Source organism: Corvus moneduloides, chromosome 10 (assembly GCF_009650955.1).
Source record: "Corvus moneduloides isolate bCorMon1 chromosome 10, bCorMon1.pri, whole genome shotgun sequence".
In the NCBI taxonomy this organism is placed as follows: Eukaryota; Metazoa; Chordata; class Aves; order Passeriformes; family Corvidae; genus Corvus; species Corvus moneduloides.
In genome coordinates, this window is record NC_045485.1 from 24,514,127 (window position 1) to 24,657,539 (window position 143,413).

General features: G+C 43.2%; 4 protein-coding genes and 1 long non-coding RNA gene across 8 annotated transcripts in view; 2 read left to right on the forward strand and 3 right to left on the reverse strand.

The window, feature by feature from the left end:
* Positions 1-11,971: 11,971 nt before the first annotated feature.
* Positions 11,972-20,163, reverse strand: LOC116448720. The gene is made up of 3 exons (XR_004242091.1): positions 19,650-20,163; positions 13,338-13,423; positions 11,972-13,263 (listed from the first exon to the last, which is right to left on the reverse strand). It is a non-coding gene; the product is annotated as an uncharacterized LOC116448720 (long non-coding RNA).
* Positions 18,127-48,330, forward strand: GOLIM4 (golgi integral membrane protein 4). Of its 3 annotated transcripts, XM_032119541.1 has the most exons (16): positions 18,127-18,672; positions 30,687-30,761; positions 31,953-32,002; positions 32,740-32,793; positions 33,297-33,447; positions 34,635-34,717; positions 35,277-35,360; positions 38,461-38,628; positions 39,464-39,793; positions 41,007-41,233; positions 41,660-41,739; positions 42,327-42,439; positions 43,998-44,165; positions 44,578-44,646; positions 46,063-46,143; positions 46,468-48,330. In XM_032119541.1, exons 1-16 carry the CDS (start codon positions 18,486-18,488, stop codon positions 46,627-46,629), a joined length of 2,082 nt encoding a protein of 693 aa, XP_031975432.1. In that variant the 5' UTR covers positions 18,127-18,485; the 3' UTR covers positions 46,630-48,330. The 3 variants fall into 3 exon arrangements, with proteins under 3 accessions (XP_031975432.1, XP_031975435.1, XP_031975434.1); XM_032119543.1 differs by lacking the exon at positions 35,277-35,360 and having other exon boundaries at positions 18,128-18,672; XM_032119544.1 differs by lacking the exons at positions 35,277-35,360; positions 38,461-38,628.
* A 17,419-nt stretch (positions 48,331-65,749) lies between these two features.
* LOC116448924 lies at positions 65,750-79,391 on the reverse strand. Its single transcript, XM_032119984.1, has 8 exons — positions 79,272-79,391; positions 75,626-75,729; positions 70,535-70,682; positions 69,961-70,054; positions 68,843-68,961; positions 68,144-68,286; positions 67,333-67,530; positions 65,750-65,936 (listed from the first exon to the last, which is right to left on the reverse strand). Exons 1-8 carry the CDS (start codon positions 79,389-79,391, stop codon positions 65,825-65,827), a joined length of 1,038 nt encoding a protein of 345 aa, XP_031975875.1. The 3' UTR covers positions 65,750-65,824.
* Positions 79,392-89,740: 10,349 nt separating this feature from the next.
* Positions 89,741-134,400, reverse strand: SERPINI1 (serpin family I member 1). Its single transcript, XM_032119016.1, has 9 exons — positions 134,265-134,400; positions 110,376-110,643; positions 108,832-109,062; positions 106,138-106,332; positions 105,129-105,333; positions 98,041-98,138; positions 93,067-93,153; positions 91,769-91,858; positions 89,741-90,506 (listed from the first exon to the last, which is right to left on the reverse strand). Exons 2-9 carry the CDS (start codon positions 110,623-110,625, stop codon positions 90,430-90,432), a joined length of 1,233 nt encoding a protein of 410 aa, XP_031974907.1. The 5' UTR covers positions 110,626-110,643; positions 134,265-134,400; the 3' UTR covers positions 89,741-90,429.
* Positions 134,401-134,435: 35 nt separating this feature from the next.
* The window catches only part of PDCD10 (programmed cell death 10), a 14,914-nt gene continuing 5,936 nt past the window's right edge, over positions 134,436-143,413 (forward strand). The window contains exons 1-4 of one of the 2 annotated variants that reach the window (XM_032119018.1): positions 134,436-134,512; positions 141,030-141,244; positions 141,851-141,904; positions 143,234-143,351. In XM_032119018.1, the coding sequence (XP_031974909.1) occupies positions 141,149-141,244; positions 141,851-141,904; positions 143,234-143,351 (268 nt within the window). In that variant the 5' untranslated portion in view covers positions 134,436-134,512; positions 141,030-141,148. Of the gene's footprint in view, positions 134,648-141,029; positions 141,245-141,850; positions 141,905-143,233; positions 143,352-143,413 lie in introns of both variants that reach the window. The other variant, XM_032119017.1, reaches the window with a different exon arrangement.

The following is a 143,413-nucleotide window of genomic DNA, read 5'->3' on the forward strand; positions in this document are numbered from 1 at the left end:
TGGTGGGGATGTGAGCTGATCCAGCACAGAGCCTTTGTCTCACACCAGATGAGAACCAGCTGTGTTAAATCTCTGTATTATATCTACATCCAGCATCAAGATGTAATTGGCAATTACAAAGTCACATTAAACAATTATGTAGCGAGCTATTTAAATACATCAGAACTGCATAAAACACAAGGAAAAAAAATTCTATCAGGTAAAAGCCATATTCATGCATAAATAATGAGAGGGAGATATGGCAGTCAGCTTGTTCTGTTGTATCCCATTGGAGTTTCCATATGGCCCCAGTGGTGTGGAAGAGCAAATGGAAGCCAGAGCAAAGAAAGGAGCTGTGCCTGGAGAATTATTCCTTGTTGACTCTGGGTGAGTTTCTTGTGGCTCAACAGCAAGCATGAAAGCACCATCAAGGCCAAAATAACTCTGGTTAACATCTCCCTCCTCCTGTCTGGGGTGCAGGGTTTGAGATACTGGAGTGGAGGAACACTGTCACTTAGTTTGAGGCAAAACCAGGCAAGAGCTGTGTGTTGGAGCTGCAGGCAGGATGACTTTGTAATGTGGACAGCAGACTGTACTCTGTCTTTTCATGCTGTCGTGTTTCTTTGTTGATGTCTCTGTTTTAAGATCTTTTTTGCTCCATGCATCACCAATTGCCTTTTGTTTTCTCACAGCAGGAAAAGCTCAGTTAATCCATATGTCATGACAAAAAGTCCAGCCTTCTCTTTGATAGGAACCAAGCGTGACAGCAATCTATTGAAAAAGTGTTTTGGACTATCATTTCTTCCAAGCTAATTTATTGACTGGATGGCTTTCAAAAATAATAGGTCTGTTTCCCAAGGTAATGAGCTGAGATGTGACTCACAAAGTCCGTGTGAGCACACAGACAGCCTAATTATGAGAAATAAACTAATAATAAACCATCAGTCTCTAGAAATCACTCTCTGTTGTGATGTACAAGTCTAAACATCAGAGAACATCAATGTTTCCACCTGTTCCTTTCGGCGGTGATTTTGTTTTATTATCCCTAGATATGTAAAATAAATTTCTTACCATTAAGCCCTAGACAGATCAGGATGCTGAGAAAGATCTGCTCTTTGGAGCTGGGGGGTGACACTTTTGCTGAGCAAACTCCAGCTCTAGGATGTGGTTATGAGGGGAAAATGCTATTCAAATGGGTATTTAGTCAGAATCCACAGATTTATAAATCAGAGCTGGCAAAGAATCATCCATGCAGATAAAAGCCCTTTAACACACCCCATTGACCACGTTTTTTCCCCCCGTATATTTCACTTTAAGTACAGATCACAGTGTAACTACATAAAGAACGTATCTCTCCTGTAGCATTTGTGGAACAATTTAAACCATTTTTAACAAATAGTTTCTGCCACTCATTTTCCCATTTCTAAGACAGATGATGGACAGGACACAGCCAAGTTTGCCTGTAGAAAAGGCATATTAAAGAAACGTGGCACGCTTAGGAAACATGAATTATTCTCTCTCAGTGAATCTCCTGCTTCTAACAAACAAAATGCCCACAATCTAATCTTCCAGAATAAGGGACCGTGTCCAACTTGTGCTGAAGCTGTAAGAAGACTGTCACTACCTAGTCCAGCCAGTTTTCAACTCGTGGACCCCCGAGGGAAAATCTCATCCTGCAGAGAGCTTTTCTGACATGTTTACAACATACCAAAAAAATGGGTATTCAAAGAAATTTCACCATGTTCTCCTCCCCTCAGCTGTAAATGCAACAGGGTTTTTTTATGATTACTGACTACCTGTGCTCACTGTGGAGCAATCAGCTGTAAAACCAGGGGAACAGTGGAAAATTCTGGCCCTCTGTGTGTTTATCACTCTTCCAAGGCTGGCACTTTTAAGTCTGACCCTGAATCCTCCCGACCTTCACTTCGCTGGTGAAACATCTCTGCCTCATGTTACCAAGGAAAGAAATTGCTGCCTTAAAATGCTCCTGACCTTGTCCAGCACATTCCTCGTGCCACAAATGACTTGCTTTTCACTGCCAGTAAAGCAGAGCCCACGTGCTCAGAGATGACAAACCAAAGCTGCAGCAGTTGCATTCCAGGAGTATTTCTGATTTCCCCTAAGAACGCAGAGCTGCCCTCTCGCAGGGTGAGCTCCGGGCTGCTGGGGATGCTCTGCCTTTGGCCCACATTTCTCTGGGTTATGATGGGATTTCTCCAAGCACACTCCAGAGTGCTGTACTTACATCAACACTTCCTAATGCTCAGCAAGACTTTTTACAAATCTGGTTTGTTCTGGGGATGGACAAACAGTGAAGATAATCTGGAGCCACAGAGTCATCATTATTTTCTAACCCTAATTTGTCTTTAGCACAACAGATGTCCAATGAAAAGGAAAACGTATTTCCGATGCTTTTAAGATTGCCAGAATTTTCCCTCCACAAACATCTCCTATAAAAGCTGTTCCTGAGAAAAGCGAGTGACCCAAAGCCCCATTTGGAGCTGCCCTGAAGAATCCCATTTACACAGACCTCCGCTTTCCTCTCCTTTTAGGGCCCTGACTGAGGCCTCCAGTTTGAGCAGTTCCCAGTGATTGTGGGGCTGTGCAGTGGTAAAAAGTCCATTTAGCAGAGATGAACAGATGCATTTTTCATTGTGAAATAAAACCTGAACCGTAAGGGGTGAAATTCTGAGACATAAATAATCCTATGGTGCCACAGCAACCCTCTTACAGTAAGTTTGAAACCAATTTGCCATAAATATTTTTGTGCAAGCCCAAGTACACAAACTCAGCACCAGGTAGGTGTTTCTAACAAGTGCAGGTGAGACAGGTACCTGTTGGTTTCAATTAAGCTTTGTAAAACCCCCCTTGTGCCATGGTGTGCTGAGGAGGAAAATAATGAGGCTACATAAGCCAAAGTGCTTCATTTCCAGGGCAGACTTTGGGCTGTGTGAGTGAAATTTGCACTGAAAATAAGCAACTCATCAGCACACCGAGAGCAGCAGGTCAAGGAAAAGCAGGACGGGGGAGAAGGGAATTAAAATGTTTTGTAGTCCCCCGGTTTCCATCAGCTGGGTACAAACACTTTATTCATGTTCCCAGTGAAACTCTGTGGGTTGTTTCAAGGTAATAAACATCCATTGTTAATCATCTCACTTGGCACTTTTGAGTGTTCATCCTGCAGATCTCAAAACACTTTACAAACCTCTGGCAAAGGCTGCCTGAAAGTTCTGGAAAAGTTTTCTTGAATGTTATCAGCAATTCAGAGACAGAAAGAAAAACTTCAGTAAAAAAAAAATCACAGCAACTATTTTTCCATTATATTAACATCTAGGGATGTCCCCTGAAATAAAATCAGTTGTGAAAAAATATACAGTGGGAGATTCCATTTTCATAGTTTAAATAAACCACACAGTGGAAGAAGGAAATGATCATGCCTCACTCCCAGGGGAGAGAAAGGCAGCTTGGAACACATCCAAAGTGAAGCAGAGATAGGATGCTCAGAGCAGTTATCTTGAGGGCCAAGCCACTGCATCAGATCATGGGAAGCTCAGATGAACGTTATCAAACACAGTTTTATGTTTTGTGACTTAATGAACATCTCTGAACTCTGTGAAGAAATCACCATAAACTGAGGAAGGACTTTTTTTTCCTATTTTCTACTTCCCATTTCTGTTTTGGCTCTGAAATAAAGCTGGTAAATAAAAAAACCCCTTTGAAATAAAACGTGGACAAGTGTCCCCAACTAACTTTTATATTCCTTGAACAGATTCTACTCTCAGTGAAGAGAGCAGAAGAGTGGAAGAAGAGTATCAATGTAGTATTTGCTACTCTCTGGAGGAGGAAATGCTGTTTCTCTCAGCAGCCAAGTTCTTTAGGCCCTATAAAATGTCAGATGTTCCTCAAACACCTGGAATGGCGCAGGAGCAGGAGGTGTGTGCAGAGAGGAACAGAAAGCCAGCAGCAGCTCAGGGCAGATACAAACACCTGAGGAGCAGAATCCATCCTGCTGCCGATCTGAAGGAATTCTGTGGCACAAAAAACCGAGGAAGCCAGGGATAGGTGGGTGAGAGCAAAAGGCTTTCCACAAAGGTGTCCTGGAATATGAAGGGCGGATGGGTTGAAAGAGCCTCTCACAAAGATTCCCTCACAAAGATCCTTCAGACCAGGAGACTTTTTCGGGAGCCAGCACTTCCATGGATCCTGACGAAACAAATCTGCTGGCTTAGGGAACTCCCTAACCACGATTTTGGGGGGTTTTTTTCAGCGTTTGAATATTTGGAGTTTAGTTCAATCTTCGTAGTCACCTTCTCGGGAATTTGCATTTTATTAAGGCTGAAACCTAAACCAAAGTGGTTTTTACCTTGCCAAGGCATCGTTTGGCCAGACAAAAAGGAGACAAAGGCGGAGCCGAAGCTCTCCGTGCTCAGCCCAGAACTCCCTCTCCGGGCCGGACCCAGCTCTCCCAGTCTGCCCTGCCCTGGATATGTGGGAAATTCGGGGATGTAGGGAGATGCGGGAATGCCACGAAAAGTGGGAATGCCTGGGAGATGCGGGGATGGCCGCGAGATGAAGGGAATGGTCGGGAGGTGAAGGGAATGGTCGGGAGGTGCGGGGATGCCCGGGAGATGCGGAAATTCCCGGGAGGTGCGGGAATAGCACGGGAGATGCGGGAATTGCCGGGAGATGTGGGAATTCCCGGAAGGTGCGGGAATGCCCAGGATAAGCGGGAATGCCCAGAAAGTGCGGGAATGCCCGGGATAAGAGGGAATGCCCAGAAGGTGCGGGAATGCCCAGAAGGTGCGGGAATGCCCGGGAAAAGCGGAATTCCCGGGATGTCCCCCAGCATCAGGGATCTGGTGCCACCTGGCGGCCCCATCCTGGAAGGGCCCCGGGCGCGGGGGATCCCAGCACAGCCTGGTCCCACCTTTCCACCGCCGCTGGCAACTGGAATCTGTGACAGAAGGGCGCCCGAGAGACTCCGGTACCCCGCAGGAACAACATCCAAGGCCCTGGCCCGGCACTAAGTCCGAAATGCCATTGGCTGAACAGCCGCATAAACCGGAGTTCTCAGGGTTACCCAACACGTGGTGGTGCTGCTGAGGAATATTAGAGCGTGACTAGAAGAGAAATTTAAGTAATTCAGGGTTAAAGATCATCGAGCAAGGAGAGAAGAAAGAGAAGGAAGAATAAATCTCACACTGACTCTGCATGAATGGTAGAGAAGAGAATAACTGGGGGAAAAAAAAAAAAAACCCTTGTGTCAGAGAGAAGCACCAGAAGGACTGCAGAAGTTTCTTCTGCAGCAATTAGGGATCATAAAGCCATGGAATCTTTAAGGTTGGAAAAGACCTCTAAAGTCATTAATTCCAGTGCCAAGCCAGCACCACCATGTTCACCATTAAACCCTGTCCTCAAGTGCCACATCCACACAGCCTTTGAACACTTCCAGGGATGGTGACCCCACCACTGCTCTGGGCAACCTGTTCCACTGCTTGACAGCCCTTTCCATGAAGGAATTTTCCCTAATATCCAATTTAAACCTCCCCCTGAGGCTGTTTCCTCTCATCCTGTCACTTGTTGGAAAAGGAGACCAACTCCCACTTGGCTCCAGCCTCTGTGTTTGCTGAGCAGCTCAGGTGCCAGTGCCATCCCTAGACTGTAACGGATAAAAATAATGTAAAACAAACATTGGGACCACACCTGAATAGTTTAAGGAGCACCCACCCCATCCTGACAGTGCCCATACTGGCAGAAAGTAGAACCATGCTGTGCAAATTGAGAGCCAGAACATCTCAGCATTTTCCCACCAGGCTGCACTTGCAAGAAATATTTCTGTCACTGCATGTTCTCCTTACAAGGTGTTAAATCTGGCTAACAAATGCACTGCTCCTTTTTAATGTAGACCACGGCTGCACTTCAGCCAGCGTTTCTCCCCTCATTAAAAAGTAAAACAATACCTCATCAGCACAAGGTGATTTGCATACAGAGGCTTCCCTGCCATGTCTTGAAACATGAAGTCATATTTCCTTGAAAAAACCCCAAAAAAGATTATGTACTCACTTCAAAGGGCTTATTATTCAGCTTCTGAGAGGTTACTAAGAACCCCAGAAGGATTTGCTGGATTTGTTTCTGCAAATACTGTCACAAATGTACTCCAGTCGTTTACTTTTGTGATGCTTATTGTCAGGAAAAGATGAAGTTACAGGTCACACAGCCCTCAATCCACATGGAGGTTCCTAAACCAGCTTGGATAAGCTTCTTGCTGATGAATATGAATCAGAAAGCTAAAATGTGGTGAAACATAGGTGGCCTTTGTCCAGAAGGCAGCTGCGTTCTAGGAGGAACTTAAAAAATATGACACACCAGGGAGCTTGGAGTGAGGAATTTTTGCTGTGTTTCCCTCCTTTTACAAAGGTTACTGATGAGCTGGGGATCATCAATCAGCCTATTTGCCTCTTCCTTTTATGTCTCTCTTCTTTTTGTTTCCCTCATTGTCCTGTTCAGTGATATCAGCATTTTTGGCCACTGCTGGAGGGGCTCTAGGGATGGAGAGACCCCAGTTAGAAGCTCTTTACTGCACATTTCACACGTGTGCTCATACCCTGTATTTTCTAATCCCTTTTCCAAATTCCATTCAACAACAGAGTCCTGATCTCAGGGATAAATATGGTCTAAAAGTAAAGTCCACATGAACTTCAAGGCAAAAGGAATATATAAGATATTGGACAGAGAAGCAGTATGATCAAAGTAAAACATAAAAAAACCCCCATTTTTTCCAGACTCAATCTTTAGGTGCAAAGGAAAATAACTTAAATTGGCAGGAGCACATTGCTGGTTGGTTGTTTCAGTAAAAGCAGCTCATTATTTGAAGGGAGAAACTCTTCCTCCAGCCTAAAAGAAGTGGAGATTTACAGTGTAGTCCCCATCTGGCTTGGGATGACATCAAGACTTTTCAACATGGTATCCAAAACAGTCAGAAGCCCAGGGTTTGGAATATTTTAATCACAGAACCATATAAAAGAATCCCAGAATGGTTTGAGTTGGAAGGGACCTTGAAGATCTTCTTGTTCCACCCCCGGCCATGGCAGGGACACCTTTCACCTGTTGCTCCAAGCCCCATCCAACCTGGCCTTGGACACTGCCAGGGATGGGGCAGCCACAGCTGCTCTGGGCACCCTGTGTCCAGAAAGTATGGAGAATCCATGGCTGAATTCTTCCTTTCCCTGATTCAGAGAGGGCTGTAACTTCCATGTGTCACCTCTGAGGAAGGTGTTATCCATGCACTTTTTTCCCGTAGGAGATGTTGGTGTGGAAAGCAGCTCAGATCATAAAGGCCTGACTGGCTGGGATTGAGCACAGGGCCTCCTCCACTCGGCTGTTTTTAAAGGTAGGATCCCAGTCAATGTTTCTTGTAGTCAAGGAGAATTTGAGTTGAAAGGAATTTAAATTGTGTCCCATCAAAGCACTATGGCATGGAAACAGGATAGAAAGCTTGGATGCATGTTCTGGATCTGGTTAATAATGAGAGGATTTGGGGCCCAGGCAATACAAAAAAGATTTCCAGGGATTTCAAGACCTCTTGAGCAAAGTTTCCTGTTATATGGGACTGCTCTGCCCAGGCTGAACTGCACAGTTTTGTAGGTGAGAAAAACCCCAAGGATGATCATTAGTCTGTGGCTTTGCGCTCTGCAGTTTTTTATGTTTACATGCAGAAGTTGTGACCAGTGGTAACAGCTTTGGCACCTTAAAGAGTGTTTGTTATTGCCAGAAGTCATCCTGCACTAATTGAAAATGTTGGACATCTGCCACTTACAGGTTTATCACAGAATCCCAGAATGGTTTGGGCTGGAAGAGACCTTGAAGCCCATCCAGTGCCACCCATGCCATGGGCAGGGCCACCTTCCACCATGCCAGGCTGCTCCAAGCCCTGTCCAGCCTGGTCTTGGACACTTCCAGTGATGGGAAGTCCTCAACTAAAACAAGGCTGATATAGAGCATCCTGTTTAAACCAACTCTTGCTCTTCTAGAACAACTCTTTTCCCAAGAAGGGACACTCAGGAGCGTCATCCAGCCTCTGAGAACCCTGAAGGTTTCAGCTGTGTGTTGCATTTCACGTGAATATATCGAATATCGTGATGTATCTGCATGGGCAGTGAGCTCTAAAAAGCACATTGCTAAAAGTGTGAAGCTTGTTAAAGTCAGGGGTTTAGCTCTTCCCTTCAAATAAGGGAAGGAACCTGTTTTCATGAAAAATATCCTAGATACTCTAATTCCTATGGAAAAAAAATGGAAATTTATTTTCCATTTTAAAAAACTTAACTTTTCTTCAGATGAGGGAATGTGCCTTTGGTATTTATAGGGAAATATTGGCAAATTTGGTTATAAGTGACAAAGAGGATGGGGAATCCTGGCTGATTGTGAGGCTTCATGTCTTGAGAAAATCATATAAAACCTACTTCTTGAACAAGATTCAAAATTTGCACTGAAACACATGAAGAAAGCTCTAAAAAGACAGTGGATACTGAGTTGAGGGGGAAAAAAAAGACAGTAAGCCCACTCTTAAACTTAAAATATCACCAAATACCATCATGATAAATGATGTAAAAAATTCAGGGGTTTAGGATGGACACATCAAAGTGGAACAAGAAGTTTACAACATCATCTACCCTATGGTTACTATCCTCTATTAACCAAGCTGCATTTATGTGTCCCAAAGCAGAGACAACCTTCTTTTCTTAAAATACCCTGCAAAAGTGGAAGAGGGAGAGTCTGACTTCAAAAGCTCTCGAACACTGTAACAGTAGATCAAGTTTATTTTAATTAGAAAAAGGTTCAGGCTGCAGAATACAGGTCTGGCTCTGGACCTAAACTGCTCTAACATGCAGCCTGGCTGTCATCTTTCATCTGGGGCCTCTTACTTTTACTGTGGAAATAAAAATGAAAAAAAAAATCCTCCACTGTAGCATTGGTACAAGTCCAAATTGACAATAAAGTTGCTCAAGTTTCTTGGGATTTACCCGAACAGGAAGTTTTATCGCTGCACATCGGCGTTAGTCATGCCTCAGGTTATGAGTCAAGTCAAAGCAAAGCAATTGCCTCTTAAATTGTGAAGGGAAAAGAAAGTAAAAGTGAAATTTGGAGTATGCTGTAGTCAGTAATCTGATATTGGCTTTAACAGAACGCGGGTGTCACCCAGAAAAGTGTCTGTAGGAATTCCAGTCTTTGTTTTATGCACATAATACACATTAAATAGCAATTCTGCGAGGTGCAGGCCTTAGGTAAACACAGTGCTTACTTGATTTGATTAGGAATTGAGCTTTTAATCAGTCATTCTTAAGGGTAAGAGGTCAGCAATTATTTTACCTTTAGATTTGCAGATTCATGCCATCTGAAACTGGAGAAAAAAATCAGCTCTTCCTAATAGTGGGTTTCTTCTACTTGTGCTACATGAACTCAAAAGCTTTATTGCTTTGCTGAAGCAGCTTTCTCCATTCTTTTAGTCTCTTTACAGATAAAACAAGTTAATTTTAGGCAACCAGGAAGTTTACCTGAGCCACTGCAGAAAGCTCACCATAATAAAATACTATTTTACCAAAATTTGGCAAATTCACTCTCCCCGTTGCTGGCATTTGAATGTTAAAATAACCAATGATGTATTTTGATTTCCAATTGTTTGGGTTATTTCACCCCTTGGAATACCACGGCTCTACACCAGATGTATTTTAATCTTCCTTACTGCCCCTGCCAAATTTCTGTTTCCCATTTGCTGAGTGCTCTCATCATGAGCAATGTGTCTATGTCACTTCCTCCCTATATGTTCAGGCTTTTCCTTGACTCATGCAATCTGGAAGAAGCTAAGCTCAGAGGAAAATACAAGCCCTTTAGGGTTGCTATTTTTAAATGCAGGAACTTCCGTGGGGCTCTTTGAAAAGGAGATTCCTTTTGAAGATAATAAACAACATGCAAGAAGAGACATTTCCAGCTCCTCTCCAAAGTCTCGTGTCCCAGCCCTGGAGCAGGTCAGCAAAAGTGGCTCTCCAAAAAGCATAAAATATCCAAAGAGAAACCACAGAGAATCAGGTTTCCAGGTGTGCCTGATGCTGTGGGGTTTTGGGATATTTGCTGAAACACGTGGACTGTTCCCATTGATCATGGCTGCCCCTGGATCCCTGGAAGGCCGGGTTAGAGGGGGCTTGGAGCAACCTGGGATAATGGAAGGTGTCCCTGCCCATGGCGGGGGGTGGCACTGGATGGACTTTAAGGTCCTTTCCAAGCCAAACCATTCTGGGATTCTGGGATTTTGGGATTCTGGGATTCTGGGATCTGCATCGCCAGGCTTCTGGTATCTCCTCTCTCTCTCCCCCTCCAGCAAACACACCTTTGATCCCCACGGATGCAAGGCCAGCTGCCCACGTAACAAATCCTCCTCTTTCCACATTAAGTGTGGAGGAAGGGAGAGCCCCTTTGAGCACAGAGACAGGAGAGGCAGAGGTGTCCCAGAGGCAGCACAGAGATCAGGAGTTCATTCCATTCCTTTTTGTTTTCCTGGGACTCTGTGAATTGCCACCCCCTTTTAAACCAAAGGACCATCAGTCCCTCTGCCTTCTGTCACACACTGCAGTTCTGAGCCCCACCTGGGGACAAGGTGATCTCACACTTGAAGCAGAATGAGTGGCAAACAGCAAGAATATGTTCAGACTGCACCAGGCTTCTCTGTTATGAAACAGCGAGAGCCATCCAGGTGAGGCAAACACTTTGGGCTTCTGCCACGGTCTAAATGCGTTGCAGCTGAGAATCCCTGTGGCATTCAGTGGTGCCACAGTGCCAGGCAGTGTGCTGGGCTGTGAGGGATCCCTCTGCAGAGAGTGGAATTGGGAGTAAAACCCCTGATGCTGCTCAATGCCCCCATCCCACTCGCATTCCTCTTTTACTACCACTTTTCTGTTGCTTTTGCCTGAACAAATACTTCCAGCAGAAGCTTATCTTTGAAAATCTTGTGGTTTATAGTTTACTATGAAAAGTAATGGCAGGGTTATTTTGTGCTGGCAGTGTGTATTAAGTATTTTTCCATGTTATTAGAGGCCAGTTGATGGCACATTTCCCCTGGCTCACTCTCCTCTACCCAGACACCAATTTGCATGAAATTTCAGGAATGTTGTATCTGAGATTGCTGCCCTCTGGTAAATCTGCTCGAGTTAGACAATGAATTGCAAGGTTTGAAAGTGAACAACACACAAACACGACACCTTTGGCTGATTGCAACATCATTTCCTTAGGAAATTAATTTTTTTTTTTAAATCAAACAAAAAAAAAAGGCATGCACTGAGCCACGGACTGTTCATCATCATGGCCAGAGCACAAGAATGTCTGATAATGTAGGTGAGTAGATTTTGCTCTCAAGGCTCATTATTTACAAGGCAGTAACTCCGTGCAGAGGTTCTTACCAGCAGCTGTAGCACTTCTTTATTCACAATGTAAATGTGCTGTGTAAATGCTTGTAAAACTTTATGAGCTCCATTGCCTCCAAGCACTTCCAGCCCAGGTATGGTTAATAAATCCTGCATGTGCACTGTCTCGAGCCCCTCCCCAACCTTCCAGGGCAATATTCCAGTGCAAAGAGCTCCCCTACATCCACTGAGCAGTGTTAGGGGCTTTTTGTTAGCTGACTCTAAAAGACACAGTCCCCTTGTAAGGAGCTGTACCAGAGATTTAGTTAACTTTACTTTTTCCATCCACCACCTGTGGCCTCCATCTCACACACTCCCAGCCTTACTTACTGATGCTGCTGAGCACCCACACCCTCATCAAGGATTTCTTTATTTCTCTAGACTTTTTTAGGGTCAAAAGCAGCAACCTGGCTCTCCTCGATCTTCTGGAGAATCCCCACTAGGTGGCACCGATATCCAACATTCCCTCTCCACCCTGCGTGTGAATTCCCCTTGCTTTGCTCCAGGTCTTCTCTCCTTTTTTTTTTTTTTTTTTTCAGCATTTCCAAACCCTGAGCTCATTGGTTTTAATAACTACAAAAACAAACAGCTCCCGGGATCTTTTTTCCTGTCCTTACGGTGCTGGATGGATCCAAGCCAAAAGCCAAATTGTGTTTTTTCACAGACAAAAAAGATCAGTTTTCAGCGTGGTTTCTACAGCTGGTTCAGGAGTCTGACTGGTGTAACTATTAATTTTTTCTTTTAGGACCATCATCATTCGAGTCCTTAGTGGTTCTTTACTTTGTCATCCTTGCTTACGTGCATAATAAACCTGACCTCTGCAGGAACACCCTGATGCCAGACAGACCAAGGAGCTGGGAAACAGGGAAAGCTGTGAGGAAAGCTGATGTGGAAGTGACTGAGAGCCGCCGCCAGCCATTCATCTTCCAGTAAATAAGAGAATGTGGAGAGAATCCTACACAAAATCCTTTGTAGGGAACTCAGATAAAACCAGAATCAGGCAAAACGTGACTCAAATGAGGCTTTGGTAGCAAATAAAACACAATAATTCTCTCAACACAGGAAGTAGTCAAGAGTAATTGCTCATTAATAGGACTGAAGTAATTTCGGATATCTTTCAGAAGAGATTGAAGGTTTTTCAGCAGGTCTTTCTCAAATTCAGCCCTTTTCTCCATCCTCTGGGCTCTTGTATGTTCCCAAACAAATACATAGAATTCCTTTGGACTGGAACTAATTTCAGTTTGTAATGTAACAGCAAAGCCCTTCCAAGACTAACAATTAGGAAACAATTTAGGAAAAAAGCCTGCACACATTTTCCTGGTGAATAGGAAGAAGCTAGAAGTCAATAACTCCAATTAAATTAAAACTACTATTTAGGGATAACCCTGTAACTGACTGGAAAAACAGCTGCTGTTTCTGAGTCTGCCAGGCCATGATAATATCATTAACAGAGACTGCAGTCCCATGAAGATGAAAATGAATGTGGATATGGCTGTTGAAGTCCTGAGTTCATTTTAAGCTAATTTAAAATTCTTTATTTACATTTCTTCAGATTTTAAACATAAATTCCTGAGTGGTTGTTTTCTCTCCTCAGATTAACTTTACAAAGCAAGTCTCCAAACTCCATTTGAAGTTTCAATTTTAGATCCTTTAAAATTCACAAGGATATCCCAGATATAAACATCAATGAATGTTCATTAGTTCATCACTCACTATCTTACAGTGCAATGATAACATAAACAATTATGAAGATGGGATTTCTGGAAGGCCAGACAGTTTTACAGCTGTGGGATTTCAGATCCTGGCTTTTATTCAGGTGCTGGAAAAACAAAGACTGTGAAAAAAAATGTGGATAAGTGTGACAAGACTGGAAAAAGCAGGGGATGGAACAATTCAAAATTCACTGACCTATTTACTCCTGCATCTGCCACAGCCTCCAGTCTGGACAGCCCAATGGGAAATGCACCAGGAAAATGTAATCACTGGAGATTATCCTATGTATGAGAGAAAAACAATGTCTGCAGTCAGCCTTCCCAAGTTCAACAATTTCCTCTGACTCATAAAATGCAGAATGCAACTGCTGTCCTTTGAAACAGCAGCGTGGGGAAGCCCCCTTCCCTCGCAGGTAGGACAGAGAATTCCCAAGCACTCCAGGCACGGAGAAGCCACCAGGCTCCTTTGTCCTCACCCCCGCATGGTGCTCCCCCAGGAGTCAGGGGTTTTTCCTCCCATTGAGGACTTTTCCCTCCCATTCCCACCGGGCTGCAGGCGCAGCCCCAGGGCTTTGATGTGCAGTTGTTCACCCTACAGAACTCCTTCCTCTGCATGGGGCAGCCCGAGTCGCTGTTTGATTTCACCCACTGGTTCAGAGGGATCTGTAGCACCAAAAACCCCACAGAAGCAAAACACAAACAGCTCCCTGTGTCAATGCACAAAATGTTCTGTTGGATCAGTGCCCAAAGGCTCAAATATCCTGCCCCTTAATTGTAGGAGTATCCAGATTATCATTAGCACTCAATCATTATTATTTTTCTTTTTTGTTCCTCAGGAACAGGGGTTTCCAATTGTTTAAAGTCAATTCACCGTTTAAAAGATATAGGATCCTACTCTTTATTTTAAGTGTTTACTATTGTTTTTATGGAAGCTGTCATGTTAAGAACAATGGAGCATGTAATGGCATGAGGAGGGGTTTTTTCTCTGGGGATTGCAGCAAAAGGCTGATCAAATGTCAGTGTTTCTTACAAGTTGTTCTGCCTTGACAGGCAACAAATGGCTCCAGCACAGGATACACTGAAGTTCAGCTGTGGTGACTGCATGGCAGTGACATAAAGTCACGTATGGGAATTCCAAGTGCATCCTGTGTGTGTCACGAGTACAGGGAATTTGTAACTCTGTGGCAAATAGAGCTCCATTACTTCCTAGCCCTGCTACAACATCTGTGCATTTGAATGCATCTACTTACCTGCATGAATTATTCACAAAGGATAATGGTTTTGAGCCGCTAGAACGACAAGGCTGTTTAAGTCAGGAAGCATCAGAAACAAGATAAAGTCACAGTGTAGCCTTCTCCGTCATCTCCACCAGGAACCACATTTCTTACCTCAGCGGGGAATTGTTTAAATTACCCTTTGTACCCCCCCACAATTTTCTCACCAGTGTTTTATCCCCATTCCTACCATGAATGCTGAGGGATTTACATAAAGGTATCTTTATATGCATCCATGAAGTAGAAGTCAATCATCACCTCCAATTCCACATCCAGAACTGGGGTACAAGAACATAAATGTCGAAGGTCTGACAACTTGGAGTGTTCAGTTTGGGATGCCTTATGTTTGATTATTGTTTTTCCCCAGAATATTAAATAACATAGAACTTTCTATATTAAAACACAGCCCTCCTGGTCCTCACCTCCAATGTGGACATCAACAAACAGAGTTCAACTGATTACTCAAGCTGGACACTCAGACATGGGCCAGCTATAAAAATCCTGACTTCTCCCAGTGTCAAAACTATGACCTCAGGCAGGGGTAAATTCAATTTTCCCAGGAGTGTTCACCTCTTCGAGTCCAATCTTTTTATTCCTGCAGTTCCTGATCACTAATAGATGACTCTGCATGTTAAAACAATCTTCGTGGGTCTTAGTAAGCTTTAGCCACTGGACAGAAAGGTCATTCTTGGCTAAACATCTGCAGCTGGAATGTACTTTGTAGCTGGAGATCTAATAACAGATGCCTTGCCAGAACATTCCTTAGCTTCTGGCAACCAAAGGAATGGGCCGTGACTTGTGTGGGACAACCTTCACTGTGCATTTCCATCGCTTGGGATCCCTGATCCATTGATTGGGAAGATTAAAATAAAATAAAAATAAATAAAAGATCTGCTGCCTGATTAGCTGCTGTGCTCATTACAGCATTCTGGAAAAACTCAAAGCTGTTCAATGATCAATTTTATAAGATATTGGTATCCCTAGTTCTATAATAATTGTGGCATCGAGTTTAGTAAAACTGACAGTGAAAAAAAGGAGAGAAAATACAAGAAAATTACATGATGAGGAGGAAAATAAACAAAGGAAACAAGCAACCCAAAAAGTGTTGTTCTGTGGTGTCCAAATTAAAGAGGGATGCACTTCCCACATCTTGTGGTTCATGATGAGAACCTGTGTCTCTAGGAAATGGGATTTTTCTAACATCTCTCCCCTGATCAGGTTCTCACTTATCCAGCTGAGTTTGAGTGCCCATAGCCTTTCCTCACGTACAGGAACTTACAGGGTTATAATTCACACATTTCTCAAAACTTAGAGGAATTTCATTTTGCTTTTTTGGTTAAATTTGATGGAATTGGCCAACGCTTTGGCCAACGCCTGGTGCTGAGCAGCCCAAACTGACAGGCAGCTGGGTTGCAGAAGCTTCCTTTGCTCGGGAAATGAAACCAGAGCTGATAAATGGCTGGGTGTAAATTCCTGCCATGAATTCCCTCTGCAGCCTCTGAGCTCCCCATGCCTCGGAAACCACTCATCCCTCATCTCTTCTGATTAGACCAGTAACGTATCCAGAGATTAGCCCAAGTAATGTTTCTCTCCTAGCAACTAATTTAATGCTTTTTAATATATTACAGCCTCTTTTAGGTCCAAACCTTTCTATTTTGGGACTTCCAATTCAAATTTGCCTAATAGCTTCGCATAATAGTCCCTTGCTCCCAATAAATTCCTCATTTCAACTTTAATTGGTTTGTTCATGGAGAATCACAATTTACACGACCTGAAGAGATCTATCACTAGCAGCTACTGCATATAAGCAATATTTGATTAAACAAAATGAGATAGTAATTTGCTTTTTTTTTTTCTTAGCATTTGTTAATGATATTGCCAATTTCTACAAGCAGTTAGAGTATATTTACACCATAATCAATTAAATGTATTTGGAATAGGTATTAAATAACACTGTGGGTTCAGCGTCCTTTTAAATTTACATTTTATCATTTTAAACATTTTTAGATGTCAGCCAATTGTTCTCCACTGCAAAGTAATCAAAACTAAAGACAGACTGGTTTTATGAGAGGTGATGTAAGCAACAAGTGGAAACACGAAAAATTAAATCATTTGAAGAGCTGTATAAATCTATAAATTTATACTGATGTATAAATCACCCCAGTGATTTGAAAATCTCAGTCCAAAAAAGGAGAATTATCCCACTTTACTCAGCAGAGCTCCGCCTGAAGACGCAGAAATGGAAAAAGCACAGGACGGCTCTGAAGGAGCTTGGGAGAGGGAGGGGAGCTGGAGCTTGGGTGATACTAAGAAACTTTCTGGGAATATTTTTTGTGAAAGAAATGGATACTTAAACCAGCATGAAAATACCTCAACTTGAAACACTCGTGGTTGGAACAAAAGATTTTAAATGTAACTTTGAGTACCCCAGGAAGCTCCCGAAAGACAAGGGAAAAGGTCTCGATTTTTTTTTTTTTTTTTTTTTTTAATCATCACTGTTTCAAAGCAATTACAGCTCCTTCCTGGGTGTCTAACTCATAATTTCAAACACTTTGGTCCTCAAACCGAGAGCAAGGGATTCTATTAAATGAAAATATATCAAACAGATATTTGAAATACACCTAGAAATCATATTAGCTTGTGGTACTGACTGCTATTAATTACTGGAATATGCAGAATATTTGAATAAGAATTTCTTAAGCTTCTTTGATGTTGTTTTTCTATTAAGGCCAGAATAATGCCTATGAAAAACATAGATTTATGAGCTAGATATATTTAGAAAAAAAAAATAACTTTGGCATATGAATTTGATTTTTTGCTTATTCTTCTAGTTTAGCTTGAGTCTTGGTTGGGTTTTGTTTGTCCTGTAATAAAATACAGCAGGAGAGGGAACTGTATTCAGGCTAATTCTGAATTTATGCTGATGAAGTATATGTGACCTGTCTCACTTTTTTCAGCACCACAGAGGGATTTGGGAGCACAGAATTCGGATGCCACATTTTTGGGTGCCTGAATTGAGACGCACCAGCAGCCTGGGCTGGGCTCTGGGAGAAGAAAAGGCCAAGGACGGTGAAGGCTGTGACATTCAACACCCAAAACAAAGTGCAGCCAACAACCTCTGAAAACATTAAGCAATCTGATGAGTAGGGCTGGATGGGATATTGGGAAGGAATTGTTCCCTGTGAGGGTGGGCAGGCCCTGGCACAGGGTGCCCAGAGCAGCTGAGGCTGCCCCTGGATCCCTGGCAGTGCCCAAGGCCAGGCTGGACACTGGGGCTTGGAGCAGCCTGGGACAGTGGAAGGTGTCCCTGCCCATGGCAGGGGTGGCACTGGGTCATCTTTAAGGTCCCTTCCAACGCAAACCATCCTGCGATTCCATGAACACCTCAGGTGCTTGGCTACAAGAGGCTCCTTGGAGCTTTGCCTTCCCGGTACCCCTGAGCCCCAGACGGTCGCGGCGGTGCCACACGGGCCCCGCTGTCACAGCCCCGCTGTCACAGCCCGTGTTCATCACCACACCAGCCCCGTTCCCGAGGCGCCCCCGCCCCGGGGCTGAGGGGATGAGGCTGGCGGCGGGAGGGGCGGGCGGGGAAGCGCGGCCCGCCCCGGACGGACGCGGCGGGCACCCAATGCGCTCCGGAGGGAGGGCAGAGCCCCGCGGCCCGACCCAATGAGGCCGCGCCCGGAGCGGGACTTCCTTCGGGGATCCCGCGGCGGGGGAGCCGCGGCCGAGCGGGGACACGTCAGTGCGGGGCCGGGACCTGCCTTTGTTCCCCGCAGCCCCGGCCCGCAGCCCCCCCCCGGCCGCAGGGACCGGCGCACGGCCGCAGCGACACGGAGCATCCCCAGCATGAGCCCCGCTGCTGCCCGCACCGGGGAGACCGCCCCGGGCGCCGCGGCCGTGCCCAGGGGCTGAAACGCTGGGCCGGCCCCGCCTCCGCCGCCCCTCCTTCCCTTCCTCTCCTCCTCCTCCTTCTCCTCCTCCTCCTCCTCCCGGGGCCTCCGATGCCGCCGCCTCCCGCCCGCTGCTGAGCCGTGACGGGCGGGGGCCCTCGGGACCCCGCCGAGGACATGGGCAACGGGATGTGCTCCCGGAAACAGAAGCGGATTTTCCAGACGCTGCTGCTGCTGACCGTGGTGTTCGGGTTCCTGTACGGGGCGATGCTCTACTACGAGCTGCAGGGCCAGCTGAGGAAGGCTGAGGCCACGGCGCTCAAGTACCAGCAGCATCAGGAGTCCCTCTCGGCTCAGTTACAAGGTACTCCCTCGGCAGGAGCCTCTGCTGCCCTTCCCCAGGGCTTGCAGAACACCCTCCTCCTCTTCCTCCGGCTCTCTCAAAGTTTTGCTCCTTCCCCCCCTTCTTTTCCTGCAGCCTGTGGGGTTGTAGGGTCTCCCCGCGCTGGGATCCCAGCCCCGCCGAGGTCAGGGTGAGGTTTTGTCGTGGATTCCTAGAGAGCTCTCATTCCCACTCGCTCCCACACAGCCTGCAGTGACTCTTATTCCCAAAGGACTGCACATCACTTGGCAGCTCCTGGCATAAAAGGGAAAGGCAGGCGTGCTGCCTGCTGCCCATCGAACAGTACAGACCGTGTCCAGGCTGGAATTTTTGTGGGCTTCTCTGTTGTTTTTGCAGGGTTTTAAACTGAACATCCATCTGCAGTTCCTGGGCAGCATAAACCTTATATAGCTCCAGGATGGAGGAGAGGAGTATTCTAATAAAGTGTTTTTAAAGGGTAATTTAAAAGTAAAGTTCAAGCAAGTTACACGGGTAAGGCTATTCTATTACTTTTGGAATAACTTTGAATTTCTTGGCTTAAAGGTGCCACATAAATACAGATCCTTGTGTATCTTGGTTTAAGGATGCAGATGTGGGTGTCCTGTAGTTGAAGATGAAAAGGTGTCTATGTCTGACATGTGCATGCCCAGAAATCAGAAGCAAAGCAGCAGGGATGTACCTGAAACATCAATGGTCTGGGAAGTGAAAGACCTCAGCACCTCTCTAATCGTCAAGTGCAAGGTTATCAGGTCAGCACAGATAAAGCCCAGAGCCAGCTTTCAAGTTTTCTTTCTCAAAATAGCATAGAAGAATCAGAGGGATCTGCTGTAGCAACACTAAACTTCAGGATGATCCTCAGCCATCCTTTTCCCTGTGGAAGCATCCATCAAAGCATGCCTGGCAGCACACAGTTTGTGTGCAGAGAGCACAGACTTGGGCTTATGCTGTAAGATTCTTACCGTGATTTGTTCCTTCAGTGTGTTTAGTCACCAGCTGACACCATCGTTACCTAGTATTTCAATTTCAGGCCATTTCCAGGTAATACCGTGGAGTTTTTTGCCAGAAACCTTCATTTTAGTCCCGAAAAAGGTGTAAATGTTTGGCTGGGAAGTGGGTGTGTGGCAGAAGGCTAAAGGGCTACTCTTGCTAGGCTGTGCATTTGCCAACAGGGGACACAGGAACATCTTGTTCTCAAGTTAAAATTTGACAAGTTGGCTTTTTCTGTCACTCCAGCTCTGCCAAAGAGGAGCATGCAACAACCTTTATCCTTACACAGAGGAGAGATTCTCTGGATCAGATATGTGAGGTCTGGACTTCTGGTTTGAACTTTCCATGCTTGAAACATTATTTTGAGTAGCCATCATCTGTCCAAGCATGTTCATGAGAGCAGCAGGCAATTGTGGGAGCTGCATTTTGTGTAATTCTCTTGCTTGTGTCAGTGTGTCAATGGGAAATGTGAAATATGGACCAGGATCTGATAACATTAATAGATTTGATGATCCATGCAATAAACTCACATGGTTCTGGGATCCATGCCAGCGTATCAAGCCCATTAAGCAGGAGGATTTATCTATGCCAAGTACAGTAGCAGTAAACCCTGTTTAAAAAAAATAATCACTGGCAATTAAGTCACAGAATAGAAGGAAAAATGTAACAATAAAAAATGGTTCTTTAAATTTTGCTGTGTTCTGGAAGTAGATGTTAGACCTAAGAGAGGGTGAGAGCCCAGAGAAATACAAAATGCAGCAGCAGCCACTAGCTGCCTAATATCCCACTGAAGGAAAGGGAAGTTATGTTCCTGAGGACTCCAGAGGATTTGGGAAATAAACTTTTCTTCCCTGTCTCTCTGCAGTGGCCCTGGATTTTTGCAGTAGGAGTTTGTTAGTGAGGAGAGCACAGGGAATTCAGAGCCTGTGCCCATGCCCAGCTCAGCTGGAGAGACACAAGCACAGTGCTGACTGTGATATCCACCACCAAACCCATTCCTGAACCTTTCCTATTTAACTCTTTGTTATGGAACAACAGGAAGGAGTTCTCTTTAAGCAGAGACTTGGACACAATATAAAATGCTGACAGAAAATCCCATTTGCAGGTGCAGTATCTGACTGCACTTTGAACTTTTGATTTTAAATGACCTGGATTTTAAATAAACAATATTCCTGATGGCCAATGAAAACAAACCTCTAAGAATATCTGAGCTACATCTCTTGGCTGTCCAAAGATTATTCTTTGAGTTTACTGTTTTATGAGAACAATAAAATTAAGGTATTGCATTGGTAAAGTGATGCAACTTATCTTTTCCATGCACCATAACCAGTTTGTCTATAGATCCTGGACTAGAGATAACTTTGGGGCCTGAAATATGATGGAAGCACTCTGAAATCTTTTAAAAAGAAGCCAGTTGAAGGGCAAAGTTAAAGGAAAGGAGGGTGCTGTATCAACAGGGGTTGGTTTCTTGGTGTTCACAGCTCTCCTGGGTGATTAAATAAGACTTTAAAGCTGTGCAGAAAAGGGTACCTTGGACTTCTATTTCCTGAACAACCATTTAATCAGGAGGCTTTTTATTTTTAAATGTAAACTAAAAAAATAAAAGGCAGCTTCTAAAAGTGGTGTCTTTGAGGATCCTGAGGCTGTATTGTGGCTGTGCCCCTGGAAGTCTGACTGGATTGAATCTCTTGGATGACAGTGAAATATCACCTGTTGTCTGACTTTTTGTTGGGTTTTGCTGTGACTGCTGGAGCCTACAAAGGCAGTTGCTTTCCTGATTGCACAGAGAGGAGCTTGTGAGTGCCCCTGTCAGGGCTTGTGAGTGAAACTTGAGTCCATTTGTGAAATGCCTGAGGTTCATGGACACTCCTGAGTTTATGGACATGGTTGTAGTGTAGGACCTGAGTGCCTTTGGTCTGCCCAAAATCTGAACCAAGATCCTCAGCTGTAGCTCAGAGTGCAGCTCCCATCGCTTCCTACTGTCCCCCCTACTGTTTTTCACATTTTTATGGGTTTTTTTAAATCTATATAGCTAATAACAACCTTCTTTTTGGTACTTGCCAGTTCTTCATGCCCGAATGAGCTGTTCTTTCTGTTTTTCCTTGAAAAGCCACCGTTCTTAGATTTTTATCTTTTTCATTGCCTTGTTTTGCTCAAACACAGCAACACGTGAAGGAGGCTCAATCTCCTGGGAGTACGTAGGAAAATACCAGGGCAGAATGCACAGATCACTGGGAAGTGGTGCAGGAAGAGTCTCAGAATCATTAACAAACACACCTGATATGAAGAGAGCTGCACGTGGTTCCGTTTCGGGGAGTTCTGCTCTCTCTGGTGTTCACAGCTCCAGCCACTCCACTGGGAAGTGTTTGGTGGCCCTTGGAATAAGCCCAGGGTACAAAGGGAAGGATGGCAGACCTGGGGAACACAGTAACTGGGTTAGAAAGGCTGGGATCTTAAACTCGCCCCCTTTAGAGGATCAGATTGCAGAAGATTTTGTAAAGAACATCGAACTTTGGCATTTTTCTCTATCAAAGTTCGGCTGGGCGTGGAGAAAGTAGGGCTGCTTTTGTAATCCACAAAAGGAATACCAGGGGCAAAATTTAGAGATGACACAAAATTGTTTGACTGCTGAGAAAACCTAAAGTCATTGTTATCTATAAGGTCTTTCATAGAGAAGCTGATCTTCCCAGTAAGCTGATTATTTTTAAATCTCATTCTTTGAGCACTATATACATTTGAAATATAGAGATAATCTTATTTAGCATTTCTTAAAATGATAAAACCAAAACTTGGTGCTCTTTGCCTCCTTTAAAAATGTGTCAGACTAAGTCTTGAATCGTTGGCCATACAGGAGCAGGCTTCAGTTGCTAGAACAGAACCACACTGAGAGCTGCAGGTGAGCCTGATTGTACCTGTGACTGCTGCAGGATTGAAAGTATCTACAGATGTCTTTTTAGCCCTTGCAGCTTCTGTCTTCTCATCCTCTGGGTGTTAAGTAACCCCTCGTGTACTATTTTAATCTGTTTAATCTGTTTTCATCCCTAATCCTAATAACAGCCTACAGTTAGTGCCTTTTACTATCTTCATTTTTCCTGCTCTTCCTCTGAGAGTCTTAACGTGTCTGATGGCTTTGTGCAATCTCTGCGCAGCCTGAGACTGTCCTGTGATCTTGGGAGCCAGCCCAGCAGGGACTATGGATTTAAAAGAGTTTTCCCTACTCTGGACAAGGTGTGGATTTCCTCAGAGGTTTCTGATCCAGTGCTAGAAAGCACCGGCTGTAAAGCAAATGTGGATTCCTCTGGACCTGTTGTGCTAATTCTCCTAAATCAAGACTCCCTGTGGGGTGACCTGCTAGGAGTTGGTCAGATCTGAGGTAGCTTTATGTGTGTAGAATTGCACAGTGCACCACAGTACTGGATCACAGTTCTGTGCCACCTGAGGGGTTCATATCTACCCTGAAAACTGCACAGGTGCCAAAGCTGCTCCGACATCGTACAGATGTGGGTGTACTTCACTGTCACATCCCTCTTTTATAGTGCCTTAAACTTGTACCTTGAGTTGGCAGAGCTGGGAAGAACCAACACTAATTTGATGGCTCACATGCATCAGACAAGTAGAGCTGCATCTACTGCAGCTCCTGTGTGGTTGGTTGTTCTTCCTAAAACCAGAATCCTGAATTCCTGTCATTCCTATGACTTTCAGGCTGCACATAACACTGCAGCACTTATTTTGATGGTGTTTTGTTGCTGCCTGAGAGATCCATGGTAGCACTGTAAGAGGAAAGGTTGGTTCTGTGTGTACTTCCCCTGAAATGGCAAGGCCAGCATCCCAAATTCTGCTACCTGGCTTCCTGAAAGGGAAAGCTTTGGTTTGTAACCTCCTCTGAGCACCTGGCTGCTGTACCTCCCTTCACATTTTCAATGGATATTTGATGTTCTAAATACTTGAAACACATGAAATGCTTGAAATTGTGCAGAATTTTAGTATGGAAGAGGTATGTGGTGTAAGGTATATTCATATATGCTTTTGCATGTACATATATGTATGTATATAACTAGATAGATATGTGTTTGTTTTGCAGCTCAACGTCAAGATTTGGGGTTATCTGGAATTATCCAGCTTTTACTCATAACCCAAGTACACAGAAAAGGTGCTGGAGCTCTGTTCAGATCAGTTAACTCAGGGAAGTTTGTTTCCAGGTCCATAGCAGAATTTCCATGTCCAGCAGCTGAATTCTGACTTGAAAGATAAATTGAGCACGTGCCCATATTTCTGTTTTTTCATTCCTGTAATCCATGCCCAAGTGCCCTTTCCTTGTGGACGTAACAGTTCCAGGATAAATTTCTACCAGTGCAGCAGCATTTCCTCTGCACCCCAGCTAGTCCCTGGCTGAGGAATCACAGAGCAGTCTGGGGGAATATTGAGCAGAATGAGGCAATACGGTGGGTTTGTTCCCTGGGTTTTGGTGTTCCCCCTCCCTGGTTTAACACAAGACCTGGTGGCCAACATGATGCAAAACAGATCCCAATATTTGTTACTGATGTTGATTTAAGTCTCCTAAAGCTTGTCAGTGATGGAGTTGAGTGGACACTTCAGAGCTGGGGCAGGAGGAGGGAGGTAGGATGGGTTGATGGTGGTGAGTTTGCATTCTGGCTTCTTGGGCAGTCATCTCCTGTCACATACTCCTGCCTGCCTGAATTCCTAAGCCTTTAAAACGACGTTCCAAGCACATTGCCTCACTGGGCTGGCTTTTGCTTGTCAGCCTGCAAGTTTGGGTGGGGCAATTTATGAGTAAGGCTTCCACCCTGTGTGAGATTTGAGTGCCCATTATAGCATCTCTGATGTGCTGGTGAGAATATTGCCAGCAATTTGTGGCTAACGGAGTTCACTTTCCTCTTTTTGGAATGGGATCCTTGCAGGGAAAAAGTCATTTAATGTGCCCTGCTGAAAGTCAGGTGCTGTTTTGAGGTTTGATGGTAATGAAAGCTAAATAAATCAGATTACTGAAAAAAAAGAGCTATACAGAACAAGTAATTAAAGCTGAATCCTTTGCTGGGTGATTTTTCTTGTGATTCTTTTTCAGGATTCAGGGGCATGAATTTCTAGTCTTGTTGGAGCCTGAGGTGAGCACTTGAGGAATCCAACCTGTTTGGATGCTCTCCTTGTTTAAGGAGGGGTCTTGTGAGCTGGATGCAGTTCTGATCTTTTTCTGGCCATGTAGCAGAACCCAAACTTTTTGAGATTTTCTGCTATGCATCATTAATTAAGAAATAAAAGAAACTGCAATTGCTCCACCTCGTCCTCTATGGTTTCCCCCTCCCCTAAGGTATCTGAAATTAGCCTGCTATCTTATTTTCCTGAGGTGACTCAGATCCCAGAGTTTGGCAGTCATTTCCAGGGCTTAATTACAGAGATGATGAGAGAGAAGTATGGTCTGCCTGAGCTCCCAGAGGGCAGAGCAAGGAGCCTGCTCCTATCCACACTGACACGCTCAACCAAGCCATTTTCAGTCAAAAAATCAATCACTAACTCAAACTCTTGATTTCTGGATGTAGTTTGTGCATCTATAGATTGGGGTTTTTTCTTCAAGGTCTATTTTTTACTAATTCCTGAATATAGATATTCATGTAGATCCTGACACCATGTCGATACAATCACTAGACCTGCATAAAATTGAAAAAAAGTCTAAAATAATTTTTGACAGAAAGAACAGGCCCTTGTTTCCTGGAGCTGAGTGTTGAGCAGATCCAGAGATTCAGAGATGACGTGAGAAGAAAACTGTTGTCTCTGCAGCTTTTATCAAAGCTTGTGTATTTTTCTGCTAATTTACGTCTCAAATCACGACACCATTTTTCTTTGAACTATTTGCATTTATCATCACTCCAAGAAAAAAAACCTTTTATCATCTACTGGTGTATAGAAAACAGCAATGCAAGGTGGGATGCTGATCCCACCCGCAGTACCAAGGGTTGGAAGAAACCTTTTGTTGAGTGCACTGGAAATCTTTTCTGGAAAACATGCTCTCCTTCCTGATAAAAGTCAGGTCTGAAGCCTATCTGTAAGGGATTAAATATTTAATCGCATTTAATACCCATTCTCAACCTTATTTTTAGCAGCAGCTATTACAGTTTACTGTTTGAACATGATAAATCCTTCTTCTGTCCCAACTTATCTTAAATCTGTTGTTTCCTAGAGGTGTTATTGACTTCTAAGAAAGGCTCTATGGGAGGCAGGGTGGAGTAAAAGGATTCTATTAAATGTGGATGCTTGCTCCAGTTTAGAAATTAATTTTCCTGTCATCCTTACGATTGAATAGAGGCCACAATGATCTCTTAGAAATACAAGTGTGTGTTTCTGAGGTAGAGTGCATTAATGTGCCAAATTCTCCAGCATTTCCCATTTTTCAGAACTGCAGTGAAGGCAAAACTGGAACCACTTACTGGAGCTTTTTGGTTAGAACTTCTTACTGGAACACTGAGTCAGAGGAACACATGTATTTTAATTGATAGCTCATTTTTGGTGCAGGATCTCTGAAAGCAGATGTTATGCTTTCTCTTAAAAAAAAAAAAAATTCCCTGAATGTGAAGATCCAGATATTAAATACAAACTTTTCAAATTATTAATACTCTGAGCAAATTAAATGGTGTGGGAATTCAGTCAAAGCAGAGGTCATTTTTAAGCACAACTGCCCATGCATGGTGTGGTTTTCCAGGGGGAATTTGACATGACTGGCTGTAATTAGACAAAGCCATTATTTGATCATGTGAGTAAATTGCAAAGTGTAGGAGTTTGTTTGGAAGGTAATTCTCATAGTGCACACAGTGCCAGCTGTGGTTTGCAGAGAGCAGAATGAGAGCAGTCCATCCCTGCCTGCATGTTCTGTAATGAAGCCTCACACACAAATCAGTTTCACGTTACCTTGGTTTCTATTTCTGTCCTTTTTGTGGAAATTCACACCAGGAAACTTCAGGGACATAAATTATTGAATAGCTGCAATATTTTGTTCAATATATGGTAAATATTGTGGCTTGGAGCACCCTGGGATAGTGGAAGGTGTCCCTGCCCATGGCAGAAAAAGATGAGCTTTAAGGTGCCTTCCAACCCAAACCATTCTATGATAAATAGATGGTTTCTGTAATGTTGTTTCCTTGTGCTGTACCTAAAACACAGATTTCCTAGTCTTTATTGTGGGAATACTTCCATTTTTGCTAAGATATTTGCAGTGTCACTTGAATATCCATTTATTGCTAAAGCCTCAGTTGAGTCTGAAATAGATGAAGCTCACACTGTGATGCTGTGGCCAGCATGGCTTGTACTGTGGTGGAGAATCCTGCTGCTTGTCCAGCAGCTACCCACAGTTTGATAATCTGTTTCTGATAAGATTATCAGTAGTGAAATCGGCGGATCTCCTTGTTTGAAAGCAGATTCACTGATATAAATACTGGGCTGGAAGCTTGGGGAGCAGCTCTTGCTGTATTATTAACATCTCCTCACAGCATGAAATGTGTCAGAGGAGGCATGAAATGTCACCTGAGATCAAAATTTTAATTATTTTCATTGGATTAGAGAATTTATCCTACATCCCCTATTGAAGGGATTCCACTTTGGCTCATGGAAATGCTTTACTCTCAGCAGAAAAGCTTTTTCCGTGGGTTCACAATTGAAATGGTTCTATTTGCAGGGCAAGAATGGGGAATGAACTGTTTTTATAGCAAGTCTGTGTTCTGCAGGCCTTGGCAGTGTCACTAGAGAAGTGCCAGTGTGGTTTTACCCCACGCTGCTGGTTCAGCTCAACTCTGCCACAGTGTGAGGGAAAACAACACTGATAGTTGCCAAGGCTATTGAAATCTGCTGGTTTTAAGTGAAAGATGTTACTGTAAGCTTGGAGAATGACTTCAGAATTGTGTTACAAACAATCATGTTGAAATTAGTAAAATTTCTTGTATCATGTATTTTTGAATCCCAGTGTAATCTTAATTTTCCAGTATATAAGGTAATGGGAGCTGGGTCATTTTAGACTCTGGGATCATCTTTCTGATCAAATGATTAATGTAGCATGGTCACAAAATTGCTGATAATGTAAACTAGGCAGTGCTTTCTTTTAAATGTACAGTAATGGCTTATTTGCTTAATAATGGCTTTATTGCTTAGAGGTACAGAGCAAAGATAAGAGAAGGAACCTTGACTGTTAAACAATCTCAATTTCATCACCTCCCTGACTCCTGTGTTGCAATTAACGTTCAGCACTGGTCTGAGTGGTGTAATCTGGGAACATGCAGGGCATCCCACACCTCCAGTCTCCCTCAATTCCTTTTCTTTATGGGGAAAATCTTAAGGACTTGATTTTATTGGGATGAGTTCCAAGACTGTTCAGTGTTTCCTTGTTGAAGGTGAAAGGTCTTTATTGATCTGTGAGGTTACCAGTTCAGTTTCTGGGCTCTGTGAGTTTGTGGTTCTTTGTTCATTTGTGTAGGTTACATTCTATAGGTAATTTCAAGAATTAAACTGATACCTGCAGTAAATCCAGCTTTGGAATAGGGCCTGTTAGCTATTAGATTAGATGACAGTATTTGTCCCCATTTTTTTTACCATTCTGTTAAATATAATGGTGAAGTAAAGTTCAATTATTTGTGCAAAGATCCGTACAAAATTAAAAGCTTACCCTAGGAAGAATTATTTGTGCATCCCAGCCGTGGGATTTTGTCAGATTCCTTATGTAGGTTCCACCACCTCCTGGGGTGGACTTTTCTCGAAAACCTGTTTTTCAGTGTATTTATTTCATTCAGATTCTTGCTCAGACATCTTATATCCAGGCTGGCAGCGAAGTAGGAGAAATCCCTGCTGTAGTAACAAACCCTTTGTAGTCTGGGCTCTTCCTAAAGTTCCTAACTGGTGGAAATAATTCAAATTTATGGGAGATTAACTCCTGTATGTACTTATAAAATCTGACCTGCAAGCTACTCCCCAAAGGAGCAAGTGAGAAAACATGGAAGCTGTGCTTTGTTAATAATTATTCTTGATCAACACCTTCAGTACATTGCACTCGATGGACTTTTATCAGAGAGAAATGTGCTGAGCCTACCAGTAACTGAACTCAAAGGGCAGAGGTGGAGGAGGAGGTTTTTCTTGTCCTTTTTAGCCACCTGAGGGGCTGTTTTAGGACTTCTCCAGCTTTGTCCCAGTATTTCAAGGGTTGGCACACAGCAGGTAGAGGAGAGGATGCACTGCCTGAGTTCAGACTCTGCAAGTGCAGGGTGAAACCCCGAGCTCAGCAGGGATTCTCTGAGCTCTGAGAGGTCCCTGAACCCCAAATCCTGCCTTCTCCTGGCCCTTTCCTGCTGCCCCTGTGATGGGTTTGCTGTGCAGGGTTTCCCCCCACACACACACTTGTTAAAGCACCGGGAGGAGCCGTGGAAGGTGCACTTGCAGACGGAGCAGTGGAATGGAAAATGCTCCCTCCAAATCCATTTGTGGTTTCGCGTGTTTGCCAAAAAGCCTGTTCCACCCCGATTGCATGGGAGGGGAAGCCCATTATGGATTTTCATTGCTCTCCTGAGCTGCTGTGCTACAACCACTGTTCCTTTTGCACAATAATTCAGCGTTCACCACCTTCAGGGCCTGAATAAAACCATCACTGTAGTACTGCCTTTTTTTTTCTTTCTTCCCCTTCTCCAAGCCTGGTGGTGACTTTGTGAATATTCATTGCCTGCTTGTTTTCCTACAGAGGGTGTTGATACTTTGGCTCATCTTGACTGATGCCCTTGACTTTTGAAGATAAATAGCAAAGTGGAGATAGGTGCCAGGGATTGATTAGCAATCCCGCTTCTGAGTCAAAACGTAAACACTGGTAGATAAGGCTGCAGAATGCACCTTGGTGGAATAAAGAACATGTTTTAAGATGCAAGAGGAGTTTTCTGTGGCTGCCAAGATACAAATCTTTATTGGACGCTTCTTGTTGAAGGCTTATGCTCACCAATGAGCAGAAAAATGAGTTTCCTAGTTTTGATGGAAAAATCACTCATTGTTTTAATACAAATTAATAACTCATTAAAAGAATGCAAATTGTACTTTGGCAGTGAAAGGCATTTGTGTTAAACTGAGCTTAAGCACATGTAATTGTACTATTAAACACATATAATTGTATATTTCCATGAGTTTCAATCAATATCTTTGCTGCAAACTTGGCTGTTTCAGATAATGAGAGGTGAGGAAAGGGTAAATAGGGTCTGATGTGCCACCTCCCAAACTCCATGTCCAAAGCACAGGCTGAATGAAATCCTGCTTTACTGGCGGCCAAATGGGGAACTTTGTGCCAGAGGATGTTGGATGTCCTGAACACACCTGGATACAACAAACAAAGTCATAAATGTAACCCCCATTTTGGGATGGTGTCTGCAAAGGAATCATGGGCAGCTTGGACAGTCTTTGGGAGTCATTTTTTCTGGGAGACAGTGCAAAGGAATGCTGTATTCCCAGTTCTTGGAAGAATTCAGGGTGGCTCCCGGGTTCCCCATGCCTCAGCCCAGGCAGCCTGTCCAGTGCCCTGCTGCACCTCTGCCCTTGGGCATCTCCCTTCCCTCTTTGTGACGCTTCGTGTGCTGCCAGGAATTCCTCTGGCAGCAGAGCTGTCCTGTCTTATTCCCTTGTCTCTGTGCAAACAAGGCAGGGGAGGAGAGAAACGTGGAAAATGTCCCTGCATTCCTGAGAAGGGAAGAGGGTTTGGTAGCTCCACCACAGCTGGCTGCCTCCATAAACAAATCCCTCGCCTGCTTATCCCATTCCATGTTTAGCAATGCAAATAACCCAGGATTTGGGATCGATAAAGCGTGCAAAAAGGAAAAAAGTTCCTGTCACAGGGGATACAAACTGCCCTTTGTCCCATGACCTCATTCCACTTGGATTTTCCTGGTGTATTCCGTGCCAGCACTCACTGGGTGTGTTGGGGTGGGTGGTGTGGGGTTTGTGCCTGTTACTTTTTAAAGGGATTTGTACAAAATTTCTCTTCTCAGTTGTGTATGAGCACCGGTCAAGATTAGAAAAGTCATTACAAAAGGAAAGGCTGGAACATAAGAAAGCGAAGGAAGGTAAAAATGTGCTTTTCACTTTGACATTTAACTTGATTATAGTAGAAAGTAATTTCAAATGGTTTTTCTTCAATTTTAAATGAGCTGGATAATATATTAGCAATATATTAGGATCCACTTGGCAGAGTTGTGCTGGTCTTTTGCTAGTTCTTTTTTATTTAATCTTTTTTAATCAGATCTTTTAAAAAGCAATCATCTTTTAAATACTATTTACAAATGACTGCAACATGAAGTAATATACCCAGAGACTATGTTTGTATCCATGTGCATAAAAAATCCAACACTGTGGGGTATGGGCATGTGTAAATGCTGTCCTGGCATGCCAAAAATTCAAAACTTGTACCAAAACCGTGGGATCTTTTCCTGCATTCCATCAACGGGAAGTTAAAGTTGGAATCTGTACCTTTACGTGTTCTTTGGGGTGAGCACATGCTTACGTGCCTTTTCCTGATTAACACTAAATTCTAGGTGTGTGTGAGGGGCAAACACAAATTGTACTTCTTAGACCTCTGCCCTCTGTGCAAGTTCAGCAGGATCCCATCCTCTGAGTTTCCTCAGTCTCTAAATTCACTGCAAATTTTAGAGTAGAGCCTCTATTCTTCCTAAAACTGAGGACTCAGCTGCTGAATTAAAAATATTACTGTAGCAAAGCTGACAAGGAGGAATAAACGATTCTCACCGTGCAGGTCTCAGTGGGTTTCTGGTGCCATCTAGTGTAGAATGGTCCTGCTGCTACCCGAGGGTGAGACACCTTTTCAAACCCTGAAAAGAGAGAGGATCGAGGAGCAAATGAGGAAATGTTTTATTATTTCCAAGAATACACGATTTATAAATATCCTTTTCCTTTTGAATGATGCTCTTGGGCCTCTGCTGGGATAGTTAATGTAACAGATTTAATTACCCATCTGTAGTCTTGAGCGTGAACTCTGCATCTCTCACTGTAATATGAAACTTTAAAGTGAAGATATATTATGAAATTTCTAAAAGAAAATATTTTGTCAAAAATTGTGCATTTTGTCAAATTCTCTATAGGTTGTTTTTCTGTTTTTTTTAAGATCCTTTTGAAAATTGTTTCTGCATAAATGTTCAGCTCTTAAAGAGAATTTATGTACCCAACAGCTGAGTTATTCAAGCACAGATTCTCATCCTCCTGGTGTTTTTTTCATCAGTACTTTTCCTTTTATGTTGCAGATTTTCTTGTTTATAAACTAGAAGCACAGGAAACACTAAATAAAGGAAGGGTAAGTCATCATGCCTAGCACAAGTTTTTAATAGCTGATGCTATTTGAGTTGCAAGGAAAAGGAAATGCTTTGCAATTATGACTGTTCAAAGGAAGAGATCTTGCAAAATACTAATTGAAAGAGCTCTCACTTATCCCAGTTCTACTCTGCATTCATAAGTGCTCTCCAATTCCTAATTATTTGAGCTATAGTGGGAGATACTAATATCTCTCCAGAAAATTAATTCAGAAAATAATCCCCTGTTTATATTACGGTAGTTCAAACGTAATGTTGTTATATTTAAGGGGAAAGGGGAATAAGAAGGTGTTAGAAATCTTTTTGTAGCTTAGCCCCCAGGGAAAAGAACAGTGACAGCTTTCTAACACATGGGCTTTGAACTGGAAAGTATAAAAACATCAAGAAACTTTGTTTTATGTACCAAGTGCCAGAAGGAAAGCTCTATCTGGCAGAGGATCCAGAGACCTGTAGAGAACTCTTCATAAAGCAAGTAAATTAGGATTTTATGGCTATTTCATGTTGAAACTGGGGAGCAGTTTGGGAGCTGAGTAACAGGAGTTAAAATAGGTTGTTGCTGCAGTAGGTGCAGAGTGTAGGAGCTTGCTCTGCTCCAAAGCCAGGGGAGAGATGGATTTGTTTCCTGGGGAGCTGCATCCCTTGGCTGGTGACTCCCAAAAGCTGCATGTGCAGAGCTCAGGGGGATGCCAGGGGGTTTAACACGAGTGCTTTTGTTTTGCAGCAAGACTCAAACAGCAGATACAGCGCCCTGAGTGTGCAGCACCAGATGCTGAAGGTGGGTGACTGGGACAGCAGGGCCCCCTGAGGAACTGCTTGTGCTGGGGAGACACGGCCTGGCTGGGCTCTGGTATCACTGCAGAGTGGCAGGGTGTGGGCAGTGCCTTCCTCTTACTTTTGAAAGGTGGTTTCCTGCAGTTTTTCCTTGTCAGGCTTTCCAGTGGGTAATTTAATCTTACCAGATGCAATTACTTGTAGGGAACATCGACTTATCAGCCCTCGCGTCGTTTGACACGTAGGGGTTTTCTTAGACACATTCAGCAGCTCCCAGGGGGACAGTGCAGCTCTGGGATGAGGTGACACAGCCCTGGAACAGGAGCCTGCTCATCACAGAGATCATTCTGTGTTTGAAAGGAGCTGCAATGTGCATGCTTTGAATAATAACCTTCCTGTTATGAATGCTTCCTATTCATCTGCACTTATTAAACAAATTGCCAAAGACAATATTAGCCAGATGTGCAGATACAGAGCTGTTCCAGTGTCCCAACTTGGTATTTGCAGAGTCAACACGAAGAACTAAAGAAACAGCACGCTGACCTTGAGGAAGATCACCGAAAACAAGGAGAAGAGTTCAGCAGGACATTCAGTGATCACAAGGAGCGATACCTGCAGCTGCAGCAGGAAAAGGAGCAGGAGATCTCCAAGCTGAAGGGTAAATGTAACCTGTGTCTGGCTGCCCACATTAAATTGGGTGTTTGCCATTGTGTTGTGTGTGGTGTGAGAGGGGCATTTTCTCTGTTCTCACTCACAGGTCATTTGTGCATCTTCTGCCTCCTGGCAAGTTACATTTTATTGATGATTTTCTGTGGCCTCTCTCTGAAATCTGTTCAATGTGCTCTGTGTTTCTGTCTGGGTTACAGAAATAGCAAAAAACCCAGCACTTAAAAGCCCGTCAAGCATCAGAGGTTGTTGAGCCAGTTTTTAATTTTTAATTCTAAGACTTGTATAAACCTGAAAAAAAAGGTTTGCCTCTTCTTTTTTGTAACTGAAAGGCAATCTAAGAATATTTGCCACTGCTAGCAGAGATGTAATTGTGCCTCTTTATGAAGTGACTTTATTTACATTTTATACCTCCTTTTTCCTTGCATGTACCAGCTCCTCTGGAGCACGTTGCACCTGCACACTTGGATGCTGAATTCAGTTTTTACTCATGGCATCCAGTTTCCTGTTCGAGATTCTGGGCAGTTTTCAGGCCTCTTCCATCCTCATTACACAATTCCATTGAACAAAAGGATGGGGCTGTGTCCATCAGAGCCTTCTTTGCCTCGTGTCCCTAACACAGGGGTTGGTTCTGGAGCTGTTTGCAGCTTTGTCTGCAGAGGGTTCTGCAGGCAGGGGTTGTTTGTTGGCTCCACGTCAACATCATGTAAAAAGTGGGAATAGAAGCCTCTCTCCCTGACCCAGAAGCTTTTGGAGCGTGCTGGCCATCTGGGCATCCCTTCCAAAGGAGTAGCTGGGTCCTATGACAGAAAATTCTCACTTGCCAGATGTGATGTGGGGAAAGAGAGGAGGGTGCCTTCCTCTCTGCCTTCTCAGGATTCAGATTTCCATAGGGAATTCTGCCATCTGCAGCGCCCAGCGGGAGCAGTGATGCAGAATTCCAGGTGCAGACTGGGTGCACCGATAGAAAATTTCACCAAATGTTAAAATTTTCTGCTTGAAAATGGAAAGCTTTTTAATAGGGCTGGGGAGAGAGGTAAGAAAAACAAGCCATACAATTATTCTGCTTAATTCTTACTGCAGCAGTCGTGTGGGATTTTATGTAGATTGTGTTATAGACTTAATTTTGGTGCTTAGCCAGCTTTAAACTTTGTATTTCTTTTCATTTCTTTTCAACAGAATCCCTGTATAACTTACAGGAGGAGAACAGGCAGCTGAGGAAAGCTCACCAAGACATTCACACCCAGCTACAGGATGTCAAGGTAGGCTTTGCACTGGGGAGAACTTTCAAGATCATTAGGAAATATTTTTTCCCAAGTTTTCCCAAGCCTGAAGCAGGCTGTGCTGAAGACTTGTAGTTTCTGTTATGTGAGCAAAAGGAGAGGAATAGGCTGAATTGGATTTGTCTTTGGCCACCTGCATTTTAAGTACATGCCCATTAAAAAAAAAAAAAAAAATAGTACAGATTACAATTGGGAATTTGATTTTAGAAGTTCAGAATTGAGTTTTGGCAAAACTCAATGCCTAATTTTTTAGCTCTGGTTTTTTTTTTTTAATGTTCATCAACATCTACCCCTACTTCTAATTTTATTTTAGTTACACAAACCCTGGCCTCCAAACTACCTTCCCTGGTGTGCTCGCTTCCTCTGTCTGTTTAATATGCATTCCATGTGAGATAAATAAGTGCTGCCATTCCAGCTCAGGATTTTCTTTTCAAAATAAATTGAGTTATCTTCCTAGTTCAAACCCCCCCCCAGGCTCCCTAACTGATCTTTAGAATGAACTTTGTGTGAAACGTGTGATGTTCTTCTTTTTGTGTAGCAACAGCATAAGAACTTACTGTCCCAGCACAACGAGCTTGTGGTGACATTGGAAGACCACAAGAGTGCACTAGCTGCTGCTCAGGTCAGAAGGAAAGCAGCTCCTGCGGGCTCTCAGCTTCCCAAATCCGTCTCTCCTGGCCTGGCTGGCTGCAGGGTGCTGCATGTGCCTTTGGCATGGGGATCCCAGCGGGAGCGCTGCCCTCGCAGCGAGTGCATGGCACGAGGGGCTGCTCCTCAGAGGCTGAACAGCTCCCAGGGTGGCCAGGGAGCAGAGCAGGCTGTGGGCCAGCCCAGCAGTGCATGTGTTCCTGAGGAAAGGGTCTCTCTGCTTCCCTGAGAGCTGTCAGTGCCTTTCTCTCTCTGTCCTCTCTGATGGAGCTGCTGTTAGTGAGCATCCCACACTCGGACCTTCACATTTATCTCTTACTCGGACCTGGATGCTGCTGTAAAATCTCTTCTTGTGTGTGGCTGGAGAGGTTGTGAGGCTTTCATGGAATTCCAGAGTGCTTTGGCTTGGAAGGGACCTTAAAGCCCATCCAGTGCCACCCATGCCATGGGCAGGGACACCTCCCACTGTCCCAGGTTGCTCCAAGCTCCATCCATGCTGGCCTTGGACACTTCAGGGATCCAGGGGCAGCCACAGCTGCTCTGGGCAATACACATCAGTGCAGCAGCAGCAGAATATAGATGGAGATGTGTATGGAGGAGTGAAAACTCCAGATGGAACTCAAGTTAGTTTTTAAAAAAACAGCAGCATTAAGTTTCTTAAATGTCACTTTCAAGCGAACTATCCACAGCACAAACTGTTGCAGGCTCAATCAGCTGTGCTGGTACAAGCTGTGGAGGCCACAGGGAATCTCAAAGTGGGAGTAATGCTGGAGCAGAGGAAGACTTTTGGTGAAAGATCAGAGGAAAAGGCAATGAGGCAGCGTGAAGTTATTTTTATTCCTGACTGGTTTTCTTCATTTAGGCATTTTCACAGTCCACAACATCATTAGCAGCATTAAAAGCATTGAATTTTTTTTTTTTCGCAGTTCTGCTGGTTGTGCCTGTCAAAAAATAGGGAAAGATCAGGATGATCCCTCATAGACTGAATATCTGAAGACTCATAATCTGCAGTACTAAACCACACTGGCAGCTAATTTTGAGCTCTTCCACCCCTGGCCAAGTTTGCTGTGTGGTGTGTGCTGATAAGATCTGAAATTCCACAAGGCCACATGGAAGGGCTGATTTAAGGTTCACTAAATCCAAAGGGAAGCTCCACACACTCCTGGCTTTGATTCAGGTCTTTAATTAGAGAACCTGTGTCACACAAAGCCTCTCTGTCTGCATCAGGGTGTGACATTTGTCCCGTGGAGACCCTCCAGAGAAGGGTCTTGCACATGCCTTAAGAACAGAAGGTATTTCACACTTTTGTGTAGTGCCTCCTGCAAACCAGCTGCAGAAAGTCCCCAAGGGATTCTTTCACAGCTCCATAAATGATCCCTCTATTTCTGGGTGTATTCTAGACATTGAATACCAGCAGTCAATACTGCACTAACCTGAGTCTTTAAAGCATTTTAGTCGTTGTGCTTTGCCACAGCCAGGCAGATTAATTCTATATTTTAATAAACCCTGTTTTCTGCCAGTATCAGCACCTTTTAAGCTGTGGCCTTGAATCAGAATGTTCAGTTTAGTGACTCAGCAGTAGAACAGTGTGTTGGAATTTTGATCTGGATGGGCACTGTTTAAATATCATGGAATGGTTTGGCTTGGAAGGGACCTTAAAGCTCATCTCATTCCACCCCCTGCCATGGGCCAGGGACACCTCCCACTATCCCAGGTTACTCAGAACCCCATCCAAACTGGCCTTGGACACTGCCAGGGATGGGGAGCTCACAATTTCTCTGGGCAGCCTGTGCCAGGGCCTCCCCACCCTTATAGTAAAGAATTTATTCTTAATATCAAATCTAAACCTTCCGTCCTTCAGCTTAAGGCCATTCCCCCTTGTCCTGTCACTCCATGCTCTTGTGGAAAGTCCCTCTCCAACCTTCTTGTAAATTCCCCTTTAAGCACTGGAAGGGGCTCTGAGGTCTCCCTGGAGCCTTCCCTTCTCCAGGTGAACCCCCCCAGCTCTCCCAGCCTGGCTCCAGAGCAGAGGGGCTTCACCCTTGGACCTTTCCATGGCCTCCTCTGGACTCATTCCAACATATCCCAGTGTGTCCATCTCTCACCGAGTGGAGACAAAAATGTCAGAGACCTGAGTATTAGCCTTATGTTCAGGAAATACTCCTTTTGCCCCGAAGTTTGTCCTCTCCAGCGGTTAACTGGGGGGCAGAAGCATCCCTCTGGAAAGACAGGAGTGATCACTGTGCACTCTGCTTTCCATTTAGGCCATTCTGTTTTCAGGGATGCCACAGGCTCGTGGAGGTTCTTAAACACACCCATCCACCTGTCCACTGGAGCAGCCCAGAAACCCTCTCGTGGGGCACCTTTCATACCCCCTGCCCATCCCAAAAAGTCCACTTTAATTGGAAATCTTCCTGCTGCAGAGCCAGGGATTGGGGTACCAACGCTACTGGATTTTCTGCAAAGCTTCTTGATCCTGATCTTGTAGAAAGTTAAACAGCAAATCAAATGACAACATTTTACTGTTGCATTTCAGGAAGACTTTAGAAATTTACATTTTCCTTCTATTTTTCTTTTTTTCCCTTCTTTTTTTCCCCTTGCTCTTCACCACTGTGACTTTCTTTGCCTCAGTTCCGTATGGTGGCTGTTGTCTTGTCTAACACCTGTCTAAATGTTGAGCACTTGGCATTTTCACAACATGTAGATGTACTTTAAAACTTCTGTTTCTGAAAGAGCTGCACTTCTTCCCACCAGCAAAGGAGAAGTTGTGCTCTCGACTTCCTTTGCTTTAGTCTGCCAGGAAAGCTGCATCATCCCCTTCTGACACTTCTCCTGCTTGGCATGAATAAAACAACTCCTCCTCTTTGTCCCACAGAGATGTTTTTAATACACTTTGTATGCATGTGCACTTTGAAAAGATTTCGATGGATCAGTGGAGAAAAAAATTATATTTTAAAAGCTCCCTTCTCCTCCCTGGAATATCAAGTTTTCTACCACGTGTCCTGCCAGCAACTTCACTCCAAGGTGATTAAGAAATGAATTTGGACACACTGTAATTAACCTGTTGGCTTTAGACTCAGGTGGAGGAATACAAACAGCTGAAGGACACACTCAAAAAAATCCCAAGTTTCCAACAGCCAGAGAAGTTGGAAGGAGGGAATGAGCAGCCCGAGGCACGGGGCCCATCCCCACACAGCCACCTCCCGGAGCACCACGGAGCTGGGGCCGAGCAGCAGCAGGAGGTAAAAGGCTACAGACACCCCAGACATGGTTCTTACTTACAGAAGGTGCTGAATGTCTCAGGAGTGTGTGTTTGACTGTGCACCTTTGTCAGTTTGGAGGAAAGTGGTGAGGAATGGTTTAATTGTTGAGTAGTAGGAAGATCTATTCATAATTAACTTTTTTTCACATGACTAAGCCAGTTTTAAGTGTCTTTATGTCAGCTGTTTTAAGAAGTTGCCCAAAATCTAAGTTTTTTGAATAAGAAATCTAAAATTTTAGCTATCTCAAGTGTTCCAGAAAGCTTTAACAAATTCTGAAGAAATTTTTATAAGGTTCCAGTGGCACATTGAAGTCAGTGTATTTAAAATTGGCACACTAATGTTCAAGCAGAAAATGTGTAATCTAGGAGTTAAGAAAAACCAGTTGTGATTTTGTTTTACAAGAATTCTTGGCCAGCAGAACCTACAGGAAATAAAAATCACAGAATCATTTAGGTTGGAAAAGAACTTTAAGATCTTCGAGTCCAGCTGTGAACCAGTTCTGCCAAAGCCAGCACTAAACTGTGTCTCTAAAAATACAAGATTTGCTTTGTAGAATTGTAAGAGTTTTTGTTCCTCTTCAGACAAAACGAGGCTTATACTCTGTGATGTAACTGTACAACACCCTGTGTAGCTGTGCAGAGTCACAGACCAGGTAATGACACTGGTTGGCAGGAGTAGCTCATTCCAAAGCAGGCATTTGGCCCTCCTGACAACAGCTCCAGGCTGGGATAAAGGATCCAAGCCTGTCCTTGGCTCTCTTGAAACTGAAATCCATAATGTGTTGTACACACATAATCCTGTGTCTGTTTTGCAGAATGAGAAGCCAAGGGAGAGAGAAGAAATAAATACCCAGGAACAGGACAGGGCTGAGCCTTTCCACGTGCAGGGAAGGGCTCCTGAGGGCCACAATGCCAAGGAGCTGAACATCCAGGAGCAGCAGGAAGCTGGAGAGGATGAGGAGCAGCGGGCAGAGCAGATGGAAGAAGAACGCAAAAAGGAGCTCGAAGAGGAAGAAATGGAGCAGGCAGGGCAGCCTGAGCACCTGGAGGAGGAGCAGGACCAAGCCCCAGAAGAGCATGAATGGAAAAAGCAGGAACAAAAGGAAGAAGAAACCAACATGTTGGGTGATCACTTGCAGTCAGAGGTAGAGAGCTCTTTCCTAACTGATTAAATCTGCAGTTTAAATGGAGGCTTCTCTTATCATTGCTGGCCTTGTATTGCACTCACCTATTTCTAGGCAAAATCCATCTTTTATAGAAAGTTTGGGATTCAGAGCATTCTCTGGTTTTAAGATAAAATTACTGCCATATTTATAGAAAATTTGGGATTCAAAGCACTTGGATGCAATAGGATTCAGGCTCAACTTGAGCACACTTGTACTGCAGTGCTGGCCAGATCTTAATGAATATTAATTCTGCTGATAAAAAGCAACAGATGGGGGGAAAAAAAAAAGAGCAGCAGACTGAATCCTGTCTCCCACTTTAAACCTGAGGCCCGTGGTAGCTGATGAAGAACTCAGCAGGTGAGAGGGAGGCTGGGATGGAGAACTGTCCTGCTTTGGTAATTTGATGCCTCTCAGCAAATTGCAGAGTGTTTCCTTGTCAGAGATACCTGCCTCCTGCAAACACACTGCCAGCTCAGTGCTCACTGTCACTTGACAGGGAATTTTAACTGCCAGACAAACATGACTGAAATAGCCAGGGGAAATCACAGTGCAGCTCTAAATAAAACCAGCAAATCCTGCATTTACATTCTAGATTGGATCTGCAGTGGAAAATGTATTTCACTGGTCTCACTTTAGGCTTTGTAAACACTTTCTGTCCTGGCAGATTAATTGTGTAACTCTGGTGGGATGAGAAGCTGTTGCTGAAGAGGTGCAGAGGTGCAGAGGGTCAGAACAGCAGCAATGGGTTAAGCTGTGAAACTGGAGTTAGTTTAAGTTATTGCTGAGTATAAAAAGATGTGCAGTGTCTCACTTAAGGCTAAAAGCAACTCCCACTGAGATTACCAGTTCAATCAATGGAAACCCTTGCTGTCTTATCAGCCATCAAACCTCCTTTTACTGTGTAATATGTTGGGAGGTTTTATTATTATTTATAGGAAAATCATGGCTTTCCTCAGCCTACAATCTCCTCTTTCTTCCCCATGTCCTCCACAAACACCTCAACACTTCCAGTCTGTGTTCAAAAAAACATTTAAACTTTAAGCAGGGACAGGAAAACTTAAAAATAACTTCACTGTAATTTTGCCTATTGCATGGAGCACCTGCATTTTTTTCCCTCGGGACAGGTTTCTCTGTGCTTGTTTGTGATCACTGAAAGGATGATTAATGTGTGACTAACACATTTCTGTGACAGGTAACGCCAACAAAGAGACAGAAAGCAGCTTATGAGCAGCAGCTGGAGCAGCAGCACCTTGGAGCCCAGAGAGCAGAGGAGGCCAAGCAGCTCCAGCAGCACCAGGAATCCCTGCACCAGCAGAGGCTGCGAGGGCAGCTCCTGAGGCAGCAGCAGCTCCAGGAGAGAGAGCTCCAGCTGCAGAGACAGGCAGAGCAAGGGGAGAAACTCTACAAAAACCGCCTCAGGTTAAATTCTCCTTCCCGAGTTTGTCGTGCTCTGGCTTTTATGTTGTCAGCTCTGTTCTGCTCCCTTGTTCCTGAGGGCAGATTTCCAGGGGGTCCTGTTGGCTAATTCCTTGAAGAGCTGGAAGTTTGTTCCCTGAAATTCAGAGTCCTGACTTCACTCTTTGCCTGACCTGTATCCATCAGGACTGCAGACTCCACACACAGACACACAAGCACAAAGTCACTGTAACAGCACAGGAAAGGCTCTGTTCTGTCAAGCGTATTTCAGGAAAGGTGATGTGAGAAAATACCAGATAATAGAGCATGAAACTGGGGCCTGCTCTGGCAGGTGCTGAGAGAGGCAGAGCTGCAGGTGGGGGGTTTGTTTACTGGAGCAGAAAACACACTTCTGAAGCTGAAATGATGTTTGGTGTTTAATGTTCTCAGCCAACAGGCTCGTTATGATAACATGGACCAGGACATTGTACAAGGGGAGGAAGAGCAAGGGATTCAGGAAGAGGAAGGAGGTAAGAGAGAAGTTCTGTCTCTGCCATGCTCAGGCTCCCTGTGTACTGCCTTGCATGGGAGACTTTAATATTCATTTCATATCCAGATTGGATTCAAGTGAAACATAAACTCGCAATTTAAAACCAGAAGCTCAAATAACCGTGGTTGAACTGACTGACTGAAATAGAGGAATTAAAAAAGATCATATCCACATTCCTGAAAAGAAAAGTGTCCTTTTGACTGAGCTGTTATTACAGGGCTCTGTGGATCTTGGTTATGTTGCTGGCTCTGTGTATGGGTCTGTTTGATCTCTTTAAATTACAGAATCATGGAATGGTTTGGGTTGGAAGGGACTCATCTCATTCCGCACCCCTGCCATGGACAGGGCCTACCTTCCACTAGCCCTGGCTGTTCAATGCCCCATCCAGCCTGGCCTGATCTTTGAATTTCTGTTTCCTATTAGGAGTAAATCAATTCTGTGAGCATGATCTGTTTAGGTAGAGGCTGCCCACTGCTAAAAGCACGTGTGGAACCTTGACTATAGGAGACTCTTAAAAGGATAACTCTAAACTGCTGTCATACAATAATCACCTAAAAAATTCCTCAGCTTATGAACATGACAACCAGCACCAGGATGAACGTGAAGATGATGATCAGAATAATGCAAATGAACAGCAAGAAGCACAACATCAGGCAGAAAATCAGCAGGCTGATGAATCAGTGAGTATGAATTAAGATGCTAAGGGTTGCAGTGTTACTGAAGTGAGAATCCACAGGTCTTGTCTGACATAATTGCACCTTCGAGAAATGAGATAAGCAGAGGTCTGCTAGAAAGACAGGCTTGACAGTTGGAAACAACATCTAAGATCTATTTAAAGGTGTCCTTACTCATTTGGGAAGAAATAAAAGGAAAAAGCTTCCGTGTTGGAAGCAAGGTGCCTATTTCTACATTCCTTTTGATGCCCCTTCCTGGTCTTAAAATCAAGAGTCAGACACAGTTAGAAGGGAAAAGGGATTTTACTTTGGTATTTATTTTAAGGATCCTTAGGTGCACCACGTCCAGGTGGAATGCACCGAAATGCACACAGCAATGCACACCCCAGAAGATCTGGTGTAACATTATACGTGTCACTAATTAGCAGATCTATCAAAGATTCCCCAATGAGAGGCTCAAGTGAGCCCCCCCTCCCCAAGGAACCTTCTCCTGGATGATTCTATCTTAGTTTACAGAATGTGTTCTGGAGAGGACCTTGGGGTCTGGGGCACACTGATCCCTGGCTACGAAGCTTCTCAAATGTTGAGTCTCCCAGCTGAACAAACAAGTCCAAGAATGCAGGCAAAAAGCACTAAGAATACAGAAGTTGAAAAAAAGTTATAACAAGGGTATAAAAGAAAAGGCAAAAAATCTTCATGGCATCACTTTGATCTGTGCTTTCAGTGGAATAAAGGATTTGGTCTGAGCTGGGACTTACAGGTACATTTGACTTCAAAAAATACCAGCAGTGGCCAGGAAAAATGAGAGGGGATGGTATTTTTCATGCTGTCGTTAATTAAAGGCCAACTCAAGAGTCACTGTAACCAGCTGGAGTCAGTGCAGAGGTGTGAGGTTTTGAAGGAGGAAGTAGGTCAGCACTGAACTGAGCCCTCATATCGACTGCACAGAGATCTGGGGCAGGAGAATCACCCTGAGCCTTCCCCCAAAGCCCAGCTTACCTGGTGCTGTGAACATCAGGTGCATCTTCCTTACTCCCCTCCCCTTCAGCAAATTAAGGTGCACCATGAGTATTTCTAAGTGATCTTTGACTTGTTGGCTATAAAGATATAAAGCTGCTTTTACTGAATGATAAGCAGACAGAAAATGCTCCTTTTCTGCATGGCAAAGATGAAAAGTGAGTGTTCTCTTTTCTTGTAGACACAGCCAAGGTCAATAGAGCAGGACAGGCTGATACTGAAGGATTCCATTTGGAGATGTGAGCATTAAAGTCTTATCTTTGTTCACATGGCCTTATCAGGCACTGTCAGATAGTCACTAAACATGAGTTGTTCAGCAGCCTCTGACAGAAGTGCTCAGATTCACTGTGGTTTTAGCAGACAGGTGCCTGCACCTCTGTCCCTGCTCACTGCTGAGGTACCTCAGTGACCCCTCATCCTGCAGAGATTCCAGCTGGTGCCAGTGGGGATGGAGCTGGCTCTGACAGCTCATGCTGCTGCTCCTTCAAGGGAAGTGCAGTTGGACCACGAGCTAAAAGTATTTAACACTCACTTCTGTAAATTTCAGAAGGCAGCCATGGAAGATGTGAATCCTGCTGATGACCCCAATAATCAGGGAGAAGATGAATTTGAAGAAGCTGGGCAAGAGAGAGAAGAAAACCTCCCTGATGAAAATGAAAAGCACAAGGAAACGGGTCAGAAACAAGGACATCCAGGAATGGAAGAGCACTTGGTGGTGGGTAAAGGCAAAGGAGGCACCTCTAGGGCCCCTTCAAGAGGTTAAAGCTGCACATTTCAACTGTGTTGGAGCTGTAAACTCCTCCAGGCAGAGAGAGTCTGTATTTTTATGGTATTGGTCTTTAATGGTGTGAATATTCCATTGTCTCCCTGCTTAGTATGGAAAATCTTGCTTTATTCTGTGAAGTGATTTTTCTCATATTCATCCCGCTATTCTTTAATTGAGGGCAATTTTAAATCACAGAGCTGGGCTCTCACTACTGCTAATGAATGCACTCAAACTTCTCCTGCCATTATTGTTACTTCAGCTTTACAGAGAGTTTTAGTTCCAGAACAAGAAGCTTTAATCTTTAGCCCTCTGGTTATTAGGCAAGCTCATAGAACTGAATTTTTATGTGATCTTTGTGCAGATGGCAGGAAATCCTGACCAGCAGGAGGATAATGTGGATGAGCAATACCAGGAAGAGGGAGAAGAGGAGGTAAGAACACAGACCTAGGGCAGGTGTAGGCTCAGGTAGCAGAGCACAGCTCCATTAACACTCAACCTTGGTATCTTTTAGAACTGCAGGATGAACCCAAATCACTTTGTCTGACTTTAACAAACCTGGGAAGTCTTTGCCATTACTCTACTGTCCCCTTCTGGATACACTCTGGGTTACTCATGCTCCTGTGCTGCAATCCATTAGTCTTCCATGCCACACAGCATTAATTGTGCAATAATTGAAAAGATTAAGCCTTTCACAACACAAGGAAAATTTCCTGGAAACCTCAAGGTCACAGAAAACCTCATTAATCTCTAATCACACACTGCAGTTCTGAGCAAACTGCTTCCTTGGCCACTTACTTACTCTTTAGCTCTGACTTTGATTTATCTGTGCTCCTCCTGAGCAATCCGAGCTGCAATTCGTGGGGTTGCTCAGGAAGCTGACAGAACATTGAGCTGGAGGAGAGAGGGAGGGAAGGGACTTTCTCCTTCATGTCATGCTCATCGTGCAGGCACCAGCCTGATCCACCCCACAGCCCCTCAGTAGTACTTGATCAATCCCTGTTTCTGCTTCCCACAAAATCCCTTTCAATAAAAGTCCTGGAACTGGCTGCTGTTGCTCCCTCATGGGGAACACTTTGGATTAGCTGGGATGCACTTAGCATTCACCAGTGCAAAACAGTGCTGCTTCCATCCAACCAGGCCACTGGGAACTGGGCAGAGCTGGCCTTTGGCAGCTGCTCTTTGGCTTACAGGAAACAATTTATCCACATCTCATAAAGGATGTGCCCACTGTGCTTACTGGAAGTAGGAAAGAGGCAGCAGGGATTGAGTGAGCAATTAAGAGAGACGTGAGATGCTGTAATGGGGATCAGTTTCTTTAGTAGGTTGACACAAATATTACCCAGTGCTGTTCAGATCTTTCCCAAAGTGATCCTGGTGTGATGGATGCCTCTGGCCCAGCTCACAGGGCACTGTTCGAAGCAGATAAGCACAGCAGCACTTTACAAAAGGAAATCAAGTTTACTTCAAAACATTTCTCTTTCAAATTTGCACCTAACATGGGAATAGGGGCATGGAATTGAGGGATAGTGCTGACAGAACAGGAAGGAATGAGAGATCCAAAAGCTGAGCATCAGGGACACAGATTCAGCATGACCTGCTCTCTCCAAGGAAGCACTGAAGACATTGTGAGCATTGTATTTAAAAGTTAGATGCTCAGAAGTGACTTTCCTGATTGTTGGGTGGTTATGGTTCTTTTTATCCTCCTTTAACCTCTCCATGCTCTCTTCTCCCCTCTTTAGAATCTTCATTCTGTAAAAAACATCACTGTGAAAATGTGCCCTGTTATGCCACAGGCCACTCTTTAAAAGGCAATTAAACCACACAGAACATCTCTTGTGCCTTGTAGGTGCAGGAAGATCTGACTGAAGAGAAGAAGCGAGAGCTGGAGCACAATGCTGAAGAGCCCTATGGGGAAAACGAGGAAAATGTGAGTCCTGTGCAAGCCTAGGGCTCAGGACAGGATCAAACCCTGAGCACAACTGATCCTGGCACAGGGATGTGACATAGTAATGGTTCTAGATTGCTTTGGATCATAGACCTCAACACTTCATGCTGTCCCAGCTTCCTTTTGCTCACCCTTCCATCTCCATGTCAGTTCTTGCTCCCTGGAGGCCTTGGAAAATCTTTTTTTTCTGTTTCTGCCCATGAGCTCTCACAACTCCAGCTGAAAATCATTTCATTGCCCTAAAACAAGCTGTAAGGGAACTGGCACTGAATCTGTGTCTAAGTTTGTTTTGTTTTCCCCAATCAGGCAGATGAAAAGAATAACAGAGGGACAGACCAAGAGCAAGAAATGCAAGAGGACAACAACCAGAAAGAAATTCATGAAGAAAATTATGAGGAGGAAGAGGAGGAGGAGGAGGAGGAAGGCAGAGCTGTTGCAGCAAAAACTCGCAGACGAGGGGAGATGTAGTCCCCCCTTCATTTTTCCTTTGCCAGTACACAAATTCCTGTTGTAGTTTTTGTTTTTTTTTTTTTACAAACCAACTTTTTTTAGGGTATTTAATTTCCAAAAAAAGCAACCAAAACTTGTGTTTTCCACTTCTTACTTTTCTATTAGATGCTCTCCTGTGTTTATATGAATCCAGTATTTTGATACTCTAGATTAGGATTTCTTTTCTATCCAGGCTGTACATAAACAGACATCCTCTAGGTTGAATTTTTTGTAACTCTGGGCACGGCTTAGAGAGGCCATTTTGGATCCACTTTCACCTTGTCCAGGTCTGACAGAATGTTTGGTGTCCTGTCAGGTACACTCAACACTGAAGGAATATTCCTAGTGCCTAAATCCAGTTGACTTCAGTCACTCCAGTTCGTTGTCTTCCATGGATTTATTCTGACCAAGGGCTGGCTATTCCTTGTAACCTCAAAGACAAGCACGGGCCGAGCTCCTTGCAGGACCAGGCCTTTTCTAGGTGCAGAACAGTTATAAAATATGCAAATTTTACAAGCCTTCAGAATGCAGCCAAGTTACCAGCTGTTAATTTTGGCAGCTGTTTAGATACGGTTCAATTATGCATTTATTTTAACGAGCATTCCCAGGTACTTCAGTTACAGCAGTACCTGGCTGCTCATGCAAATGGGGCTGTGCTGAGAGGAGCTGGGAGCTAAAAACCAATTTAGACTTGGAGCTCCATTATGCCAAATCAAAACACTACAGCTGTCACAGGGATGGAGATTTACAGCAGCAGCAATTTCCTTGTCCTGGTTAATACCTAGAATATTTGACCAGAACCACAATGATGTTGCCTCAGTGCCATGTTTCCTGGAGGGTGTGGTAGCTGAGCTGACACAGCTGGTGCAGGATGTTCAACTGAGGCCTTTACCTTCTTTTCCTTATTTATTAAAAAATACCTGCTGGAAGGATTTCTGTGTGCCCCAGGGTGAGACTCAGACTCGAGCCAGAGCCCACAGAAGTTGTTTAGCCCAGCAAACATCTCCAGCACTGCATGCTGAAACCTGAGGGGGGGGTGGGGGGAATGACACAAAAATTGTGCCTTGGTGTGGGCTACTCTGAACATAATCCCAGTGCATGAATGATACAATATTTGTATTGGTACAGACACTAGTTATTTAATATATGGTAAAGGAGAATGGGAATCTGGATTTCCCAGGCTATGCCCCATTGCTGGAAATGAGGCACAGGGGAGCTCCCCATCAAAGGCTGTGTTAATATATAAAGGGAGAGGGAGTGGGGGTTTTTCCCTTTTTGTTTTTTTATAATGATGCATAGCAATGTTTTTAGTTCAATTTTTTATATGAATGTAATTTAATTCATTTTTCTACTAACTTGATTATATTATGTTTTATAGTTGGTTCCCATTCTTTGCAATTTTCCTAATTGTCCCAGATCCAGTGCTTATGTTTCATAGGAAGATTTTTGTCAGTGAGTATTTTGGGTTTTCTAGTTACCATAAATCAGATTTACCTTATGTATAAAAAAAAAAAAAGTTTACATGAGACTGTAAAATGTATAATATGTACATAATCTTCAGAATACAATTATTTTGGTAAATTGGCCTGTATTTTTAATGTCATGGTTGCAGTATTTAATTATTTGAGGCATAATAAAACTTGACTGCAGTCAATAAACCAGAATGTGGTTACTGATCTTCCACAAGCGTGAGGGTTTGTGTTGGTTTTCCTAATGATGTGTTTGGATTCCATTTGAATACAGGAAGCAGGGACAGGCAGGGGATGGGATGGAGCCGTGGCAGCATTTTCAGGGATGTGGAATATTTTTGTTAATGGATATTCCCACCTCTGTGCCTGACAAGGGTCACTTAGTGCTACACCCAGGGGACCATGGGGTTGAGTTGAGCTGGTCCTCATTGTCCTATGATCCCTGGAATTCAGGGAATGCCAAATGGTTGGCTTTAATGAATTAATGAATTTAATAAATTTCTGTGACCTAAAAACCAAGTGGGGATGGGCCACAGCTCCAGCCCTGGAGCACAGGATGATCAGCACAGGGAACTGCTGTTTCCCAGCTCACAGAGTGTGATCCCAGCGGTGCTCTGGTTTAGGACTAACGAGAGTGGAAGTCGGAATTCAAAGGGGGAGGAGTTCCATCACTTTGGGATTCAGCAGTGCCGTCAGCATCCTGTGGCCAGGGCTGGCAGGCACTCATCAAAATACTGGAGACAGCTCAGGCAGCAGGGGGAGAGCACTGGGAAAACTCTGCTTGTGGAGAGAAGGTTCATGCTACAGACAGCTCGGGAGAGGAGACTCGTGGTGCCTTGCCTCAGAACACACACATGGAAACACCCAGCAAGGCAGGAGCCCTCAGCCCCCACTGAAACACAAAAAACTCAGACCAGAACTAGTGTGTTTAGTCATTAATTAGTAATTGCAGCAATTAATTTAAAGGCTGCGATAGATTTTTGATCACATCTTTGAAAAGCCTCTCTGGTTCAGCCCCAGCTCAGGCACCACCAGAGAATCCTGCCTACCAGAAGCTGAAAGGTCACTCAAGAGGATGGTAAGAGGTGCTCTAGCCATGAACAGGTGAAGAAATAGTGCAAAAAATAAAATCCAGTGGGATTCATTCCATGGATCAGGGAATGCTGCAGAGCGCGCCTCAGTGGGGCTGCTCCGTGTGGTGTTGCCATTAAAGGCAAACAGGGAAGGACCACAGCCCATAAATCCGTTTGTCACCGAAGCACAAACTCGGGGCTGACACGTTGATGCACTTCTGCTCAGGTTTCCACGGGAAGGAGCCGCAGGGCACTCCCTGCTAAAAACGACCTTCCCTCAGCTTTGTGAGTCTGAGCACGTAAAGTCAGTGTTTACAGAGCTCATGGAGCTGCTCACTCTGCTGCATCGGGAATAAATGCACAGACACAGCATCTGCAGGCTGAGGGCAGTGAGAAACCAAAGCTGTGCAGCCAGAGCAGGAGAAAAAGTTGCCCCTTGGTACATCTGACACAGCAGCAGCCCACAGACAGAGTTCCCTTCTTGCTGCTTCAAATGCAGCATTATTCATCATCATCACAACTGAAGAGAATAAAAAAGCCAAATAATTTTGCTGTATCTGCTAATAAAGTTTGGGGTTTTTTTCCTTAGAAGTTCAGCATATGATAGGGATCTATCAGCTCTGTTATGGTCAGGGACTCAGCTGATGAGAGGAACAACAGCTTTACTTGTTCCTGTGTGCTGCAACACGCCACAGAAAATCCACAGGCATTCTGGCATCAATAACTTATCCTTCCTTGAAACACAATCATTGGACTTAAATGCATATTTTGTTCTCAAACCATTTTAAGGAAGTGCTAAACCCCACTGCAGTGAGAGGTGCAGAGACAAGCCAGCACAGGGATTTGGACAAGGGTTTTGAGAGAAAACCTCCAGATTGGACCCAAATTTAGCCCCAGAGTCCTGCTGAACTTTCTGATCACCATCACCAGTATAAAACTGGATCTTCTGCATGTTTTCAACCACACAGTAAATGGTTTTGTCAGGTCAAAAACCCATTTTTCCACAGAGTTTTGACCTGGGGTGATCTCTCACTGTTTTAGTCTCCATCCCTCATGTGTACAAGCCTTCCCTCGCCCCCCCCCCCTCTGCTGCCAGCTGTGTTTCCTCAGCTCCACATCTGCATTTCCACCGACCAAATTTCTGCTCCATCGAAGTTTCAGACTTGGCAAAACTATCAGGACAATTTTTCCATCATAAATGCTCCATCTGTCAGCCACATACGTGACCACAGCACCTTGAAATGCCTGGAACACCCTCCTGGTGCCTTCAGAGCTGCAGAAGCAGCCCCTCCAGGGAATGCCCATCCCAGAGCTGACAGCCTAGAAAAGCTGCCATAGGATCAGAGAGCTGCCTTTAGTGCAGTTCTGAGGGTAGCTATGAGCTGAAGTAGATAAAAAGGTGAGCTTTGATGAAAGGTTAAATCTCCCAGGGACTTTCATCCACAGTCTTGTACCAAAAGAACAAAAAATAGTCATAGATGGCATTTTGGAAGAGGAAGCGTCCTTAATTAATGAACAGATGCTGCTGCTGGGTGCTCAGCAGAACAAAGTCGTCAGCTCTGTGAAAATGGGATTATGGAATTAACTCCCAGACTGTGTGGGATCCATTATCCCACTGGTGTCAGAGAGAAGGGCAAGACCTGCAGGGTCTTCCTGACCTGTGGAAAAGCCAAGCTCGATCTTTCCCAGCAGAGGTTGCAGAGGACCCCTGGAAAGCTGCAGCTGTGGTGAGGGGCCCAGGTCAGCCCTGTGCAGGACACTCCTGGCTGCAGGAGCCCAGAGCTGTTTGTGTACAGCAGACATTCCAGTGGAATTCCTGCATTTCAGGGAGCAAATTTTCCAGTCATTTGTTGGGACAGGTGAAAAATGTGACAGCTCCCATGCATGAAGCTGAGATGGTTTCATATATATATACACATATATATATATATGACATAGGTACAAATTGGAAGAAGAGAAATTCTGGCTGGTTATTAAAAGAAATTCTTTACCATGAGGGTAGTTAGAAACTGGAACAGGTTTCCCAGGGGGGTTGTGGACTCCCCATTCCCCAGCAGTGTCCAAGGCCAGGTTGGATAAGACCTTGAGCAACCTGGGGTAGTGGGAGATGTCCCTGCCCAGGACAGGGGTGGGATGAGCTTTAAGGTCTCTTCCAACCCAAACCATCCTGGAATTCTCCATCCATGAATACACAGATATACAGGAATCTGTATTAGAGGAAGTAATTTGTGCAGAATTCTATTTACCTGAGCCTTGGGCAAAAGCCTCTTGTGGATGAGCTCACTTTGGAGTTTCCAGACTCTCCTGCAACCCAAGACAGACCTTTATGAATATCTGCATCCCACTGACCTCTTTCCCTGATGAGCACAAGCATTATGTGGCACAGAAAAGCCAACTGCACTCCTCGGGCCGCCAAATGCTCTAGAAAACAAAGGCAAATTGGAAACGGAAATGGTTCCCCTCCCTGTTTTATGCCATGCCAGATGGCCACGTTAATGGATTGCTTTGCTCGTAAAATTAAGGGATGTGGTGCAATAATGAAAAATGTTGAGATGCTTCCAACCTCAAAATCAATATTTTGATGAGTTTTAAAATAAATTTGTTGAAAATAATGCTGTGATTTGAAGAAAGTCTTTGTAGAAGTGTTATAATTCACAGTGACAGATCAGCAAAGCCCCAATCCACGTTGTTCCTGAAGAGGCATTGAGATTTATTCTAGAGAAAGTTTAAAATTAGAATATTGGAAAAATTTTCAGCAGTTTCAAAATTGAGAAGTTACTCAGAATGGAGTTTCTCACTGGTGTTTTTGTACAGGGGTTCAGGAACCCAACCAGGAGATCTCCAAAGCCTAAAAACCCGAGTTCCTGGGGGTTATTTGAGGGCTCTGTTGCAAAGCAAGGGGTCTCAGTGCAAGGATGAGGAAAGAACAGGCCATAACTTTTATCCTGCTTCAGTTTCCACATTTATTTGGACTGTTCTGTAATTAGCAGCTCACCAGGTTATTCTGCATGGTGGTTCCACACTGTCAGACATCCCCCTCAAGGCTTCTCCTTGCAGCAAACATGGTTAAATTTGCAGTTTACCTCTGTGCCTGCTGCATTCCCCACCCAAAGCTTCCTGTCAGATTGCCTCAAAGAAACCTCTGCTCTACTGCTGCCTAAATGCAACACAAAGGCCAGTTCCAGCCTTTCTTAGCCTGTTTTATTCCCCCTATTCAGCATTCCTGCCCTCAGCAGTTGTTCTGGCTTTCCAGTGCTCCGTGTGGATCCCTGTGGATGTGTGCACTGACACCTCAGGTCTTCCCCTTACCACTAAAAACTGCTTTACTGAGCCTCTTGGACTGAAGCCTTTGCAGGGAACATCTCCACTAAATTAACCTCAGCTCCAAACCTGAGCTGCCCCTGTTCTGAGGGACCATCAGCATTACAGGAATTACAACCAGTGTCGTGAGGAGAGAAGGAAGGAGGCATTTCCATCTTGCTGGGTAGCAAAAGTTTCACAGCTCCAGCTATTAAACCTTCCAGTGTGGAAAAAGAAGAGGAGATTATTTGACATTCCTCTGTATCTCAGGAAACTGCTAAAGATTCATGAATATTTCAAAGTGCCCTGGCTTTCCAGAAAGGTGCCTTAAATCTCTTTGGTGTGCAACAGCTGTGATGTTTTTCATTCCAGGTACAGCATCACAGCTTAAGCTCTAGCTTGGGTTGCTGGTAGTTTAAGCAGCTGAGGATAAAAAATTAAATAAAAATCAGTATTTTTTCCCTTAGAGGGTAATCCCACAACTGCTAATTCTGTTGGCCATTAACCTGGTCTGTGATTTGCTCATCCTGCATCACCTCTTCCTGTTCCCAGGCAGCTGGGCTTTGCTAAAGGTGCCTCCTCTGGAAAGCAGCATTCACATCAAGTAAAAGTACAGAGTCAGCTTCCAGTTTTGTTGCCTTGCCTCCATAAAGCTGCGTTTTTCCTTCTGACAGTGTTTTCTTGGGGTAATGGTGCTCAGAGCCAAAGGGGCTGCCACTGGGGCAGATTCCAGGGGACCTGCAGAAGTTCCCTGCCTGTTTGTGCTGACTGATCCCTCAGCCACCCATTGACCCCCTCTGCTGTGGGCAGTGGGGTTTGGAGCATCCTCCCTGCCTCCAAAGCCCACAGATTTCATCCCAGGCAAGGAAAACACAGAAAAACAAGAAATTGAGGCTTCGGGCCTCACAGGAAGGGCTTGGTTTGTTTGGTTCCTTCTGGATAGGGAGGGAAAGGCCACCCTCATTTTGTGTTATCAGTCTCACACTCAATAACTGAGCTGCCAGCGAGCAAGGCACATCCATCTTCTGCAGGGCAGGACATCCATCCCACTGTCAGGGTGGAAAATGGCAACCTTTGAGTGAATTTTCCCCATTCCTCACAAGATTTGGGCCTATTTGGGAATAGGCACGGCACCAATGCAAATGGATTGCTGGATCATCCCTTTGTATGCAGACCATTTAAATGTGCTCAAAAAGCAGCAGCTCGCTCCCTTCCTGGCTCTCCCCAACAGGCAGCAGACACTGACAGGCCAAGAAATGCAATACCTAATAAGAGGATTAAGTAGAGAGGAATTCTGTTTAATATTGCATTAGCAATGGCAGATCCCTCCCCTGCCCGTTCCAGCTCCCTCACAGGATACAATGTCCATGCTTGTAAGGGAAGCTTATTGACATCTGATCAGTCAATAAATCTGTTCTTGTTTTTTAATGACCCCGAGAGCTGTTTCCACACGCTCACATCATCTTACCAGCAATTTACCCTCATAAATTAATTATTTCCTTGAGGGCCTTTTAAACCCTACCACCTGTTTTAGCTCCTTTGCAACAATTCTCATCTAATTGTAAATCAAGGCTCGGTGCAGAGCAGGATTGAACATCACCAGCCCAAACAGAGCTGGGCAGAACCAGTAACAGAGAGGCAGAGACACAGGGCTCCTCCTGGGCACAAAAACTCCAACACAAACTGGAGCAAAAACATTCTCAAAGGACCCAGAAGTCAGGACAGCAGGCTGATCAGAGGGATGGAGCATCTCTGCTATGAGGAAAGGCTGGGAGAACTGGGGTTGTTCAGCCTGGAAAAGAGTTTGGGCTGACCTAATTGTGACCTGAAGGGAGCTACGAGAAGGATGGAGAGAGACTATTTAGGAGGGACTGGATTGACAGGACAAAGGGAATGACAGAGAGCAGGGTTAGATGGGATATTGGAAGGGAATCTCCCCTGTGAGGGTGGGCAGGCCCTGACACAGGGTCCCAGAGAAGCTGCAGCTGCCCCTGGACCCCTGGCAGTGCCCTAAGGCCAGGCTGGATGGGGCTTGGAGCAGCCTGGGACAGTGGGAGGTGTCCCTGCCCATGGCAGGGGAAAGGCTGGAACCAGATGATCTTTAAGATCCCTTCTAACCCAAACTATTCTGTGATTCTACAACTTAGAGTAAGTGGGTTTGAGTCCCTTGTTGCTAAATCCTGCACATGACATTTGCAATAATTTTCCCTTCTGGCTGTGTAAACAGGGAGGACAGATCTCTGTTATCATACAAGGACTTGATCAATAAGAATGTATTAAAGATTCATACATAGGTGTATTAAAGCATCCATGCCATGCTAATGTCTCCCATTTAAATACTATAAAAGCTCAGTGGGCTCTTGGCTGAGCCATTAAGTGAACGATAGGCAAATTGGAAATGTCCAAGAAAAAAGGAGCAGAATTACACTCTGCTATGAAACACCAGGCAGCTCCCATAAAAATCAATGGCACTGCATAGCAATAAATTGCTGGGGAGATGAGCTTTATTTCATGGCTCATAAGTGAACATAAATCTCTAACAACCTGTCAGCCCTGACAGCTGTGCCTCTGCAAGGAACTGGATTTTTGGGAGCTGCCTCCATCCCCTGGACCTGCTCCTGTGGGCAGCACTGCTTTCCCAGCACAGCCACTCCTCCAACAGGGAGAATCAGCCAGAAGGGATATGCCCACAAGGTGTTCAGGGCACTCTGAGGTGACAGAAAGCCTCTCGAGCCTCACAGGGCTCATCCCACTGAGATCCACAGTGCTGCTGGAGTGACCGACTGTGCAAACACTGCTCTAAAACGTTGGGTTTGTTGCTGTGTGTTCTGCTCTCTAAGCACCTTCTGCTTCAGACAGACAAGTTATTCCCTAATAACACTGTGGCTGCACCTTAAAGAAGGAGGGACAGAGAGAGGAAGCAGCCTGCCTGAACACTGACACAAAAACCTGTGACAAGGCTACAGAAGGAAACAGGAGAAGGGTTTCCACATGCCTTGAAATTTTGTCCTGATCCAGGCCTGACCAGAGCAGGAAGCTGCAGTGTTTGCTAGCTGGGTTTCTGGCAGGGAAATTGCTCACACATGGCAGTGATCAAATCAGATTGGCAGCAACTGTGGTGCTACAAAACTCATCAGGGGAGGAATGGACACAGATTTCAGAGATGGACTTTGGTGATTGTGCTGTGCCTGAGTGTGAGGGCACTGCAGGTTAAAAAGCAGGATGTCCTGCAAACAGGAGCAGCTTTGCTCCTCCCTGAGCTCACTGGCAGAACCTTTCCCCAGCCTTGTATGTCAGAAACACAGCAAGTGCCAATGAGTGATCTCCTTTTGGATTTCCATACACAGAACTTGCTTTGATGCTGGCTGGGCACTTGGGGAGCACAGCACCAGCTCCAGAGTCAACAACAGGAGCCAGCAGGGGATCTGCACAAATCAGCACTCTGTGGCCTTACCCAGAGATGAAGGTCTATGGGAACAACAGCTAAAAATCAAATAAGTGACAAAAATCCCTGAGGTTATGAAAAAAAAGTAAACTCAGATGTAACCACTGCCCCTTTCTTCATCACACACCTTTTTATCTGACAGTGAAAAGCAGGAACTGCCAAAACACAGCCTAAAAAAACTTTATTTTCCCTCAAGCCAGGCTCTTCCCCTTATCCTCTCCCCAGACTCTGCACTTGCCTTCAGATCCCCCTTCGGGCTGCCAATTTCCTCACACAACACACGCCAGGCAGGCACTTCCAGCTCTCTCAGCCTCATCTTTCAACTATTTTCCTTTTCCATAGTGTTTTTGTTCCCCTGATGATTTTTTATTATTCTCCAAAAGGTGCTGGAATCTGTTTTCCCAACTACTCCAGCACAATAAATTATCAGGAATTAAATTAGCTATCAAAGGGCTAATAGACTTGTTCCTCCAGGGGCTAAATTAGTTATATCAAACTTTATCTGATAGGAGGAAGGTTTAAAAGTGTATTCTTCCAACAGGTTTTAGTCCTCATTATACACTCTGAAGCCTAACAACAGCAGCCACTCAAGGGACCACAAGAATCAGCTGCTCAGCACAGATGGCCTTGAACTAAAGGTCAAAGAAAAGAGCATGAAAACTGTGGAAATACTTTAAAACCATTCCTGCAGACAGTGGTTGCTGGCTGGAGTTACCTTTGTGGAGAGGTTTCACTGCCTTTGAAATGCTTCCTCAGTATTACTCGTGCAATTTCATTGTACAAGAATTTTGTTGCTGCTGTTGTTTGGCTTTGCTTTGTGTTTCAAGCAGGATTTCTGGTATCTCTCTAGCAAAATATATTTGCTTCATTGTGAAAGGATTAGGAGCTGAGACACTGTGTAATGTTAAAGCAGCATAGACTCTCCATCATACAAGAAAAACTTAACAACAAAACCCTCAAAAACCAACCTGAACTGTCCCAGGAAGTGATGTCCATCCTTTCTGTCCATAGGTCAGCACTGAATTACCCCAACCTGAGCACCACAATAAATGCCAGCAACAAGATTCACCTGGGAGAGGAGCTCAGCCCCAGCTGCCTTTGGCAGCAAGAGGTGATGCCTGATTACAGGACAGGCAGCACCTGGGGCCTCTCGGTAACAGCCCCCCAAACCAGGGAGTGAAAATATTGATAGGGCTTCATCTGAAGGTGAAATTAAAGGTGGAAAATGTGAATTTCATAATTCTTAGGAAGAAATGGTTAGACAGTGCTCAGCAGAAACAGCCTGTGAGAGACACGTGGGGTGCTCTTGATGCCATGAAGATTTTTTGCCTTTTCTTTTGTACCCTTGTTATAACTTTTTTGCAACTTCTGTATTCTCAGTGCTTTTTGCCTGCATTCTTGGACTTGTTTGTTCAGCTGAGAGACTCAACATTTTAGAAGCTTCGTAGCTGGGGATCAGTGTGCCCCAGAGCCCAAGGTCCTCTCCAGAACACATTCTGCAAACCAAGAGAGAACCATCCAGGGGAAGGTTCCTTGGGGAGGGGGGGCTCACTTGAGCCTCTCATTGGGGAATCTTTGATAGATCTGCTAATTAGTGACACCTATAATGTTACACCAGATCTTCTGGGGTATGCATTGCTGTGTGCATTTCGGTGCATTCCACCTGGATGTGTGCACCTAAAGATCCTTAAAATAAATACCAAAGTAAAATCCCTTTTTCCCTTCTAACTGTGTCTGACTCTCGATTTTAAGACCAGGAAGAGGCATCATTCTGAGTGTACCCAGCCCCACAGAGGGTTTTGGGAGCTGAATCTCTCTCCTCAGAAACAGCACACTGTAACTCTAAAAGAGATCTTTAACATCAACATCTAGGCAATTCTAAGGGGCTCCATAATAAGGGGATGTTACCCTTTTAGAAATCCTATGAAATGGAATTCTTTGAGGCCTGCAGGAAGCGCTGGAGAATAATTTGCACAACCCAAAAAATTAGCACAAAGAGGAAAAAAGGCACTTTAAAGCCAAGACCTAGTGCCAGCTCCCTCAGGTGGGCTCTTTCAGGCATGCTGGGTACAACTTTCAGCAAAAACTCAACAACCAAGAGACCCAGAATGGCTTAAGGAAGAAAGAGTGGCAAATTGCAGCTGGTTATTATTGTCAAAAAGTTCAGTGTTTTTTCTGTGAAATCTGTGTTTCTTTTGGCTGTGGTTCATTCCACTGAATAAAACCCGTTTTTTCTCTAAGTCATTTGAACTTTTGGCAGCTGCACTTCAGTTCATTGGCCAGGATTTTGTGGCTGCTCTGCTCTCCCCAGTTCTCATTGTTGGATAGTTCATGTCATATTATCTCACCCGAGACAAAATGAATGGCTGTGACAGTTCCCAGTGCTCAGACAGACATCTATCAAATAGATAAGCCCCTAATTCTGTGAATATCTTCTCTCCCAGTCAATGGGTTTTGTTCTAACAGGATTATACAGCGAAATGAAGGAAAGGAGACTCCAGGAAGCAGCTAAAATTAGTACTGAGGGAGTTGCAAAGCCCCGTGGTTCAGAGTGAGCCTTGTCCCAGCCGGTGACAGCAGCCTTGCCCTTCACCTCTAGGAAAGGACAAGTGCTGAGGATATCTGGGAAGTGATTCCTCCTGTCTGGAATTGCACCTTGGCTCTCCTGCAAGCAGCACAGAGGCCATGCAGCCCCACTGAAATTAAAGGACTCCAAGTAAATGAGGACAACAATTTGTTTTAAAGAAAGAGATGAATTACAACTTAATTAAAACAACATAAGGAGGCTGGAGGAGGAATTCAGATGAGTCCTAAGGGAGCTCCACAGGCCTTGCAGAAAGAAGCCATTCAGACACCATACATCAAGAGCACAGGAATTCCATTAGTTATTCCCGGGAGGCACGACTCTCCTCAGGTACAGGCTTCACAAAGACACCTTCTCCCCACAGCACACAGAATTCACTCACTCCACAGTCAGTTTGTATTAGAAACAAAAAGGGATGGAGATTGGATGGGAACTCAGCAGAAACAGCTCCTGGGAGATTTCAAGTGGCAGCAGACAGAACAAGATGTGCCACTTACACAAAGGCACCCCTGACCCTCAGCCCAGCACCAGGGGGAAAACCCAGCACAGTGTCCATGCTGGAAGCAGACAGAGCTCCTGGAAAAGTGGATAAAAGCAAGGAGAGTGTGAACCTTCAGCAGTATAGAGAGTCTTTGAAGAACTTGGTTAGCAGCTGCTTTTCAACAGCAAAGTCACATTCAGTAATTAATAACCTGAAGATTACAGCCTACAAAAAGTGAGTAATGATCTGCTTACCTTGTTCTGCATCTCTCCTACGAGGAAAGGCTGAGAGAATTGTGTTTGTGCAGGCTGGAAAAGAAAAGGCTTTGGGGTGACCTAACTGGGGCCTTCCAGTACCCGAAGGGAGCTGCAAGGAAGATGGAGAGGGACTTTGGGCAAAGCCCTGGGGTGACAGGACAAGGAAGGCTGGATTCCAACTAAAAGAGAGCAGGTTTGGGTTAGGTGTTAGGAGGAAGTGAAGGTGGTGAGGCTGCCAGAGAAGTTGTGGACTCCTCATCCCTGAAAATGTTCCAGGCCAGGTTGGATGCAGTGAGCTGGGACAGTGGAAGGTGTCCCTGCCCATGGCTGTGGGGTGGAACTGGATGAGCTTTAAGGTCTGTCCCAACCCAGGCCATTCTATGATTCCATGATTCCCTGTCCCCAGATAGTGCTGTGCAGGACTTTGCAGTGCCACACAATTGTGCTGGAACCTGGACAAACCTGGATACGTTTCTTCAGGTAAACTGCTCCCTCCAGGCCCTGCCCGAGCTCATGAGCGCTGCATCCAGCACCAAAACTGCTTCAGACATCCAGGCATGGCACTGAATCGGAATGTGAAGATCCAGAACTTACAGGCAGATTTAAGGCAGGTTTAATTATGGCTTCTTCAGTAACTGTCAGACATCTGTGATGTAAATAAACCTAGCTAGAATAAATGGGATTATATCTGCAGGGAATGTAATCCTGGATTTATTCTGGCACGTTCAAGCTGACAAGTATTAAGCACCAAATATAATAATTAGGCACTGTGATACTGTGAGGATTTTGGTTCAGGGTGCTTGAGTGTGACACTGTCACAGTAAAAACTTGGGACATTTTAGTCTCATCTTTGTGGTATGGGACATGACAAGCACTTTGAGCACTCCCCTCTGTAGAATTAACATTATATTCCCTTTTCTCCTCAGGCATTCATCTACCCTTTGGAGCTTCAGCTCTGATTCTATTGTTGTATTTGCTGCAATGCTTAAAGGAAGATAATAAAATAAAACAAAATAGCAGAGGAGAGCAAACTGTAGATACTTTGAGTGGGAGCCAGTAGTAAAACGTTGAACTGAGTGTACCAGAAATGCAGCAGGGTTGAGCAACCTGTTCTTTGTCTTTTAGATTCCAAATGTCCTCCAGGCTGAACACATTGCTGTAGAATGTGCCCTGCTTTAGGCATCTGTCCTCACACAGAATTCTGCTTTTGAAAGATAATCAGGGATAGCTTGGACAGACAGGATGATGTTTGACTGATTTGTTTAATCCCACAGAACTTCCTGCTCCACCAGCAATTTCCTTTTGTCTACACAACACCAGACATCCCAAACGCTGTGGTGGCCCTGGAGGTGGCACTGGAAGGAGCAGGGCAGGACCAGGGAATGGACAAGGAGAGAACAGCTCGGTCTGGAGGCAATGATGGACTTGCAGCACCCAGAGACAGCCTGGGATGGAGTTTGAGGCTCTTGGGAAGCATCAGCCCAGCGTGGGGAAGGGCTCTGCAGCCACAGGAGGGTGACAGAGCTGACACAGGAAAAGCAGTGAGACAAAAACTGGGAGAGCACAGCTCAAAGGTGTGTGATGCTGAGAAAAGGTGAGAGCCGAGAACTGACTGAGGAAGGGCTGGGAGCCCTGAGAACAGATCCAGACACCTGTTTGAGTTTCCCTGAGCTCAGAAAAAATGGAAAGTTGTACGTTTTATACGGAAAATTAAAAGTGCATCACAGAAACTCTGACTTCATTGTCCACACCTTTTAATAGGAGCATCCTTAAACTGGTTCAGTGCTTGGGGTGTAAAGAGTGATTATAGCAATCTACCAGATAAAAAATAGACTTTGTGTAGAGTAGGAATGGGAAATATGTTATCACATAAGAAAAATAAAATAATCAGTCTGAAAAAGAACCAGAAAAAACCCACCTCAAACCTGGCTAGGATTTCAGTCCCCAAGGCTGACTGGACCATTTCCTGTAGCTTGACTAATCATGAACCTTCTGGTCATTCCCAATTTATTACTGTCCAAGCTCCTCTCAACCCTGTTTAGGTTAGTACATTTATTTTTAAGGCTGTTTTTATCCAAAGCATTTGTTGTTGATGGCCTTCTTTCCTTACCTTCAGGGCTTCAATTGCATAATATAGTGTGTACCTGGTAATTCCAAAACAAATTTGCCTGGAATGATAGATTACAAATGGAAAATGAGTGATCTGGGATATCCTAATAGCTTATTTCCACCATGTTTCCTGCCATGTTCCCCTGCATGTCCCATACATGCATCCAAATAGATCAAAGTGTCAGTCAGCATTTTCAATAAGTTAATTTTTCCTTTTGGTGTTGATAGCAAGGAAATACTCAAAAATGCTGAAAATGCTTTATTGAACAGCAAAAATTAAGTGGTGATGATTGCAAGCTGCCTTACACAGACCAGGAGGTATTTGGTTTTAAACAGCCAGGAAGGAAATGGTAAAAAAAAAATTAATATAGTCTGATATATTCAGACTGTAGGTTCTCTGGGGAAAGGGGAGAGAGTTTTGCTTCTCCAAGGTTAACAGCCCCTCGCAGTGCCCTTTTTGGTGACCTGATCCCTGGTTTGTGAGTGCTTTCCCTCCCTCCATCCCTGCAGCAGAATGAAGATGTGCTCCTGGAGGCTGTGCTGGTGAGCCCAGCACGGGAAGGAATTGGGTCCTCACTTGTGTGGGGTCAGGGAAAAAGCCAACACCAAATCACCACAGTCCTGGCATTGCCAACACTCAGCTGCCGTGGACAGGAGCCAGGGCAGGCAAAGGAAAGGAGGAATGCCCCTCCTGGCCATGGGAATGTGCCAGGTGGCCCCTGGAGGGACAGCGGGGCTGTGGCTGCCAGGGCACGGCCACGGGGCAGCTCCCGCCAGGACTGACCACACCCACGGCACATTCCAAAGGGTGTGCCAGGCAAATTCCTTATGGATACAACAACCGGAGAGCTCACAAGGACCTCGAGAAGTCCCTTGTGATGTCCTTAAAACCACTCAGTGCTCCAGCACTGCCAGGCTGAACTCAAGGGATTCACTGGCAAGTTGTTTAGTCCATATCAGTGTGGAAATTTGGGGGTGAATATTTGCATGAACACTTTTGATGATGAATTACAGGCTGAGCTGATCAGCTCTGCTTTGCCTCTGGTGCACTCTCCCAGGCTCTGAAGCCCAGTGGAAGGCACTAAAAGAAGACACTTCTGCAAGGGAATGCCCTGCTTCCCTCTTCACTGTACTCACATCCACTCGGGGCTGCAGTGAACAGTCCCAGGGAAGGATATTGGCTCAAAGGCTTTATTTCCTGAGTGATTTAAAGACTTTGGATCAGTAGGAACACAGGGTGTTTGTCCTTCATGTTCTACAAGTTGAAGTGTATATGAGCAGATGATCTTTGAAATGCTCATCAGTTCCTGATGGTTTCTTCTCTGGTACAACTTTGCTTCCATGACCCATGAACTGTAATAATTACAGAGCTTTTAAACCCTGCTCTGGAATTCCTGGGATCATAATAAATGATTTAATGAAAAATCTTGTTTTCTTTCTGTTCATTTAATTAATCTGGGTTTTGATTTGATATGGCTCAAATTTTTGTATTCAAACTTTTCTATTCTGTATTGAGAGATTTAGACATAATGAGAAGTGAAGAGGCAGCTAAATGAGACAGTGTTGGGCTCATGAAATGTCAGGTTCAAAGGAATCTTTGTAAGTAATTGGAAATTGATTTCATGGTACTTTGGTACCGAGCTCACCGGTGGCAGCTGTTATTTCAGAATGGATGGAAGAAATTCTTCCCTGGGAGGGTGGGCAGGCCGTGGCACAGGGTGCCCAGAGCAGCTGTGGCTGCCCCTGGATCCCTGGCAGTGCCCAAGGCCAGGTTGGATGGAGCTTGGAGTAACCCATGGCAGGAGGCTGAATAAGATGGGCTTTTCTGTCCCTTCCAACCCAAACCATTCTGTGGTTCTGTGATTTCCTTTAGACCTCTTTTCAGCAAAATCACTCAAACATCACCAGTACATTCTTGCTTCTGGATGCACTTTAAATAAAATCATCAAGGCTCCCCTGTATTACCTCATATTTCCCTGGGATCCCAGAGCCAGAGCATTAAAATAATGAAATGAAAAATTATGAGAGCAGAACCGACTTCCTGTTGGGAAAGAATAAATCAGCATCTGTGCCTTTCTGTCGTGACTGAGCCAGCACTGAGGTCTAAACAGCAGAGCCCCTGGGCGTGTTCCCAGGAGAGACTCGAGCAGCTCCTAATTGCACGTGCAAGAAGTGGGTGGTAACTTTACCAGGAGCTGGTAACTGGAACATCTACCCAGGGGACTGGAGCAATTTCCCATCTCAGCCTCACTTTCTGATGCTGAATTCTGGGAAGAGAGCCTAGTCCTCGAGTGCTTTGTGTAGTGATCTGAGCACTGCTGATTTGAGCACTCCTTAGGGTCTGGTACTTTGGGAAAAGCCTGTTTCCCATTTCCAGTCACACAGCCCCACAGCAGTGTCCAGCTGCTCTCTGCTCTTGGGCTTGGCCAGGTAAGGGTCAGTAAGGTGGTCAGTGAGGGTAAGGTGGTCAGTGAGGTGTACACTAAGGTGGTCAGTGAGGGTAAGGTGGTCAGTGAGGTGTACACTAAGGTGGTCAGTGAGGGTAGGCTGGTCAGTGAGGTGTACACTAAGGTGGTCAGTGAGGGTAAGGTGGTCAGTGAGGGTAGGCTGGTCAGTGAGGGTGGTCCTTCAGGCTCTGTTTCCCCTCTGCTCTAGCTCCCTGCCTTATTTCCAAGAACACGGTGTTTGCTCACACACATCCTCAGCTGAGAGGAATGTATTTAATGCTCTGTGTTGACCCCTCCATCCCCAGACACAACAATGGTTTTTGATAATGATTACTGTGTTAAACTATCTCCAGATTAATTTCTAGGCCTGAAATAGGCCACTAGCCTCACTCCATGGAAAGCTGTCATGTTTTCTGTTCTTATCCCTTCCACAGCAAAGATTCCTGTTCTCTGGACCAGTTTGTCACATATAGCACATGATGTTCTGTCTCCCTGTTTCAGAGCCCTGGTTGCCTTGTTGTTTCTGTGTAAACCACATCATGTCTCTCTGAACCTGTACAAGCTCGTTGCTGTGTGTTGTTGAATTTCCCTCCTGATTCTGGGGTGTGTTTATGAAGGGGTTTGGCACAGTGTGCTCTGTTCCCAGTGCTGGGGTGGATTCCACTGGCCAGGTCTGCTTATCAAGCCCTGTGAGCATGTAAATACTGCTCTGCTTCTCTGAATTTCAAGAATATTTCCTGAGAGTGACCATCAAGCTGACATCTCTTTGCAGTGCTCCATTGCCTTTTCCTGTCACAGCTGCAGAAAATCCTCTGAGCTAGACCCTGCAATACCTTCAGAATCTTATGATTTAGTTCATGCAATATTTTGATCACCAGTTTTGACTGCTAAGCTGTGGGAGAGGTAAGGAGAGCCCTAAGGGAGAGCCTGGAAACTTTCCAAGCTGGTGATTTCTCTTGCCTGGATGCAGTACAGATGTTAGAGCTGCTGTGTGACCTTTCTGCTGCTAAGTCATGGCACTGCAGAGCCCTGCAGGGCTGAGCTCTCATTCCTCCTCCCTGCAACTGAACCAACCTGCCCCTGCAGCCAACACACAGCAGAGAATTTATTGATGTCTCTGGAATCAGGCAATTCTCTTAATTGTCTTCGTTCCCAGGACTCTGTCATTCTTCCCCTGCACCATTGGTGGCACAGCTATTTGTGTGCTGGTTGGGAAAAAAACCCCTAAAATTGAACAGCAAATCAGTCAAAGCCAAGGACAGATACCTCTCAAAGATAATTGCATCCAGATCTCCTGGGAGCCCTTACAAATCCCTTTTCGGCTTCCACAGGTCTTTCCCTCCTGTGGCTTTGCTTTGAGGATCCTCTATTAAGCAACAGGACATCCCTAAACAATGTCAGCAGTGAGTCAAAAGACTCCTTTCCTTTTCACGATTTACCTCCCCAGTGCTCTCTGGCCACACCAAACTCCACAGCAAGACCTTCTTTAATTATTATTTTTTTGTTTCTAAGGGTCAGAATGATTGGGGTGGCTCAGATTTTCCCACGTACAAAGTTCATTAAAGAGCACTTGGACCTGGGTGGGTTCTTTTATTCAGTTGTGGGATTTGTTTTCCTTTTCTTTGGGTGTTCATCCCTGTGTCATTTCCCACAGTGAACTTGGGGTCTGAACTTGGATGTGTTTTACTTAAATGCAGTAGGAGTCAGTAATTGTGAGGTGTTGTCTACACTGAGTTCCTAGTTGAGAAAATCACACAATATTTTTAATACAACAAACCCATGATATTCAGCATACCATTGTGTCTTATTTCCATATCCATATCCATACTTACTTGAAGTCTGTGCTATCACAAATGCACTCTGAAATGTTATATTTCTGTTTCAATATCTCTTTGGCCAGAAAAATTAAAAAAAAAAAAAAAAAAAAAAAGGACTTCCATAAGCAGGATTTATTATGTCTTTTAAGCAAGGTGGTTGTAGCACAGTTGTGATCCTACACAAATACAGTGCTAGAGTATAGTACACATCCTGTAAAAAAACCTGACATCAGGGGGGGAACAGTCCTCTGGCAGTTTTGGGATACCATCCAGTATTTTCAGGTTTGGCAAATTGGAGAATACACTTAAAGAGAGACAAAAGAAAAAATAGAAATTGAGATTAAATAATCTTGGGAAATGTTGAGAAAACAGACGCTGATAAAAAAGAAACAGTAGATTCAAACATATCTAAAATACATTTGGGTTGTTGGAAATCTTGATTTGTCATTTGTTGCAGAATTTATCTGATAAAGAGCTAATTAAAACTCTCAGATTCACTCTGTTGCACCACTTTTATATTCTCAGACTCAATAAAGCACTTAAAGAATCTGTCTTCCAACCCTGAGAATGAACATAATACCAGAATAATACCAAATAATACCAATATTTAATTGCCCTAAGAACTGGCAGATTGAGAGCAGAAGCACAATTAGGAATTGTTAAAAGGTGTTTTTCTGCTTTTGTTCTCCTGGACCCTTTGATATGCACATAAAATGTGAAATCCATCCTTTAAAATGTACTTCACTTCCATGCTGATATTTGCCTCCAGGCCTTTGGAAAGCACCAGCACCACCACACTGCCAAGGGGATGCCCACTAGACTAAAGGGAAAACATACTGGAAACTCAGAAAGTTGCATTAAACACTTTTTTTAAACTTCTCCTTTCTTTTTTCCCCCCTCCCAGGAAGCGATGGGAAGAGATGTATCCCATCTCAGACACACCCTGCAAGGTTCATCTTTAAAATATCAACACTGGGCTGTGTTTGTAGGGGGGAAAACCATGCAACCATGCAGATTTTCTAAGAGTGAGACTTAGAATAGATTATATTCTCCTGCATTTGCTAGGATTGTAATGCCTTGGATTTGAATTTCCATTTCCAGTGTCTGAGGCTGCTCTGTTAAGTCTCCACCACACCCCAAAGCCTGCAACACAATCTTCACTGGGGGGCTGTTCGAGGCAGAGCAGCTTCCACAGCCCTGCCACAGGGACAGGAGGGAATCCAGAAAAATCAAACGAAGGGAACCTAATTTTCTCCTACTTTTGCTCCCATCTTTCAAGACATCCTCCTGATTCTGCCTCTGACATGTAATGCAATTTAGGCTCCTTGCAGAATCCACCAGGGATACAATGAGACTGAAGAGAGTTTGAGTAATAGGTAGTTTCTATTAATAAAAGGGAATCTAATTTATCTGCCCTGCTCACTGTCTCTAAACTTGATCCATGGACTTAGTTCCATTCCAGGACTGCCAGTCATGCCATTAAAAAGCATCATAGGCACTTTCTGAATATTTTGGGACTTTTATCACATAATGGCTCACTAACCCATGTTCCTGAAGCATTTCAGGTAGTTGAAACCATGGGTAAACGAAAAGCTTCTTTAGAAAGCTGGTTGGATTTGAGATCTTATTCCTTTTAAACTCTCTGACAAACACATTTTTGTGTTCATCACTTTTGTTAGCCCTGAGAAGGTCAGACTTACAGTTGTCTGTATCTTTCTTGGAACTCACAGGGATTCCTCTTGAGTACGAGGGATTCGAGTGGAGTGGATCTGAAGTCTGATATCCCACTTAGGGTCGCGATGTTATTTTCAGCGAGAGATAAGTGCTGAATCTGAGGGATCTTTGGCAGCTGTTTGAAGGATGTAAAGTGGTTTTTATTTACATTTAGCTCCCTGCATCTGTAAAGTACAAAGTGTATGGCATCACTATCACATCTGGGACAGAATCCCAACAACAGGGGTGGGTTTTATACGCTAGTTTTACATTTGTGCTGGTTTTGCCTAATCATGGACTGCCAGATCAGATCCCTGCACTTCATATTCCCAACTTCATGGTGTACAATAGATGCATCATTATTCCTGTCCTCAGTATAACAACTCTCCATACCCCTAAACACACAACAGCAGAGTAGCAACAGATGGATTATAAAATGTATTTATAGTTGTCATGGTCATGCTTGGCCTCTCTGCTTGGGTCATGTTCCACCATTTCTTCACAGAGTTTCCTTCTGTGCTCAACAACTTCCCCTTTTGGCACAGATCTCCCTGAACTTGACAAGACTCATTAATTATCCCCCAGGAATAAAGGGCACATCATCTGATCTCCTCACTGGATATTTGCAGCCCAGGGATGACATGAACTCAGAATAGCAATGAACTGATGGATTCCCAATCCAATCCCCCCCAAAAGAGCAGATTTGGCAGTTCTCAAGAGCCTGCTCCAGCTGTCACTTAAGTCAAATTTTGATTTCTATCATATTAGATAAAAATAGAAACAGGACAATTTGTCTACCTTGGCAACCTTATGGCACTTAGGTCTGTCAAAGAATTGTCCACCAACCAAAGCTTTTCCACCCGAATTAATCTTCTGAGGATTCTTTTGAAGTTTTCCACCTGGTAAAGATCACCCAGGTCCTGGAATGAAAGGTTCAACTCCTGGAAAGGAAAAAATAAAAGAAAGCACTTTTTTTCCCCCTTTGCTTTGTAATAACTATATAATTAAATATAGAATTAGTCAGAGGTAGTTAAAATGAGAATATATTATTTTATGCTGCTGCTCTTGTAATGGTGGTACCAAGTGCCAAATTCATTTCAGAATAATGGACTCCATAATTCTTTGAAAGTAAAGAAGAAAGAAACCATCTCTCAAGCATGAATTTTAGTGTCCAGCCCCTCCTTCCTCTGTGAGAGGGGTTACCAGTGTGTGTGGGGAGAGGGAGCAGGACCAAGTGATCGTGGTTTATGGGTTTGGCTTCTAAACTCATCTGGCACCAAAGTGCTGTGCAGCAGCCAGATATAAATATTCATAGAGTCCTCACAGAATGGTCTGAGTTGGCAGGGAATTTAAAATTCATCCAGTTCCACCCCCTGCCTTAGCCAGGGACACCTTCCTTAGACCAGGTTTGAACCTATTAAATGCAGTGAGCAGCCAGCACATCATTATTTGGCTTCTTTACAACTCCAGTACAAAATGTTAATGAGAAAGTTTTACAGCACAGTTTTCCCAGTTCTCTTGCAGTCTCTTTTCCCATTTCTCTGTGTCAGTTACTTGTTTTCTTTTTTTCAAAGTATGTTCTTCTTTTCTGAAAAACAGCTCTTCTTCTGAGGGCCCTGGTCAGAGAGAAAGAGTTACAGTTAAGGATGTGATACAGAACTGGCACTTAGTCACTTGCTGGGAGAATATATATATATATTGCGGGGAAGATTCTGTAATTAAGAAATAGATATAATATTATAGGTGTGTAAGTTTCCAGGCTTCTGAGATATAAATTACTGTGAAGATTTTTCTACCATTTCCAGGCCTGTAATTCAGCCAGCAATCTACAGTCGTGATGATTTTGTGCATGGCTGGTAAATGACAGATCTGCTACAGCTCAGAATGAAAACTATTTCTGAAGGGTTGTCCATAAGGATCTGGGTTCTAAAATCCTTCTTATTCCTTCCCATGCTGTGAGTTAGCCTTTGATTGGCCTGAGAAAGGAAGATGTTTGCAACTTCCAGAGCAGCGACAACAACTGCAGCTGGGACCAACAGCCCCACTCAAACCTCATTTGTAGAAAGACAGACACACACTGGAGACTTAATGAAATGTTCAGAGCTATGGACATCTTCAAATTCCTAATTAAAGCAAGGGCAGGCTGGAAATTTTCCACTGTTTACTCCCAAACATGCAAATACTGGATTTTAAAACCCATCTTTCATACTCTGTTCTTGAGTGTGTCAATAGATAGAAATTGAGACAATTGTCTTAAAACACACTGTTTGCAGGACAGAGTTTCCCTCTTGCTTTCTTGTTTGGCTCTTTGGCATATGGCTACTGCATCCTGAACATTCAAATGTTAATGAACTTTTGAGAGAAGTAATCAGCACCACATTATTACTAAAATTCTTCAATTTGCAGTTCTGGCAGTTGTTTCTCATTTTTGAAATTACAAAGGATCATTTCGTAATGATGAAATAAAAAAGCAAGCATGGACACTGTGGGATGAAATCCTGCCCTTTTTCAAATGAATGGCAAACTCCATGATTTAAGCTCCTAACTTTTAAGGATGCACTGTTTGACTAAATAGAGTTAGGGCTGAAATGTCAAAGTGTCTTTTTGGTCTTTACCTTCCCTCACTCGGGGACAGTGGAGCTGATTTCCCTGAACACTGTGTTCTTCTATGTCACACCAGCCAAGATACTTGAAGGAGTCAGAAGGAAGCTTAAAAAAAAAAAAAAGCAAAATAAAGATATAAAAGAATCAGTAAAAGTTCCTGAGGTTTTTGACATTGTATTTTCTCTTACTTTCTGGCCTTATTACAGCAGAAATCCCTCCAGTCAGAGCCATATCCAGGAGCTGGTAAATGCTGTGGGAATTCACAGTTAAGCGGAGTTTGCCACAGCTCATCCTGGTTTATTCCAATAAATTGGCTCAAATATTGGAGAGAGCCTTTTCAGGGCTCATTACCCACCTGCCCATGGCATCAGTTTGGTGCACAGAGCTCAAAGGCTGAGGCAAACCCCCTGCCACAGCTGACCCCATAGAATGGAATCTTGTTTATATTCTGTTGCAGTTTTGGAAGATAAAAGGAGGTGGACAAAAACCACTTCAAAGCTGAGGAAGAGGTTTCTGCCTTAGCTCCTCTTTGTCAATGTCTCTTTTCTACAAACCTGCAATCAGACTGGAAAATCCAGCACTTACTGGGGAAGGTAGCCTGGAATCCCAGTTCTGCCCGAGGATTCCTCTGTTTTGGGATAAACCCGACGGAATATTGCGTGCATCACTAAGGATGGAGCAGCAGGTGGGATAGGACTTGAACTTTTGATTGCTTGTAGTCAGACCTGAGGAACTAGAGAGGAGATGTTAAGCCAGTGTAGATTCTGTCCAGAGAAATGCAAATTTTATTGGTTTTGTTTAATAATTACAGAAAATAATTGCAGAAAGTACAGAACAGGTCAGGCAGGGTAGGACTTGCCAGCAGGCAACAGCCACATCCTGAGGCCAAATCATGGGCAATCCCCTCACCTCTCACCTGAGCAGCATTTCTTTGCACACAGGAGGCTTTCACAGATATGTCCAAACATCAGAAAGAGGAATTTACTGGCAGTTTGTTAGAAAAACTGAGTCTTGGAGAAAACTGAGAGCTGAACTTGTTCAGCAGCCTGATGTGTCCCCTTCTACCCAGGAGAGCCCTGCTTTTAGGGATCCAGGTTGGGTGAAAAGATACCTCAGTCACTTATTTTATTTCATTGTACATGAGTTTTAATTAATTATTTTACTAATATTAGTATATTTATTTTAACCTCTTGAACAGGTTCCAGGGGAATCTCAGGTATTTGCCAGAGAAAAGCTGAACTTTGTTTAATAGAGTGCTCAAATCATAGAATCATTAGTGCTGGAAAAGACCTCCAAGGTTATCAAGTCCAACCTTCAGCTTGAAGTTGTGTGTTTGTGTGCTTTGCTTGCCTAGGAACACTTCCAAAAGCACATTTTCTATACCCCAAATGGTGCAATTGCTCTAATTGTGCTTCAGAGGGACTCAAGAACTTGCAGACTGGCAGCTGCAATTTAGGAATTTACCACGGAATATTTGAAAACAATGATTTAATTTAGTCAGGGTGTGCACCCAGCACTGTAATTTGCTGTTTGCTGTACAGGCTCAGGGAGCTCTTGCCAGGGAGTCTCAGCTGTCAGTCAGCATCATAAAACAACTGGAATCAGGAGCAGAAATACAGAATAAAAATGCAGCTTTAAAATGGTTTGGAGAGGAAGGCAAAGAAGCTCTCATAGTGAGAGTAGCAGACAGGCTAAATAGAACATTGGTTAAAACGTACAATTAGAGATTATTGGCAAACCCTCCTGAGGAGATGTGTCCTGCTGACCTCACTGCAACTGTGCAAGAACAGCTCTGAGGAACAGCTCTCCTCCCTTCGTGCCTCATGGCAGGGTTTTGATGGGACCAAACCAGCCCCCATGAACTGCAGGTGACTTCGAGGAAGCTGTGTGAGCTCAGCATTTTGGAAAACAACAGCTATTTACTGAGACACTTTTGAGGTCACCCCAAGGCAAACAAACCCTTGTGGGGTGTGTGTGTTACAGAGCAGCAGGAGTTCACACACAGCAACCCCGTGAAAAGAGAATTTACATTGGGTCAATGGTAAAAAAAGGCCAGAAAAATAAAAGAGTGCTGGGAATTCTTGTTTAGTCCTATCTTGGATATGAAATATGTAGAAATTCTTTTGTGTTTAAGAAAAGGTCTGTTATTCTTCTCAGTTTGGAAGTGATCTTTTAAGATGTATTCAAATGACTATTTATAACTGCAAGACTTTTCAAAACCTACCTTCCTCTCAGCTAGATACTACCTCCTCTGCTGAGACAGGAATATACACTCCCAGTCCCTGGAAATGTGGGATAAAACATTTTAGCTGAACCATTTAACATGATATCTATCCTGATCTCCCAGCAGAAAACCCACTCACAGAATTCTGTATTGCTGATGGCAAATAAAACACAGAGTTCCAGAAAAAAAAGTGAGATGGATACGACTTCCCCAATCAGGTGGGTAGTGAGATTTCCATGGGAAAGAGTGACAGAAAGAAACATCTTTCACCTCAAAACTGCCTGAGTTTAATAAGCACCAGCTGGATCCCCACATTATGTCACAAAAGGATTTTTTTTGGGGGGGGGGCAAGTGCCACACAGCTTTTCTCTCCCTTGCTTTGTTTGCCTTCCTACTTTGCTGCAAAATTGATGCAAAAGGACTGGCAATGAACAAGGCAGGATGCAATTCCAAGCAATTACAGATCGCACAATACATGAAAGGAACAAAATTTCCTGCCTTGATTGTGAGGCCCTTCGGCTGGATATGAATCTCCAATGACACCTCTGGGAGCAGCACACTAGATTATGTCAAGCATTAAGGGGAAAAAAATTAGATTCATGATGTCTGTCCAGGCTGAGTCATTTCCTCTCACTTCGCCTGCAGTGAGAAATTGGTGGTTATCATAAATCATAGACCTAAATTCTTAGGAGAGAAGAATTAATTTCACTAATGGAAACCCTCTGTGGAAATTGCATTCTTCCATTCCCCCTCTTTTTGGGGGGTGTGGGGGAGTATTTATGATGTCTTTTAAGCAGAGGTACCTGACTGTATTTTAAGAATTCTATTATAGAGTTTGGAAAGGAAATTTCAAAAGGTAATGGGGGGAAAAACCTGGTGTGACCAGCTTCTAACTGCTGAGGCTGGCCCTCAGTCCAGTTCCTGTCATGGCTACAGCTTTGCCACTGACACCAAATCCAGGTACAGCATTTTTTTAATCTCAATAATTAAAGAAAACCCCACAAAATTGTACCAAACAATTCTTTGCAGGCACCTTGAAGTCTGGAGTGCTCCATGTGAACTGACAAGAGGGAGCACAGACTGTGGGGTGACTGGAAGCACTCATAGCTAACCCTTTGTATTTTATGTATTCTCCTCAGTGGAAGTCCCAGTGAGGAATTCAGGGTCTGAAATGTTTTGCAAACTGTCAGGAATGAGAACAGAACAGCTCCTGCATTTTTCAGAACATGACTGAGGAGATATCAGGCCATACCTTGGAAAATCGTGCACTGCTGAGCTCCCTGATCAAAGTCCCACCTTACCACGATGTCAGTATCAGCTGTGTGGCTGTGAAATGCTTCTCCTCTCCCTGACACCTTGGCCACATTTCCATGGAGCCCAGAATGCTCCAAGTTTCCTGACTGCAGTGCAAGTACATTTGAGTCCAGCTGCCTTTAAGTGCAGGATACATTAAAAGCCCACAAAAGACTTTGAAGAGCTAAAGCTGAGCTACTTTTGAAATGACACCAGTGAAAGACACTGAGTGAAAAACTGAGTGAAAAATCCCTCCTGGGTACATTTTAGATATTTGGCTGTTAAAAAAGGATTGTCAGCCAAAGGACTCCTTTCTCCTGATAAAACAGCAGCCTCGACAAACAAACATCTGAGACTCTCCAGCACAGGTTCAGCTCTGCTGCACAGAAAATGGGAAGCTCAGTTAAAGAGGAGCAAAGATAAAGGAGGTTTTAAGCAAACTCTTGCATTTGGGATTTGAAAGGCTTTTTGTCCCAGCCTTTCAAGCAGTTTTGGGGTTTGGTCTAGCTTCCCACAGCCTTATCCCTGGCTGCTCTTCAGGAATCAGCATCCTCGAGCAGGCTTAGCTTTCTCTGCTTTTCCTGTAGATCTGAAATGCCCTGGATAAAAGGTTTGGGAACAAGTAGTAGGGATATTTATACTAACTCTTCACATATCCAGAGTCAGAATTCCTGTGGTGCTTGCTACATCCCACCAAATCACAGCCCATATCTGATGGGAAGGCCCCTGCTCCCAGGTGGTTGATCTCAGTGGTCAGGTTCTGATTTAGCAGCAAAGTTTGTTCAGTCCTGCTACTATGGAAGTGAAAACTTGGACCATTCTAAAGGAACCAAACCAAGTGTGTGTTAAGATCATCTTTAAGAAATAGAAAAAAAATCCAAATTAAAGAAACTAAGAAAAGAGCAATAAATCCTCCCAAAGCAAAGATTTGTTATCACTAGGTCAGAGCTGCTGATTTTGCATAGGCTCTGAGAGAGCTGGTTCTGGATCTGCCCAAACCACTTGCACAAATAAATATTTGCTCCCAGGTTCCAAACACCCAGTTATTTCCATTGTCCCAGTCAATGGCAAATGCCAAAATCATCCACATAAATGAACTGCAGGGTTAACTTCCTGACACAATTTGTGGAAGTATTTAAAGGATGGCAAACTCAGAACTCAGGCTGTGCTTCATTTCAAAAGCACACAATTTACTGCTCCAGAGCAGCTTTGCTTGTATGCAAACATTTATTATGAGAACTCTCTGAACTTAGGATAGTAGAAGATATGGACATAGTGTTTGCATGCTCTATTACCTTTCAATTATTTTTATAGGAGTTTTATGAGACATTATGCAACATTTTGAAGCGGTTCTTTTGAGCATAATTTAGTGACAAACACACCTGTAAGTTACAGCTACAAAGCATCCTTGCTGATAGCTGTAGCATCAATTATCTTGCTTTATGCTTCATAAAATTGCCCCCCCAAAGACATAATTAACTTAATTAGGTCCTATCACCATAATGATACATTCCTAGCATATTAACTAACATTTTCCTCATGGATCCAACTTGCAACGATACAAAGCCCACATCTCACTCCATGTGCCTTTCACATCTTTTCATAACAAACTCAACATTTTTGTTGGGACAGCTTTTTTCTTTCAGCGATCAGGCAGTGAGACCAAGAAAAACAACCCCGTTTGAATTCCTGTTTTCTCTGCACAACAATCTCCATTAGCAATACAGGCTGGTACATTTTAAGAAGACACTCAATCCTGTAACTCTATCTTCGTTGTCAAAGCATGTCAAGCCAGCTGTGCAATGACTACAGGTTCATGTCTCCTTGCACCCTCCTACCTTTCAGACATGTCTCGCTGCTGCATAAAATCCTCACATCTTGCACAAGGCTATTTGTCTACAGGCAGAGCTTATCTTCCCATCTCTGCCCGGGCACAGGGAGGGAGTTCTCCGGCCTCTGGAGAGGGGGGAACCTGCCGGGATCCTGGCGGGGCTGGATGGATTCACTGTCTCCAAGGAAACACTGTCACCTCGCAACGCAGTCACGTTAGGAGCTATTGTTACCAATCTCTTAAGCACATCAAACAAATTCCTGGGCTGATCGAGCTGGTATCAGTGAACTGTTTTTCCAGAAGGTGCCTAAAGATAGGTTGGTGATACCTGTAGCAAGATATGTGATCATCCAGCTGAATCTCTGGTCTGCTCGCTCCAGCGACTTCACTTTCACCAATTGCTTTCACAGTTTTGTCCACTTGAAGTTCATACTTTCATTGCTTAAAAGATCTCCTGCTTCATTAATGGCTTGTTAAATGCCTTATTAATTTATCCAAGAACTGTGGATGAAAAGAAAATACTTAAAGAGGCTCATACTTTATGTAATGTTCAGGAAAGTTCTTTACGAGCACCTCTTCACTCTGTTGGGTGTGCTTGCCTCATTTGAATGTGCTCAGCCATTTTAGGAAAACCTTCCAGGCTTCCCTCTTCGAGTTTGCAGCTGAAAATGCAAACAGGAGATCCTTCTCTTGGTGGGAACCAACAGGTCAGGTTTGTGTCTGTTTTTATATTATATTTTTCTTAAAACATTAAAGCTGCAGGTTCTGAGAATCAGCCCAGTGAATTATTCTCTTCGAAACGAGTTTGAGTGATTTTTGTTTGGTTCACCCAGACAAAGTGCAGATGCTGGCAGGGTTCCAGGATGGAATTGCAGCAGCCCAGTATGGTTATGGGCCCTGGTTAGTCCCTGCTGAAGTTCACAGATGGCTTTTAAACTCCACCAGTAGCGACGGGACCCAGGTTTTAGTGGAAAGTTATAATGGAGCTGTAAATCGTGCCCTATTGATCTGCAACTCCCACACCACAGACACAGCTCCTTCCTCACTTCAGCTCCTGGGCTCTGTACTGAAAAAAAGAGGGGATAAATAGATTAAAAGCAATGTGGAAAAAGTACACAGTCCCCTCTGCCTGGGGATATTCAATTGGAAATGTCATATAGTCAAAACCTCTGTGGTTTAGAATTCTACCTTTCAGCTTATCCTCCTTTTCCTTCACATTTTTCTTTTCTCTTCTTTTTGGTCATTACAAAGGCTGATCATTATAAGATCTTTCTCTACAGAAAGGTCTGTGCTTCCCCAATGGTGGCTGAAAGCTCCAAAACCTTCTCTTAGAAATTCTGCTGGCAAATTTCCCTGTGCCAGTAAAGTCGAGGGGAATAATGGTAATTAGAGAATTTCAGCTCTATGCAAAGGCATTTTGTGGTTCCAAATGTTGAATTGACAGATCGTTATGTGAAATTTAACAAAGTAGACATTCCACACAGGTTTCATTAAAACTTTATGTGCTAAAACTGAGTTTATTACAGGGTGGGCGAGGACGGGGTATTAAGAGATTCATCAGGTCACTTGAGCGTATCATTTCTCTGTCTGCTAAGAATAAAGAAATTAATATCTAAATCAAACAAGATTATAATTTGGGGCCTTTCTACTTACCATTTTTCCTCTGTCTATAAAATGAAAGGTATTGGTCTCCATCACAGCCTAATGGGCTTCAGATCTTTTATGGCAAATGCATTCCTCATAAAGCCCATGAAAAATTATCTCTGTGCTATTTCAGAGGAACGATGTATTTTACATGGTGTCAGCCTTTCCATTATAAACACTATTTTTCAGATCTTTACAACCTGCCCATAAAAATATGCTTCTGACAAGAAACTCAGCAGCTTGTCCCAGCTCTCCAAGAAAGAAATTGTTTTTCCCACTTTATCCAGTTTTGACCAGTAATTTTTTCTTTGAATTGGGTAAATACAGGGTGGGCATCAGTCTCAGCCATGGGTCTCTCACATCTACATTTGACCCACTGGACACTTCCCTGCATGTCCACGAAATTTGTAGGAACTGGGCAGAATCTGGCTCATCCTGAGGTCTGATTAATGACAGAAATAATCTCGATTATTCTCACTGCTGTAGGCCACAGAGGCCCTGTTGTTCTGGGCACCAGAGAAAGGCAGGAAAACAAAGTTTGCTCCAGAGAGTTTGTGCTTTAATTGAACAGAGCAGACAGACAAAGACTAGGAAGAGAGGAAATAATATTATCCCTCCTCCTTTTATACAGCAATAACTGAGATGCTCAGACCATGAAATGCTGGCACTGTGGTAGCAGAAATTCTGTTCCTGTGCCCGGGGTCAGCATTCACACAGGATTCCCAGCCACTGACTTCGTTAAGACCAGACTGGATGAGCAGTGTGGCTTTAAAGTCTGCATTTACTGCCTGAGTTTCTGAGCTGACATTTTGTTAATCATTGTTAAAGAATACTTAAAAGACATTACTCTATTATAACATTTTTCTGATTCAGGGATAAATCAGTTTGTTGATGTAATTTTATGTTCTTTATGTAAAATCCTTTTTTTTTGGTGTTAACTCGATACATACGGGTGATGTCAAACCATTAGGTTGATGTCACCAGTAAAATCAGACCTAAAAATGTGACAACACTTCAGCACCAGCAAAAAGTTAACTTCTGCATTGATCTTACCTGGTTTGACCATATCCAGGGATCCAGGGCATTCATGTTGGATGAGTCAGTTAGAAAGAGAGAATTTCTTGGGACATTTCAGTGGTCTGATGTGCATGGCCCTAGAAAAGGAACACACTTTTAATGCACAAATGCTCAGCTGAGCCCCAGCAGATAAGCAGGCACACTCACTCAGACTAACTGGTTATTTTGCTGAGTTACCCAGGCAACACATTTCTTTTTGTCCTGCCCATTCAGGATTGCAGGAGAGTATTTGACTCCCACTGGTAGGACTTGGAGAGCATTCCCAGGGAAAAGCCAAGGACAACAGAATAAAGCCTTGGGCAGGAGGAGAGCAGAGTGAGTGAAACATTTCATCGGGGTCACCAGACAAAAAGGAATCAACAACCAGCTGCATAAATAATTGAAGTGAAAACTATAGATGGCTGCTTCTCTAAGGTGTTACAAACCCATGGGTTCCAAGAGGGTTGGAGGGGCTGTAACCAAGCAACAAGGACTGAAATTTGGTTCTCTCTTCTGAAAAAACAGTGGGCTTGCAAGTCATAATGACAATGTCTGGCAAGGAGATTGAGCCTTTCCTTGATTTAATAGTTTTTGGATGAAGCTATAAGAAAAGATGTTTATGGAATGAAGAATGGCATTTTTATTTGGTTTAGGAGAGGCCTATTCCAGTATAAAATCTATATTTTCTAACAAATTTCTGGATGAACTAGACTTTTTCTGACACTGAGGAAAGACCACAAATAAGTAACATTTCAAGATTTTTTCCTCTCAAAACTTTCTTTTCAAAAGAAATAATGGACATAACTCACTGTCTCTTCATTTGCCTGTATGAAAGGGAAAACATAATTGTATCCCAAGTGGAGTTGATGGCACACAACACTCCTGATTGATGATTTCTCCCATTATATCCCTCGCTGAAATGAGGTATATTTTCCCTTTTACCTTAAAACATGGCTTTTATGTTGAATGAAGTCATTGCATCCCTAACCCACAGATGCACATAAGATCATGATTAACCTTGTAGCCCTCAGGAGTAAAGCCATGGAATTCAGCTGGAGCAGAACCAAACTCGGGTGTGAATGTGGAAAAACCCCAAAGGCACCTGCCAGCTACCTGCCAGATCTCTCCCAAGAGGCTGAACCTTCACACAGGTCACGGTTTGGAGCTCACTGAAGCTGAGGGACAAACTGCCACCCGTTTTAATGAGCTTCCTCTCACTCTCCACTTCTCCAACTGCCATTCCTGTCTAATACTCAAAATCTAAAACATCTTACCCGAAGCTGCCAAAACAAACAAATCAGGCATTTGATGGAACCACCCAGAGATGAAACCTCCAGTGTGAGGTCAGTCTCGTTTCCTCCATCCACATCTTTATCACGAATCTCATGTTTCATCTTTTCACGAGTTAGTTGTTAATAATTCCCAATAGAATACGAGAGTCATTAAGTACTTCCTAATTTATCAAACGTAAGTCTCATCAGGTAATTTTAATCATATGAAAATCTTTCTAAATTAATTTTGATAGACAATTTCCTGTTGCAGCCTAGTAAGCCTTTTCCCCTGTGTCATTGGAAGCTGCATCTCTGGTTATTCTCCTCTCTAACTTCCATCTTTTTTTTTGGATTTAATTATGAAGCTGCTGCCAGCTGCTAAAGATTTATGTTTCCTCTTTTTTTTTTTTTTTTTTTTTTTTTTTTTTTTTTTTTTTTTGGAATTGATCACCTGAAATATATTGAAGAAATTCGTTCATTTCATCCATCAAACCCCTGCCTTCCTGAAAATCCGATCTTGCAAATCCGGGAATACTTGGGAGTCACCAGAGCACTTCTTTATTAAAGTGGCTTTGCCAGGTTGTCATATATGAGATATTTGAGACAAATAGACATAATCTCTTTAAGCATGGGATGGGAAAATAATTGGATTGCTGGGCCAAGGTGGTAAAAACAACCCAGCTCTACACGAGCTAAGAAAGGAGGGAAAGGACAGGAAAACATGGAAAAACAATGCAGCTGAATGACAAACATAACTCAGTTGTTTAAAATTCAGAGCTGCCTGTCCCCATTCTAATCAAAGAAGGAACTGAGAACTCTGAACGTGTATTTACAGGCAGAACTTGTTCCTGACATCTCCGATTCTTTTGTCCCTATTCTTTCCCCGAGTCTTATTGCCAAAAAAAATTAAGTTCAAATGAATGCCTTGTTATTCACTGTCTGCAAGGATAATAAAGATGTTCTCTAGCTGAAAGCAGAAAGCAGGGCCTCCTGTGATCATGGGGAAAGGAAGAGAGGAGCATTATGAGAAGAATCAACTGTTTTTATTAAAGGTGTTGTGTTTGTGCAGCTTTTGTCAGAAAATCCAAATAATTTGCTCCCATTTGCTTTCATTTTGAGAAAATGGCAGCCTTGTGTTGCATAAAAAAAGAATGAGCCTTGCTTCTCTCCAGTGCTGCTTTTATAGGCAGGAGACAGACACACTGTAGCTGTCCTCAACTCCTGCATGTAAAGTTAGGAGCTGGCACGGCCTGCCAGAAGAACTTAAATGTAATGAAAATGTGTTCCTGCTCAGAGACTGCATTTTCTGTATCACATCGTTGTGTCCTGAGGGCTACACGCTGTTCTCCTGCCAGCACTGCTGGGGGTACTGAGCCATTCCTGGCACGGATTTTCCATCGCTTTGTGCCGCAGCTGAGGAGTTGTACTTGCTAAGCAGGGGATTTCTCAGCAACAAGCACTTTACATTCACAAGGCACAGCTATAAATATTTATTTTAAATCAGGTCTACTGACTTCAGTGGAGAAGGGATTCTGAACTCGGCTGTATTCAAAAGACAAGAAGACCTTAAAGCATCTGAATGATTTACCTTGCCCTTACTCTCCACACCACTGGCTTTCCACACAAGTCCTGGCACTGCAGGACACCAAAGCTGCTGCTGGGACTTCCCAGAGCCCAGTTTGTAATCCCTGATAAGGGCAGGGCTCCATCCATATGCATCAGTCTTTGCTGCCAAGGCTGGGTTTCAATCAGGGCCCAGGGAAGGCAAACCACGGGCTGAAAGTGGAATGACTTCATCCAGTGCCTCGCTCTGCTTTAGCTCTTTTCAGCCAAAATCCCCTCTGCAGACGAATCTGTGTTTTTCAGAGCTCATTCCTCACCTCACGTTCTAGTTTAACAGAGATGAGGTGATAGGACAAGCAGCTTTTTAAGGGAAAATAAAAAGGATTAAACCCCATACACTTCACATCCATCCCAATCTTTGGACTTCAAAGAGGCTCTAAGCCCAGTGCTGGCCTAAAGGGACTATGAAGGTGATGTTGAACTACTTTATGGCACAATACTCTCCAGTCACAGGCCTGCCTGGTCACTGAACCAGTCTCAACCATTAACTACACCATCTTTCAGCTGCTTCACTTCGCTGCCAGCTCCATGCTGTATTCCCAGTTGAGAAATTAGAGTTTTCTTTTTGCCTCGCACTGGGGGAAGAAGAGAGCCCTGTTTTCATTTATTAAACGACTGAGTGACCAGGTGTTCTTGTCTTGATTAAGGCAGTTTAATATTTCTGCTGATACCTGTGCTTTAAAGTCTGCTTTCAGCCCTCATATTTTTGGCAGTTGAGTTGTGAAAGATCAGCAGCTGAGCTTCAGTCGTGTTCCTCCTCATTTTTCATGCTGCCTTCACTGTTTTGGAGAGCTGCTGAATGCAAAATGAAGCTGCAAGAGCGTGTTTGCTCTACAGCCAGCAAGGCATGAAGCCCTTTTTTCTCCAGCTGTGGAGTACAGCCAGAGCATTGCTAACAGTGTCGCTGGGGATGTGACTCAAAGGGTGACATTTCGTACTCCCTTGTGTGACACCAGATGATTAATGCTCCCAGCAAAACATGGGCTGGTTTAAATAAACAAAATTAAATATATATCTGTGATTATAGGAATCGTGTTACATCTCTGAGGGAGCATCAGCTGCTGCTCCCAAACGCTGCAGATCTGTCAGCTTGTTTTGGAATGCTCTGGTTGCTCGCTGGATTTTCCTGCCACATAAACCCATTGGCACTTTGGCCCAACCAGGCCAGTGGGTGATCTGGCCAGCAGTTTGGGGCACAGCGTGTTCTGCACATCAGCCTTCATCTTGTTTTACAGTCAGCAATTTACAGCATCATGTTGTTCCCATTTGCAGCATTAGAGAGACATCACGGGAGCGTACGAGGGCAGGGACCTTAGCCCAGAGCCAAACCGGTGGGATTCTCCCATTCCTGCCACCAGGGCATCCGACCAACTGTCCCTGCTGGCCACTCGCCATGAGGGTCACCCTCTGTGTTCCGTACTGCTTCCTGTGGAATGAGTCACTTGGGATGCAGCCAAAGGGGCAGAGCAGAGCCCAGTTCTGAGCCCTGGCACTGCCTCAGCCGCACCTTGGAGTAAAACCCCACATCCACCTCCCCTTCCCTCTGCAGTGCCTGCCTGCCACGGGAAGGAAAGGCGGGCAGGCAAACCCCTGGATTGTAGCAAATTCCAGTCAGGGATTGCAGGGGCTGGGGGAGGACAGAAGGGGAACCATCCTCACAGCAGAGGCTGAGCCACCCCCACCCAGATGTGACCAGCTGGGAAAAGAGCATTCCCCTTCGCCCCATTGAAGCAAAATTTTAACCTGCAAGGTGCTGGTTAAGTTCTGAGATTGAGAACTGGAATAAATGCTGATTTTATCTGCTCTGCCAGCTGTGTTGGGTAGGAATGAGTCTTAACTTCTGTGTCTGTGCAGGTTTAGATAGTGTTACAGCAGCTGAAGTCACCATTGCCATGACACACAAAAGCACAAGGCTGTCACAGATACCCCTTGGTTTATCAGATGGTGTCTTCAGATGTCTGTGCTGAATGTGAACACACTTGCAAAATTAATACTCCCCAAGCTCTAGTAAAAAAAAAAGCTTTGTACAGAAACCTTAAAAAATAAGCCAGGCTTTGCAGCACTGAGGGAGATAGAAATGTAAAACAACCTTTCCACTTGAAAACCTTTCTCTATGGAGTCATCAGGATGCATTTCCTGGGAAAACAGCAAAGACTTTGATCTGCCTTGTTCCTGAATGCTGATCAGATTATCATGCTTACCATGAAGGGTGGAAAACAGGCTGCCAGCTGGTTAATGGCCCTTCTGAAAAACAGCCTTCTATGTTGCTTTTTGGAAGTCACTTGTCATGGAACGATCAAAACATAATCTCTGTACTCTTGTCATCCATAGGAGGAAGCGTATTTTAAGCAAGTGTTATCAAGGCTAAGAGAGCCTGAATTAACTTCTTCAAAATACTCAGTGCGCTGCCAATACATCTACTAGAAAGTTGTTCTATCCAGAAAATACAAAGTAATAGCAAAGCAGCCCATCAGGAGAGCTCTGCCAGCTCCTCCCGTGGGGGTCATGGCTCCTCTTCAGGGCCCTCGGTGGCCAGTGGCTGGGGAGCTTTGCCACTGCCCACGGTGTTAAACACGGATAGCCCTTTATTTCCCCAGGGCCCTCTGCCTCCATCTGTCTACTCCTGTTAACTTTGTAGATTCTCTGTGCAGTGGTTGCAGGGAGAGGAATATGCTGCCATCAGTTTCAAGAGGCCAGAATTCATCATTTAACTTGGGGTGCTGAAAGAGAGGAACTCAGTCAAGGCACTGACTGAGAAAGGGAGGGGGAAAACAACCCTTTTATTCCCTTACAGGCATCCTGCACCAAGGAAAAGCCCTCCAGCCTCTTAGCAAAGAGGCATAAAGTGGCTTCATTATTTTGTACTGCATTATCCCATGGTTTCATGCAGTAATAGCTTAGGTTTTGCTTACTTTTAATAGCAAAATAATAGCAGGACTTGTGGTTCCCATAATACATTCGCATTTAATGAGTGCATGTGTACACAGACACAATGCAATTTTCTAAATTCTACATCTTGCATGCTCACAGTCTTCACCTTTTTTTTCTGTAGAAATACTGTGATTAGAAGCCCATTTCATATTTTTAGGTAAGTGGCCTAAAGTAATTTCTGCAAATTGGGCAAAAGTTGAGTTTTTCTAATCACAAAAAATCCCAGGTACGTCAGTTCCCACCCAGTTCTTTGAACTCAGGCTTCAGGGCTGAGAGAAACCTGTACAGGGTTCAAAACTGACTGAAAGCAGTGGCAATCTTTTTATGATGGACCACAAAGGGATTTGGAACAGGCTGCAGGTGACAATGTAGCTTTTCCTGATGATGCTCTTTGCTCTGAGTGCTTTGGACACTACAAGATTGTCTGCTTGATTTAAGCACTTAAGGTTATGGAACTAGACATTCCCTAACTTCTGGTTGGAGCTAACTGCAGTTCTCCCTCAGGATGATGTGCCTGGATGTGCTCATCAGAGCTGGTGACATGCCTACCTTCTGTAAGGCTGGCACAAGGCTGTTCTACTCATGGTTCCAAACTCTCTGTCCCACATGTGTTAAGATTCAAAAGCTCAGTAATTAAGACATCACCAGCTCATAACAATTTTATCAATAGGTGTATACACATTAAATGTGGAATGACACTGGAAAATAAATGAATTAAAATCACTTCTATCAGCCTGTTTCACCTTGCTCCCCAAGACACTGCAGCAGTAAGACTGGCTCTGAAGTACTGGGATGATTCACAAATGATTTCTGATCAAAAAATCTGAAGTGAACTTATAAACTGGAGCACACTGTCTCTGATTTTCTTTTTGTATAGACCAAGGAGAAAATTCTGTGAAGGAAAAATTAGGGGGGACAGATGTAAACCGGGCAGCAGCAGCAGAACTGGCCTCTTCTACCTCTCTGGATTTTGCTGAGGGCTTTAATAGAATCACAGAATCACAGAATGGTTTGGGTTGGAAGAGACCTTGCAACTTAACTCGTTCCAAGTGCCCTGCCAAAAGCAGCTCAGCTGATGAAGACATATCCTGGGTTTGGAGTTGGCAGGAGAGCTTTACACGGTCCTGCTCCTGGAAAATGACAGACTGTCACTACCCTCTGGTGATTCCAAGCTGCAGCCTGACCCAAGGAGAACATTTCCCAGCAGAACCAAAGAATTTTGAGACCAGTATTTGTCTTGTAATAAACTTCAGAAATGTTATTACTCCTGTGTCAAGCTATGCTGACTTTTTGGCTGTTGCCTTTAGAAACATGCACTTACAAATACACTGACAGTGACAAAAGCCTCAAATAAACAGGCTTTTTGTGTTACCCTGTTGGTGACCAGTGAGATTTAGCATTGCCCAGAGCATGATCCTTACAGGTCTCAGGGCAAGAGGGACTTCCTGATATCTTTTATTTCTTATGATGTTTTAACATATTCCATTCACTCTGCTCAGGCACTGCAAGGATTCCAGGTTGGGCTTAAAGCATGACTTTTACCAAATACCTGTAAATAAAGAACTATGACTGGGTTCAAACTCTTTTGGTAGCATTAAAATACTTGAAGGAATGGTTGAAGCTCATCTTTTTCCACAGGCAATTCCAATCCCTTAATGAGAACATTACAGTCATGATTTAGACACAATCCAGATTTCCTCTGTATCTTTTTCGTTCCTTACTTAAAAGCACTTCTACGCAAACACAGAATTGTTTTTCTGTAGGAATTTTCCCTCAGTTTGTCCAAAAAGATCACTCTTCCACAGGGAGGATGTGTGTTTATGAGAGACAGTAAAACAACTTGTTATCAGAAAAGCCTGGGTCATATCTCAGACATCATTCCTATTGTGATTCAGTGTGGCTGAAAAGATAAAAACCCAGGGAATGGGCTCAATTCCTGAGCCACGGGAACAATTCCAATTCTTTCCTCAGCTCCCAGTAGACCTAGAATTTTACAATCAATATCTGTATCTGGGCTTGCACATTTATCTTTTCCACCTTTCTTCATTCCCTGCCTGCCAGAGTGACCGAATGAGCCTGATCTCCTTCACCAGCCTCCCAGCCCTGACTATTGCACTGTGCTATTGTCAATAAACTGCAATTTTAATCCCTCACTTCTGCCTGTCTTTTCATTCAGTTTGCCTAATGCCTTGAGCAACTGGCCCATGACTTGGGCTTCTAATTAGTGCTGTAAAATGCAAAAATCTTCCTGTGGATGCTGTTGGGAGGCAGTGCTGTATAAAAAGAATGTCATCTGAGAAGCCCTTGTGGAGGGGGGTGACAGCTACAGAGTGTTAATGAGTTTCAAAGTACCAACGATGTGCATTGAGGATGGTTTCTCACGTGGAGCTTTGTTTCACAGCCCTAAGCCAGCTCAGCTGGAAGCCCCAAGAAGCTGCTGAAGCAGTTTCCAGAGGTCCCAGTGAGCAGCTGGAGCTTTCCTTCTGTCTGGACCCCTGAAACTGCAGCAGCTTGATCCAAACCCCTTGGGAACTCCAGACAGTTTTCCAAGCTAAATTAACCCACAGTTCCTCCCCAGCTGTGCCAGGAGATGCAGAGCAGCCCACGAGGGAAGTCAGCTCACTTTTAGCTGGTATTATCTGAGTTACTAAGGCTTTCCTCCCACCCTAAGGTTTGGGGGTGGCTCATCCAACTCTTTCTAATCCATGTGTTCCTATTTCCCACTGCAGGGACAAAAGCAAGGATTGCCCAATAAAAGGGACAGAAACAACTCACGAATGAGCTTGTAAAACCACTTTTGGAGTAGGCCTTGTGGTCATTTTAAGAAAATCCTTGTAGGAAAAATAGTGCCTCCTTCCCAGGCAGGGAGAATCCCTGACAGCGGTGGCACCTCACTGTGCCAGGGGAGAACACTCTGGGAATCTGCTCATGCAGAAATTCCAGTGACTGTGTAAGGCAGAGAGGGAGGGGGGAAATTTAAGAGGCAATCAAGAGAGAACAGCAAAATAGGGGCAGCACACCAGCAACTCAACCCCAGTTATTTCTCTCTTGTAGAAAAGAAATTGTGTGTCCTGCTGCAGCAGTGGCTCTCTGAAATAAGCCCGGTACAGCTCCGGGGCTTTCCACGGAGACAGGTTAAAGAAAACCAACCCATTTCTGTTATTTCACCCCACACCAAGCACACGAGGCATCGTGCAGGACAAAGATTCCCCTGGGAGCAATGAACTTCCTCCAGCAATCCCTTAGCAAGAATCAGAGTGACGTTTGCAGCACACAGCAGGTGTCTGGGGTTTGTTCCCCCCATCTGTGACTATGAATCCCAGCAACCCGGGGCTAACTATGCTCCCAACTCAGCCTTTCTCATTAACTGCGCTCAGATCTACCTGTACTTGAGCCTTGTTCAGGATATTCAGCTTTGCAACACTCCCACAGGATTCCTGTCAAAAGGAAAGCCCTTCTCAGCTCCTTAGGATAGAGTGACATCTTGTGGTTTCTTCTTTTGTCCAGCAGTGACAAATAAAAATTAGCCAGAAGAGCCTTGACTAAGTTTGGGTTTGTTTGTCTCTGGTATAACACCAAGATCTTACTTCTTTGAGGAATCTCATGTCCTTGATTCCCAGACATTGATACAAAAGTTTACTCTGCCACTATCAAGGCTTGTGGAAGGAGAGTGAAAATTCGTGTTTGGACCAGCAACAAACCCATTCTAATTGATACGTGACAAACTTTGGTTGAATACAGACTCTACAAAACCCCTCAGGTGCTCAAGGTCACGTCCAAGTGGGATCCTGGCAGTCAAATAAATCAATCTTCAGCAGCAGCACCACGACTGAAGGGATTCTTAGGGAAAACCTTTCCAACTGCAGCTCTGGAAAGCGTTCCCACCTGGCCTCCACGACGTGTGCAAGGAAGAGAAGATGATCCCATCAGGCAACTGCAGCTCAGGCTTCAACTCCAGCTGCATTCCAGCAGGACCTCAGCAGTGTCACACCATGGGTCACTTAATCAGCACAATTAGAGAAGTTTCAGTGATTTATTTTCTGATAGAGCCTCCAACACAAAACAGCTTGAAATTTAAGACTACACACCTAAGCTCATAGATGAGCTACAACTGACAAATTCCCCTTACCAAAAAAAAAAAAAAAAAAGATGCCTAAAAAAGACAAAATTCTTTTGCTAGTTTTGTAGTGAAAAAGCAGTAGCATCTTTGAAAGGATCATTATACAAAATGTGGAGTAAAAACCATAATGGAACAGTATTCATATACCTATTAACTGGCAACAATACTTAAGATATTACTACTGAAAACTATGGAAATAAATCAATTCATGTTGCTGTAAACCAGGGCATTCTCAATTTTCAAGAAACAGAAAAAGGCTATTTTGCATTTGTGAGGCCTGGGAGAGCAGCAAGTGAAATCACAAGTGTTTGCATTTCTGTTCCTGCTGGTTCTCCTATGTGCCCACTCAGGCAATTCTGGGAATTTGGAATTTGAGATTTTGCATAATTCCATTGTACCTTTGCTCAACCCAGCTGCTGGGAAATTCTGTGCACTTGCCTGATACCCTCTATTAACAATTCTGCCTGCCAGCTGTCCTTCCAAAATTCAAAGCTTTAGCTCAAATCTGTCTCTTCACCCCTTCCCTTAATAAGGAGCATCTACACTGCAAGAAACTGATGCAAAAGAAAAGACAAAATTGGTCAGGAAGAACGTTTGATGGACCGAAAATAAGCACAGCTGAGGGTTTCTCATGTCCTTCCCAGTTAAGAGTGAACACCACAAAAATCAGCCTGAAAAGAAAATGTTAAAAATGTTTAAAAGCCTAAAAATCAGGCTCCCCTAAGATTAAACCCACAGGAGATCCTCAGCATGTGGTCACTTTTACAGTGATGAGGGGATGTCTATAGATTTTATTTATCTTAATGTGAAGAACCAGCCCCTGTGTAACCCACATCAAAGCTCATTTTACCTGCAGTGAGGCACTTCTTGTCTTGGTAAAATTAGCCCCTGTTCCTTTGGAGCAGTGCTCCCTTTTTCCCTCCCAAGCATAACATTTTTAGCTACATAGAGCTGAAATTACCATTTTCATCTAAATTTGAATACAAAAGCTGTGTTACCAAGTCCAGCCTATAATATAGAAAGGTAATAAGCACCAGCACCACACTTAGGGACCCCATTTGTGAAATAATTCAAGGAGGCAGGGCTAGGAATGTTCAAAAGCCCTTTCTCCAAGGGAGCATTCCCAGCCTCCACAGAGAGCATCCCTCACGTCCCAGTATGACCTGCAGGAGTTGCACCAGCAGTAGAAAAAGAGTGAACAATGTGTCAATTTTGGAAGTTCTCCTTACATGAATAACTTTGGGAGCAGCATCTCTGCTGTTCTGAAGTGAGTGAATGCCAGGGAAGCCTGTAACTGTACTTCAGCCAAAATGCATCTGTTCCCATAGAATTCCACAGATAAAACTCCTATTGACTGAGAAAAACCCATTTATTATCCAAAGGTTTGTATTTATGATCTGCTTCAAAGGAGCTTCTCCCTCCTTTTCTCCTATCCTCTCACCTTTTAATAACCTCTGTTCTTTTTGTATTTTGCACAATGGAGGAGGAAATAATTATATGTCTCTCTGCTGACAACAGGTGCTGCTCCTCCTCTTCCAAATGGAAGCAGCAACTAATTCCCCTGCTAATATTTACTTGTGCTCCATGCCATTTCTCCTCTCTGTAAGTCTATTCTCAAGAAGTTAGGAAATGGAAAGGATTATGTTGTTCCTTTAGACATTTATTTATGAATAGAACATTTTTAGACACTTAAAATTAAGCTGGGGTAGGTTTTTTTGAGAAAGAACATTCTAGAGCCCTGAAATGAGATACTGAAGAGTAGAATTGCTGTGGGGGAGAAAAAATGTGTCCACACAAATGCCATTACTACTGAACTCTTTTACTTCAGTCACACACAGAGCTTTCTACACTGACAGGTCTCAAATATTCATGCGATCAGATTTTATTGGCATCAACACTTAGGGGAGGTCAGTGGCAGAGTCACATGCAGGAGCATCCAGAAAAGCAGCACTTGAGAATCACGTGGGAGAGTTCACACAAAGTCTACCACACTCAGAGAATCAAATCCACTCGGTTTGTTCCATTTTCTCTGACCAAGCAGTGCAGCACAGGCCGTGCCCTGCTCTGCCAGGGACAGGATGAGATCACAGTGTCCACATGTGCTTCCTCAGCTCTAGAAATGCCCACCAAGCTTTGCCATTTGCATTATTCAGAGCTGCACACATTCTGCTCCTGTCTCATTGATCAAGTCAGTCTTTGGACTGTAAAAAAATTACAAATAATGGATTTGCAGTTTTCTGCTTTACAACTCACTAGAACAAGAAACAGTTGTTGACATGTACACAACTTTATTTTAAGGACACAGCAATCACAATGACAGAAACAGAACCATTACTTTAATACTGTAAGCTTTCCTCTGGGAACTGACTTGCACACAGTTAGATCCGAAAGCATTTTGAAACAGTATCTTGGGGGAAAACACAGCAAACCTTAAATATATTAACTTCGAACTTTATGTGCTTATCTCCTTTTGGTAGCTGGTGGCAGTTAAAGCTTCTCAAAGTCATGGCCACTTGAATTCATTGCCTCAGGGTGCATTACCCTTCCCATGAATAACACGGTACCTGTGGAGAAAGTAGGAAAGGAGGAAGGCAGGGAAAGATGTCAGAACCAGGAGGAGAAGCTGAGGTTCTAAAATGATGAATACCAGCAATAACCTCTAGAGCAGTGCTGTATGATTTTTATAGGATCAAACATCCTGGAGCTTGGTACCAGGACATGGCTCAAGAGCCCTGTTGGAAGACAGCAACCAAACCTGAGCCCTTGGGCTTGTCTGGAGAAGAAGGACAACCAACAGGATTTTTTCAAAAGGTTTCCAGCCTCAGATTTCCAGATTAGTAACAAGCTGTGAGGTTTTAACTATAGTTGTTGGCAACTCCTCTTTCTACATGCAACAAGGCCTGTGCAATGTTAGGAAGTGCCCCAAAGTGACCAAGTTCTACTCTGTCCTGATTTGAACTTTTCTTTTTGGGGAGATTTTTGGATATTGAGTAGCAATAAAGGAGACATACCCTCCTCCAGATATATTTTCTGCCCAGTGTGTCTACAACAGTAAGAATACTCAATTTATCATGGTTAAAAAACCCCTAAGACTTGGTATCCTGCCTTGCTGGCCTAGTTCCAGCTGGGATGAAGTTTACTCTCTTCTCAGTAGCTTGTTCAGTGCTCTGCTTTGAGTGAAGTCCCACAAGTGACTCTACCTAACCAGATTAAGCATCACTGCCACTAAATGTTTTAGTAAACACTGATCCTGTGGTGGGATCACAAACACAGACCCATAAAAAGCTCTGTGGGTGCACAGCAATGCTTTATCACCCAGTCACATCCACATCATTACAGCAAATTACAAATATGAGACTAAGGAATTACTTAATCCTTGCCCCTTTTGCTGGTGAGTGCTGCTCTCATCCCTCACCTGCCACTGAGCACTTGGAGAGCACAACAGAGTTATTCACAACTGTAATGGCCCTCCATTATGCAAATCATTTGCTACTGGGAACATATTTCACTGGTCTGACTGCAGCCAAGCTCTCAGGGAATGCAATGATTATGGATGCTCAGGGCAGTAACACTGTTCTCACAACAAAAATGGGGAATTTTTCTTTTCTGTGAATGTTTTTCAGGGTTACGTCAGATTTTGGTATTTTATTTGGAGAAAGATTCAGGGACATAGAAGAGGTGAGTCTTTCCAACACTGGGTACTTTAAAACAAACTAAGGAAAATTCATAATACAAGCCCAGTCCATTGGTCAAAACCTGCAATTTTCCTTTGACCACTTGAGGATGTGCTGTGAAACACTCAGAGAAGTCTGCAATATTCTCTCACCTGTTCTTCTGTTTCTGACCAAAAAGAAGAAGGGATGGTCCACTATAACTTGGGGATAGAGCACTGCCATTCTGCTGATGGCAATCATTCCTAGAGGAAAGAGAACACAGGCAACTCATTACACAGCTCTGCCCATTCTCCTGCTCTCAGCAGAGACATTTGTGTGGCCACTGAAGTCCCACACTCAACCTCAAAAAATAGCAGGAAAATATTAATTGAAAAGGAAAGAGACCTGCAGAGTAATTACCTATTCTGGCTTTAAGAATTATTAACAATGCAGAGTGCTGCAATATGCCAGGCTGAGGGAGCAGCATATAAATTTTAAGGTCCAGAACCTTCAGAGGAGTTATGACTCCTGCTCACTCACACAGGGAGGGTGCACTGCATTAACCAGCACTGCTGGCCTGTTTTACACAGCTCCCAGCCTGCAGTGGAGAGGGAAAGGGAACCCTTAATAACTATGGAATATGCAAAAATTAAATGGGCTGATCCTGCAGCATTTGGCTGGAGTTTTTAAATAATGCAGAGGCTGAAGGTAAAATTAACTGTGAGTCAGGCAGAATTTGCCCCTTTGTTATTTTTATTTGGAGATGCATGGATTTCTCCAGGATATTATTACTAATTCCCAGTGTTTCATTTACTTCTAAATTTTCACTGTTCATGAAGACTGGAGCATGCCAGTAATCTCTGCCCATGTTAATGGAACAATTCAATCCAGACCTGGCAAGTAATTCCTCCTTTCCTCAAAGACTGACAGAGGCAATTGGAAATCACCTGATGACATACATTGGCAACAAATGTAACTTATTTTCATGTGACAATCATGTAAACCAAGCACCTGCCCCCAGCAGTAACAGGGGACAGCTCTGGTTGTAAATTCAACACTTCCCATCTTGTGTCTCCAAATATGAGCTGATTAAAATGCAGCTGCAACAACCCTCATCTCTTTCTAACTCTCCTGGATCAAATGCCTCTGACCATCTCAATTAGCAGGTGAAAAATGATGAATGTTCAAGTTCCATAAAGGAAACATAAATTGCAGTCTGTACTCTCCTGACAGAAAGAAAATAAAGAACAGGTTTTTCAGAGGATGCTCAAAATTCTTTGTAAAACATGTTACAAAAATGCCAACACTTCTCATTTTCAGAATTCTCTTCTGCAAGCAGCACACTTGCTATGCTCTGTCTCCATGCTACTTGCTATTTAGCTTTCCTGGCTGTACAGCAAATCAGTTGTAAAAAATTAATTAGCACAGAATAACCAGACATTTGATTTAATTCTGCTTTTCAGTCAGGTACCTGAGGCAGCAGCAGCTTCTGATCCTTCCTCATTAACTTCTAGAAATGCCTTGTGAAATGCCTTTGCAAGGTAAAGCTCCTTGTTATCTGCAGAGGGAAAGGGAACATATTTCAAGTGGCTCAACAATAAGATTGAAGCATTTAAAAAACCCACCCCAAACACTGCCAAACCCAACACTATAATACAGCAGGTAGGGAAGGAGAAGAGCTTTCTTGCATTAAAACACCTTCTGCCAATACCTTTTAACAGCCCCATTTGCCTCACTCCAATTTGTAGTGCTCTCCTGCACCATGACTATTAAAATAGCTCAGGACTGCCCAGAGCACCAGTATAGCAGAGAGGATAAAAGAGAGGGACACAAGATTTTTAAATACAATTAGTGGGGAAAAAAGATTATGACATTATAGGCAAATACTTAGACATAAAAAAAAAATTTCATTTCTGCACTAGGTACAACACAGACTTCCTCCAGGAACATGAGGTCTTTTCTTTCTTCTTCTATTTTATTTACAAGAAGCTGAAGATAAATATTTATTGCAAAAACCACCACAGAGTTATTTTTTTTTCAATCTTGTTTGTTTTCCATCCTTCTTTGTCAGTATTTTAATTTCAGTCCGAGCCTGCTCCTGCTGAAGTCAGTGCATGTTTCATTGCTTTATGTCAGATGCTGAAGGATCAGCTCTACTCGAATACTCAGTAGTTGTAATGCCAAAGAAAGCAAAGCCACGAGGAGCAGCAGTTGAAAAAGTCTTTCCCCAGCAGATCTCATTTGCTGCTCTGTACACTCAGCACTGAATTAAACCTCCCAGTTCAGCTGCTGCACTTCAATCACACCAGCAAAAGCCCCAAATCATCCCCTCTGGGGCTGTGTGTAATAAAACATAGATGAGGCTGCTAAAACTTGTACCAGTTCTAGACTTCAGTCCCCAGCCTTCAGTAAAGCTGGCATCAAGTTTCCACCCTGTTCCTTTAAAACTTGGGACATGCAGCACCTACTTGTCTTTAACATTAAGCAAAAATCTTAAAGCCAAATACATTTTTATGTTCAATGACAAGGAAATGCCCACTTAGCCTAATCACGTATTTCAATAAATTCTTTATTACTCCAGCACTGAAGCCCAATCCTGTGCCCTGTAACATTCACAGAAATACTCCACATTTTTGCTCCCAATGCTTTATTTTGTACAGTTTGGTGGTGCTTATGGAACCCCATAGTATGTTTCTGATAAGAAATAGCACCTCAGAAGTTTGGTCTCCACCTGATGAGCCGAGAGCCCCTAATTCTGACAGCACAAACACTGCTAACATTTGCCATCAGCTGTAGAAGTTTGTCTACTTGTGAATGCTTTCAGGATCTGAGTAATAAAACCAACTTTTAAAGTTGACAGGAACACAAAAAGTGCCACTGCAGATGAGACCAGTACACCCAGTCAATCCAGCCCACTGCACCAGCTTGGAATTGTTGCTTCAGAAGAAGATTCAAAAAGCCCTACAGATGAAAACTGCAGCACAACTGACAAGAGAAAAACATCCTCTCACCCAGCACATGCCTTTTACCCTAACCCAAGTCTCTATACACAGAGTGCCTTTGTTCAACATAGCATGAGAGTCCTGATTGCTCTGGAGCAATTTCATTTTTCTCAGTCCTGCCAATCTCAAGGAACACACAGCAAAGATCCCTGTGGTTAAGTTTTTCATGAGAGAAGCACATTCTATTTGTTTTCCATTTGTTGCCTTTCACTTCATTGGATATCTTTGTCCTTGGATGATGAAAAGAGCAATTCCACATCCCAAATTACCTTCTCTAGATTCTTCTCTTTATACTGCTACTATCACATCCTTCTCATTCATCTCTCCCTGCAGTGAATGAATCTATTTTCAAATGAAAGCATAATGTTGTCCCTGAGAGTCCAGGCAGCCTTTTCCTTGATCCAGGGTTTGACTCTCACATCCCTGGCTGCAATGCTCCCATACCACACCCATCTCCTCAGGACAATCCAATTCCCTTATGGCTTTCACAGGGGACAAGGTGGGGCTCACCTGAGCTTCTCCCATCACATTATTTCTCTCTAGGAGCTTCTTTGAATGTGGATTTCCCTAAGAACCATCCAGATTAACATCTCAGGGAAGTTCCCTGGGGATTTGGTGCCAAAGTTCCAGCTTTGTGCAGGAGCCAGGGCTGACCCATGGGGGAGGGAGCTGGAGCTGCCCCCTAATGAACACGACTCCGCTGGCATCACACTCCATTTGTCACTACTCTCCATATGTCTGCAAACTCCCACTCAGCTGCCAACTGGCTGCTCTGCAAGTCTCATTTTTTAAAAAAAAGATATCATGTGGGTTTATTGGCTCTTCTTGCTTAGGCTGTCCCAGAAAAATTACATGGACGTCAGTCAAAACTTCCAAGAGCTATTTACTGAACTGATGCTCTTCTAACCACTCTGTATTGTGAAGGAAGTCACTGAGATCACCTCATTGCTCACTGTCACACAGGTCACCTTGCTGCTTTTAAGACTCTATAAACCAGCCAGAAATATTATAATCATCTGAAGGAGAAAGGGGACTTTTAGTATTGAAATTAGTTCAGTGCTAAGTCTTGAGTGGTGGTAAAACACTCAAGCAGCAAATTTATGTGCTGTGTAAGTGATAAAATCCCAAGTAGCAGAAGTTGTTCCGAGATTATTTTGGACACCTGATGGAATCAGATGCAAGTGAATACTGTCAAAGTCCTTTCTGAAAGTGAGAGTCAGCTGACAGCCAAACAGGAATGTCCTCCTACTCACCTGTGGTAATTGTCAAAAAACTTAATTTCTGCAAGGGAGTAACATTTGAAAAGTGCACCTGGATTAACACTCTCTCTTTGGTTGCTCAGAATCTAGACAATCCAGAAGGTAAAGCTGGTCCTTCTGGTTCCATTTCTCAGATTGAAGGGAAAAAGCAAAAAATTCTGAATATTGAAAAATAATCCTGCAATTTGGTTTGCATCCACTAAAGCCACACAGAATTTTGCTGAGCTCACCAATCTGCCTGGATCTGATGACAGGATTAGGGCTGCTGTTGGAATTGCAGGCGACTTTCCCTGACAGCAATGCCAAAGCAACAGGACAGGAGGAGGAGAGGATTTTTAAATGCAACCAAATTTCTCAAAAATCTCTTCAGATTTAATTTGATTTATATTTACCTAAATTAAGTGTCCAGTTAAAGATTCTGTTGAAATGTCTGTATTTAAGGCTTCATGAAATGCCAGATTTTCCAGGGGGCTGACCCTGACGTGCACATAGACTTCCAACTTTCACTTCCTTGCCACCTGATACCCAATCCAGGTGTCTGTAAAAGTCAGCTTTAAACAATTTCTCTTCATGACTTATTTTTCCTTCCTCCATCTGGATTTTACATTATGAAAAATTAGAAACAGGAAACATATTTTGTATTTTAATTACTTAAAACTTCATTTCCACAGCATCAACAGTGGGGTTCTCATTAAGGATCTTACTTCAAAACCATTTTTTAATTCTTAATTTACAAATAACCTTTCCATGCCCAGGTGACAGCCTCTTTTCAGTAAAAAGCAGAGAGGTTACAGTAAAACTCATGAATTTTCTCCATACACTGCTCTATACTTAAATAACAAGTAAATCTTTAAATGGCAGAGGAGTTAATTCAGTCATACAGAATGTGGTATTTTGATTTTGTACAGTACAGTTGTCAGAAATATAAAACTTTAAACAAATCAGTAGTCACAGGGATTAAGACACAAGCACGTGATTCTTCCTGCCTCTTGATAAATACATGTCCCTGAAACATAAATGAATTTTACATGCAACTAAATAAAAGCCAGGTGCTGCCTTTGTGGTTTCCTGTGCATTTCCCATTCTCCTTTGTGCTTTTTCTCAAGTAAATAATCTCCTATAAATAGACCAGATTTTAGTGGGAAGCTGACTTTTCTTTGAGGTGGCAGAGAAATTGAGGGTGCTTTTCTTCAGAAAAATGCTGTTTCTTTGAAAAAGGGTTTTTCATTTATTTCAACTCTTTTCATATTAGCTAAAGCTAGCTTTCCCCCCAGTTTCACTGGAAAAGTGGAAGTGGAAAACCAGTGGAATAAGCTATGTGATACACTATAAAGAGTGTTTCAAACTTAGCAAAAATTAAAGGATCATCACAAACATTCCTCTGTAAATGTGGGAGGAAGGTTTGATTACCTTCTTTATTACCAGTGTTCTGACTAAGGCACACAGGTGTGCTTGTCCTGGGGACAGACAATGAAGAACAGGAATTTCCCACCAGCTAAGGACCTACCTGCATGGCTGGGGAGTCACACACGGACCTAAAATACCCCCAAAACCACACAGGTAGCAGTGTGCTACTTCAATACAGAGAAGCTGTGGCTGCCCCATCCCTAGAAGTGTCCAAGGCCAGGCTGGATGGTGCTTGGAGCAACCTGGGATAGTGGAAGTGTCCCTGCTCATGGTTGGGATGAGATGGTCTTTAAGGTCTCTTCTAATCCAAACTATTCTGTGACTCTGTGAACAGCTTTAGGAGGTATTAAAAGCATAAACATCTCATTTCCACCTCATTTTTTAAAGTTATTGGCTATTTCGACTTCTGAAAATTAAGTGTTGACAACATATTGCAACAGGCAGGGGGCATTTGTGATTAAACTGCCTTTATCTCCAACCTCTTCTTCCCTGTGCTGCTTCCAGGGATCTGGGGAGAGGAACTAATTGTGCAACAGCTTAATGCTCCTAGTGCTGGGAACAAGCAGCACTGGAGACACAGGATGAGCCCTTGGGGGTGACTCCCATCTGGCAGCCAGGCACTGCAGCCATGCACCGCTCCAACGTGCAGCTGCCTCCTGCAGGGGATCACACTTTGTCTCCATTCCTAACGAGAGCCACTTCTGAAACACTCAGAGTGAACTTTCCCAGGTGAAAAATGTATTTCCTCATCTACCTGGAGAGACAAGAAGTTCTTACCAGACATGGCAGTGAGGTCAGCACTGCTGCTGAACAGCTCTGTAATTCCCAGACCTCTCCAGACATCCTTCAGATCAATTTCCTGTTCTACTGTGAACCTGGAGAATGGAAGAGAAAATTACAAAAAACCAGATGTAAGCACTACTTACTGTTATTAGAAGATTAAATTTTCTAGGTAAAAACACCAAGATAAATAATGCAAAGTAGGAGCTCCAGTGCTAGTGACACCTTCCAAAAAAATGCTTATAAACAAATGAGTTTACTCACAGCTGGATTTTTTCTAACACAGAAGCAATCAAAAATATGCTAATGGTGTGTGCAGCCCCTGCCCATAAAACTGCAGTGCAAAATTATGCAGCAGCTAAAGGAAATGCTTACTTTTTACACAAGAGGTTTTCTCTAAAACCTGAATTTAATTGTACAGATACTAGAACAGAATATCAAATGAGGCAAACGACAGCAGAACTTCCCAGAGAGCTGCAGGCAAAGGAGGAGTAAGAAAGATACTCCATTTTTACTTTGATAGTATAAGCAAAGGCCAGCAGCTCTGAAGATGAAGCATTTCTGATTCAGCTTCTAATTAGTGTGGTGGCACAATTGTAATTGGGTTTTGATTGTGAGTAAAGGGCAGGGAAAACAAAGAGTTGTTAGTGTAAATGCACCAACAAGTATAACCTGGCAAAAGCCTTGTTCTAGGCTGGGTTAGTGTTTTGTAAGGACAAACTGAGATCTACCCTGAGGGCAAAATTTTGGGCAAAAGCTTGTTCTGTTTACAGACTGATTTTCAAACATTGTAAAAGCTATGCCTGGTGTCAGTAAAACAAAAAGAGACCTTTATGTGTGGCCAGAAAGAGACTGGGCAGCTGGAGAAACACAGAAATATGGCAGAAAAGTAGTAGTAATGGCAGCCCCTAGCAGAAAATGCCAGATGTCTACAGATAAACACATGAGAGTGACTATAAATGCTTGTTGGGGTGAGTTATGGGTGCTCTGGGGAATGACCAAATGAATTATTAGTGATTTACAATATGCTGACAGGGCTGGCTGTAACTGCCCAACACAAAACAGGGTCTGTAGGATGCTGTTGTGGTTTCTCCAGCCATTGAGTCAGACACAGACACACCTCAGTGCTTGGTGATGGGGCAAGTAAGTGCCAGAACCAAGTAAAATGTGCTTCTGTGCAATCTCCTTTTTTAGGATTAAACTTCCCCAACTCCATGGAAGAACAACATGTTCTTTCCAGGTGAAAGTCCAGAGCTCTGGGCAGGGCACAGGTGATGAAGAGCTGAGATGTCCAACACCTTGGCAGGCAGCAGCCTTGGCAGCTCGAAAAAGAATCATCTGGACATCAAAAAGAATCATCTGGACATCAAAATAGAACTGGATAAGAGTCAAGTGGATCTTCCTCACTTACACAAACCTGAAAAAAATCCAGTACAAAATCTACTTTCATAATGAACTTATAAATGCCACTAGAAGCCAAAAATCTGTGGTGGAATGGATATTATCCAGAATCATCATTATCCAGAGAAGAATTTTAGGACTGAAAATAGGATCTGGAGATAGATCAGGACTGATAAATCACTGGTGGCATCAGCAGTGTTCATGCACCCGGTCCAGAACAATTCCAGGGCGTGCATGGAATAAAAACATGGGAACTGATTCTTGTGATTTTATTGCCTTGGAAGTTGTCAAAAGAATCAGAAGAGACCAACAAGGATTCAAGTACCAGAGGAAGCTTCTGATGATATTTGGCATATTCTGCATCAGTTACTGTGGTAACAAGTCTGCAAGTTGCTCATTCAATCAAATTTCCCTGACCTTTAGGCTCCAAAACTAAAACCAGTTTTACTCTCACAACACCCTTGTAAAATACGTTCAGATCTGTTGTAGAGACTTTGGTAAAAACCCTAAAAAGGATGAATTGAGACTCGATTCCCAATGCTAGAGTTCCTACAGTCCAGGACAGAGGTCCTGCCTGTGCACATTGAGTGAGTTTAGAGAAAATAAACTCAGAAATATGTCTATGTTATATTTACATTAAAACGTTTTGAAAACCACTTCCAACTGTACCTACTTTACAGAAAAGACACATGAATGTTAAAATGCATTTTATAAAAATTTCAGTGCTGTCTGCTTCCCTTTTTGGCTTTTATTCCACCCCAATATTAAATGCATCAAGCTTTCAACACAATTTAGGTGGGAGCTAGCACTGTCACATTAGTAAGGAATATCAGGATAAGAAAGTAGCAAGTAAAGTCTGCATGGAAAGCTAACTTTGAGGTAAAAATAAGAAAAATAACTGCAAAGAAGCATCTCTTTCCAACTGCAGAGTATAAGCCACAATGGAAATCAGGTGGGTTTAAGTTTCAGGACCATTAGACAGCAAACACACATCTGCTCGTTGATGCAAAGTGACCCAGAAAGCAACTGTGGCACAGGATGCTCCTGCATACTGATCAAGGGGGAGGCTTGGGAGAGGTTTAGGGAAAAAATAAACTTGGAAAGCCTCACTGAACATGGCTTTGAGGAAAGGGAAAGCAAACTGCTTGGTTATAATGCCAAAGAATGCCTGTGGGAAGGACTGGAGATAGAGGCTCCATCCCTGCCTGGAACCTCTGGAAAGGCAAATCCTGAGCAGGTGGATGAGTGAAAGGCTGTCCAGTATCTGCTTTTTATGACCAACAAAAGAGACCAAAAATAGCCCATCAGCTGTATAAATATCAAACAATCCCTTTATGAAAATAAAACTCATTACTTCCCTTCTCTCCTCCTTGAGTTCTGTCCTGTGGTAAAACCCCACTCCCAACAGCATCTCCCTCCTTTCCCACATGCTCTGAAAAGCAGTGAGAGTTACAGATCAATTATTAATGAGATTGCCAATATTTTAGCTGACATCAGAACCAGCCTCTTCTCAAAAGTAACAGGGCAGCTTCACACTTGGAAATTTAATTTCAGGCCCTGCAGTTTGACATAAACATTCAGCAGGAGTTACCCCTCAGCCAGATTTGGATTTCTGTGCACTCCTTACAGACAGTGATGATGGTATTCAAAATCAAAGCTGACAACCTAGAACACAGAGCTGACATTCCATCTCATTTCCCAGACATCTGCTGCACCTCCAGACTTTGGGAATGTTGAGCTACACCACACTACCCCTGACACTTGGTTATTTGCACTGCTTGTTGCATATAATGAACCAGATGGTTGTATTTGATTTCCCCCACAATCTTTTAGGTGCTCCTGATGCTAAAAATACTCTGAAAAACTGATTTAAATACTTCAGTATCAAAAATCCTGGAATAGTAAAGCTCTCAACTGAGAACTTTAAAAACCACAAAGGGAAGTCTGAGAAACAGACACTGAAGAGAAGATTAGATTGAGAAACCAGCAGTTCTCTGGGGATTTTAGTAGAGAACCAGGACATTTTAATGAAATTTAAAACTTGCACAAGCATTAGAATAAAGTGATGCATTTATGTCACTGACATTCTGTAGTTAAGCATTAACATTCCACATCAGGCCATCCTTCTTCTATTTTAGAGCCTTCTAAGACAGGAAAAAAAAGATGTGTTCATCTTGTATGGTGTCATGCAACTCTTAAAACACTGCATTTTCTGTGACTTTTCGATGCTCAGGATCTGCAGAGCCGAGGATGAGGGTACAGGGTCTACTCATCCAGGAGAAGGGAACTAGAGCCTGGAGTGATTCATCCCAAACACCATCATTTCAAAAATTCCTCAGGGTTCTGAGTGAACCGAAGCAAGAAAATTCCAGGTTTTCAGAGTGGTTCTAATAGATGAAATCCCGCAGAAAGAAAGGCAAAGAGAGGAATGGCTGCATTGCTTGGCATCAATATTCTTGCCTGGACAACAGGCCCTGGGGACTGAAGCACTGTTTGTACCCAGCCTCCAGTGCCAAGCTGCCAGCTGCTATCAATTCCAGCATTCTGGTTGGAATTTCAGCCAGGTTGTCCCGAGGTGCTAGAACCAGCCCACAGGATTTCATACTCATAACAAACAAGCAAGAGAGCAAAAAAAAAACCCCACTAACAGCAAAAACTAACCAAAACCCCCAGTCAGCTGCTGTGGGCAGGGTAAGTAAAGCAGGTTGTGGGTCTTTCTCTGGCAAGATCCTTCTTTCCAGGGCTAAACCTGCAGGAGTTGGGTGGGTATGTATTCCAGTGGGACAGTTTTGTGCCTCTTTTGTGGTTGTATCTCAAGGACAATCAGCACTGGCCCATTTCTCATCAAAAAGGGAGTTAAGACAGCAGGTTAAAAAGTAAAACCAGAATGCTCAAGGGTTTTCTTTCATTTGGGTTTGGATTTCTGTTGGGTTTTATGGGGTGTTTTTGGTATTTGTTGTTTTTTCTTTCAAAGAAAACAATCTTCAGCTAACACCACTTACCATTTCAGCACCGTCTAAAGATTTTTAAGGTATTTTAAATGCACAAAAAAGCAAGAAGGTTGTTATAGAGATCTGGGCACACTGGAACAATCCTTAAGAGGAGATCTGCAAACTGTAGCACCACTGTTAGGTACCAGTTCCTCCCATGCTCTTCAAGTAATTTATGTTGGAGAGACAGCTTTGTAAATTAGATTCATGGTCTGTTTCACTCCTATGCAAAAAGTGGATTAAAATGTTGATCATTTTAGTCTGGGTTAAGCTGAAAACAATGATTTGGAAATGAAAACGAGGAAGTATAATTTAACAATTCTGTACAAATCTCTCCTTTGCTATTAAAGAGGAATAATACACAATTTCATTTGCACACAGATAATGCAGACAGAAATTGCAAAGTTGTGATTAACTCTGCTTCGGCAAGTCATTCAGTCCCATTACAAATGTATAAGTTTAAAAAATGTTCACTTTATAATTGGATAGCATCTTTCAAGATATAAAAATTTAATTTTATTCCACTGCTGCTTTCAATTTCTCAGTGGACAGAGCCTGGAGGCCACATTTCATAACATGCTCTTCTGAGTCACAGCATCAAATATTTATAAAGTGTTTATTTAGAGCATTGACAAAATCCTGTAGATCACCTCTGAATCCCTAATGGAAACCCAACACCTTGGGAGCATGCAATTCATCTCTGGATTTTTTTGCCAGGAGACTGCAGTATTCCTATACAGAATTCCAAGCTCAGGATAGTTATCTTTTATAATCTGAAAATACTGAAGGTGATTGGCACCTGTTTCTACCTGGTTTGCCTCAGTATTGCCTTAATTTGCAGGTGTTTATCACGTTTTTTGAGGTTCCAGATAAGAACCAAGCAGCCTGAGGGCAGAATAAATACGGACATTTTATGATCACACAAACCCCAGGCTTCAAATTCCCATCTGAGAACCTGGCTCCAGAGAACCCTGGAGTCTCTGCAAACAAAACCCCAAATCACCACTATAAACTGAATCCAAGTCAGAAACATAATTAATGCATTTTCAATGCCATTCATGTGTTCGGATACCCAAGACACAAATATGGAAGCTGGTTTTCACAGATTCTCTCCATAATCAATGGAGAGAGACTCCTGTTGTGGATCTCCCACTCTAGAAATTCTTGGAGAGAAGATGCCCAGCTTCAGCACCTGGAGTTCAGGCTGCTGCTGCAGGTATAAAAGGAAAGCTTAAGGATGGAAGAATGCCCATCTTTCACTTCTCATTAACGTCTAGGTAAGGTTTTCCCAAGCCTGCAGGAAAAGCAGCCTCAGAGAAAACTCCCCTCCCATGTGTCTTAGTGGACTCACTGAGGCCCCTGGGACCTGAAGCTCCAGGAGAAAAACAAGAAACAAATCCCAGGAACAGTGTACAGTAGGTTCAGTTTGTATGAAACCTGAAATGCAGCTCTTTGCTGCTCTTCCTGCTCCTTCAAAGGAACTGGGACTTAAAGTAAGAGAGAAACTATCTATGGGGGGTGAAAAACAGCGCCAAAATGCTGCTGGTCCTTCACCACTCTGCCTTTAAGCTCTACAGAGAAGTGGATTCCATTTCAATTTGGGATCAGGGCACACTGACAGCACCAGTCCATCTCAGCCTAATTTATCCTGGCTAGCCTTGTTTGCTCAGCTGCAGTCAGCTGCTGGTCTTTGCTTTGGAACAGGAGCTGATGGACTGCAGGGAGTCTTAACCTGTGAAATGGAACAAGCTCAGATCTCCAAGTCACCTGAAAACAAAGAACTGTTTTGATGATTAAAGGATTCACTTGAATTTATTTTTTCTGCAGCCATGTATCCGCTGCACCGTGCTACAAAAACAGAACAAGTAGAAGTGATCCCTTTCAGAGATGGGCCCTATTGTTACATAAACACTTCCACGAAATTATCATGAATCACTTGAAGGACAGTGTGATCCAGCTGTACATTATTAGTGACATTTAGTAGTAAACAACTCTGCTGCCAAGCCAGGCAGAGCACAGGCATGACAAACATCTGAACGTGGATGAAGCAGGATTCCAGGAAAGATCCTAAGTGCTGTATGTGGGCAAATCTGCACTGAGTGCACAACCTGTGTCTGCAAATGGACTGACAGCAGTTGCAGCCCTTCTGGTAGTGATGTCTTGTTATTCTATTGCTGCTCTCAGGAGAAAAAGCAGCACTTACTACAGCTGGGAAAAAAAACCAACCCAAAATTGACTGGAATTACCCCTCACCACTCAACCATTTGTATCTACACAGACATACACCACTAGAACTTCTTAAAATAGCGGCACATAGAAACCTAATTAGCACCTAAATGAAACACTTGGTAGTTCAGACTTCCAATATTTCTGTGGCTCCTGTCTGAACGGAACTTATCCATAATGAGTTCTGCAATACCCTGAGCACCATTCCGAGTGGATGTGTACTCCTGACGAGGAAACTTTCCTTTCCAGAGCACTCTCCTCTGAAAGGGATGCAAAAGCAGTGCTGGTGGGATGCTGAAATAACCATCACTCTGCACTGCATCCCCCCAGGCCTTGCTGTCAAAGCCACCCTCCTGTGGGAGCTGCATCACTCCAGGCTTGAGCAGGTTGTTCAAGCTTTCCCCACTCTGCTCCTCCATCAATTCAGATGCAATTCACCCTTCCAGAGACACGAGAACACGCTCTCACCTTGGCAAATACACTTCCACTTTTTGCTTCTTCACTGAATTAGCCCATTCATTAATCAAGGAGGCCTTGACCAGTGGTTCCAGTGTGGCCAGTGGAACTTCCTGCCTGGACAGGACGATCATCATGCTGATCTCATCCCCCTCATAGGGTATTTCCAGGACCTGGTAGATCCCTCCTGCTTCGTTGGAGCCATCACTGAACTCTCCTAGAGGAGGAAAACAACAGAAACCCTGCTGGAAGTGTTTTCTTTTGTCTTTAGTGTAAATAGGCCTAATTCTAGGCAGCATTTACTACATACTGGAGTTTAAAATGACCCTCTTTATTCTACATAAAATTTATATTGGCTTCTTCATCACAGAATTTGAGGCTTACATTTGGTTTCTTAAAGAATACAAGCTCAAGCTACCACACAGTTTGTAGATAATCACAGTTCTGTGACATAACTTTCACTGGTAGGACAGAGAAGAACATAAAATTTAAGGCTGCTGAGACTTTCAGGGAAATGGGGAGAAGTTTTTTATTCAGGAGAGAGAATTTTTCAGTGGTGAGACTGAGCAAAATGCTGCCAGTGCCAGACCCTTTAGAACCTACTTGGAGCTCAAACTCCAACTAAAAATGATCATTAGTTCTGCTGTTCAAAGAACCTCTATTTTACCAGTCCAACAGTAATGAACAAACATTATTCATTTGAATGTTTAGCACAGCACAAGAAAATTATTTTTGTGATAAGCACAACTAGCTCAAGAATTGTGAAGAGCTTAAATGGATAAACATTCTGAAAGCCATCCTGTGGCACCAAGCAGGTCATTATAAATGCTGCTACCAGTTAGAATACACACATTAGGAAAAAACACGAAGCTCTGAGTCCCTTCTTTGGGCAAACAGCACATTAAAAATTCACAATTAAAACTAAAGGCGGAAGAAGAGACAACAGTACAAATGGATATTACTGCAACAAACCCATTAAGTGAAGATTTAGTAGCTTTAAATTGCTACAGGTCTAACTCACCGTAGTAGAACTCTCCCTGTTGGTACATCATTGGAATCTGCACTTCACTTTCATCATCTTTAGTGAAAGAAAAAGTTCTGGTATTTTCAGGTCTGAACTGTGACTTCCAGTTGCCTTTAAAGTAGATTGCATTGATGAGAGCCAAATGAGTTAGAGCACCAAAGTCTCTTGAAGACACAAAATCTTTGATCATACCTAAAAAGAAACCCAGCTGTCAGTCTGCATGTCAGTGTGAGCATTAAATCCAAACTTAAGGCAGCTAGAAAAATGCAAGAAAATAAAAAGCAGTGTTAACATGTAATTTCCAATTCAGATGTTTCATTAAATCTCCAATTAAAGTACCAGTGTTTTGTAAACCTAAATCACAGTGTAGGTGTGTAAACCCTTCCATCAAGTACATGTTAGGCAACTGTTTCTTGATCACTACTAAATATACCCTACAAGGAAGCCATGTGGAAAAAGGGTCACAAATGGAATGTTTACCCTGCTGCTATGAAACAGTTCAGCACTTTCATCTTAAGGTTAGAGTTTGTACAAACGTTGGCTCCAATCCAAAGAAGTGCTTAACTGGATGCTTGATTTAAAGGGTCTAAGTGCACCCATTGCAGCTTCACCTGGGACAGCCCTGAAGGAGCTTCAGTGATGTTCTGTTGAATTCAAAGCCAGGACTAAGCATCAAAAATCCACATAAATTCCCAGCATTTGTTGCAGTGACATTAGCTCTTGAAAAGCAAAAGAGGAAAACCATCTAGCATCTGCTCTATTCATGGGAGGTACGGCAGCTGAGCATGGCAGCTGCTTTGCTCCTGCTCCTAAAGAAGTCATTTACATCAGAATGCAGTCTGGTACCTGCTGTAGCTCATCTCAAATGCCTTGCATTTCACCAAAAATCATTTCCAGTTTGGTAAACTGGGTGCACTGACCAGATCTGTCACTGTTCTTCAAGAGCAGCCTCCTTCAGACAGCTTTCTAGCTCACTTCTACTTTTAGCTGACATTGCAATGCAAAGTGTTAAAATAAACACATTCCTTGGTCTGATTATTACTCCTGAATCCATGGTTTAAAAAACAAATTAATTCTGCTTTCTGGAGCATGTGATCCTGACTAACTGGTGTTAAATTTGTGTATCACAGGGCTGGATTTCTTCCGGGTTGCTGTTTGTATTTCATTTTATCTTGAATGTTCTAAGGAGGGAGGTGTGACCAATACTCACTTGGAGTTGGAAAAAAACAAAAGGGAAACATTAAGAAGGAAAACACTTCCAGATTTCTATTTGGTACTCATGTTTCTTTATGTTTTTTCAGCCACATCTTGTTAACACACTAATGAAATGTTAAGAATTTTCCTGCCCAGAGAAACCTTTGATGGTTCTGTTTTCTGCTCCAAGCCTCCCATCATGCTAAACTTGCTGGAACTGGAAACCTGCCTGTCCTGTGGCCCCTTTCCTAAGGGGGAAATCAGCCTTCTCCTCCAGCAGAGCTGGCAGGCAGAGAGAAGGAGATGGAGTGGGCAGGGACCAGCTCAGGGACTGGAACTATCCCAGCCTGACACTCAGAGCTGCCCAGCTGCCCTGGTGGGCCCTGCTTTTCCTTCTCTCCCAGAGAGACACCACGTCCATGGAAACACTCTGCAATCTGCAGCATCACTTACATCCAGCTATTTCTGCAGCCTGAGAGAAAGGGCAGTTTGTTAGGAACATAATGGCTGCTGTGTTCCCTGGGAAAAAACCAGACCATTTTCCAAATGGAATAAAAGCATGACAGGAGGTGCTTTTCCACTTTGGAGCCATACGTTTCCATAAAGCACTATGGATTCTTAAGTGCTCAGACTACATGGGGATGTGTAAATTCCCTGCGGGTGATCCCAATCCCTTCAAATTCCCAACGGTACAACTGTGCCAGAGCCAGACCCCACTGAATTACTCTCAAAATATCAACCTTCAGAGTGGGCCAGATGAACAGGAACGAGATCATGCTTTGATCCCTACAACAGGAGACTCCCAGACATTGGGACTCTGCATGTATCCAGGAAGTGCCACCTCTCTGGGAGCTGCCAAGCCAAGCCAGCATCCTGCAGCTCTCAATGTGGATATTTACAGCAGTAATTTTGTGCTTAACTCCCCTGCTGCAAATTTGTGTTGTGAAACTGTTGACAGCGTTTCTAAAATCAACTACCCTCTCCACATGCTATCTCATTTCCTCACATTGCAAAATATTACATTACAAAGGCTGATTCTGTGGTTCAAAATTATCTTTTTATTCCCTACTATTCTGTTTCGCAGAACCTTGTGAGTAAGAGCTCCTCAGAGGAGGAGTGATACTCCACACACCCAAAGCATGAGCCAACAACCCCTCTGCAGACCACTTTTCTGCCATTACCAATAATACTTACCAATTTTAAAAATAATTTAAAATACCATTAAAACTGTCTCAATCAATAAATGCTACAGATGGTAAGACCAGAGAAAAAAATATTCAAAGAGATGCCACATGATTAACAATGACTAATATTACTTATGACAGATGAGTCCTACACAGGAAAAAATAGAAATACTAGAATTCTTTTCCTGGGAGGAGAAACTTCAGTCTCAGACTGAACAGATAAAAGCCAAAGCACCAACCCAACTGCACTGCACAAGTTTGGAAACAGAAACACTTCCTGCAGGAAGTGTACAAAAGGATCACATGGACTTACTATTTGTGTGATTCTCCACCCATTTATTGATCTGAGTAGCAACAGCTGCACTTTGGCTGAAATCTACATTCTCTACTTCAGCTTTAAAGTATTTTTTCACCAGCTGCAGGAATTTGTCACTGACATGAAACCCATTCTGCACATAGAGGGAATTGGCAATGTCCAGCACATAGTGACTTTCTTCAGCAGTTGCCATGTCAGAAAGGTCCTTCAGGAAGGCAAACTCTTCACCTGAGGAAAGAAAAAACAGCTTCAGCAGTTCAGAAAAGGAAGTTATTCCATGGCTTTTCTGCTGAAAATTCACAAAGATGTTTTATGCGAAGGAAAGTCATCTTATTAAAATAAACTTGTTTCTAAACCTACACACACCTTCAGATCTGAAGGAATAATCTCCAAGAACATATTACTTTGAGCCTGTTTTTTCTACCAGCTATAATTAGTCTAATTAATGAGACATTTGAGTCCCACCAGAGGCAAAGCTATCAATGGAAATCCTTTCTACAGTGAAAGAGCGATTAAAAAAAAACTATTCTTACAGGTCCCATTTCTAAGTCTTGCAACCACAAATTCTGAACAGAACTTTTGTTCCATGCTAAAAGTCAGTTAAGGAAAAATGAACTTCAAATTTTGAAACTAAGGACTTCCTGCAGCCTTTTCTATGCCAAAAGTAGGTCTAGAATTTCCCAGGATCCTTCATGGGGCAGTACAGAATCCTTGGTGGGTAATGACAAATCCTGAACAGGATTAAAGCAGTCTGCTTTAAGATAGGAGCCTTGTAGTGCTGCATCATTTGCCTGAAGCTGAAATTTTTAATTTAAAAACCAACAAAATAAACCTTAAAAACTGATTGCAATGATATATTCCAAGCAGAAATCATGGGAACACTTTCACTGAATGCCACTCTCATGCAAGAATAGCGAACAGCCGAGAACGAATCAACTGCACAACTCCCTCAATTTCAGCTAAGGGATAATTGATTAATGTTTTAGAGACAAAATGTAGAACTCAATTGGTGCTGCAGCCTCCACAGAGAGGCATCATCTCTGCAGTGGTTCTGATAAACACAGTTTGATGTCTGTGTTCAGAAATTCCTCCCCAGCATCCTTTCACTGAAGACTCCAAAGTCCAGCACACTGCATGAGTAAGAAATGTCATTCAGGTTTCAAACCAGTTACTTGGATATCAACAGAAGCAATTTTGCTGAAACTACTGCTTTCCTTTCCAGGTTTCACTATAATCACTAAAAAGCACGTTCCTAAAAAAATCTTCTATTTCTAGAGGCCAAGGCAACTTTATTTTGCAGCAGAAACCAGGATGAGCAGTGTGAGCTGCAACTGTTGAAGATTCAGGTAGCCCAGGCAGGGTTTTATGCCAGCATCTCTCAGCTCATGCAGAACCCACATGTTTGAGCCTGCCCAGGCCATCAAGGATACCAAGAAATCCAGTGATTAATAACCCATGGACATGAGCAGGCCACTCCCACTCTTGCTCCTGTTTCTCTAAGACAAACAGCCCCACAATAAGACAAGATGAAAAGGCCTCACCATTTTTTAAGCTGTCAAACCCCAAGGAATGTCGGATTTCTTTCAAGGTGGTTCCATGGGCTCCCAGCTCCACCATTCCCATGGCTATGGCAATGCTCAGAGGAGAGAACAGGATGTTCTCATCCTCCCTCGTGGCTCGCAGCTGGTTGTAAATGTTCACAGAGAGCTCAGCAATGGTTTCATCAGGAAAATTGGTCTTGAAGGCTTCGCTTTGCAAAGCGAGGAAAGACAGCAGTCCAAGGAAATACATGTCTTGAGATTTTAAGATCTGCATGATAAATTTTAGACAAAATAAGATGGTTTGAATAATATAAAATTCAACTTGAGAGAAAGAAGAATAGTCAACTTTTTAATCTTAAATCTGTGGGGGAAGAAAATCCCTAGAGTTCAATGCACAATGCAGTTATGTGGAGGAGACAATTAAAACAGAAGTAATGATCTATTTTCACACAAAAATAACCTCCTCTATTATGTAACTATGTGTTTGTGAAATCTTCCAGCCCCAGACCATCAAAACACTCATGGCTTCTACAGAAAAAGACCCCAAAGACAGCAACCCCTTTCCTACTTCCCTTTGGAATTGTGGCTGTTTAGCAATGCTGACCTGGAATTGGTTTGTGTTTCTGCACCTTCCCACCAAGAAGACCCATAAATCTGCATTTTTCATTCATGTGACCTTCTAGTAAGATGCAACTTCTTTATCTAAGTCACTGTAAGCCCCCAACAGGTAAAACTCTTTCAAGCATTGTGTGAGAGCTCGAGGACACCCGTGACAAAGTTACTGTTCCATGATGTTGCTCAGTTGCAAAACACATGGCAAGCAGCCAAAAATTCTTTGAAAGGAGGGAAGGAAAAAAAAAAAAATATCAATCATGGCTTAGTTACCAAGTAAACCCCTTTTTGTTAGTAAATAACAGTGAAAACTTGGGTAGCTCTGCTAGCTGGGAGTCAACCCCCGCTCAGAGAGCCTCAGAGGACAAGGGTACTGTACAGTGAGAAAGATCCAACAGCAGGAACAAGAAAGGAAACTAAATTTAAAAAAAGGGCTAGCACTGATGCTTCTGACTAATCCATCCTCCAGGCTTTGCTAAAATGCTCTGGAGTAAGCAACAGTTCTCACTCTACCCCACTTTAGCTCATCACACAACTACTGATAGTAGAATTCCAGCTCCTGGAGCGGTGAATGTGTAACTTCATCCTTCCATTTTTAGTCTCCTTTAAACTCCGTGCTACCTTGGCATGCGACCCACTACTGCTGCATGTCTCGGGTGAGAAATAGCAACCACCAGAGCTCCCATTTCAATTCCTTCCCTCCGCCACACAACAGAGCAAATCCTCCTGAAGCAGGGGGTTGGACAGGACAAGGCTCAGAGCTTTATCCACAAGTGTTTACAACTTGTGCCAGGCTGCAGGGCTCGTCAGCACAGCACAGATTTGTGTGAATGCTGCTGCTCCACTGAATCAATTTGCATGCAGCCAGCCCAAGTGCCTCTCCTTATGCTTCCCTGCAATCCTGGGGCTGCATTACCAGAGGTTTTATAGACATGACACAAAGTAAGCTTTATACAGCATTTATATTCTGCATTTCATCTTCAAAGGCCTATGTAGCATTATCTAATTCACTCGCACAGCACTGAATGATCCATAATTTAAGTGTTATTACTCGCATTTTATAGCTCAGAAAATGCAAAGAACAACAGGGTACACACACGTGCCTTGGCAGCCACTGGTGCCAGCACTAGTTAAGATTCCTCCTGTCCCTCAGCCTCCATCAGCCTTTTGTTTAGTCCTGAACTGAGAAAATTAAAGAGATGAACCAGTGCAGCAATCCCACATGGTTCAGGGGAAAAGGAGAGCCTTGCCTCTCCCCTGCCCCTCATCTCCTTTCCCGTGATTCTTTCCACACATGAAAGAAATATTCCCCTTTTCTAAATTTCCAATAAACTCTCATCTATAGTGGCATCACTTCACTTCTCTGGGCTACCTGATCAATCTTCCTCTGATTCTTAGTAAGAGAGCAAAAATGTCCACTGAAGGCTCTTATTCTATTTAGGAACAGCACAGATAAGCCATACAAGCCTAAAACAGCAGCTTTAATCCTTCTGCCTGCATGTTCCAGCCACTGACACAACCACCCAGCATTTCACTGCTGCCCAGTGCAAAACACCAGTCTGACCACCACTGTTTATTTCTGAAACACTGAGACATTTTTTATAACCCCAAACATTATCCACACACCACAAACTTCCCCAACAACTGCTTTTCTTAATAGCGGTTCATTTTTTTAATCTGTCCATTTATAAATTATTGACTTAAGGATATTAAGGTTTCTGTTACAGAAAATAACTGGATTTCTCTGTGATCATGGGCATTGTAGATTTCTTTATTTAAAAGCCCTGGAGCATGCCTCTGCCAATGTTACATAAGACTTCAGTCAGCACATCACCATGATAGACTGAGCCCAGGTATTATTCTCTTATCCTAAAAGCTGCACCAAGGCAAGAAAAGCTTAATAAACCTCCATCACACAGGTCTATAGTGGCACCAAAAACAGTACTCAGAAAATAGATAAGCAGGAGCTCATCCTTCTTTTGTTGAGGATGAGCCCAAATTTGGGAGCTCTCCCACCCTAATCTATACAAACAAGTTGTGCAGTGGATGCAATTATACAGAGAGCTAAAGCTTTCCACTCCTGGATCAAGAACAGCTTGAGCTCACTTTGAGACCCGATGTGGTTAAAACAGCTGTAAAATAATTTTCAGTTTTAGAAATGGGAACTTCCCCAGCTTACAGTTGCAGAGGCAGCTGTTCAACACTCCATCACTGATCTCTGTCCTGTGTACTACTGCCAGACAGGCTTAAATAACTGCAGAGGGGAAGGAGGGGGAAATTTATACATCTTAATTAAGTGCTTAACATGCAGGTCAGACTGTCTGAATGCTAATAAAATATCTGTTATTAGACAATGCTGGAACCCCAACATTATATACAAATCAAAATCATATTTCTTTGTGACGACTCACCAAAAACTCCTCATATGAAATAATTAAGTTGTATTACTTTTCATTATTTAGTTGGACAGAAAATAGAGTAAGCACATAGATGGAGACAAATAAAATTTATACTGAAATGCTCTTAACAAGACAAAGTACCAAACTTATGCTTTTAAATACGTGCCAAATCCCACTGATGGCAACACAAGAGGCTGAACTGTGTAGAATAGAAGTCCCCAGTAGATATGAATTAAAACCAAATGACTTAGGTTTCCTCCCCTGCCCTTCCACATTATTTTAGTCTAGAGAGGTTTTCTAATAAAGTTCACAGTGAAGTTCCCCATCACACGTCAAGGGAAAAGGAAAACAGACAGGGAGGTAGGAATGAACACAGGGAGACAGGCAGAGGATTTACCAGCTCATTTGCTGGCAGTGCTCTCTAAAGATATTTGTGAAAATACAAAAATAAATGACTGAGTCCAATGCAAGGGAAAATGCTTCAAAGCAAACTAAAGATCTGGGGGTGCTGGTCAGTGGGGAGGGGCTGTAAAACACCACAGACACCTGATCAATCCTTGCCAGCCAGTGTGAAAATGGTCTCAATCTCATCCATCTAATGGGAAATGTCCATGGTAAATTCCTCAGTTCAATTCCTCTCACACTTCTGGTTCATGCGCACACTGCTCTGCTGACAACTGGGAATCCAGCTCTTAATTATCATTCCAGCCAGAGCAGCTCCTGCTTCTCTGATCCTGCCTCACTTCAGGCTGGATTACTTTGGGTTTGTGCCTCCTCATGCAGGAGGGCTGGATCCAACCAAGAGCTGTGACTGATTCTGGTGCAGCATGTTCCCAGCATCTCTCTCCACTCAGAGCCCAGGGCACCCTGGTTTGTCACTGCAGCAGCACCGAGAGCATCTTTAATTGCCTGGACCCTACTCACAAACACACTTTAAGGGCGGGAAATGAAGCTGAACATTATGTAATGCACATTCAGAACTTAAAACAGTCCCTGGGAGTATCATCAAACTTTTTACTCAGTCTTTTCTGTCTTCCTCAGCCATCCCCAGTACAGTCTGTCACTGCTGCTTTGCGTCAATGCAATCTGGTTAAATAATACTGCAGAAGTGGAAAAGGAGTCAACGTCCCCACCGAACAATGCTTAAAAATCAAGAATCATCAGTTTCAAATGTTACTGTGTGCCTTTTGCTTTTGTTGGCTAAATATAAGAATAAAAAAAGCTGTCAAAAATACTTTCACTCCTCAGCCATACAGTTCTTAAGGCTAAAGGTATGAATTTCTCATTTGAGGGTATGTCAGATAGATTCTGAGCTTTGTTTGATTTCATCAATTGATGCATGAAGACCTCTCTCCTACCAGGCAATCAAGGAACCAGTGCAAACATAAAACTCTCCTTGCCACAGCCTCTTCTTGAAAAACAGTTGTGTATCACAAATCCTCACTTGCTAGGGAGGTCTGTCAGAGTATCAGTTTTGCTCTGCCTTGCAACTGTTCTCAGGGGAAAAAAGCAGCCATAGAACACTAAACCCAACAAGATTCCAGATACACGTCCTTCAGGGGGTACTGGCATTGAGGGCAGCATACCTGGTTCAATTCCCAGGAAACTTTTTTATTCAGCATTTCAGAAAACATCTGGAAAGATATAATCAGTCCCAAAATTCAGCCCAGCACATTTCCCCAAGTGGCCACAACCAGCTCAGTGTTCCTGCTTGCCTGCTGTGGGGCCAGCCCAGATGTGCTCCTGTGCATGGGCACAGGAACACCCATTCTTGTGATGTCTGAAGAAAAACATTCATCTGATAAATACAGGACTGCTTATCCAGCTCTTGCCTTTCCCCAGCAGAAGGCTGAGATGACTAAGAGGAAGCAGAACAAATTCGCCCCCTCACACCCACAAACTCTGAACTATTCGGTTCCAGTAAAATGCAAAAGGGGCAGGCACTCTCTATAAGCCAAGATATTTTGAGATAGCCTATCAACAAACTCCAACTGAGTTCACAGACATGAGTTACCATGAATTTTGAAACAGCGAGACCTGGACTCAGCGTAGGAAGGTGCCAAAAATTCAATTAAGGGTTGAATTCTAGTACCTTGTACTTGTCAGACAGGTTGAAAATATGGGTTATAATTTCCTTTTCTTTTACACCTTTACCGAGGGTTTTATAAAGAAACTAATTTATGGCTTTAAAAACCTACAAAATAAAGCTGTGATACATTGCCTTAGGTCCTCAGCACACAGAGACTAAACTAAGATTAGTTACCTTCAAGATTACTCTTGGCTACCTGCAAGCTAAACACCAAAGGTGTGGGAAGCACAAATGAGAAAAACTGCTGATTCCTGAGCAGTGTGTTAAAAAAAAAAAAAGCCCTGGGAGGAAAGCAAGTGTGGTAACAGGACTGATTACATTGTCTCCTGTAAAGAACAGCTGCAGGAACAGACAGAAGTCTGGCAGAACAATTTGATAAAGCAACAGACAAATTTGCTCAGGGAACAAGACCTGCTGGTCAGAGGAAAAATCCACTGTGGATCCAGGTAGAACTGTGGGATTCTCTCTCCCCCAAACCCAACCAGAACTGTATCACGCCTGTGGCAGATGAATCATGGAAGGATGTAAATTTGGTGAAATTCAGCCACTACGGCTTTGTCAGTTGGTAAACATGACAATTGCTGCAGGCACTTTTACTCTCTGAATGATTTCTTGTTGGCAATCACATCAACCAATAAATATCAGAGTGAGAGGCACCACCTAACTGGTAATAACAGTTTAGAAAATGAACACAGCTTAGAAAATGATCCCAACTTCCCCTCCACAAAGAACCCCCTGAGCCCCAGCTGAGCACAAGGGATGCGGGAGCAGTCAGTGAGATCCTCAGCTGTTCCCCAGGACCAGGAATGGTTGTCATGGCTACCCTGAAGGATGTGCAGAGGAGGCTCCCAGTGATGTCCAGGATTTGCTCCTGGCTAGCTCAGGCTTGCCTCAGGCCCTACAACAACAGGGGAATGTGGCTGCTACCACAAACCTCAAGCTTCTTACAAACCCACTCTCTCCACTGCAGAGCAACACAAGAATCACCTTTTCAGTCCCTTCTGCTTTGTCCAACCTGGATAGATTTTTGCTTGAAGATTGGGCAAAAATTGCACCTCCAGCCAGTACTACTGGAGCAGAAGCATTCTCACCTCCAGAACGTTGTGGTTTTACCTCAGGAAAACCTCACAGAAGTAACATGACGCTTCCTCCCATCAGCTGCTCACTGTGTTCATCTCCCTTTTCCTCCCTGGCACTCAGCCCCTCTCTTCCTCCAGCACAAGGACTGCAAAACAAAGCTCAAACCTGAGCTGGCTTCACCTGAGAAATAATTGCTTTTCCACAGCCAGGGAAACAGGCAGGTGTCCAGGGGACAGCAGCACAAGGGTATCAAACACCCTGCTGGGAACCCACAGCCAGCAGTGCTCACCCAATGCACTGGGACACGCTCACGTGGGGCTGCCACACAGAGCCTGCCTGGAGGTGAGAGCAGGCAAATCAAATACCAATTCTCACAGCAACAGACACACAATTCAGGAGGTGTTATTGCTCATAACCAGCAGAATATAGCCAAGGAAATGCCAGAATAACTAGATGTCCATAACATGCTTTAAGCTACAGCTATCAAGGACAGCGCACGCAGCACATGAAGCATCTACAAAGCACTCTGGGTATAAGGAGTGCAGTCCCTGAAGTGGTGACAGTCCTGGGAAATTCCAGATTCCTCTTGATGGCAGGCAGGCACATCACTGCTGGCTAAGACATGTGTTACATTTAGCCACCAAGGCAGCTCCTTTGTATTAGGGCATGTACTTACATTTTCTGTGCTGCAAAAAATGTTTATCCCTAAAAAATGTTTACCCTTACCTTGTCAAGCAGAGATTCTACAGACACATCTGGAACCACTGAGCTTGTTGGAAACTGTTTGTCTCGGTGCAACGACATCTATATCTCAATCTGCACAAACATTTATTAATAAGTTAAAGGATTTTATCACCATCTGTCAATTATGGTGTCATTGCCTTCTGGAGCAGGAAACCTCGAGGCTAATTTCATTAGAGAGCAGCCCAATAAGGATATAGGAAAGAGTGGGGCATTTAAACCTCCAGTACAGAGCGACTAAGACAAAGAAGAGTCATTCTACAGGAAGTGTTTGGACCACACTAAAACCTTGCTCTCCAACACACAGCCAAGTCATGCCCTTCAGGATTCTTTATATCTGTTTTTAAATGACTCCATGGCACCACGAGCTTTGAGAAAACCTGAAAAGTAAATGGTAAACTGAAAAATTTCATATTGACAATTTTTTTCCACTGAATCCCAAATGTTTTTAAACTTTCATGGAGCTTGGCACTGAGTCACTAACCTGCTGAGGCAATTATGCAAGCCAAAGTTGTCTTAATTGCGCTTCCTCAAGCATATTCCCTCAGCTCCAATTAAAAAATAAAAAGAGATGCTGAGAAGCCATGTCCAAAATACTTAAATTTGAATAGCCTAAAGTGAACATCTAAATACATGTCTAGACAATTTAAAAAGGTGGTCTTGTTTCCAAATCTACTGCTATAAGGCCTGCAACTGGGAGGACTCATATGCAATTCTCTGTTTCTTCTGTCTAGGAGAAACAAATTTTTAGAAATAGTTTGGCAGAATGCCTTATTTTTGACAGCTCCAGTGTGCCCCACAAAGTAAGAGCTATAAATAAGAAAACACAAAACCTACAAGCTCTGTGAAGGAGAAGATTTGAAGCATTATGGAACTTGGGGATTCTAAAGGTTCAGAACTGGGGGTGTGCCTGTGGCTCATCTGAAAAAGTCAACAAAGCCTGACTGCGGAGAGCTTCAAGGCTTGAGATTGAAATACTATATAGGATCTGCTGTCAGCACACCAAAAGCAGGGGGTCTACCTGTCAAGTTCCATAGAAGCATCTTACTAGGCACAGACTGGTTTTGGTGGTTTTTTAACATCCATTTCTGTTGCAATGAAGGCTGTCAGTCCTGCAGAGCTCCCTGAACGAGGCCTCTCTCACATACATCGGTCTGGTGGTGAAGATGGTGACCTGATCTGCTGTGGAAGGAGGGACAATGCCCACACACAGGAGGGGAAGTTGGGTCTGAGAGGCTCTCAAGAACCAATTCTGACACGTTCTACCTCTGCAATGATTTTTCTTTTGAGTGAAAAGGCCAGTGCAGTACTCCACAGGGTGCAACCATCGAGGGAAGATGCCCCAAATGAGACAGCAGCATTCCTTTTCCTCCCTCAGACTTCCTTAGGGCTATCTGGGAAAGGAAGGGTGAGAGCTAATTCTGTAGTAGTCTCTTTCTATCAGAAGCAGCAGAGATAGAACACTGCAATCAGTTATTTTAGACACAAGAACAACTTCTTGCCTGCTCTTGCACATACCACAAATTTCCTTACTTACAATAAGTCCCATTTCTGTTATTTTCCTGTGAAATTCAGCTGATCATCAAGCTCCCAGTAGCAAGCTCCCACTATAATTTAATTAAAAGGGCAATATCTAAGTTTCACCATATGCAACTGCCAGATGCAATCACTGCAGTTGGAGTCTAAAGGCGAGACTCCTGCATGTACTGGAGCGTAGTTTTATAAGCGATGAAAGCTGTCACTTATGTCACAGATATTGCTGTAATGCATGATGATATTACAGTTTCAGCAGAACCAAAATATATTAATAATACATTCTGTGGAAGCATTTACAGCAAGTGAGTTTGGAACGCGGTGTTTCCAGCATTTTTCTTGCAACTTCCTATTTATACATAAAGTCACTTCAGATATATTACATTAGGCTATGTACTTTGCCTGGCATTATACAAGCTCTCACAGCCAATTTTAAACCTTCCAAAGTAGGAGGACTGAAAGACATAACTAATTAGGGCGAAACAAAAACAGAATAGGAACCCTTCACTACTTGGGGTCGTAGGAATAGGGAATGCTACATGAGAAGCACCTAGAAACTGTGCATCTCTGGAGGATGCTTTGCTGAATGCCTTTTAAAAGCCCATCAACCAACTCAGGAAAGTTTTCAAATGTCCTTTAAGAAACACAATGAAGAATGATAATCTTTAAATCATCCCAGAATAACTAAATAGAAAAAGTATATGGTGTGAAACACCATTTCAAAAGATCAAAGTAGAAGTTAATTCTTCCATACCTTGTTCAGCTCCCTTCACAAGGACTTCAGAAGAAAAGAGATCACGCTATGGTATAGCTGTGTCAAGATGATGAAGAAAGTTAATTAAAATGTATCAGGATTTCAGAAGAGGAGTCTGTCACTGCATGAACTGAAAGCAAGCGTGACGTACAAACCAGCTTGTTTTCCTACAAAATAATACTGGCTTCAGCCTTGCAATCAACACTGGGCTCCATTTACATTTAGGTAACGTCCCTCTTGCCAGGAGACTTATTATTCACTTCTGTTAACACTTCTGAGATCAGAATTACTTTCTTACAGTACAGTAATAAGACAGATTGCTTTAGGAAAAAAAAAAAAACCCAAAACAATTAACCCCAGCATTCCAAGTAGATGTTATACCCTGATTAATTACCAGCAGCAATTTGTCATTACCAGGACAGCTGTTTATAACGCACGGACACCGTTCCTCCAACGCTTCTCTGCTCCATGGTCCCTTTCTCCATGGAAGACTCAGGACTGCAGCAGCCACTGCTGAGCTTCCAGCCAGCCACAATCCCTCCTGGGAGCAGCTGCACACCTCAGAGAGCCTGTTCTGACAGCAGCAACAGCTCTGTGCTGAGCCCTCCTGGCAGCCCCGGCACCCGCGCCCAGGACACGGCCACCAGCTGACAGAGCTGTCCTGGCACAGCCATGAGCCAGGCAGGGCCTAGGAAAGCCCGGGTTTAAAAACCAGCTGAAAGGGCTGTTTTGGCAAGTGCATCCAGCCCAACCAGCAGAGCCAAGGCTAAGGCACAAAATGACAGTGAGAAAAGGCTCTAAAGCTGGTCTAGCACGAAGTTTGCAGAGACAAAAGGGTGAGAAAGAAGAGTCACTCAGAGGGTTTCAGTTCTAAACCAGCAAAATGGAGTCACTGAGCAAGAACATTTCAGCAAAATCAGTAACTGAGAGAAAAATTTAGCATTAAGCCTCTCCACTTCAAATATTTCTCTAACATAGCAGAATAACATCTGTTACAAAGTACAGAGTTTTTTTCTAAAAACTACAGAATAATTTCAATGCCAAATTCAGCCACTAGCAGGATTTTTTTCACTCTGTATTTTACACAGTGCAAAACTCCCAACAAGGCATTCCATAAGAATTTCTTTTTGATCTGAAGGATGCTGATCACCGACCTTCCCAAAGGAGTGAGAAGCATGGGAATTCCATGCGGAGAAGAAAATTAAACTCCTCTTTCCTCCTACCCCTAAGGCCAATTCCAATTCTTGCCTCTCAGCCCTCAGCATCACTGCTATTTGCTTTGCTGGTATTTTTCATATATTCTCAAATATTTTCGTTTGTCTCTCTTATCCCCATGACTTCTACAACTCCACAACTCTGGTTTTACGTTGCTTCCACTTGAGAGCAGCCCTGCAAATACCTAAAAAAAGCAAGCAACCAGGACATCTGCCTCATCACAGAGAAGACTCCAGACACCAATACAGACAAGTCAGATCTAGACAGGAAGAATAAACCACCTAGTATGGCACAATGGACAGAATAGCCACTAAAAAATCCTCATGCTTTTATCTCCACATCATCATTCATGTCCTTCCTCCCTCTTGTTTCTTCACAAGCATCCATGAACTTACCAACTTAAGGAAAAAACACAAAAAGCCAACAAATGGGACAGTAGCAGCCTCATGCTGTTCACACTGGGAGAGCTGGCAGGGCATGAAAACAAGAAGTAAGCTTGGTGCCCTGCATGTGTTTCTGAATTGTTCAGAGAGAATATCTGGAACAACAGCAGCTTCAAGGGATAAACGGGAAAGTTAGAAACAGAAAGGCAGGGAGGAAAAACTACTCCCTGCTGTGCAGGCATCTTATCCACAAAGGAAGATACACAATGACCAAAGAAATACAGTTTTTTCAGTCAGAGGCAAAAAACAAGCCTTATTTACCACAGGGAGGGGGGTAAAATATTTGCATTTTTGTTCCCATAGTTTTGTTTATCCTGGCCTCGGAGGCTTGTGGCTATTGAAACATCACTCTTGGCTCACCACGGACAAAACAGCTCCATTCAGAGTCCAGCATTCAAGCTGTGCCTGGAAGGTGGAATCTGGCTTTGGAGCTCACTTCTGTGCTCACTGTTCAAGCCTCATTGGTTTGTGTTTATGGGAACTGACGTTGTTCCAAGTACCCACTCCAGGATGAGCCATTTAAACACCACATGGAGGGAGCTGAATTTGTCTTAATCTTGCTTATTCTCCCACACAGAGGAGTTTGCATCACGTTAGACTTGATTGTAAATGCTGCAACAATCCCCATGAACAAGAGCAATCACAAAGCACTGGAGGAACAGACCACTTGTGCTGTGCTCTGCTGGCTCACATCTACACAACCTCCCTGAGGCTCCAGGAATACACTCATGCTGTGTTGTACAGAGGATGTTTGGGGTTTTTTTTTTTTTGGTTGGGTGGTTTGGTTTTGGTTTTTGCTTTCTTGTAAGATACTTATCATTTGAAAACTCCAATAACTTAAAGAAAGGGATCAAATAATTTCCAACACCCAGAATGAAAATTGAAGGTTGAAACCTCCCTGTCTCCCTTCCCCAAACCAAACTGCCTGTTTTCCAGCAAGGTGTTTTGATAAGGATTTCTTATGGCAAGTTAATATTAATTCTGCCTTTTTTTAGAGAGACTGTGACAGTGCTCCCAGTTTTTGTTTGACAAGCTATGATTCATGTGCGTCCAATATTTTACATTGGTGGGTAACATACACACTTATTTAAAATTAGGTTAATCTTTTTAATTAGCGTGGCTTTCAAAGCTAAGTAGGCCAACCTGAATTCTTGTGTCTGTATATGAGATCCCACTTTTCAAGCTTTCCACAGGTTATCTGATTGTTATGTCTAAATTAAGTTGTCAAAAAGGCAAGGTGGACAGCTGCACCTCAAAGCAATGAATTCAGGCCCAGTTTGTGCCAAGCAGTTCCATCAATATAGTCACAGAAGAAAAAATATTTTAATTTTCAGTCAATCTGTCTCAGCAGCAAACTCATTAGGCAACAAGCAGGCAGAACGCCTTGCCTCACACAGACCTCCTGGAGCTGGTGCAGCTGGATGAGAAGCAGTGCCCAAATCACACACATTTTTTTAGTTAGTCACCACAGGACAGTTCTGCCACTGGATCCAAATACACCCCCAGGTGTAAATGGGCAACAGCTCGTCTCTCACTGCATCAAGACTCTGCTAACCCTTAAGGCAGCACACAGGGATCAGCTGTGCATCTTGTGGACTGTGCAGCATGGCCACCTCTGTCTCGTGATCACAGAGTTTATCACTGGGCTCAAAGAACACTAAAATTATTGCTGGCCCTCTTCAGAGTATGAAATCATCCACCTAAAGTTACTTTTATGTTTACTACTTCTTTGTTCAACTCATCCATGGCAGAATATACAGAATTATACTACCTTGAAGTGAAGAACAACACTGAGATTTGTTGTTTGAAGCAGTTAAGTGCCTGTGTAGAGGTGATAGCAGCTCCACTGCACCAAGTGTCCAATCCCATGGGACATTCAGTGGTGTGAATTTCTGCACTTAAAGAGCAAACAGCAACCAGCTGAGACATCAGTGCTTGTTTCCATAAAAATATAGGGAAGCCAATAGCAGAAAACATCCAGCCTTCACCAGAAGACATCTCTTTTCCAACTCTCAAAGCCCACAGTAACCATGGCTACTAATAATGGACTAAAAGTTCACTACACTTTTTCCCCAAAGCTACATTAAAAACCTTGACTTTAAACACTCCAGTCTTCACCACACAGAGTTGTAATATTTGTGTGCTTACCGTGGCTCCTAAATACAATATTAGTGATGTCAGACATGGCCATGCACTTGCCCAGGCAAGACTCTAGCCCATGTCTCTATATAGCCAGAAATTAATAGCACTTATTTTTCCATGATTCACAAGTTTTCAGGAATTGTTATGATGTACTAGGAGGGGCAATGAAAGGCCTAGTAAAATAATGGATTAAGAAAACTCTTAGTACAGCAAGACTTGAAAACACACTTATCACAGCTGTAATTACAAGCCTGAATGGACACAGCTGATCCCTAACCTCGAAGGCTTTTACACTCCCATTCAGCGAGTTTGCATTAAGGAAAAAATCTTTACTGGGGCCTTATTAAACAAACATTTCCTTGTTCTCATTTTAAAGGTCCTATTCACTTAACCTGTCTCATATAGAAAGACTCAAACCATGACATTACAAAATTAGAGCTTAACTACCTCAAAGTCTCCAGGTTGTTCAGATTTCCAGAGGTCTTTTTGCTGACTTGTTTCAGGGAGGGAACTGTGACCATATTTACCTCCTATTTGACATTGGCAACTCCCCACTCACTCCCTTTGGGAACTGCTGAGATTACTTTATCCAGGAATCCAGACTAGAAATTTTCCCCTGTACTGTCCTGACCCAACTGTGGATATTGCTGTGTATTTATTTGGTTTATGATACTGTCAAAGAGGTCAAGGTGGTCACTGTGGGAAAAAAAGCTTACATTTGGCAGGCATTCAAGCAGTGTCTTTCAAAAACCAGGAGTATTCCCTATGCCTAAGTAATTTTCCCCTAGGACCGAGTGTGACACAGCCTGGCTGTGAATTCTTTAGGGCGGGTGTTTCTTTTTTAATTGGACTAACAATGATGCCAGTTGAGGTAGCCAAGTATGAAATTAATATGGATTTAAAAGCTCAAACTTAGCCAGTTTGGGGATGTTTGATAACAATCATGGAGAGAGAAGAAAAAAGGCATTACAATACTGTTCTGATTGTGTACACACAGTGGATGGGACAAGCTGAGTTTCAAACCGTAGTAAGAAAACATCAGGCTAGACTTAAACAATAGAATTTTGCTGGCAAACACAAGAAAGCTCTGGAAAAGGTTGCTTGGGGAGATCTGCACCCATATCCACTACATCCCATGGCTTTGGTTCAATGATTTTGAATTCTTTGCCAAAGCAGGCCAGTAAGGTTCAAACCTCTGTTCTGTGTCAGGCATGGAAACACAGAAGTCATCCCTGTTTTACGGCTGGCATAGAAACCTCCTCAGGACACCAGTTCTGTTCACTGTGCAGCTCTGATTTTATTTAAAAACCTGAAAAATCAGAATTGTTTTCCCTTGGCTTAAGCTAACACGACAAAAATAATTCGAGCTACTCAGAAAATGTTGTGTGTTTAACTGCTTGATCTGTAAGTGGAAAAAAGCTAATTACACAACCCATTTAGGCATTTAATGTCCCAGGGCCAAGTCACTCTATGTCCACAGAAAACATTAATAAACATGGCTTATCTCACTTTATGAAAGTTGTGATTACTGTTTTTCAATAACTGCAGCTATCAGCAGCATTTCACCTCTCCTACCTTATGAAACTGAACCCAAACAGCAAAGCCTATTTGAATTCAGCTCAAATGCGAATTTACTGAGAACATGTTCTCTTTTTGCTCCTGTGTACAATGTCAAAATTCAGGGCTGGATTTCTCAAAGTGCAGCACATCAGGGCTCAGCTGGGAACAAACAGGAGCATCTGAGCACATGAGATCAAATAAGCTTCTAGTTTGATGCCTAAATGGGAAATAAATATTTGAGGGTAAAAAAAAGAACACAAAATAAGCCTGCCTGCTCATTTTCAGAATTGTTACATCTTACAGCTATCTGTAGAAATGATCCACCTTGCATTTCAGCTACAGAACACACAAGAAATATTAAGGAAGTTTCCTCTATGGAATAAAAGCCATCATAGTACTATGTATTTATAGTGCAAATCCCATTAACATCAATCAAAAGGCCTTATAATATTTGGCATATATGACATTATTATATAATATATATATGCTTTAAGTCATATATGGGTTATTGATATCCCACTTCTGAAATGCCACCAAGCTGTTGGCTCCCATTCAATACCAACCAACCCCCTCTCCCTTGTTCTGAAGGCAGACAAAATAATTGTAAATTGGTAGCAAACCCTCGTATTTTAATTATGAGTGAAAGTGAAGAGATTCCCAGAAAGGAAACAAAGTCAGTAACTTTTCATGCCACACAGACAGGATGGTTACAATATAATGTAACATATAGACGAGCTTTATGAATTGTGTAATAAATTATCTTCAAATCTACATATTCCGACAAAATATACATATTCCATTTTTATATATATATATATATATTCCAACAATATAAAAGGCTCTCTCAGGTCCTTTTCCTAAAACTGCCAAAACTTCAAGTGGCTCATCCAGTGTATGCACACAAGATTAGCTCAAGGTTAAGTCTTATGATTTTAATAGTTTTTCAGATGAAAAATATTCAGATTTTTACTCAAACCCGAGAAAGAATCCCATTTCCACAGAAACTGTTAAACTCAGGTGAATCTATTCCAGAATCCACACTACTCAGGCCTAGAAATATTCCAAAGCAAATAAAAGAAAAGGAACTAACAAGAAAAAAAATAAGTGATTTCCCTAAGCATTTCCATAGCTTGCATAAAGACAGCAATTACTATAGCTTGTCTTCTAAATTAATGATTCACAGTGATGGATTATTCATGCAAGTCGGCCAGCTGAACATTATACTTTGGGGAGAAAGTATAGCATGTCTTAATTAACTAGATTTTATATATGCCAAAAGATACCCAGGAAAACTTTATTTCTCTAGTCAACCAGGTAAAATTTGAGCAAACAGAACTAATGGTAATTGAAATATGCAAAAACTTCCGTAGTCTCAGAATCCATATTTAAAGTGAACTAGCAAGAGCACATTGCCTCAAGTGAGCTCTGTAAAATAGATCCAAATTGCCATTTTGTTGAATGAACTGACTTCAGATCCGCTCCATTTAAGCGTGAAAAAGATGGAAATTTCACATTAATATGCTGCTTCCTGCCTCTGCACAACCTTGCAAGGCTTCAGTGATGGCACAGTTTCTTGTTTCAAAAGGCTATCAAGTATTTTCTTGACTGAAACTCAACACTGAAATTTTCTGAGTGAATTATAGGTTATTATTGCAAATATTTTCCAAATGAATGCTGTGCTCTAATGGCCTCCTTGAAAATACGTAATATTTATGTGTTGTGCAAGTCTATTGATGCTATTTGTTACTTTGATCAGGATGGTGCAAAATACAATTCCAACGATATCTGGGATTTGCACTTATTAGCTTTCAAAGTGTTTCTCAATCATTGCATTGAAGATTTACAAAATAAAAATGGGAAGGCCATGATAAATGTTGCAATTTATCCTTCAAGTAGGTAATAGGAACGATCTAGTGTCTCTAGAAATCTATACCAAGCTGCTCTGAGACAGCAAGGATCACCATGCCTGATGAATTACATGCCCAGCTAGTTGCTTACATGGCTTATAACCACTGAGGTTGTTAAAAGCATTAATCACAGTCATATAGACCTTTACCTTCAACAAACCAACCCCAGCTGCTTCACAGCCACTCAGATTTTAGGAGCAGGAAGAGTCTGATTTCATTTTATACTGGAGAAGCGTAGGTTAAGTAAAGATTAAGTGACTTGTCCACTACCAAAAGATCTAAAAACAAGGAAGTTTTTTACCTTCTTCCCTTAAAGCTAACCAATCCATTGGTGTTACCTTCTCTGAGCTCCTGGGATAATCCTAGAGCCTTTGAAAGCAAAAATTTAATTTTGTCCTTGCTCTCTCAGTGCTTCAGCAATATTTCCAGGCATTCTTCCAAAGCCCTACACTTCCTAAGGAATTAAGTAATAACTCCAAGATAGGATAGATACATAGATAAGGATTAGGAAAGGATGGTGAGAATCAATTTAATTAGCCTCTACCAATCCTGAAATGACAAATAGTGGGAACACATTATCATACCTCTATCTCCATAGGGCTTTCATTACAGGTAACGAAGATCCTTATGAGACCCAGCTCCTTGTAACAATTCTTAGATGCAGATTTGAATTTATGCTGCTTTTCTCTCATTCCAAATATAAGATGTCCTCGTGTTCTTCTTGGGAAATATACCTCCATCACTTCGAGAACTTTTTTTCATTGTGACTGAGCAAAAGCTTGTCCCCTTGCAGCTACAGGGTGTTTTCCTGTAACTTCATATATGGGGACCTGCTATCCCTTATGTCAAATCCACAAGTGCACAGCGTTTTAATACTGTATGCACATTTTCCTCCCTCACATTTTTATATGATAAACTACTAATGGCATTTTTTGCTTCATGCATATCATCCCTTCAAAATAGATCTACTTACAGTCAATTTGATTCTTACTCACTGTCATGGGTATTTTACATGCCCTGCTGCTCCATATCCCCTGTAATTAAATATTCCTGCTTGCTTTTTTTCTGATATTTGTTTTCCTTGGTATCTTCCCATACATCTAATATGCTGCTTTCTTTAGTATTTTAACAGAGACATGGTAGGAAGAGCAGATGGAAGCTGTCAGCTACAGAGGATGCCAAGTAGCTTCTGAGCAAGTGGAGACTCCAAAAGCTCTAAAATCCCCATGGGGTTTGGTGACACCCAGACATTCCCTGTGCCTCAGAGACCTGGGGGAGACTAATCTAAGGCACTGTCCTGCAGCCAACTTAGAGCAAGCAGAGCTGGTGCCTGCAGTGACCACACAGGTGACAGCAACTTGGGGAGCTGCAGCCAGGCATGCACAGCACAGGGCACCAGGAAGAATGTGAATAATTGCAGCTACAAAGCACCACAAACACAGTTCTGCATCCTTGCAGCCGCATTTTCAGGTGGCAGAAGTCAGGAGCCTTGGAGGTTAAAAAGAAGCAGAGATTTGTGAGCCCGCACTGCAGGAGCACAGAGCACTGTGGGCACAGCAGAGGAAAGTAGAGCATGGAAAGGGAGACCCTTAAAGGGAGGTGGATAAAGCAGGCCAGCGGATCAAGAGGGAAGGCCAATTCAGATGCAGAGGAATGACCCGAGGTAAAGGCAAAACAGCCCTCCCAGACTTTCACTATTACCAGCTGGGGACAACACATAATCCCTATCTGTCACACTTAAGTCAACATTACTGCAGGATGGAAATGAGATCACAGCGACCACAGACCAGAGCAGCGCTGAGTTAAAGGGTTCAGCTCGGCATCTCCCAGGTTTACATTCCAGCTGCAGGATGGCTGCTCTTCCTAACACTTGGCTCACTTCTCCTCAGATTCTCAGACACTGCTGTCCTCTTCTTCCCAGCTCCTCAGACTGCAGATCTCCACCAACAGCTCCCTTGGATAGAGAGAGCCAGGAGAGCAGATGTGTTGATGAATCCTGTGACTGGATTAACCACAACCAGAGTCCCTCAGCACAGAAAAAAGAAGCTGCTCCATAGCACATGCAGTCATGAAACAAGATCTGGTATGTCACACTAGACCAAGGAGGTGTAGCAGGCACATTAAGCATTAATCTAAAACTCTTCTGTCATCTTCAACTCAAACATCAGCTTTGTCAAGTGATATCTGAACCCTTAATTTAGAAGTGTGGAGTCAGTTTTGGTCTCACAATTTTTTTTCATCAAAACCCCACCTTCTGCCTGTAATGCTACTGTGAATAAACAATGTTACTTTAATAAAGAGGTTTTTATGCACCATATGCAATTGCACATGCTTTTAAAGATAAAATAGAATTACTACAGTGTTTTAAAAGTCCATATCCAGTTTAATAAGAGACTAGTTTATTCCTCTTTAGTACTTGTAAGAGTCATTAGACATCTTTCAACTCCCACTAATTACTTTGTTTTTGGCAGACATTACTGTTTCCTCCTCCTGCTTTTTTGAATAAATCTGAAATTAACAAGTCAATAAACTGACATATTTACAGTAAAAATAACTCGGCTCCCCTGTCTTCTTCCTCCCACTTCTCATATCTCTTAGCAGATGAAAAGGTCATCATTCACCTACAGGCTTTACACACACTCGTGGGGACTCGGGCACCTTCCCTTTGCATCAGCCTCATCTCAAGTTGAAGACCTGATATTACAGTAAGCTGTTCTTGTCGTCTTAGGTTTTGATTAATTGCTTTAAATAGTTTAGAAACTGGAGCAAGTGCTTCTTTTGAGAAAAAGATATCTGGGAGAGAAAACATGAGTTGCTTCAGTGAACGCCAACTGCTGTGTGAAGTACACAGTCATTAATTGCTCCAGGAGCTGCTTTAATTTAAACGTGGAAAGAAAAGCATCCGAAAAGGGCAGTTTTGGAGCACCAATTAAAAAATGATGTCTTAAATCTTTAGACCTTTCCAACTCCAACTTACATAACTGAGATGTATGGGGAAAACTAGGGCAGCAAACATCACCTCAGACATGGAGGCAGTCCCCACACCCCGGCGCTTTGCTGCTCTGCCAGGGAAGGAGGCAATCTCCAGTGGCTGAGTGATGCTGAGGAGTTCCGACAGGCTGTCTTTGGCAAAGTACCCACGCTCTTAACACTACCTTGACATGCCAAGGGCAGTTAAAAAAATCACAGTGAAAAGTAGATGTCCAAGTCCTCCAGCTCACTCCAAACTTCCACAGGAGAATCAAGGCTGGAATGGCATTGCTGCTCAGACAGCACCAGATGCAAAATGCAACTGGCGAGCGGTGTTTGGGCATTTTGTCTTACTGCAAAGGTAGTTAAAGCACTTGCTTTCTGTGCTGAGCAAAATTCTCAGAACTGCAAAAGCAAAACAAAGCCTTTAGTGTGTTGTGCAGAAAGGTTAAAAAGGAAGTGACAGTTCTCTTTTCTGAGATGAGGAAATCCCCCCAAATCTACTGCGCACACAGAAACATGCCCGACAAAAACAGAGGAAAACAGAAAAGCACGGGAACTGCAGCTCTTCCACGGTCTGGGGAGATCACTGCTGGCTAACGAGTGCTTGGTTTGTACATCTGAGACATCCCCCTGCACATATGGCACAGCTTCAGTTTTGATTCTGACAGAATAGATCTTTCTAGAAGCAGCAGATTGTCCATTAGGCCCATCGAGCCATCACAGGGTTAGAACTGTCGGACGCACACACACAGCAGACTAGAAACAGAGAGCATTATTAAGCAATTATTTCTTTAGATATAATGATGAAAGACTTCGGGGCTGATGAAGTACATTAAAATACATAAATTAGTGCAAAGACAGCCAGCCTATAAATTGGAAGTTAGTTGGTTAAAACTAAATACAACCACATTGTTTTAACTGTCTTCTTCTAGACAGTAAATTACTTGTCATTATTGATTCTTCCTGAAAGAAGAGTTTCAAGGTCTGCAAAAATACTTCTCAAGAATTATCATAATATTTAAACACTGAACTAAAGCAAAAATCCTTTACAACACGCAAGGTCAAATCTCATTAACCCAAAAGCCATACACACATTTAACTCATTAGCTTGTATGAATAAGAAATTTCCTCTTTTCCCATCTCACAGCTACAGCTGCTCTGCAATGACTCCAAAAGCCCAAAAAGGACATGGATAACTCACGCAGCTTTTATCACATTAGCCACGGTCTGCAGTTCTCATAATCATTAGCTTTGAAGTGTATTAAACAAACCAGAACACGACCTTAGAGCTGATATTTTAATCACACCACATAAGAACTATTCTTTATCACAGATACTTCATTAAGGCCACCAAAAGAGATGCTGTTGAGAACTGCCCAAGCCACAACAGGCAAAGAACTATTCCCATATTGCTTTATTGCTACAGACCTTCTCCAAAATAACTCTTCTAGTGACTGCACTAAGGTATGTACACCATAAAAAAATGCATTCTTAATGGGATCAATGCACCCTTACATCCCTGTCATTTTGTACTGCTTTAAATGCCAAGTACAGAGGGAAAATAAGTACCAAAAACTTCACCGTTATTACTGAACTATAGGATTAATTTTTCTCTCTTGAAGTGGCTACAGCTTTATGTCCAAGACTATTTAACAAAGAGCTCTACAGAAAATGTGTCCCTCTGTCAATTCAATAATTCAAGATTCAGAAAGTACTTCCTTTCCTCCTGCAGGAATACATGGAATGTTATTTCCCCCACCTCTAAGTTCTGCTAATGTTAGTCATCCAGTTCACAAGACCATGCTGGAGAGACACGAATTAAACCCAAAATTTTTTAAGAGACTTCCAAATTTAGCTACTCTGTTTTTTCATCCATACAAAGTATGTATATATTCCTAAAGACACATTTATCACTAATTACAGCGACTATACAGACATCTTTCCCTACCATCTGCCCATTATACTGTATCAGAGATATGCAAGTGTATATAAAATAGAGGAAACCAAACATTAACTTTAAAAAACATGCTTACATACCAATTTTTAATGTTATTTTGAACACACAACTTAATTCAGATAAGGACAGCCTGAAGACTGAGTATAGGACAGATGTACCCTATATTAATTCAGCCTGTGCTTTACACAGACAGAATAATGTATTGCCCACACAGAACACAAATTGCTTGACATTATTTTAAAAGGTATTCAGGCATGCCAAAAATGTGTCTTCCCTGATGATGAGCAACCCAAAAAACAAATTTGAAATTTTGAGAAGTAAAACACTAGTTGAAAAAGCCTTTAAAGACCGGGGAGTAGCCAGACCCTGCTGTGAAGAATTCTACCAGCACTAACCCATTTTCACTGCTACATTTTATGATATGCAAGTTCATAAATTGAACTAAGTTACACATAAATACAACATTTACATCAACAGAATAAATTTCAAGAGAGTTATTACAACAATAGTGTTCCTAGAACTATTCACCCCTGAATATGAAAGCAGACAACTGACACGTTCATGAATAACTTTCATCTACATTTCATGTGAGCAAATTGCTGACAACAGTAGATGAGGAGACAAACTCAAAGCAAATTTTAAAATCCCAACTCAAACTAGACTAGAGGATGTGAAAATATAGGATAGACAGTCTCATGAGGTCAAATTTTGGAACTCATGACTGCATTTATCAGGAAACTTCACATTGCCACAAGCCTTCACATTGTATTACATCTTAGGCTGCCCTGTGTAATTCTGTAGACAACCCACACCTTAAAACAAAAGTCATCAACCATTCCTGCCCCCTCCCATCCCTCAACAATTATTCCTCGTCACACTCAACCAAACCAGAGTAATTCTAAAAAAATACAATGGATGTAAAATAACAAAGCATGAATCTGGTCCAAGCTTCATGGCTTAAGAGAAAAAAACCCCAAAAAAACAACAAAAAAAATCCAACCAAGACCTGACAGAATCTGGAAAAGTATCACAAAATTGATGGAAGAGGATAACAATCTAAAGTTTTAGCAGCTCTATGACTGCAGCTTTGTAGCGTTATTTAAAACATACTAATTACACTGAAAGGACAAAATACCATTGAAGAGACATTTGGCTCAATCTATGATACAACGTTTTGGTAAACACCTCTCACCTACACAGAATGGCATCATTTTCCATTAGACAAAAATCACCAGATCACACCAAAAACGAGAGGAGACTTGAAGAATCTGAGCTTGAGAGTGATCAACAGCACAAAACTCATACACATTATGCAGGTTTTAAGTAGCCCTTTAATAGCAGGGTACGTGGAGTATTGATATCTAGGAGATCATCCATCGAGCTGATTAAAACAAAACAGGGTGGTGTGGGAAGGAGAAAATTCACGTGGAAAAATGTGTAACAACCCAGGTGCCTTTTTCCCTATTTTTCCCCAGCCCGTGCCCTTGCTCACCTCTAAGGAGGAGACGGAGCTGGGTAACACACACGGACACCTGCACAGCGTCCGTCTGCTCCCACAGGCATCAAACTCTTCCCACCTTGCCACCAGCGCTGCAAGAAGCTACAGCCAATGCCTGACAAGTTTAATGCCTTAGCTGTTCATTGCCACGCTGACACTGGGGAATGCGTGTGCCTTACCATTAGGTAATAGCGACCAGCGTTTGAAAAAAGTGAGCGTTAACAGCGATACAGCAGAAACGCAAATCCGAATCTAAAGCTGAGTTGATGCTTTAATATTAATATTAAATTGTAACCACCGAGCTCTTTCTGCAGCGTAATTTACAACTTCAAACCTTAAAGCTTGCTAGGAGCAGAATTACCTCGACAAATAATGCACAAGTTTCGTTCTTTTGACGGCCAGCACTCGGGGCGCACAGCCGGTCTGCAGCGCGCGGAGCGAGCCGCCAGGACGGGTCTGCCACAGGCGGGAGCCTCACAGGCGGGCTCTGGAACCCCAGCCGCGGGCTGGGAGCGGCCGGAACAGCTACGGGGACCCGCAGGACACCGCGGGCAGGTTCTGGGGCACGGCACCGCGACACTTTCGCCCGAGCACAACTCCGGCTGAAGCGCTCCCGCCGGGGCGCGGGCGCCTCAGCTCCGCGGAGCCGGAGAGCGCGCGTCCCTCCCCCGGCCGCCCGCAGGAGCCGAGACAGCACCTGACAGGGTTCTGGGCTCGCCTGCCGCTCCCCGCCGGTGATCGCACGTCGGAGAAGCGGCTCTGATACCGAACGCCTCCTCTCCCGCCGCAGCGGGCGCAGCCCGTCTCCCCCTCCCTCTCACTCAGGCGCTGAGTGAACGCCGGCGACCCCCGCACGGGCAGCGGCTCCTCCGCACCGCCACTACTCCGGCACGGAGCCGCGGGGAGCTTCGCTCGGTGTAAGAAATAAGCCGGCGCCACCCGGTTTACTTGGCCACACAGCCCCGTGAAGAGACGGGCGCACTCACCAGCACTGCCGCCGCCCCGCCCGCTGCCCGGCGGTGCTACCAGCGCTCCGCGATCCGCCGCGGCTGTGCCGTGCTGGGCTGTGCCGTGTTGGGCTGTGCCCGGCTCTTCTGAGCCCCGCTCCGCCCGAGCACTGTCCCCGCCCCGCCGAGCGCTCCCGCCCCCGCCCCGCTCGGCATTGTGGGGCTTGTGGTCGCGGAGGGTGGACTACGAGCCCCAGGGCCCCGCGCGCGGTTCCGGACAACGCCTGGTGTGTGGTAACACCGCGGATCTTCTTCCTCCTCCTTCTCCTCCTCCTCCTCCTCCTGCTCCTCGCGGGCGCTTCCGGCGCGGCGGCGGCGGCGAAGCCCCTCGGGAGCAGCGGGGGCTCGGCGGGCCAGGGCAGGTGAGGTGCCGAGCCCTGCCCTGCCCGGCTCTCCGCGGGCTGGACGCGGGGCCCGCCGCGCCCTCCGGGGCTGCGAGAGGGGCGGACGAGCCGCCCCCGGCACCGCGGCCGGGCTGAGGAAGCGGCTGGGGGCGGCCTCGCCGTGCGGGGAAGGTGCGCGGGGTGTCCCTTCCCCTCCGGGCCGGGCGGTGACCTCTTTCCTCCGGCCCCGAGGCGCCGCCGAGGGCTTGTCCTTCTCCCCGCCCTTCCCGCGGGCGCGGGGGTTGGGGCCTGGCCCCGCTCCGGGGTTCCCGGCCTGGTGCTGGTTCCCTCGGCCCGGGCCCGGCAGGCGCAGGCCCGGATGTGTTTTATTTTTGTGTGTATTATTTTTAGCTCGTCCTCTCGGAGCGGAGCGCTGTCAGGTGGCTGCGGCGGGCAGGGAGAAAGAGCACCTCGGCTCCTTCCCCCTTCCTGCGCCAGGGGAGGTGTAGGGTGGACATCAGGGAGAAATTATTCACAGAAGGGATGATTAGACATCGGAATGGGCTGCCCTGGGAGGTGGTGGAGTCACCGTTCCTGGAGCTGGACGTGGCATTCGGTGCCACGGTCTGGTTGACATGGTTGTGTTTGTCCAAAGGTTGGACTCGCTGATCTTGGAAGTCTTTTCCAACCTAATTGATTCCTTCTCCGTAGGGTCCCCCGGGCTGTGCTCCCCTTAGGGACTGAGCAGTCAGGGGAGGTGTTCAGGGCTGGGATGTCCCATTAAGTTGCTCACTGGACTGGTGAGTTGGGTTGGTTCCTTTCCTGTAGCTCACACATACTGGGTGGCTGAAACCTTGTGCTGTTCCTGTTACCAGAGGAACTAATTCTCCTCTGCTATTTGTTTACACGTTGGAACGTATTTTTGTACGTTTGGAGCTGTGTCATACCTGTTAGTGTTTGATAAAGTAATGGCTTCACTTTCAATTCCCAAAGAGGCGAAAAAGAAACGGGGACATGTTGTTGTGGTTATATATTCCACCATTCACAGCCTGTTTCATTTGTGCTGTGTAACAGTTTTAGCATTGCTGACTGCTGGAACTGGAGCACAGGCTGTAGGGTCTCATGTGAGACACAAACTGGATGTATTAGGACAGATTAAATCACTTCCATTTTGAAGTCCAGCAAAAGAACACAGACTAATTATAAGCCTGACTTCAGGCTAGGCTTGGTTTTTGTTTTTTAAGTTGATACGGTTCTAAAAATAGACATCTTGGATTTATCACAGGTCTGTGTCATTTCTGAATTAGTCATAGAACTGCTCTTACAGTAATCAAATGCATAAGCAGTTCTGCTTTGTCAGAGTGAATTTCACTGCAGATGACTGTTACACGTGTGTGCAGATGTTTGAAAACTGTATTTCTGTTCTAGTGAGAAGCATTTGAAGACACTGTGAAAACTTCAATGCTGTTTGCTGGTGACATTCCTTTTATTAACTCTTCAGTGAAACTATTTGGTGTAAGAATCAATAGGACATGGAATCAGTAGGCTGTCTTTTAAGTTTCTTGTTATCATCACTGATTTTAAAATACAGATTGTTATCTTAACATTTGATCTTTATGCTAGTCCCGGTAAATCCACCCATACTGTGTTCTCAGTTTTAAAAAGAAGGAAAGTAATTCTGTATCTGAAGCACAAAGCTTTGAAGCTTTGTATCATATAATCTAAGTTATACAATGGGAAATAATTGCAATTGAAAATTGAAATACAGTGGCAGGTAAAGTAACATCTGACCAAAAAAAAAAAAAAAGTGCGAGTTTGGGTTGTTTTTTTTTTTTAATTCTAGGGACCATTAATGAGAGAAACAGAGTTACCAAGACGTGTGGGGTGTGTATATAGTTAAAAGAGTATATTCTGCAATTTTTTTTACTTCCATAAACTTTGCAACTGCAATTAGTAAATTACCTAAACTCCTTCCTCCCATGCACATTGGTCTTGAATTTTAATTCAAGCTCTGCCTCTGAATTCAGACGGAATTTATGCTGTTATTTCCTATTCCCCCACTCTTTCTTCCTGGACTTGAATGAGGTTTTCTGGTAACTCGGGGATCTCAGATCAGGTTAAAGGTGAAACCTGAATCCTCACTGCAAAAAGTGGAGCAGAACCTCTTGGCAGTAAGGTAGTCTTCCCTAGCAGGAATGGAGCTCTGATTTTTGCTAGAAGCCAACCATTGAAATAATAATATTTGTAATCATTGCCTTGGGCCTTGTTCCTCTGTAGTACTTTTCTAAAAAAGAATATTAATGTCTAAGCACTTACCAGATCTAAGGTAGATGGAGCCTGGAGAAGGGAATAGAGACAACATCAGTGCAGAGGTAGATCTGCTGATGACAGAACTGAAACCCTGCCAATTGATACCAAATGTTTCTGTTGGTTTAGAACTTGAAAAGTTGAAATCATGAGAGTCTGCTCTCTTTGCTTTAAGCACTGCTTCAGAAGATTGTGTTACACAAACACCTTTCTTTGATGGAAACCTTGCTCATTTTCAGCCTGCCCTAGGAGCAGGTGTGGATTGGAGGAAGATTTTGCCTGCTGCAGTTACGTGGTGATGGTTGTGTTCCTATTAAGCAGCTCTGCAGTTCTCCTGCTTGATTTAAGTGCATGACCAAAAGTCTGTCTGTCAGTAAATGACACACATCAGAGAAAGCTAAGTGTCACCTTCGACACTGATAACAGTGGTTGTACATTGGGGAAGTGGAGTGGTTTGTGCTCTTCACCCTTTTTGGCTTACAGGAAGTTTATCTTATTGTAGGGGTTGGGTTTTTGTTTTTTTTTCTGCTAAAGTTCAGTTGAATGATTTAAAATGTCATTGAGTGGCTATGGGGGAATAGGTCTGTCAAAGAACCTTTCTAAATCTATTCCTCATCTAAAATTCACCAGTTCTCTCCCTGTTTGCTGAATGGCTGGGATCATATTTTAGTGCTGAGACTTAAAGGTTAGAAGGTAAGATTTATCCTGACAGTAAAAGCACATATTCCATGTTAGTGCATCTCTTGGAATACAGCCTGATGTGTTTGATGGGTCAAGACTGAATAGTCAGGGTTGTATTAACTTCTGGTGTTATTAACTGGTGTTTTAGCACAGTTGAGAAATCTAGATTCTCTTTAAATTCCCTGTGTCATTCTGTACATTTCTTCCCAGGATTCTCGTTGCTCATAGATTTGGATCTGTGGGGTCACTGTGACAAAAAGGAAGATCAGGCTGACACTCGGTGTAATATTTGGCAGTGTCCTGCTGGCTTCTCCTCGTCTGCCCCCTCAGACCAATTAAGAAGTTTGCCAGCAGAGTAACACCTTTTATACATCTTACAGCAGTTTTCCAGGATTTTCTCAACTGAACCACTCCACTGTGTCCTAATAAATCACCTTCTCATGGAATCTTATTCCACCTTTTTTGAGAATGTAAAAAGCCCAGATGACAGATGAAACTAGGGTAAATTCGTCTCAAAGAAAAGACTATTTTGAGATTGGAGGAACTGAAGTTAAGCTGTTACAAGACACTGTCATGAAGTCTGGCAGCTGTGCAGAGCTGCTTTTGATCACATCCTAAAAGAAATGCTGAAAGCTCCTCCTTGCTGCATGATAATGTGCATTAAACTTTGGCTTCAGTCAGGCCATTTTGAAGGTTAGTGGACTTGCTGATCACTGATCTAAATAGAACAGAAACTTCAGTTTTCATGAGGATTTGATCCCTAATCAGGATTGAGACCTCCTTCAAGGATATTTGGATGTGCTTTAGTGCAGCCATGACAAACTGCCTTTCAGTAACATAATGAACATGGAGTTTTCGTGAAGATAATTATTCTTTCTGTTTACCACTAGCAAGGACTGAAGTGAATAAGTTACATCCAAAAGATGTGAAGTTGATTCCTAACTGTAAAGATAAATAGTTTGAGAATTTTAGCAGTCAGGTGCTTGCATGACACTGTGATGCTTCCTAGTGTATCTTCTGGAAAATAGGAGGATTTCTGAAATAATGAACAAGCAGTGTGGAATATGGAATATATTCCTTTTCATACCTTGGCAACAAAAGCATTTGCTGTTCTTAACTTATTTCTTGTGTGCATGTATATATAAATCCACCTCTTCAGTTGCAAAATCAGCATCCTTTGTGTTAATATAAATCCAAGTGTTGTATTTTTTTTTTTTTGAAGAGTGTCAGTGTCTGGAAAGGTAATAGATAATGTATAATTGTTTTTATATGAGGGTTTTAACTGTACCATGGATTAGTAACAATAGCTTATGGCTCTTCAGGAGAAAGTGAGTTCTTCATGGTAGCCCACAGTGTAATAGGTTTTCATCATCATAAAAATCCATCATTTCACTTAGTATTTCCCTTTGTGTGTGTGTGTGGATACTGCTAACCCATAAAAACAAAGTAATTATATCTAATGGCAATTTTGTCCTTTTTTGCCCTTCTTGCTGTGATAAAAATCTTTTGGGTAGAGTAGAACAATGTTCAGTGACCTGATTTAACTATTTTAAAATCTTACTCTGAGAATACAGATTAAAAGCTGCAGTAAATTAATCTGTGAATGCAGGTGGTGCTTGTCAGATGTGTGAGTGGATATTTACTGAACTTCCAGAAACACGGAATTAAGCAGCAAAACAAACAGATCTCCATCCAGCAGGGAATACACATGGATAATAAGTGGGACAGCTTGTACCTGCAGTAGGAAGTGAAAACTTGTTCAGACAAATTCCCTCCCCCCATGAGAGCAGACCTTGCATGAATTTATGTAACTGAAACAAGTTCTTGGAAGAACACTCAACTTTTTGAGGAATGATGAATATTCACTTGTATTCTTCCGTGTTCTTGGCAGCTGTAAAATACCAGGGGTAGGTGATAAAGTTGTGAGACCCCTGATATTTGCAGTTCCATCTGTGTGGACGGATTTCATCCATCCAGACCCCTTTCTAAATTCTCAGGAGTGCTGTTCTGGGGCTGAAGGAATCAGCTCATCTGTGGCATGTTGGGGTTGGAACAGCAAGAGAAACAAAGTGAGGTTTTGCAATAAGCAGTCCATGTCACAAGACTTGTATAAAGTTCTTACTGTAGTCCTGTTTAATTTTTATTCAAATTTTACTGTTCACAAGCTCTGATGAGATGTGCACAGTATTTGTAGTCATCCCAGTTCTCCTCTGTGCTGACTGTAATCAATAACAAATTTCCCTTGCGTAATTATGGCTAAACAATTACGTATCTGCCCTGGACAAAAAATATCTGTTCTTCTGTTTAAACAGCCTGAAGATCTTTAGCCAGTGCAGAGCATAATGAGGAGTATGGCTTGAAGAAATATCTTGTCATGTTTTTAACCTGTTCATACTCTCAGGAAGTGGTATTGATTGCTGTAGCAGTTTCTGCTGTTTCTTACCATTTCACTCTCTTCACTTCTTACTAAAATGTCAATAAATTACACAGACATGTAAATGCCTGGTGTCTGGAGCTTGCTAGGAGGGAAAAAAGCCCTCCTCTAGTGCATTAAATACTCCAAGCAAATCTAAAAATTAAAACTGTTAATATATTTCTTTTTATCTTTATTCCTAACTCAGACTTCAGGTCTTTAAACTCAATTATGTCATATAAAATATTTTAAAAGAATCTGATGAACGGAAAATACAGCAGACTGGAGCAAGGGATTTTTATCAGCTGTAAGGTGACCTTTTTTCTTTTCCACATAATTTGTGGGTCCGAGCAGTGATCCTTCCATGTTGGGTATGATGAGCTGGACTGGGTGGATAACTTCCAAAACAGAGGTTCAGTTACTGGAACAATAATTTTCCATTGCGTTAACGTAGCTGGTGACACACCCTGAGTGGAAACATGACTTCAGCTTATATAAAAGCAAAGACATAGTGTTTAAATTCAGATGGGTGGAAAGTAGGCACTGATCTCCAGCAGAATCACAGCTTGATGCATGTGCAAAAATATGGAGTATTTATAGGTAGTTTTAATAGTCCCAATGCATCTGTATGAGGTTTGGGGTTGCAGCATGTAGTGCTTTCCAAGCTTTTTCTGGATGGGAGTTGTCAGGAACCTTATGCTGTTGCCTATGAGTGGTAGCAAGATTTTTGTAAATATCACATAAAATCCCTGCTTTCAGGAACATTGATTCCATAAGAACTTGAAGGAAAAAACACTTTTGGCAGCACCTCTTCTTTAAAATACTCACTCAATAGATTGCAGTTAGGGTTTTGAAGTTACACCAGGTGGTCATTCCATGTTTGCTTGACTGATGTCCTAAGAAATCCCTGGTTTTTAGGCAGTAAAACTCATGTTGATGTGTGCCTTGTCATTTTAGAACCTGTCACTCACAAGCTTTTGTAATTGTGTGTTTGTTCTCTCTTTTCCCACACTCCCTAAGGACAATATATTTTCCAAGTTCTTCAAGTATTCTTGCACAACGAGGAAAAAGAAGAAACATTTCAGTGAATGAGGAGTTTTTTGCTTCTATAGTGTTTTCCTTGAGAAGTGGCTCTTTGAATGAGGATGACAATGGAAGAGATGAAGAATGAAGCAGAGACCACTTCTATGGTTTCCATGCCTCTCTATGCTGTTATGTACCCTGTCTTTAACGAGGTGAGCTCCAGTTTACCTTGGAATGCAATATTCCTCTTTATTTTGGGAAGCGTGGCCCCAGTAACAGGTTGTTCATCTTGTGAATGAAAGCTTTCTCTAGCACATCTCTCTCTGCATTGTTTCACCCTTCTTGCCATGAATACTGTTTCATGCTCATCAAAGGTTGCTGGTTGTCTTGGTCCTGAGCTTTTTTCTTAGCTTTAACAGAGGATTTTCACAAAAATGCCAGGTCTGGTATTCTGTGGCAGGAAATAACACGCTGTCGAACCTGTGAACAGCTTGATGCATTTTAATTTTACTGCTAATGGTTATAATTTAATAGGATATTTGTTTTTCTGTGAGTATCAGAGATTGTCAAGGTGTTCTCGAAATCTTCTGTCAGACTTTTGCTGCAAAATACATCCAGTGATTTTTTCTTTTCATTTGGGTGGGAGCTCTTCCCTTTGGGATTAACTTCATAGTATCTCTGAAGTGAGACCAGCAATTGGAAAGCTTCTGTCAATTCCCCTTTCCATTCTGCTTTATCGGGCAAGGTGTGATTACTTGACTTGTTTTGTTCTGATAACAACAGAATTGCTAATAATTAATTCTAAACTTTTATTGCAGCTAGAAAGAGTAAATCTGTCTGCAGCTCAGACACTGAGAGCAGCTTTTATTAAGGTGAGAAGTAACTTGCACTGAAAAATGGTTCTTTCAAAAGTAAGCTGTGTATGATGAAGCTAAAAGGTCAGCTCTCTTGTTTCCTTGTCTTTTTATCTAAGACTTCATCCTTGATCCAGTAGTCTAAAAATAAAGTGGACAAATGCATGAACTGGAAGTTTGAGGTGTCTGCAGATGTCATGAGTAGAAATCTCAATGAGCAATTTTAAACAAAGAGACTCTTCTTTTGTCCATAAAGAAAAAAAGCTTAAATGAGGGAGAAGTCAGTGAATAAATAATAAACTTAGGCTAAAACCCACAAGATTTGTAGAATAGGTGCTCATGAGCAATAGGCACGTAGCAGACTTTGCAAATTGTTTACAAAGTGAGTGCTAATGGGATTTTTTGTGGATGAAGTTCAGTGTTTGTGTAGAAATCCAGCAGTAAATGGAAAAAAGATTCTTCTAACTTCTCCACTGTATTCCTAGAGTGAAAATACAAATACTCCTTTATGCTGCTTTATTGAAGTGGTGATCTGAAATACTGAAACAAAATAATTGCAGGCCTGACTTACCTTAACATCTGTGTAATTCTGTGATACTTCCCTGTTCTTGCACTTAAATGTAAGGGTACCTTGATGGTCTTAAGCCTCAAATAGAGCTCCTACAAGTGTGGGTTGGTTTTGTGTGTTTTCACAATTGATGGTAAGGAGCTAAGCTGGATGCTAATAATGTTAAAGTGAGATGTTGGTAAAAATGGCAGTGCCAGCTAAAAAACCCACCCAGGCTCATTTTTATTCCACACAGAGCAGTTTTTTGGTAGCAGCACAGGTAGTATGAACAGCTCCAGTGTTAGTCCAGCTCTTTACTTAGATATGTCATCAATCAAAAGCTGAGTTTTTTCTGAAAGAGCAATTCCCAGCTGATGTCTGAGCATATGATGTGATTCATGAGAGGCACATTTATAAAATGTCATGGGGAAGGTGGGGGAGTAGCACCTGTGTTGGAGTGAATTAAATTCCAGGGGATACAATATCTTTGTCTCAAAGCTCAGTGTTTATGAAAATATAACAGGATAGAGACATTTATTAAAACCTTTCTTACTCAAATTAAAATGAGTGCAAGGGCTTATTGGAAAAGTTATACAAAATCAGTGATGTAGTCCAAGAAAAATGAATTTTGTAGTGGAAAAATGGTTTTTAATGTAATCTACTGGTCTAAAGCCATTAGACTTTGAAAGTTTCTAGCAAACTCCTGCAGTATCTGAAGCAACTTACATGAAAATCTGCCTTTGTGCTTGCAATGTCTGGGCCTTGCATATTGAAGAATATAAATTTTCTCTGCTATCCAGGCTGAAAAAGAAAATCCAGGTCTTACACAAGACATCATCATGAAAATTCTGGAGAAAAAAAGTGTGGATGTGAATTTCACAGAGTCTCTTCTACGTATGGCAGCTGATGATGTAGAAGGTAATAAATCTTATCCTGAACAACTGTATTTTTAATTACACTGTTAACTGGGAACATGCAAT

Bases quoted from the DNA above. Each gene is read 5' to 3' on its own strand.
- GOLIM4 (XM_032119541.1), top strand. From the start codon at position 18,486: ATGGGCAACGGGATGTGCTCCCGGAAACAGAAGCGGATTTTCCAGACG. The intron at 34,718-35,276 runs GTAGGCTTTGCA...CTTTTTGTGTAG, and splicing joins CCCAGCTACAGGATGTCAAG to CAACAGCATAAGAACTTACT. The intron at 42,440-43,997 runs GTGAGTATGAAT...TGTAAATTTCAG, and splicing joins ATCAGCAGGCTGATGAATCA to AAGGCAGCCATGGAAGATGT.
- LOC116448924 (XM_032119984.1), bottom strand. From the start codon at position 79,391: ATGAAACATGAGATTCGTGATAAAGATGTGGATGGAGGAAACGAGACT. The intron at 70,683-75,625 runs GTATCACCAACC...TCTCCTCTCTAG, and splicing joins GATCACATATCTTGCTACAG to TTCCTCAGGTCTGACTACAA. The intron at 70,055-70,534 runs GTAAGTGCTGGA...TTTTTTTTTAAG, and splicing joins ATTCCAGGCTACCTTCCCCA to CTTCCTTCTGACTCCTTCAA.
- SERPINI1 (XM_032119016.1), bottom strand. From the start codon at position 110,625: ATGTATTTCCTTGGACTGCTGTCTTTCCTCGCTTTGCAAAGCGAAGCC. The intron at 106,333-108,831 runs GTAAGTCCATGT...GTTTCTTTTTAG, and splicing joins GGTGGAGAATCACACAAATA to GTATGATCAAAGATTTTGTG. The intron at 98,139-105,128 runs GTGAGAGCGTGT...TCCATTCTCCAG, and splicing joins GTGGAAGTGTATTTGCCAAG to GTTCACAGTAGAACAGGAAA.